The following is a 144,179-nucleotide window of genomic DNA, read 5'->3' on the forward strand; positions in this document are numbered from 1 at the left end:
GCTGCTGCCTCTCTAACAGAGGTAGCAGCACAGGGGTGGAGAGCAGATCCGGCACTCATGGGGAGCCAGTTTAAAAGCCAGTTTCCCAATGGTACCAGCTCCCCTCCCACTTGCTGCCTCTGACACAGAGGCAGCAAGGGGGGGAGGGATGCATGTAGTGGACAGGATTAACCAGTAAACCCAGGTTTATTGGTTAATCGTGTAATCATCTACACTTTGACATCTCTAGTTTCCAGCTCTGCATTTGTCAGTATTCAGTTGAATCCTAGGAGCCTTGACATAAGCTGGCACCTGATCTGCCATTGTCACAGTACCCAAAGATTATTTTACTATACTTGTAGTAATTCTATTTCTCATTAGAGCCACAAGTCAACAGGTAATGGAAGTTTAGGTATCCAAAAACATCTCATTAGCTTTGAAAAGCTACAAGGAAGCCACAACACTTGTTCCTGGAGTCATCCAAACATGGCAATTTATGAAGTGACAGACCAGAAAAAATGCTAACAGCCTTAGAGCTAAATCTTTGTACTAATTGGCACTACTTTCAAGATGTGAGGCTGAGTAATTCAGTGTTGCTAACTCTTCTGCTTTTAATCAAGAGTCTTTCAGTATTTGGGCTAGTGCTTAATGTTCCAGCTACTGAAGTCAAGATATCAGATGAGAATCTAAGCTTTCATGAAAAGAAACGTGATCTTCATGATTATGGAGAAAAGCTTGAAACAGTGATCTATTGCACCTTTAATTACCTGCACATCCCATTTGATTGGTCAACTATTTAATTGGTTAACTGGTTAAATCATTTAAACTCTATGGCTGCGTCTAGACTGGCAAGTTTTTCCACAAAAGCAGCTGCTTTTGCGGAAAAACTTGCCAGCTGTCTACACTGGCCACTTGAATTTCTGCAAGAACACTGACTTCCTACTGTCTGAAATCAGTGGTTCTTGCGGAAATGCTATACTGCTCCCGTTCGGGCAAAAGCCCTCTTGCGCAAATGCTTTTGCGCAAAAGGGCCAGTGTAGACAACGCGTTATTGTTTTGCGCAAAAAAGCCCCAATCGCGAAAATGGCGATCGGGGCTTTCTTGCGCAAAACCGTGTCTAGATTGGCACGGACACTTTTCCACAAAAAGCGCTTTTGCGGAAAAGCGTCCGTGCCAATCTAGACACTCTTTTCCACAAATGCTTTTAATGGAAAACTTTTCCGTTAAATGCATTTGCGGAAAATCATGCCAGTCTAGACGTAGCCAATAAGTTCAGTAGGGTTGAAATGTGCTTAAGGCTATGTCTACACTTGTGAGATCTTGCGCCAGAGCTATGCAAATGAGGCTAAGCATGGAATACCATCGCATATCTAATGAGCCATCATTTTTGCGAAAGGGGGTTTTGCACAAGGAGCTGTCTACTCTGCCTCTTCTTGCACAAGAAAAACCCTCATGCGCAATGCTGTTACACTGATTATTTTCAGGAATAACGGCATTGCGCAAGAGGGTTTTTCTTGCACAAGAAGGGGCAGTGTAGACAGCTCCTTCTTGCGCAAAACCCCCTTCCACAAAAATGGCGGCTCATTAGCTATGCAAATGAGGCTTGGCAGTATTCCACGCTTAGCCTCATTTGCATAGCTCTGGCGCAAGATCGCACCAGTGTAGACATAGCCTAAGTGTTGCAGAATAGGGTTGGACTTAAGCCCTGCTGGTAGGGCAACAGACTCTGGCCATGGGGCTTTGGGCTCTAATTCCAAGGTCTGGCTAGCAGCAGGCCATGGGGCTTCAAGCTCTGTCCTCTGACCCTCACCATGGGGCATCAGGTTCTGCCCTCCTCCCCCGCCACGCAGGCTTCCCCTAGCAGTAGCACCCTGTCTGGGGCTTAATTCATTCCCAGATTTGCAGGGCTGAGTAAGTTTGCTGTGAAAATTGATTCCTATATTTAGTAATATCACTTTTCAGACTTTCTAGCTAGCAGTAAGTAAATGGATGTGTTTAAGAACATACTTATTTATTTTTCCTAAAGCTAATAAAGTATTTTAGGAAAAAACATGAGAGCAGCCACTAGTATGAGTTGATGGCCACACTCTGAGGCTACCAAATTATGTTCTGACAACCCCTAATGTAAGGTTTGCTATCATGATGCTCCTAAGTGTGTATAGAATAGTGATAGAAATGTAGCCGTGTTCGTCTGGTGTAGCTGAAACAAAAAACAGGACTTTAAAGTGCTACATAGTCCTGTTCTAAGTGTGTATGGGGGGGGGGGGGGGGGGTTAGGGCCATGCTTTTGAATGGCTATTAACAAGCCATTACTCGCAATGAATACTATAGTATAGCACTAGCAGCAACTGTGACACCATTAACGGTGCAGGCATCTTTTGCAACAGAGAAAAAAATCGGGATAAAGAATTGGTGACAAAAGATGCATTTGCAAGGCTTATGCACATGCTCAAAGGCTTTAAAACAGCAACGCAGCCCCTCAGCGAAATGCAGCGCGGAGGGATAAGCCAGATTCCCTGCTGACCGGGACCTCATGGCTGCAAAGGGGGCACAGAGGCAGGCAGGTTGCCCTAACCCGCCCTGCCATTAGCCCCGCTGCCAGCGGGAACCCCTCCGCACGCGCTCTGGCTCGGCCAAGGGCAAACCTGGGGACGGTTGCCTCATCCCAGGCGTTAGCCGTCGCGAGCGGTCATATGACTCGCTTGTCAGCCGTCAGCGCCCCCTCTCGCGGCGAGTGGCACGTCCCGAACGTGCTTGCGCGCACGGGGGGCGGGGCAGAACCATTGCGCGAAGGGGTGGGGCGGTAGCGGCCCCATGGCCGTTGGTGGGCAGAGGTAGCTGGGGGGGGGAGGAGGAGGCGAGTGACAGCGGCGGGCGCGCGGCGCAGGCAGGCAGGCTGGAGACCGGGGCGATGGGCGCCCCCAAGGGACACGGGTACCAGGCTCCGCAGGAGGTACGGCCCCGCCTGCCCCTCCGGGGACACCGAGCTGCCCCCCGCTCCCGTGCCCGCCGCTTCACCCTCAGCTGCGCGGGGGCTGCGCCGCTTCCTGCGGCTCCCCGGGCTGCGGCGAGAGCCCTGGCTCAGCCCCCCCCCCCACTGCGTGCCCGGCAGCGGGGCCCAGCCCGGCGTGGGGGGGTCCTTGCGGGTCAGCCGGCGCGGGGCCTGCCTAGGAGCGCGCCGCGATGGGCCGGTCCCAGCCTCCCCGGGCGGCTTTTGCCTCTCGCCGTCCGAGTGGCTGCGCGGCCTCGCGGCTTCCCTTGCGGGAGGGGCTGGTGACGGGACTTGTGCTTTGGCCTCAGGCCCAGATCCTGGGCAGCTCCCGCGCTGGGCACCTGGGATGTGGCTGCCCCTCCCAGGTGAGAGGGGCTAAGGGCCCGGCCTTGCTGGGTTGCGTTGCCCCTCTGGTCCCTCTCTGTGTAGCGTTGCGCGTATGCAGCCTCGGGTCCCTTCCGTGTCTAAAAGTTTCCATGTAAACCTATTGAGATGCTTCCAGATTGTAAGAAGGTTTCTATCACAGTTAAACAGCTGGGGACACTTGAGTGTCTGTTTTCCTTTATTAATAACTGCAAAGGCTTCCCAGCCTTGCTTCCTTTTTTTCCTACATTGACTTTTGGGTTAGAAAGAGGCAGGATGTTTCTAGCCGATTGTGCAAAAGGCATGGAGACAGGAACTTGTGTAGTCTGGCTCTATAACTGATTCTTCTGTAAGGCATCGGAAAGTCACTGACATTCTCATTTCCTACCCGAAAAGGAGCTTAATGCATAGAACTGACCGGTGTAATACATAGCTACTGTGTGTACAGTGCTTTGGAAATTACAAAAAACCCTCACCAAAACCCTTCATATAAATGCTCAATATTAGTGCTGCTGTTGTCCTACTCTGGGCTGTTGAAAATTGTTTTAAAGGAAACAGTGGAATCCCACAACAATTTATCTGTTACCCTGTTCAACTTGTGAAAATGTTAAATTTCAACACGTGGTATTCTGAGTGTCCGAAAGAAATCTACAAAATCAAGGGAATCCTACCTGAGCTATGGGAAGGGAATAGATGCCCAGATAATTTGGATTTACATTAAAACAGAAGGGATAGGGAGATCAAATAAAAAGCAGGCACAGACATGGAACCTTCCTGAAGGGAGGTTCCAAAGAGGATGGAGAGAGGCTGTTCTCAGTAGTGACACATGGCAGAACAAGGAGAAGTGGTCTTAAGTTGTGGTGGGAGAGGTCCAGGTTGGATATTAGGAAAAACTATTTCACAAGGGCTATGTCTAGACTGCAAGCCTCTTTCGAAAGAGGCTCTTTCGAAAGCATCTTTCAAAAGAGCCTCTTTAGAAAGAGCGTCTAGACTGCACGGAGAAATTTCGAAAAAGTGGCTTGCTTTTTCGAAAGAAAGCATCCAGTGAGTCTGGATGCTCTCTTTTGAAGAAGCCCTATTTACATTGAAGAACGCCTTCTTTCGAAAGAGGAACTTTCGAAAGAAGGCGTTCTTCCTCGTAAATTGAGGTTTACCGCCATCGAAAGAAAAGCCGCGTTCTTTTGAATTAATTTCGAAAGAACGCGGCTTGAGTCTGGACGCAGGGGAAGTTTTTTCGGGAAAAGGCTACTTTTCCCGAAAAAAACCCTGAGTCTGGACACAGCCTAGGAGGGTGGTGAAGCACTGGAATGGGTTACCTAGGGAAGTAGTGGAGTCTCCATCCCTAGAGGTGTTTAAGTCTCTGCTTGACAGAGTCCTGGCTGGGTTGATTTAGTTGGAATTGATCCTGCCTAGAGCAGGGGGCTGGACTTGATGACCTTCTGAGGTCTCTTCCAGTTCTATGATTCAATAGCTGAACTGTTTGTTTAAAAGATGGAGAAAACACTTCATTTAGAGAAGAGATGCAGATTGATTAAAATAATAGGGCAAGAGCAATTGGGTAATATAGGTTTTCTCAAACAGGACAAAACATTTCATATTAAAGCCATCTAGAAGCACATGAAGTACTTGAATGTTTTTCCGTGTGTGCAATTGGTGTAACTGACATAAAGATGTTATCAGATTGCCATCAGAAGGGAAGTGTGGGAGAGAAACTTTGTGTATTTAATATACATGTGGTCTATTTAAAAAAGAAAATTTATTTTGAGTCCTTATGTTGGGTGGTTGGAGGAGAAGTTTGAACAAAGTATTTTAAAATTAGGGTTAATGTTATGTTTGTTAGGTTGAAACCAGAGAAGATGAAGAACAAAACATCAAATTGGCAGAAATTTTGGAGTTGCTGGTAGCAGCTGGGTATTTCAGAGCAAGAATCAAAGGATTATCACCCTTTGACAAGGTGAGACTATAATCCAGGATTATTAATTAGACATAGTTTACTGCATTTAATAAAAATATTTTTCAAGTTCATCTTAATAGTTCCAGGTGGTAAGAAGGAAGGGAGACGAACAGCAAATAGATACATATATTGTAATATAGTGAAGAAATGAACAAAACTGAGTTCTTATTTCAAGGATATAAGGCCCCCACGTTTTGCAGTTGCTACTCGAGTGGCCTTGTTGACACCTTTGAGACTATTTGCAAGCATAGAGCTAAGCACGTACATCACTGTTTGCAGAATCAAGCCCTAAAATTCTGATGTGGATACTGGTAAATTTAGCTTTATGTATCACTCCTAGTTGCAACTGGAGTTTGATTGCTAAACAGTTAAATCACAATTAACTCCTGTGATTAACTCAAAAAATTAATTGTGATTTAAAAAATTGAGATTCATCACAGTTTTCATTTCACTGTTTAAACAATAGAATACTGATTTATATTTATTATTTATTTGGAGATGTTTTTCTACATTTTCAAATATATTGATTTCAGTTACAATAGAAAATAAAGTGTACATTGCTATTATCTATTATTATTGATTATAAATATTTGCACTAGAAAATGGTAAAAGAAATAGTATTTTTCAATTCATGTAGTGCAATCTTTATCATGAAAGTTACTAGGGTAGGCTTCTATTGTTTTATAGCTGCACTCAGAAACAAAGCAATGTTCCCAAGTCTACAAAGTCCTGTTTCTTGATCTAGCAATTGCTAAGAGAAGCAAGTTAATTTACATTACAAGAGATAATGCTGCCTAGTCCTTATTTATAATGTCAACTGAAAGAAAGACTAGGTAGCTAAGCCTACCTAGGAGCAGGGCTGCCCGCCCCTGCTGGTTCCACTCCAGGGAGGAGACTTTGCTGCCACCTCCTCCCCAGGAGCAGTCAGCAGCTTTTGCTCACCAAGCTTCCTGCTGGCTGAGTTTAACTGATACCATTAACTGATAAACATAAAGCTTGTCTGTTAAACAGATAATTGGTGAAAACTCTAACATCCCTAATATGAATGCCCGTTCTCCCTTTCAGGTGACATTGTAACCAAGAAGCGGGCAGCATTATCTCCTGCAAATGTTTGTCTGAGTGATAGGCTGAATAAAGAAGTAGGACTGTGGGGATTTGCAGGCTCTAAAGCAGGGGTGGGCAACCTTTCTGAAGTGAAGTGGCACCTTAGACTAACAGATTTATTGCAGCATAAGCTTTCGTGGGCAAAGACCCACTTCGTCAGATGCATGTGACGAAGTGAATCTTTGCCCACAAAAGCTTATGCTGCAATAAATCTGTCAGTCTATAAGGTGCCACAGGACTTCTCATTGTTTATGCAGATTCGACTAACACTGCTACCCCTCTGATACTTTCTGAAGCAGTGTGCCAAGATTTAAAACTCCTGCCCTGGGCTGTGCCACTAGAGGGAGGGAGGAGCTGTTTTCAGTGCACACCCCATGGATCACCTTGGTCAATGAAAACCTTTCTGCAGATCAGTAGTTGCTAATGGAAACTCACTGTTGTTTACATAATTACGCCTGAGCCATTTTGCTAGTGCTGCAGGTAGGAAGAATGGTTTAATTTAATTATTAAACAGATTAGAAGTTTTAACTTTCTCATGTTAGTTTATCAAACTTTGTTTTAAATAAAGTAAAATATTAATTTATGTCCAACACAAAAGGTTTCAATGCTTTATTTATGGCAAGAGGCTTTTTTGGGGTCAGGGGCCACAGACCCACAGAAAAATCAGTTGACCACACAAGAGAAGCAAAAAAAGGTTCCTGAAACCCCCAACCGTCACTGATGTTGCCCCCAACTGAGACACCTCACTCTTCTGGCACTCCAGCCCCATGGGGCAAAGGAAAGGGTCAGGGAAGATTGAGATTCAAGGCTTCCTATAGGCCAGATTTACTTTTTGGGGGTTCCACTGTTAGTGGATTTTGTGGATCTCCTTAGGCTCTGAGGTGGGACAGGGCTGCCAGCGAGTGGGATAGGGGTGGGAGGTGAGTTGTAGGAGAGGTTGAGGAGGGCAGGGTCTGGAAGGGAGTTTGACAGCGGAGAGGGTGAGGGTAGGAGGAGGAGTTTGGGGATGGGAGGGGGTTAGGAGAGGAATGCAGAAAAGGTGAGTGGGAGAGAATGCAGCCAAATAGCTAGTTGGGGAGGGAGGCAAAAAAGTGGGAAGTCAAGGAAAGTACAGCTTCTGCAAAGTAAAATTGTATCCCGCCTCACGTCTTCCCTGTGCTCCAGCCTCGCTCCCTTCAGCCCCATGTTTTCCCCTAACCTGATCCCCTGCATCATTCCATCCCCCTTAGTGTATTCCCTGCCCGCATCCTCCTTCGCTCCCTTCTCCTGCCCTCACATCCCCGTGCTTCCAGTGAACTCACTGGTAGGGCAGCAGCGCTGAGACAAGGAGGGGTGGGGAGAGCAGGAGGGCTGGGGGCTGATTTCCTTCCCTGAGCCAGTCCTTTGCCAGGGCTTGCCCCTCATCTGCAGGCTGTGTGGGGGTGGACAGAGCCTGGGGCTGGTTCCAGCCTGGCCATGCACAGTGGGCTGCTGGGGAAGGGACTCCCTGCCCCCACATACACCCTGTGGGGAGCAGCGCATGCTCCAGTGTGCCACTGTGATGGGCCACCCAGCCCCGCCCCTGCCTGGAGAGGGGGCAGAGCCTGTAGCAGGGCAAGGGTGTTAACCCCTTAGTTCCAGGGAGCTGCATGCCAGGCAGAGCAGGAGCAGCCCCAGGGATGTGGAGCTGAGCATAGGGTCTTGCTCGGCTGCCCGGGACCCTACGCCAAGCAGCGTGCGCCGCTTTCCTGCCCTCCCAGTAGGAAGCTGGACCTAGTGCTCCAGCCTCCGGCTGCGTGGCAATCCTGAGGCTCTCGGGGCTGAGCTCCCGCCCCGCGTGCCATTTATTGCATGCATGCTGTAAGTTGCCGACCCCTGCTCTAAAACTTTACATGGTTTTATTTTGGCATGCAGTTGGTTTTTGTACATAATTCTGCATTTGTAATTTCTTGTTATAGTCTGTGTTCGCACACTTCGTATTTTATGTTGTAATTGAAATCAGTATTTGAAAATGTAGAAAGCTTTCAGAAATATTCACATTATTTGATTACTTAGTGCGATTAATTGCTAATGTGCAATTAATCACAGTTGATATTTTTAATTGCGTGACAACCCTTATTCTCATTTACATTGTGGTATAACTCTGAAAGATGATTTATGAAAATGAGGCTGTTATACGGACCTTCATCCTCAAAGACAGGAAGTAAATGTGATTTAAGAGGTAGGCTTTGTTGGTTTAACATTTGACTTGATTATAAATCCCTGAATCTTGCTTAAAAAATGCGTACCTTGTAATTATGGCAGAGCCTTTGAAGTTGGGCTCTTTCATTTCTTTCAGTAGCTTGCTTGTACATAGAATAGTCAGGCTGTCCTATAAACCTTTGGCTCATTAAAACTGCAAACTATTATATTTATAGAGCTTTTGGCAGTCACAGCACAAGACTCCAGCAGAAATAGTATCTTGAGACTCTGATCCTATAACTGACTTGCAGAAATGAACACCTCAGTGGTACTCCAACACATTCAGTTGTGGAACCTGGTGTCTTATCCTCTGATCATCCCATGGGGTTATTTAGATATGTTTATGGTATAGAATATTTTATAGGCCTTTTTATGAATTGCTTAACAAACAAATGTTATAATAAAAATACCTCCCCTTTCTACCAACTGTTACACTAGATCAGGGATTTTCAAACTGTTTTTTCACAGACAACTTGAAAATTGCTGAGAGTCTCAGCGGATCATTTAATGATCTTCCCAAATGTCTCTTCTAGGGATGTAAAAGGTTAACCTCTAGGGGCTGGAGCAGCTCCCCGCCCCCATATGGGGTAGGGATGTAAGCAACTAGTCGACTTTCCGATAAGCATATTTTGACTAGTGATTCGACTGGTTGCTTGGCTCCCTCCCCTCTGCCCCCGCCCCGAGAGAGGCAGCGGGAGACGGGGGGTGAGAACAGGAGCCAGTGCTGTGGGGAGCCAGCTTAAAAGCTGGTTCTCCCACCTTCTGTGGGCAGCAGGGGAGGCAGAGGCATAGCGGGGACTGGGCACAAGCTGGGAATCAGCTATTCTGGCTTTCACCTGATTCCCCCCCTCCACCCCCACTGTGCTTCAGCCTTTTAAGAGGCACAGAGGGGAACCTGTGCCAATGGCAATTGCTTTGCTTCCCGCTGGCATGGGTTCCTACTGCCTCTCACCCTTTGAAATGTACAGTAACTGCTGTGGCTCTTGTACATTTCCAAGGCAGAAAGGCAGTGGGATAAGGAGCACCTTCTTATCAACTAATCGAGTAGTCGATGGAAATTCCTTTTACTACTCGATTAACTGGTTAATTAGCTGATTAACATCCCTAGGGTAAACTCCAATGAGACTGCTCTGGTGTTTGAAGTTGAGCATATTTAAGGATTATGGTCTAAGATTGCAATGTCTCCAGGTGAGGGTGTATTGCTTCCCATGTTGAGGGCCTTTTGTGTGCTACTTTTAATGCAAATGATGATAATAAAGGATTAACAATGGGAAAACTTGGATTAGGTAAATGAGGACAGATGTTTCAATCCTTGTTTGTTGAATTTTTACATCTCATAATCTCTAAAACAGCTGCTTCATCCTTGTTTAAAATCTTTGATTCTTCATGGTTGACACTGTACTTAGGTATTCATCTACTTGAGTGTTAGAGAATCTACTTGAATGTTAGACAACTCAATCTCAAGAAAACTAGAAAATCAAGTTTAAAAATAATCTGAAACATCACAAATGATGTTCTCTTTTTTCTTCACTATATTCTGATGAAATATCAGATGACATATGAATCATGCTGTATTGTAAGACAAGAAGGAGATTGGCTTCATGTTGCCAAATTGGCTGGATTTCCATACTATTTTTTTAAATTCCCCCTCTTGAACATGAAGTGAAAATAACCATTTTTTCCCTTATTTTTAGGTAGTTGGCGGCATGACCTGGTGCATCACTACTTGCAGCTTTGATATTGATGTTGATTTATTGTTTCAGGAAAATTCTACAATTGGCCAGAAAATGTAAGTTGATAAAGTAGGAATCATGAATTGGTTTTTCATACTGTCAGAAATTTGATACAAATCGCTATTATGTATATACATGTGAAACCTATAGAAGGGATCCATTTTACTAAGAAATGTCCTGTTTTAGGAAGCAACTTCCCAAGGGCTCCCATGTATTTAGTATAATCAGTTCTCTGACCTTTGGAAGATTAACTTGTCTGTTGCTGAAGATAATTTTTACTGTAAATTGCCATTGGTCCTTTTTTGTGGTCTCAAACTCAGAATTGCAATCACTAGTCAATAAAATCCACAGAATGAAATGGTGGTCTAAGTTCTTACAAAAGGGAACTCACTCACAAGTACCCTACACTGGAGGAGGAAGAGAGGATGGAGAGTGTTCACATGATAGGGACCTAAGAAAGGTCTATTGCAGGTATGTTTCAATTGCATTAAAAGCTTATTTTCCCATTTTAAATAAATGGAATATGGTTTCAGCTACAGTGTACCCCAGTTGATTTTAGGTGATGATTATAATCACATTACTTTTTTTTAAAAAGTGTTGTTATTCTCCCCTGTTGCTTTGAGAGAGAGCCACACCACTTGTGGAAATGAGCTATTCACCGAGTGTCTTTAAATACACATAAGAAACAGAAAACTGAGATGAATATATTTTCTTCTTCTCTTGCTATTAAGTATTAGGTGTTGAGTTGTAACTAAACTTTTGTTAAAATAAAATAAAAAAATCTAAGGCAAAAATGTAACTGTGTCTGTAAAATAAAGTCATTCTTGATACTGTTACTTTAATGAAAATTTTTTAGCTTACTGTTTAAAAAAAATAATTCAAAGAAGTTTGTATTTAAACATTCCCCTGGAGTATTTGGAACTCAAAATAAAGTACTGTGCTATTTTACAAGCATCAAGGTGAAACTTCATAGATTGTTTTAAATGTTCTAGTGAAAGCAAATGCAAAAAGTAAACAGTAGAAAATAGTTGTTATAACAGTATTTGGATATTTAAAAACCTAAGATGTAGGGATGTCAATGTGTAGACTACATGATTAACTGAGAAGCCTGAGCTTATTGGTTACTCCTGTTGACTACATGCATTCTTCCCCTTGCTGCCTCTGTATCAAAGGCAACAGAGAGGCAGCAGCACGGAAGGTGAAGGGAGCAGGCAGGAGCTAATACGTGTGGGGAGCCAGCTTTCAAGCCACCTCTCTACATGTCAGCTCCATGGATCTGCACTCCCTCCCTTCCTCCCCTGCTGCCTCCTACAGAGGCAGGGAGGAGCAGGCAGAAGCCAGCAAGCATGGGTGCCAGCTCCACAGTGCCATAATATTTTAAAATGTTATGTTGAATAATGGAAATTAAGAAACAAGCAATAGGCTTATTAATTTTTAAAAAGATATGACTTCACAGATGAGAGTTCTCTTTTCAGCTTGTTATATTCAATTTCAACCACTAGAGGGCACTTTCAAACTGCTGCCTAATTTGGAAATTAATATCCTAGGACCAACATGGTAACAATAATATTGCATGTTTTGAAAATGCCAATCTTTTTAAAAAAATTAAAAATCCTTGTATACACTTTGATTTTTTTAAAATAGTGCCTTAACAGAGAAAATTGTGTCTGTCTTGCCAAAAATGAAGTGCCCTCATCGTTTGGAGCCGCATCAGATCCAGGGATTGGATTTCATTCACATATTTCCTGTTATACAGGTAATAGCTTTGCATCACACTTCTTTTTAAACAAAGCAAATGCCTTAAAACTTAGTTAGGACTGTTAATACCTGTTTCATTTTTGGACTTTAGACCTTTTGCAAGTTTGTTCTGCTTTGGAATGAAATATCAAATTAACTTTAAGAGTAAATATTTTAAAAGACCCAATATCTTTGTACAAAATGGAATTGTAAAGCCATGCTCTGAATCACATGAAGAACAAAGCTATCTTGATTGATTGACTTATATCATTGGGCTATGTTCTGCATGCAGTAGTGCCTGCCAGTTGGGAAAAAAATCTTGCTTTAGTGTGTTTCTTGCTAGTGTTAATCTTGCTAGTGTGTTTTTTGATCATGTGTGGGGTCCTAATGAAGTTAGATGTTTCTTGCAAAGTGAAATAAATATATTAAAGGAAAGTGACTCAAAACAGTGGGTATAAATGGGATTAAAAGATGCTCATAGTTTTTTTTAAGTGAGAATCAGATAGATATAAAGAGAAAGGATGAAAGAATGAAAAGTAGAAGAGAGGAAGAGTCAGATTGCTTCTCCTCAGAAATTCATTAGAGTCAGCAAAGGGAAAATAAGAAACTAGCATCAGCAACAGTGATGCCTCCCTTGGTCAGCAGAGGAATTCAGATAATGTAATAGACTTTTAATGGAAGACTTTAGACTGAGTTTATATTCCATTATATTAAGTGGAAAGGCTATACAGGCAGTCCCCGACTTACGCGGATCCGACTTACGACTTACAAAGCCGCGGAGGGGCTAGGGCTCCGGGGCAGCCCAGGCGCGCCTGGGTTGTCCCGTCGCCGGCTTCCCCCGCGGCTTTGCAAAGCCGCGGAGGGGCTGGAGCTGCGGGGCAGCCCAGACGCGCCCGGGCTGTCCCACTGCAGGCGTGCTCCAAGGCTTTGCTCCCCGTCTCCCTGGTCTGACCAGCAGACCAGGGAGATGGGGAGCAAAGCTTCGGAGCACGCCAGCAGTGGGACAGCGTGGCGCGCCTGGACTGTCCCGCTGCCCGCGTGCTCTGCGGCTTTGCTCCGTGTCTCCCAGGTCAGCAGACCACGGAGACGGAGCAAAGCCGTGGAGGACTTGGGCGTCCCCACCCCCGTCTCCCTGGTCTGCTGGGGGGGGGGTGTGTGCAGCTAGTGCCCCCCCTCAGCAGACCAGGCTTTTCTTGCCTACCCCTGGGGTAGAGCAGCTGGGGACTACCGGGTTGGTCCCGCAGTGCTACTCCGGACCAACCCGGCAGCACCCCAGCTGCTCTGCCCCAGGAGTCCTGATTCAGCCGCTGCTGGTCAGTTTCAGCAGTGGCTGAATCATTGACGCCTGAGGCAGAGCAGCTGGGGTGCTGCTGGGTTGCTCCAGTAGCACCGAGGAGCCTCGCTACTGGAGCAACCCAGCAGCACCCCAGCTGCTCTGCCCCAGGCGTCCCCAAGTCAGCCGCTGCTGAAACTGACCAGCAGCTGACTATTGGAAGCCCGAGGCAGAGTTAATCATAGAATCATAGAATAATAGGACTGGAAGGGACCTCGAGAGGTCATCGAGTCCAGCCCCCCGCCCTCAAGGCAGGATCAAGCTCCGTCTACACCATCCCTGCTCTGCCCCAGGCTTCCTGGAATCAGCCGCTGATCAGTTTCAGCAGCCGCTGACTTGGGGACGCCTGGGTTTCTTAAGTTGAATCTGTAGGTAAGTCTGAACTGGCGTCCAGATTCAGCCGCGGTTGAAACTGATCAGTTTCAGCAGCGTCTGATGCCAGTTCTGACTTACCTACAGATTCAACTTCAGAACAAACCTACAGTCCCTATCTTGTACGTAACCCAGGGACTGCCTGTAATAGAGTTGTTTGGGAATTCTGTTGAGTATGGGAATTCAACCCCTGTCGCTGACGTGATTTCTTAATTTCTATACATTTATAAACAGAAGCTCTGTATTTCACCCTTTGAGACCTGCGTTTCCAAAATGTTGAGATGGGCTGTAATCACTGGAAGGATGAGTTCGCAATGGAAATGAGTATCACAACGAGTATCACAGTCCTAAGCAGTGATAAAGCCTCATCTATATTTCCTGTAGAAGGCAGTGTAATTTAGCATTATATGGCTATGAGCTGGTGTTCCTGATCAGTCTCTGATCTAGGGATGTTAAAAGTTGTTTAATAAGGTGATTGTGTAACTACTAAAAATCTTAGCAGTTACAGTTGCTGCGGTCTTATCAATATAAAGCTTAAATAAGTAGCGAAACTGCAGCGACGCCCCCCCTGGACACGGGACAGAGTTTAACCAATAAGTATCAGCCTATTGGTTAATCGATTAAACTCTAACATCCCTAGTTTAATCAAGTTTAAATAAGCTTTCTCATTAAAAAAACACAATTTTTTAAATATCCTATTCGCTGATTTTCAAGCTGGTGCGTAGGCTCAGGAGTCCCTTATGGATTTCTGGATGCTCTAATGTCAGTGTATTTCCATCACACACCACCAGGATGCTGTACCCATTTATCTAACATGGCGATCTATCTGTGCTAGTTTGTGACTTTATCACCAGAAGGCTACTGGTGAGGTCACAAGACCACTATAGTTTCTGGTGTGGCCTGCCACATTAGACCAACTGAAGAGCATATCACTCAGGCCAGGAGTGGACAGTAATTTTTGCAAGAGAGACGCTCCCAGACTTTTGGAAAGTGATCATGGGCTGTGCTTTTCTATCATATTAATGGAAAGGGCAGAAGGTGGGGTTCTGTCCAGGTCAGTGATGTAGGTGGAGGGCAGGGTCTGGAAAAGAGTTTCGATCTAGGAGAGGTTTCTGACTTGGGGCAAAAGGTTAAGGTGTGGAAGGGGGAGCGAGGTGCTTACTATAAGTGGCACCTGACCGATGGTGCAGCAGAGTGCTCAGGCAGATGAGCTTCCCGCATGCCATGGTGGTCCCATGTCACTCAAAACTGCTGGCTGCTGTTGGCAAATATGTCTTTGCAAGCCTCTTGGAGAAGAGGGGGGCAACAGGTCTCTGCATGCTGCCTGCCAGTTTCTAGCCAATGGGAGCTGTGAAGGTGAGTTTGGAGGTGTGGTCGGTGTGTGGAGACCTGTTTTCCCCCTCACCATAGGGGGCTTGCAGAGACATGCATGCTGTGGCACTTCCAGGAACAGCGTGGCTAAGGCTGTGATAGGCAGGCAGACTGCCTGAGTGTCCCTCTGTGCACGGGGCATTTTCCTCCAGTTCTGGCTGTGTCCTAGAGGGTCATGGCGAGCAGGAGGAAAATGTTCAGTGGGTCGGATCCAGCTGGCAGGCTGTGTTTTGCCCATTCTGATCCAGGGACTATATATGCAGTGGTGGTTCCCTATCCAGTTTTCCCAGTCAGTACCCAGGACTTTAACATGGTTCAAAAAAGAACTAGATAAATTAATAGAGGTTAGAGCCATCAATACTTATTAGCCAGGATGGATAGGAATGGTGTCCCTCTGTTTGTCAGGGGCTGGAAATGAATGACAGGATCACTTGAGGATTACCTGTTCTGTTCACTCCCTCTTGGGCATCTGGCATTGGCCACTGTTGGAACACAGGATACTGAGCTAGGTGGACCTTTGGTCTGACCCAGTTTAGCTGTTCTTATGTTCTTAACAGTCTCAAGGGTTTACACTTCACAGGCAGGTATTTCTGCAGCTAGAGTACTATCAATGGAGATCAGTATGAATCTGAGCCTCCCCTTGTTTATGTTAGTGTTTTTTTCAAAGTCTCCCAGTAAAATGCTTCTACTGAAAGGGATCCAGGCAAGAATCTGCCGAGAAGAAAGTGTGCTTTTTTTTTAACATAAGCAAATCTATGCATGCGTAGATGCTACTGTGTTGGGTGCATTAGAAATATGTTGATCGGGGAAAAACAGAACTTTCTCTGTAAAGAGTGATTAAGATTAAAATATTTTAACTCCCCCCACCAATGCTTGGTCAACTTGTTCTCTCCAAATCAATTTAACAGATGTGTGCATATTTAAATGTTGAAAATAAATTTAGTTGGTTCAGAGTTATACTGGCACATTTTCATTAGTGAGCATCTATTGGGGTGAGGGTACATATTTACAGCTTGAGCCCTGGAAAATGGAGGATTTATGGTGGAAAATCAAAAGTTCAGGAATCCCGGTTGTAGTAGTAGCCATATGGTGCAAGAGTTGTTGATCAGCCTGTAGTTAGCAATTGTCAAAGTTTGAGATTTGAGGTTACATCCCTGACCAGCTTGGGTAATAGCCATTGGTGAATTTAGCCTCCATGAACTTACCTAATTATTTTTGGACCCAGTTATGCTTGTTGCCAGGGAATATTGTGAAGGTCAGAAGTTCTATAGGTTGAATGTGTAGTGGGTTAACAAGTACTTCCTTCTGTTATAAACCTGCTGTCAGTTAATTTCATTGGGTGCCTTTTCTTCTTGTATCATATTAACTACTGTCCTGTCTAAGGATGTTAAGAAGCAAGTAATTGTGTTGACTACACAATTAATCTATAAGGGGCCCCATTGTGGCTCTGCATTTTAAATGTAGCAAGAACCGGGCAGCCCTTATTATATTTAAAATGCAGAGGTGCAATGGTCTGGGACTTGGCGTGAGCTGGAACTGAGCAGCCCTGCCACCAGCTCTGCTAGGTTGTACCTAGCAGTCCAGATGAGGTGCACTGGGCAGCCCTCCACAGGGGATCAGGGAGTCCCGGTTAACAGAGTTTCAACCTGTATTTGGATTACTCAAATGAATCAATCCAGGTAAATGTCAATGATTATTCCTAGTAATTGTGTTAACTTTGTTGTCTCTTTCAGAATCAACTTAGACAATTGGCTTTTCATCTTGGGTAGGCAATGGTTTTTTGATGTGGAACTTGTCATTATTTCAGTAATTATGACTGATCTAAAAAATCCTGTAGAATACATTTACAGTGAGCGTTTTAAAAGTTCTTAATGAAATACGAGACACGAATATATAGCATAAACCATATATAACTACAGGCAGTCCCCGGGTTACGTACAAGATAGGGACTATAGGTTTGTTCTTAAGTTGAATTTGTATGTAAGTCGGAACTGGCTCCAGATTCAGCTGCTGCTGAAACTGATCAGCGGCTGACTACAGGAAGCCCTAGGCAGAGTTGCTCTGCCCCCGGCTTCCTGGAATCAGCCGCTGATCAGTTTCAACAGCGGCTGAATCTGGACTCCTGGGACAGAACAGCTGGGGCGCTGCCGGGTAGGTCCACGCAGGACCAACCCGGCAGCACCCCAGCTGCTCTACCCCAGGCGTCCCGCAACAAAAGCCTGGTCTGCTGGAGGGGGAAGGGGCGCACTAGCTGCGCTCCCTCCCCCCCCAGCAGACCAGGGAGACCCGAGCAAAGCCGCGGAGGTGCAGAGGTCCCACCGCCTCTGCGACTTTGCTCCTGTCTCCCTGCTGTGCTGGGGGACTCCCCCCCAGCACATCAGGGAGACCCGAGCAAAGCCGCACAGGAGGCGGGACCCCGCTGCCCGTGCGGCTTTGCTCCTTTGCCCCGGAGCAAAGCCGCACAGGGACTCCCCCAGCACAGCAGGGAGACAGGAGCAAAGCCGCAGAGGCGGGGGACCCCGCTGCCTGTGCGGCTTTGCTCCGGGGCAAAGGAGCAAAGCCGCACGGGCAGCGGTGTCCCGCCGCCTGTGCGGCTTTGCTCGGGTCTCCCTGCTGTGCTGGGGAGTCCCCCCCAGCACACCAGGGGGTCCCGGAGCAGCTTTTCTAGCCCCGGAGGACGCGGTGGCAGGACCGGTGCGCTCTGGGCGGTCCCGCCGCCCGCGAGCTCCAGGGCGAGAAAAGCCCCGTTCGTAAGTGCGGATCCGACATAAGTTGGATCCGCGTAAGTCGGGGACTGCCTGTATAACTAGTTCCACAGTGCATTGCCATACAAATAATGTTGCTCAAAAATATGCGGGGTGTGTCAGAAAAATCTAGTAAGACACTTTCTTTGCTTCAAGGAACTTGCACATTACGGTCCTGATTTTTGGATTAGGGCATGAGGCGCATATTCAGGTACAGCTGCACCGACACAGAGATCTGTGAAAGTCAGTTATCCATATGGGTCAAAGCATTAACTCTGTCCACACTCTTTCAGTCATGCTTGTCTCTAGGGAGCCTGTGTTACGGCTATTAATAAATATCTCCAGTGGCTAGAAATGAGATACTAGACGGAGAAGGCTTTGGTTTACAAGTTGAACCTCTCTAGTCTGGCATGCTCAGGACCTGACCGGTGCCGAACCAGAAAATTTGCCGTATCACTTGGCCACACCCTCCAATAAGTGGGAATCTAGCTTAACTAAAATTTGCTGAACCAGTGAGGTTCAATCTGTACTACAGAGAATTCTTTCCTAAGTGGGTCTTACACTTTGAACAGCAGTGTATCCGATCACTGAAGTTGAGATTGGGAAGGAATTTTCTCTGAGACTTTGGAGGACTTTTTGCCTTCCTCTGTAGCGTGAAGCACAGGTCACTTTCCAGTTTGAGCTAGAGTAAATGAGGAATTTTCTGTTTGAAGTGTTTGAATCAAGATTTGAAGACTTTAATAACTCAGGTAGAGGTTATGGGCTTATTACAGTAGTGGGTGGCTGAGGTTCTGTGGCCTGCAATGTTTTGGAGGTCAAATAGGATCATGGTGGTCCCTTGTAGCCTTAAAATTGGCTAGTCTGTGGGAAGTATGAAGGTATGGCTTACAGAGACAGTATGTATGTTACTTTGTTTATGACCTCTCTTGTTGGTTCCGTTGAATTGTTAATATATAATAAAAGTGAGAAAGATGAAGATGATAAAACAGCTAATGCTATTGATCTGTTTATGGAGTAAATCACTGAGCTGTCACACTTCTATTAAAAACTTTAAGTTTTGAAATATTTGCTTCTTTCACATGCAATAACTTTTTTCTAAGTATTTTTGTATTAATAGTATAATTTTCTCTTCAGTGGCTGGTGAAACGTGCAATAGAAACTAGAGAAGAAATGGGAGACTATATCCGCTCCTATTCCATATCTCAGTTTCAGAAAACTCGTAGTCTGCCAGAGGTAAGACCTAGCTAAAACTTTTTATTTCCACTTAAAATATGGCTGTACATACATGGAGCTGTCCTCTCAGCTGCTGTACGTCCATATAACTGCACTGAAGTTGATAAAACTATGCTAATCTATCCTAGCAGAGCATCTAGCCATGATGTTTAGTGTATAACTGGATTGGTCTAATAATGAGGGTCACTATTAGTAAAGTAAGTGAACACCAAGATTCAAATTGAAGGTCCATCTACGTATATCGGGGGAGATGAATCCTTGCTGACCCCAAATTGTTTATAACTATGATACTGTAAAACATAGATGGTTGGAGCCACCTTTACCTCAATTTCAAACCTGAAAGTGGCAATATGAAACTGTTGTGATTGCAGCAGCTCAGGGCAAAATATCTTTGATAATGCTGGTTATGTCAGTCTGGATGTTGAGATGATAAAAGTCCTTTTCTGGACAATCCATTGGGATTAGTTCTCCATACGTGATATCTTCCCAAAGGCTTATAGAAGCAAAACAGTATGAAGTTTACAGTTGCATAGCAGTCAACTTTTGCTTTAACCGTGGAGTACAGTGTGATGGGTTGATTTGAGGTTGTGAAACTTAATCTCTGAATATGTAACTGAAAACTTTATACTCTCTTGCCCTTCTTCCCCCACTTTTCATCTGAACTTGTTTTGAAACTGTTATTCAGTTGCATTGTTTATTGAGGAAGTATGGTACTTCTTTTACCTGCTTATTTTAATTGGTTGCCAGAAATGTTGCCCAGGTTACTGTTAGCACAAATGGTCTATGAAAAGCTAGGAATATTATGTATATATATAGATATATTTAAACCTCTTTTTCCAGTTTGAGTTGTGCAGTTCCTTATATCAGGGTTGGTTTGCTGATGCAGGCTGGCATATGGTTATTTCAAAGGCTGCTAAGGGAGTTAGGTGCATGAATCCCACTGGTGTTCGTTCAGAGTTAGACTCCTAAATCCCATAAATTCCTTTGATAATTCCAGAAGAATGGTTAAAAAAAATCTAAGCTGCTATAATAGTCTGTTTCTAAGACATCTATGTTCTGCATATAGAACTGAGAGGAAGGATGGCCCAATATCTAGGGTGATATGCTGCAAATGGGGATATTCAGTATGAATTCCCTGCTCTGCTAGGGAGGCCGACTTCCTTTTGACATTGGGAAGTCATTGAGTCTTTCTGTCTCGGTACCCTCGTTTAAATAGAAATAATGCTGGCAATCCTCTATCCCAGGGGTCTCCAAACTTTTCAGCCCGAGGGCCGCATCAAACAGCAGTTCGGGCGCCGACTACACACTTGAGGTCCAAATAAAAAACAATCAAAACATGGATGTTGTTTTTAATTATTTATTTAATATTATTTTATTCAGTTATTATTTAATAACACATTCATACACTACACATGAACACCTGTATTAGTGTGAATGGTGAAATTGTTTCCTGGATGCCAAAATAGCAGACATTTCTGGCTTTAGATTTGTTGTCCCTAACATCAACAGTGACCTGAGATTATCATCGGACAAGTTTGTTCTCAAATTGTTCTTCACATATTTCATTCTTGAAAATGTTTGTTCAACATGAATAAATAATGAAACTGAAAGTATCTTGCACACAATATCGCTCAAAAAACCTGATTATGCGAACTAATTTTGTCGCAATAATAGCTGCAAATGACCCGAAACAATTTTTAAAAATTCTTATGATTTCTTAAGTTAAACTTACCTGAATATAGTGTGCAAATATATCCACTTATGGTAGAGAGATTGTTGCTTTTAATGTTTCCTCTTCAGAATATTCGCCTGCGAATCCGTTTCTCCCGGAAGGGGGGGGGGCTTTTCCCCCTGCTCTCCCCTTCCTCTGCACGCTGTCCTCCCCTCCTGCTTGCCACCGCTCACTCCTTCCCCCCCCCCCCCCCCCCGGGGCGGAAGGGGTCACCTTTTTAAAGTTCCCGCCGGGGTTCACGTTCCCCCGCACGTCGCCGGGCGGGCGTTACCACCACCGCCCATCCTGCCCCCTGATTGGCCGGCTGCCCTGTCAGTCTGGGCGGGGGAACGCCGCCGGTGCTAACCCCCGCCCCCTGCGCTGTTTACCGCCGTGCGGCCGCTTGTCAGCGGAGCGGCCCGCTTCTCCTGCCCCGGCGCGGCGTGAGTACACGCCGCACACCCCTGACAGGCCCCCCCCCCCCCCCCCGCGGCAAAAAGGGCCCGTTCGGCGGCGGCGCCCCAGGGACGGGCAGGGGTCGCCTCGTCACACCGGCACGCGGAAGAAGGCGGGGCCAGACAAAAAGGTCTCCACGGGCCGGATGAGAGGGCCTCGCGGGCCGCATCCGGCCCGCGGGCCGTAGTTTGGAGACCCCTGCTCTATCCCAAACTGAAATCTGAGTAATCATTGCACTGAAACACTTTCTTCTGCAGTAAATCCTGTTAATTTTTATTTTGAGTGCACCAAGAACCCCCAGTCTTGGATAGGGTACTGTACAAACACAGAACAAACTGACTGTTTTTGATGTCAGTGTAGAGTTTGTGTACTGAATAACTGAGCAGCTAATTTAAGAATCAGCTGATAAGTCTGCTTGCTTAATGTTGTACAGGCTTACATTTAATATTTATTTTAAATTGTGTCAATTAATTGTCTTGCAGGATGACGAGTTTATTCAAAGGAAAGAGAAGGCTATGAAAACAGTTACTGATATCTTTGTAAGTACAATATATTGTGCTTTTATGATCAAATTTCAAAATGTCAATGTTTAAAATCCTTTTGTGAATAACGAAATGTGATATTTAATTCTAATTAATACAACTGCTACAGGGTTTTCTCATGAGGAGGTCCCAGTGAGGTACTGCATGTTAGATCTTGTTCTCAGAAAGGGTAATATATGCCATCATGTCACGTTAGAAACCTTTAGCTATATAATAAACCACATCAGTTGCCGCTTCAGGGAGTGTCTCTTTCCATGCCATCAAAAAAAAAAGTCAAAAGATAGCGCATACATAATTAAACCACTTGTGACGTAGTGGGGGTACTTGCTGGTCTGTGGTGACCTCTGCTGTCTGGAGCAAGACCCAGCAGGGAAAACCTCATTATGCAAAGGTAACGCCAAACCTGTTGAACCAGACACCCCCATGGAGAGGAACAAAGGAAGGTGGAATGCTGCTCTGGCTTGGGGGCAGGGCTGGAAGAGTGTGGGTTAGTTGTTGGCTGGGAGCATGGAGGAGACAGCCTAGGGAAAGGGGCTGGAGTTTAGGGGCCCTGTCTCCCCCCATCTCAAGGGGGCCTGAGGCATCCTAGCCCAGCTCTGTGACCAGATTACATCTGTGCTGTGCTGTATCCTGGAGAGGCAATAAACTTCCTCTATTTCACCGGCTGGTGCAGGAGACGGGGGACCCCCAACGCGCCGTCACACTCACTAAAACCCGGAAATTAAATCTATTTAAATGCATTTAAATTTCAAAACTTGTTTTCAATTTTACTGCTTGCTAAAACAGTCAATCAGAATGTATGTACTACTTCTAAGTTATGCCTACTTGGTAATGGTTTTTTTTTCCCTGAGTCATTTAGACTGTTAAGAATTGATAGTCTTTTTTTCTAATTTAAACATACAGCATGTAACCTTTTAAAAGTTAGCAGCAGTTTCTCTAACTATTTTATCAGAAACCATGTTAGTGCAAATAATGTTCTGAATTGTTATGAATTGGATAATGCCACCAAGGATTAGTATGTCAAGTACTCTTTAATTGTCACTCCCTTACCTGAATTAAAATGTCTATATAGCAGTTAGACATCTCTGTCATCTTATTGCTGAACAATTTATCTCTCTAGTCTGATTATTGGTTTACTTTCAGTGACAATAATTTGTTTCACTTGTCCGTGATGCTTTCTGTAAATTCATAGGCCAAAATTAAGTGACTGGTGACCTTTGTGGCCTCAATTTCGTATGTGTCCAAATATAATTTGTGAAGAGGCCTGATCTTCAGAAAGTAGTAAATAGCTACCCTCCGGGGGGGGGGGGGAACCCCCCATTAATGTAGGTGGAGCCGGGTACCCAGACATTGTCCCCCAAAATGTAGAACATCTTTCTTTGTATTACTAGCTGTGTTACAGTGACCCTTTGAGTAACCCAACTCCAATAGTCCACAATTCAAGTGAAGTTGAAAATTAACTTAAGGCATACCTACACTAGGAAATTATTTCAAAATAATGGGCTGTGTAGTGGGGATGCTCTGCTCATTATTTCAAAATAATGGGGGGTTATTTTAAAATAACTCCCTAGTGTAGTTAATATTGTATTCTTAGAGTTGTTATGATTCCCCTCACCTTTTAATTGTTGATGGGTTTAAATTTTTTTCTCTTGTTAGTAGTGTAATTAGGATAAGAGTAGTGATGCCACACTCCCCAAGATTTAAGCGGTGCCTGATGGCCATCCCCAATGCATTCGAGTCAGGATCATTCTCCTAAGAGCTGTCACCATTGTAAAAAGCTCTCGTCTAGATCATTGAAAGTGAGGGAGTTGCTGGTGAAACTCCTTACTATGGAGAAGATGGAGAGACCGGCCTTGGAACAAGTATCTCAAACCCCGTATGTGACCGACAGCAGCCTCTGAATGGGGCTCTTCAGCACCGAGGAATCCTCCAACCAAGGAAATGGCTAAGAGGAAACATGCCTTACCCTTTCCTGATAGACCATTAAAGAGGCTATCCCCTCAGCAGAAGTCTTCCTTGAAGGTATAGGGTTCAAGGGATCCGCAGGCACGAGGGCTGTCTGGTATGGACAAACCCAAAAGGGCAGTGCCCTCTAAAGATTCATGCCTTGTGGTTTCAGCACCAAAGTTGAAGAAGGCCATCCCTGTGCCATCAGTACCAACACAGTTGGTACCCAAGTCATTGCATCAAACCGTGGCTGAGGTCTGACTTTAACTGCTGATACAGACTTTGACAAAGATGGCTCTGACACTGCGTACCAAAGTTTCCCCATTACTGACCATGTCAAAGGCACGGGGCAACTCAGTACTGCAACAAATCCAGTCCTCCACACCACTGATACTGGTCTTTCCTTTGCCAAGGCCTCTCACCACTCATCAGGAGTTGGCGGTTTCTTCAGTACCAGGCACACCATTATTTGGTACCGACACCACCCCAGTGTTACAGGACCCTAGCCGACTGGCTACATCATCAAACTCGGTCCCACCATTTTCTTAATGACAGGAGGATGAAGGAATCTTTCTCCCCATGGCATTCCTCTGCTAAGCTATTCTCTCAGCTGCAGCTACAGCATCAGCAGACCCAACCACAGATGTGGCAAACTTTTTATGGTTCCCTCCTATTCCATTTCCTCAATCATGGTAGGGATGAGATCTGTGGGGCCTCATGAGAGCTCAAGCATCAGCACCACAAGTGACAGTGGTAGCAAGACCTCAGTCAGTGGTTCCTAAACCACCTGCATCCAGGTTTAACACTACACAAAGGGAGATGGAGGAGCTGGAAGAGACACAGAAGGGAGACCCGTTACTTCCATCACACACCTCTTTCTCCCTGGATGAATTGATAATGCTCCCTCCATTGACAACAGGCGACAACTTCAAGTCCTTTCAGGACCTGTACACAATGTTGGCCAACTCCCTCGACATTTCTTTAGTCAAGGTTCCCAAGGTACAACACAAATTAACTGATATTTTGCAGGCATCAGCATCATCGAAAATAGCATTATGAATTAATGATGCCATACTAGACTTTGCAAAGATTTTGTGATAAACAGCAGCCTCAGTTTCCCCAGTCTCAAAAAAGGCAGACAAGAAATACCATGTTCCTGCCAAAGGGGCTGATTTTTTTGTTCACCCACCTGGCACCAAACTCTGGTGATGGACGCAGCCCATACCAGGGGCAAATAGACCCAATATAAATCCACTCCTTACGACAAGGACTGGAAGAGCCTGAACATTTTGGGTAGGAAACATAATCCTCAGCATCCCTCTAGATCAGGGTAGCAAATTATTCATCATTGCTAGCAAATTACACATACTACCACTTTGAAAACATGAAGATGTTTATTGAACACCTCCCAGAGGACCACAAGACTTCCTTCCAGTCCAACATTGATGAAGGGGTCATCGTAGCAAAAATCGCTCGGCAGGCATCGTGGGATGCAGTGGACACTACCTCAAGGTCACTGGCAACATCAGTTGTCATGTGTTAGGCATCCTGGTTGCACCTCTCTGGATTCCCTAGGGAAGTTCAGGACAGTTGAGGACCTACCCTTCAGTGGACAGAAGCTTTTTCTGCCACCACAGGCACTTCTCTGCATTTGCTCAAGGACTCACAAGCCATGCTCAAGACCTTGGGAATATATATCCCTCAACATAAAAAGAAACTGAACTGTCTTTACATACCACAAAGCAGGGCACCATCATTATACTCCTCCAAGAGTAACAGGTACTTCAGATGATGGCAGAGGTTACAAAAGCTCTGCCTCTCATCTTGAGATCTAAATACAATATTTTAATATTTTTGGCATTAAAATAGAGACATCTGGCTGTATTAATTGACATAATTTTTGCAATTTTTTAATGTTAAAGGAGGGAACCTTGTGGTTAGGTAGATGGCAGAGGTTTTGGAATATAGATGCATTGAGAGATGGCTGGTTATACACAATCTCTCTCTTTCTCTATGAATCTTTCTCTGTGAATAAGCCAGTTAAAATCTTTAAAGGACAGTATTACACTTCTGCATCTTGATAACTGCCATGAATTTCAATGCCAACATTCCTCACCAGCCTCGAGAATTATCAATCATGTGTTAGTTGACTTTTAGTCCTTTCCTTTAGGCTTTGTTTCCTGTCCAAAAGGGTTTGAAGAGTAAACTTGCAAAAGGAAAAAGAATGTCCAACATGGGCTTTCTCTCCAGCCACAACTTTTAGGTCTTCTCACCTGAAGTCTCCTTTCTCCAGGGACCACTGCTGGAATCTGTCCCTTCTTCTGCAATCTCTTCTCGTTCCTTTCCTGCAACTCTTGATAGGGAACAGCTTCCTATTCTCAGCTGAACCCAGGTGTCTGGCCTTTAGAGAGGCAGGCTACCTTGTAGCAATGCTTTTGTTTACACCTATTTAACTACTAAATATCTTTTCCTCACTAATTTTTTTGCAAAAAAAATCCCAACAAAAAACAAACAAAAAAAACCCTCTTTTCAGCTAAGAGCAGTCATTGGACAGTAAGCAAAGCCTAGAGGAAAGGACTTAAAGGCTGATTCACGCATGACTGATAATTCTCGAGGCTGGTGTGGAATGTTGGCATCTTACAAGCATCTTAAGCAGACTTGTGTGAAAACCTTTTCCTTCTTCCTTTCTGTCATTAGTCATCATCATCGTGTTGCTTAAGTCATTTAATTGTTTCTCTAATTATTGTAGGCTGAGACTACAATATGGTATTACATTGGAAATTGCTCTGCTACCAGCAATTAGCAGCCATGTACAAGTTGGACCTCCTTGGTCCGGCACCCTCATCATGCCCTGACTGATCTGAAATGAGGGATTTTGCTAGACCAGGAAAGGTGAATTCCTGCCTTCTGCTGATGGACTCCAGGCTCTCCAAGGTCCATCAGCAGACTTGACCGGGCTCCTCTCAGGCCTCCATGTCCCCACCTGGCTCTTCTGCAGGACTCCCCTCCTTTGGCTCTGTGACCCCTGTCAGGCTGTGCTGTTGGGTCTGGCTCCAACCCCAACTGCCAAGCAGGCTCCACACTCCTAACTGGGCTGCGCTGCAGTGTTTGGCCCTAGCCTTGGCCATGGGGTGGGTTCCATGCTCCTGGCTGGACTATATTGTTAGATCCAGTCCCAACCACCAGGTTTCATGTTGCCAGCTCCCTGCCCTGGGCTTGTTCCACTGCCAGCCCCAGCACTTGGCTCCCGGCTCCTCTCCCAGTCAGGGCACTCTGGTCCTGCACCATCTGTGGTCCTCTTACACTAGTAATCTCATAGCTTTCCTGGTCTATGCTAAACTATTTAGGTAAGTTGTAATGGAGCCGCATTCCCAGTGTAGACCAGGCTAAATGAAATGTAGTTTTCCATCTGTTCAACATCACAGAGGTTGAGAGATCTATTGCTGCTTTGTGCTCAAAGTAGGATTAAACAACACAGCTGTTAAAAATACCTGAGCTCTGTCTGCACTACAGCCTCCACTGTTGCTGTCATCAGTGTTCCTGGTAGGTGGTTTATAGAGACAAGGTGGTGAAATTTTGCAGAGCAGATACCTTGAATTTGTAATATAGAAAATGAGCTGAGTAACTTCTCTTGCAGGGAAGTAACCATTCTAAACCTTCATTCCACATAATGAAGTAGTGAGGATAAATCACCTTTGCAGGTCATCCTTGTGTCACTTTGCACTGGAATTTGTAGGAAGAGATAATTTTCTCTAAAAGAGGATCATGTAAATGTGGAAAAAATTATTCTGTCATCTGGATTAATTATTAAAACTGTGGCCTGAGGACCTACCTGCTGTGCTCAAAGGGAATACGAAATGAAATGTATGGTTATGGTCAACATTGAAGGATAGCAAAGAATGAGTAACAGTGACTGTATCTAGAGCTGCTGATCATGAATGGTGCATGTGCTGTGAATTGAGATTTTTCGAAAAGTAGTGTTACATTCTTCCACACACTTATCAGATGCTAAGTCTAACATTTATGATCTATTTGTGCATGCTATAATTGCTGTTATGAATTCCATTCCTTAGCATGTGCCTACACAGGAAGGCACATGATAGGAGACAGCTTTCAAATTCAGCAGGCAAAGACATAATCAGATCCAGTGACTGGAAGCAGAAGCTTTTCTGTAACTTTTGGGGGGCATGAGGGGGACTCTTACCTAGTCAAAAGACTCTGGTAGCTGGAGTTTTAAGAGAAACACCAGAACATTGCAAACCTTGCAATAAAATCAGAAGAGTTGAGAACACTATTCTTGATCTGTTTTTTTCAGTATTTTCACTGCCAGTAGTACTTAGGGATTTTTATTCTTAATGTTTTAGAGACTTTGTATTGAAAAGTATCAGAGGGGTAGCTGTGTTAGTCTGAATCCGCAAAAGCGGCGAGGAGTCCTGTGACACCTTATAGACTAACTGAAGTGTAGGAGCATACGCTTTTGTGGGCAAAGACCCACTTCGTCAGATGCATGTAGTGGAAATTTCCGGAGGCAGGTATAAATATGCAGGCCAGAATCAGGCTGGAGATGATGAGGTGGATCCAATCAAGGAGGATGAGGCCCACTTCTAGTAGCTGATCTGGAATTCACACCTCCAGGTTACCTGGTTAAACATGCAAATCTCTAGCTTATACCGATTCGCCTTCCCATATGAGAGGGAGAATTGGCTATTTGGGTATAAGGAACCTTCATAATGATATAACAACATCCATGCTAAAGATCGTACAGGTATAACTATATTGGTTTAAAAATTTTTTCCCCCCTCGCCCCCAATAGTTACATTGCCACACATCTTTGTAGATAAGGTCTTGGTGGTGCTGCTTGGTACTATACAACCTCATAGCTGTAAAGACTTTGGGAATGGACGTTGTTAGTAACTCTGAACAAAACATTATAAAGTTTATTTAAAAAGGTTACAACCAAACGTTGACTTAAATAGTTTTGGAACTTTACCATTCAGAAGAAAAATGGTGCTCTTTACCATATTAATTTAAATGAAATGATCACAGAAACAGTTTCCTCACCTTGTCAAGTCTTTTTCTAACTTTCTCTTTTAGTAGTTTAATACGGTATTGAATTTACAGTAGAGTCCCGCTTATCTGACCTTCGCTTATCCAACATTCTGCTTTATCCAACATAGCTGGATAAATCCTGGGATTTGGCGAGAAATCCCCAGCAAGCCTAGAGCAGCGTTAGTATGCGGCCCCTAAGGCCAGCCGCCTCATGCTGCCATGCTGCATGCAGCCTCCCTGGCTGAAGAGGCTCCAACAGCAGCCCCTGAAAGCACGCTGCCACCGGCCACCTGCCACGTGACCCGCCATGTGACCGGGCCTGTTTCCCCTGCCCCAGCCACCCATGTCCCTTGAATTGTAGCTCACGGCGGGCAATTGAGAGTCCATCCTGCAGGTCGGAGCCTCCTGCTGGCACCGCTTGGTCACGGTGCCTGGCCCCTTCCCTCCCTGCAGCCCCCAGGTGCGGGCTGAGAGAATTGCCCCGCTCACTGCCCCGTCACTCTGGGCGCTTCTGCTGCTGCTCCTGCTGCCCTTCTCGGCGGCCTCCAAGCGGAACATCCCCAAAGTGCTGCTGCCCTTCGCCCAGAGCACCAGAATCAACTACAGGTAATCTGTACTCCGTATTATCCTACATTTTCATTAATCCGACCACCTATCAGTCCCGTTTAGTTTGGATAATTGGGACTCTACTGTACTTTTAAAATTTCTCTTGTACTGCTGATTGCATACTTCTGGTTCCAGATGAGGTGTGGGGCTGACTGGTTAGTTCGTAACTTATGTTTATAACTCTAAGGTTTTGATGTCATTATTGGATTTCTCTGCAAATGGTATTTAATTGTATCACACATTCTTTAACTTAGCTACAATATGGCATTGATTAATGTTGGTTGCTAGAATGCTGGGAGTTATTTTCCCTGCATGTTTTTTTCTTAAAATATGTTAGTATGTTTTCCCTTCTTGTATGCCAGGCTAAAGAAGCAATAATTAAGTAGACAGTAATTTCATTTAATTATCCAATTAAGACATAATTCCCAGTCAGTGAAGCTATCTGTTTAATTCTAGGGGGTCTTCATTTAAACCGGCATCCGTTTTGTTGGTTTTGACCATCTTTTCTAATGTGCTTGAAATGGCAAATTGAAGAATTATTCGTTGTGTGAAATATTCATGTATAATATTAGGGGGAAAAAGATGAGCGGGGACAGAAAAATACTACTATAGGAAGCCTTTTAGGTTTAGCTTGTTCAGGGTATACCAGCTTAATTGCAGAAACTGAATTCAAAGCCATATGGAGTAGATGGAGGAGATGGGCTCTAGAGCGCGGGATTTGATTGCTCATTATCCATTTAGAAAGATAACCATTTATTTTAAAGAAGTTCTTGACCATCTTTGAATTCATTGACTGTCTTGCAGGAAGTTTATAAACCCCAGAGGAAATACAAACGTCAGGATGGTGCAGAAGAGCTTCTAGATGAAGAGTCTAAGGTTCATGCCACGCTTTTGGAATATGGCAGGTAAGTGGGTCCTGTTAGTGTTAACTATTTGCTTATCCTGATTTGGTTTAAATGCTTACATTGTATAAGCCCTAACAACCTAGATTTTGTTTGGGAACCTTTTGTTTTCATGCGGACTACTCCGATTTCAATAGGTGTCGTTGGTTTCACATTTTAAGTTTATTTAATCTATAAACACTTTGGGGCAAGAACTGCCTTTGTAATATGTACAGTGCTCAGTGCATAGCACAGTAGATCCCCAAGCAAGGTCTGTTAGTACCACCACTGTATTTAAAAAAAAAAAAAGATTGTTTGTGACTTCTCTCTCCTAGGAGTATAAAATCCCGTGTAAATTAACTGGTTAAATAGGGTTAACCGCCGTGCGTGCAAGAGCGAGCACTGGACCAACTCCTTGGCTGGGCAGGGACCCTGTGCCTAGCTGTAGGTGGAGGGTCTAGCAGGGCACGCTACGGACAAGTGACTCCTCTGGCTGGGCAAGGCAGGGCTTGTTGCACTCACTGCAGTGCAGTGGACCTAGCCAGGCTAGAGCAGTGCCTTCTGGCCGAGCCAGTCACCGTTTAAATGGTTACACCAGTAAGCATGCCTGTAAGGCAGTGCTTACTGGTTAAATGGATAACCTTTAAATCCCTATTCTCTGCATCTAAAAAGAATGGTCTAGATTCTTGACATTTCTAACTGGGCTGGGACTTTCAGCCATGATCTTTAACTAAAGTTGCCTTTCAGAAGTGATTTCAAGTGCAATGGGATTATTGTTTTGCTTTGAAATGGTGTGAATATGATTAAAACCTTAGGAGACTGACTTGTGGCTATAAAAAGATGCTGCCTGTTCTATGTGAATAATTGTCCTGATGAAGTGACAAAAATCTAAATATAAATGCATATGAATATCTCTTGACTTCTGTAGTCTTTCCGGTTTTGTCTGAGATAAATTGGGGTGGGAGGGGGCGGGGGAGGAGGAGGACGACAGTATTTGGGAAGAAGGAACTGAAGGTACTAATGAACTTTATCTATTTCCAGCTCCTATTTCTAATATTTTCTTTTTTTCTTAGCTTAGTAATAGTTAAGGCTCTCTAATAATGGCTTTTCCACTGTTATTTCTAAGCTCTTCATCTAGTATTGTTTTCTTTTTTCAAAAAAAATTTTCATTCCTTCTCCCTCACCTTAGATTTACTGACTCTTTACTGTGAGTATTTTCCTTTTTGATCCTTTTGACTTCTATTTTCAGGCAGCAACACTGCCCTGCATTGAAGCATGCTTTATAACATTTCCTCTCATTCTCTGTGTACTGGCAATGGCAGCATGGACTGACTAACATTTTCCTTCTAGCTTGTTGACAATAAAAGTGGGGTAAAATCTTGACTATATTAACCAAACTACAGTATTTGGTTCTACAAGGTAATTTTAATCCAAATGTGAATGAGAAAAGACTCCTTTCACTCACACATGTCCTTGAACATTTGCATAAAATCTAAAGTTCACCAAAGAACATTATTTTTCAAAGGATTTCAGTATAGATACTGTAAATATTAGCTGGTTGATGAAGAAAAATAAGTGCGTTTGCTACTGAGTATAATTAGTTCTGGTATCTCTTGATCTGTTCAGAACACTACTCTAACAGTGCAATCTCTACTGCTTCTAGGAATGAGCTACCTATTGTGTATATAATGGCTAATAATTCCATAATGAAACTAACATTTTCAAAAACTGTGCACTGTAATCTTAAAATGTCACAACTGCAGATTTACCTGACTGCAAATCAGTAAATATTCCTTAGCTACCATGTTGAGAAATTTTGCAATATGCTTTAAAACGAGTCATAAAACTTTCCCTTCACAGACTTGAAATGAATGGGAGTTTGTCCAAAAGCTGCAGCATTTTGCCCATTACTAATTGAAGTATTTCCATGAAATATTTTCTTTTCAAAAAAATGTCATCTTGATTGAGTACAATTGCTGGCTTCTCCCTGAATTTTTTATTCATCTAGAAAACTTTGTCTTCAAATGTATTTTAAAGGGAACGGTTATTTTAGTTTTTGGGGTAGAATTAATTAGTAATTGTTTTAGTTACTTGTGATTTTTAGCCATACCATTTGTAATACATTTGGTTTTTACTTTTATAAAGAAAAAATTAATGTTACAGTTGGAAGTGGCTCCACTGCATTCTGATAAATCTATCTCTGCTTTATTCAATTAACTGTTGTAAAATATTCTTCGCAATGATCTGAGTTAGAATTATTTATTTAGTAAAAGATTTACCTGGCATTGCTCTGGTCATTAACTCAATTTTTGTTTTTTAGAAAATAAAATAAACATGTACATGATTGAAATCATTGCTTTGGTGGGAGGCTGGAGACATGGGGTCCAGTATGCAGGCTGCCCTGGGTGTAGGGAGAGAATTAATCCACTTCCTTCTCACCGCAGCAGCTTGGTGTCAGGTGAGAAGCTCCTCTCCATGGCTGCTGCATACTTCCCCCCTTCTCCTCCCCACCAGCTGCGGCAGATCCAGGTTTGGCAGCCCCCTGTGCTCCTCAGGCAGAATGAAGAAAGCAGCAATTTGTGCTCTTGCTCTTTGCTCTCTGATGAAGGGGAACAGCCAGTAATGTTCCCATATGAATGGGAGAAGAGCTTCAGCTTCCCCCTGCCACACCCTCCTTAAAGGATGCCTCTGGGTGGTTATAGGCTTCGAGCTGGGGTAATCCTGGAACCAGGGGAAGGGAGGGAGGACGCTTCCAGGTAGCCCCTTTCACGTGCTTGGTGATTTTGTCTTTTCTTTATGGTTTCTGTATGGTTTTATGCCCCATTTCAGACACATCCCATTTTCTTGGCACAACCAAACCCTTAGAATCATAGAATACTAGAACTGGAAGGGACCTTGAGAGGTCATCAAGTCCAGTCCTATGGCCCTCATGGCAGGACCAAGCACAGTCTAGATCATCTCTCATAGATGTCTGTCTATCTTGCTCTTCAATATTTCTAGAAATGGAGATTCCGCAACCTCCTTAGGCAATTTATTCTAGTGTTTAACCACCCTCATAGTTAGGAAGTTTTACCTAATGTCCAACCTAAACATCCATTGCTGTAATTTAAGCCCATTGCTTCTTGTCCTATCATCAGAGGCCAAGGAGAACAATTTTTCTCCCTCCTCCTTGTGACACCCTTTTAGATACTTGAAAACTGCTATTATGTCCCCTTTGTCTTTTCCTTTCTAAACTAAACACAGCCAATTTCTTTTAGTCTTCCCTCATAGCTCATGTTCTCTAGACCTTTAATCATTCTTGTTGCTCTTTCCTGGACCCTCTCCAATTTCTCCACATCTTCCTTGAAATATGTTGCCTAGAACTGAATACAATGCTCCAATTGAGGCCTAATAAGCGCAGACTAGAGTGGAAGAATGACTTCTGGTGTCTTGCTCTCAACGCTCCTGTTAATGCATCACAGAATCACGTTTGCTTTTTTTGGAACAATGTCACACTGTTGACTCATGATTAACTTGTGGTCCATTATGATCCTTAAATCCCTTTCAGCAGTACTTCTTCCTAAACAATCGCTTTCCATTCTCTGTGTGTGAAACATATTGTTCCTTTCTAAGTCAAGTACTTTGCATTTGTCCATATTAAACTTCATCCTATTTACCTCAGTCCATTTCTCTAGTTTGTCCAGATCATTTTGAATTATGACCCTATCCTCCAAAGCACTTGCAACCCTTCTCAGCTTGATATCATCTGCAAACTTAATAAGTTTACTCTATATGCTAATATCTAAATTATTGATGAAGATATTGGACAGAACCGGACCCAAAACAGACCTCCGCAGAGCCCCACTTGTTATGCCCTTCCAGCATGATTGTGAACCATTAATAACTACTCTCTGAGAATGGTTATCCAGCCGGTTATGCACCCACCTTATAGTAGCCCCCTCTATGTTGTATTTGCCTATCAAAGAAAGCTATCAGATTGGTTTAACATGATTTGTTCTTTATAAATCCATGCTGGCTGTTACCTATCACCTTATTTTCTTCCAGATATTTGCAGATGAATTCCTTAATTACTTGCTCCATTATCTTTCCTGGTACAGAAGTTAAACTGACTGGCCTGTAGTTTCCTGGGTTGTTCTTATTTCCCTTTTTTATAGATGGGCACTATATTTGCTCTTTTTCCAGTCTTCTGGAATCTCTCCTGTCTTCCATGATTTTTCAAAGATGATAGCTAAAGGCTCAGATGCCTCCTCGAACAATTCCTTGAGTACTCTATGATGCATTTCATCAGGCCCTGATGGCATTCAGACATCTAACTTTTCTAACTCTTTTCCTTACCTTGCTTTAATTTAGAAGAGGAAGCTGTATACCAGATTTGTGGTGCTAGTTCTTACCATTTAGGAGTAGCTCTTGAACGGATGGACAGACAAACTCTTTCAAATTACATAGTAGACTAGAAGACTTACTGGGCATTGCCCGGGTCCTTCAGGGCTGGGAGGCTGGCGATATGTGTGTGGGGAAGGAGGGGGAGAGGAGGTGCAGGAGTCAGGGCAGGCTCTTGTGGATGTGTGGGGAAGTATGGAAGGAGGCTGGGCATATGGAGAGTGCAGGAATCAGGTTGGGTAGTTGAGGAGGAACTCAGGGCAGGGAACTGGGTGTGTGTGGGGAGGATACAAGAGTGAGGGTTAGGAGGGGCAATGGGTAGGGTGTCCCATCTGATGGGACCGTCTCTTTACTCTCCCCAGCCAGAAGGGGCTTGCTTTCTTCTTTTCCCCTTAACCCCACTCCACCTGTCCCCTGCTGGAAGGGGCCTTCTCTCATCCTCTGTCTGGTTCTGCAACCAAAGGTGAGGGGAAATTGAAAGAGAGAGTATGCGCAGATAGTACATTAAGGGGCTCATGTGAACCCTGCTATTGCACACAAAAAGTTCCTTAATTCATGATGATATAGTATTATTTGAAACAGAACTACATGTTTCATGTAGACTACCCCTAAGAATCCATCCTTGCAGACATAGTGATTATAAAGCCCATTTAGCCTTCAACTTAATTCCTTTCAAATGCCTGCAGAAACAGATACCTTATCTATATATAGTAATGCCTATGTGGTGTAATATAGCTATAAACACAATATCTGCTGCCATATTCTCACTTGTCTTTTCTTTTGCTTGTCTTTCTGTGATTATAGCTTGTAGGCTAGCCAGAGCCGTAATTCAAAGCCAAGTCAAGTCTATCTGTTGAGTTCTATGGGCTTTGACTCAGGGCTTATATCACACTTATTTACCTATCTTTACATATCACAAATTAACTTGGGGCAAAGGTTCTAATATATCAAATTGTAGTACAGCATGTGCTACGTGGTATGTGCACAATTTTTTATTGGTATAACAGTACTTCTTTAGGAATGTGTTTGATATATTTACTAGCAAATTTACCCAACAGTTAGTGTCATTAAGTTGAGGCTCAGGGCAGGGGGCTGTGGGTGTGGGAGTTGCAAGAGTTAGGGCAGGAGCCTGGGAATCTGGGGGGCTCAGGACAGGGGACTGGGAGGTGTGGGGGGCTCAGGTCATGGGATGGAGGTGGTTGCAGCTGCTCCCCAGGGCCTGCTTGCTTGCTTCTCCCTGGGGGTACGTCTACACTACAGCGCTAGTTCGAACTAACTTAGTTCGAATTAGTTAATTCGAACTAAGCTAGTTCGAACTAACGCATCTAGAACTAAAAACTAGTTCGAACTAGCGTTTTGCTAGTTCGAACTAGTAAGTCCACATTGAGTGGACTCTGAACAGGGCTTAATGATGGCCGGAAGCAGTGCCGGCAGGGCATAAAAGGAGGACTTAGAGCATGGAGATACTGTCTCAGGCTAGCCGAGGGCTGCGCTTAAAGGGTCCCAACCCCCACCCCGGACACACAGTTCTAAGGGGTGCCCCGCTTGCAAAGAAGTTCTGGCTTGGAGTGCCCTGAGTGCCCACACTGGGCACATCACACCACTCGGCCATCAGCCCGGCTGCACTTGCCGCAGGCTGCCATCTGGGGAGAGGGAGTAATTGGGGGGCTGCAGGAGAGCTTCCACCCCCAGAAGCCCGCAGAGCCAGCCCAGTCCTCCCCATCGGGGGCTCGTACCCCATTCCTCCCTCACCTCCTTCCACTTGCCCTTCCCTAGCCCCCCTTCTTATTGATGTACAAAATAAAGATAACGTTTCTTCCAACATTGACTCTGTCTTTATTGAAAAAAACTCGGGGAGACTGGGAAAAGGAGGTGGGAGAGGGGAAGAGAAAGGCTGGGAGAGGGGAGGGCAACTAACATGATCAGGGGTTGGGAACAGGTCCCAGATGAAGAGAGGCTACAGAGACTGGGACTGTTCAGCTTAGAAAAGAGGAGACGGAGGGGGGACAGGATAGAGGTCTCTAAAAGCAGGGGTTGGGTGGAGAGGGTGCATTCAGAAAAGTTCTTTCTGAGTTCCCATAAAGAAGGACTAGAGGACACCAAAGGAAAGGAATGGGTAGCAGGCTTGAAACTAGTAAGAGAAAGTTGTTCTTGACAAAGCAAATAGTTAACCTGTGGAACTCCTTGCTGCAGGAGGCTGTGAAGGCTAGAACTAGAACAGAGTTTAAAGGGAAGTGAGATAAAGTGATGGAGGTTGGGTCCATGGAGTCCTATTAGCCAGAGGGTAGGAGTGGTGTCCCTGCCCAAAGTTTGTGGAAGGCTGGAGAGGGATGGCACGAGACAAATGGCTTGGTCATTGTCTTCGGTCCATCCCCTCCAGGGTCCCTAGGGTTGGCCGCTGTTGGCAGACAGGCTACTGGGCTAGATGGACCTTTGGTCTGACCCAGTACGGCCATTGTAAGCTCAGGGCTCAGGGTCGGGGGTCTCAGTGGACCCCCTTGATTTTCATGCACACCTGGTCCTGGGTGGCCAGGCTGGCAGCTCTCCTGCCCTAGACAGCCACTTTCCTGTGCCTAGTGCGGAGATCGTGGACGAGGTCCACGATGTCCGCACTAGCCCAGGAAGGTGCCCGCCTCTTGCGGTCCAGGGCAAGCTCCCGGGAGCCGCCAGCCTGGTCCCGGCAAGAGGGGGTGGGCTGGGGGGCATCGGGTGGGTGGCTCTGTGCCGTGCCAGGTGCAGGGTCTGCTAGCTGGGTGCTGGCAGGCTTGCACCTGGCACGGGCACCGTAGCCAGCCCGTGCCCCTTTAAGGGGTCCGGGGCCGGGAGGGGGGCATAGAGTTTCCCTGGTGTTGGCCAGAGTGGCCACCAGGGAAACCTGGGGAGGGCTAGCCTCCCACTAGTTCGAACTAAAGGGCTACACAGCCCTTAGTTCGAACTAGCTAGTTCGAACTAGGCGTTAGTCCTCGTAAAATGAGGTTTACCTAGTTCGAACTAAGCGCTCCGCTAGTTCGATTCAAATTCGAACTAGCGGAGCGCTAGTGTAGCGCATAGGAAAGTTAGTTCGAACTAACGTCCGTTAGTTCGAACTAACTTTCTAGTGTAGACATACCCTGGGAGTGGCATCACTCGCCTTCTGGCTTCTCAGCTGGATTGACATGGCCCATCTGCTGGTTTCTCACCGGAGCTCCTCTGGGGTCATTCTGGAGTATAACTGCTCCTGCTAACATACTCTTTCCTTTCCATTTGAGAGAGTCATATTCCACACACATCCAGTTTTTCTGGCACAGCCAAATCCTGACCTTGCTTTCATTTAGAAGAAGAGGAAGTTGTGTACCAAATTTGGTGGTTCTATCTCATACTGTTTAGGAGGAGTTCTTGAACAAATGGACTCATGAATGGACAGACACACAGACTCGCACTCAATCTCTAAAATATATTGTAGATTTCTGCTGAAATAGTTATACTAGTATAACTTGTCTTTGTGTGAATACAGTTAAATATACACCTTTTATAGCTTATTCTCCTTCCCATATAGTTATAGGTATGCCAGTATAAAGTGCTACAGGTTGAACCTCTCTAATTTGGCAGTGTCTGTGATCTGGCATTGTTATGCTTATAAGAGAAACACAGGATCTTTTTCAGGGGAAAAGGCAACACACTGCATTTATTGAGAATACAGCAGAAAAACAGTTAACATATGTTTTATAAAGACAAGCCCACAAACACACAAAGCCTTGTCATTGCTTTAAGTTTCCAGTCGGTTGCTCACATTAACTTACTGGCCAGGCAAGTTAAATGTGAGGGGGAGGAATGGGGGCTTCTCTCATTCTGGACTGACATTCCTATGTTGACAAGACCTGAAGATTCATGCAGGACACGCCATCTTTTATAGGATTTTTCTCCCATTCAGGTCTATGCATTTTGTTTCATCAATTCTTAATCACCATTTTAACATCTGTTCATCTGGAAGTCATTCTTCCTTGCCGTCTGACATCAGTATGTTGGTGCCTCCTTTCCAGTGTTATTTCAAGGCTGTCTTGTTTGTAAAAGGACGCTTGCTTCTTAACACTCCAAGGCTGTCCATATGTCCTCCCTTATCTGCTTTGTATTGGGCCCAATTTATGGTCTCTTGACATCTGAGTCTTCCAGCCCCCTCCCCTCTTCCAGTGCCGGGACTCTGAAACTGTTGGGCCTACAAGTTATCTCTCCACTCACATTCCATTCACTCCTCCTCCCCAAGAACTACATGATCATTTTACACATGGGAAAAGGGATACAAGTGTTTATACAAAGTTATCAGTCTAATTCCCAATACAAAGTTTATATTAACACAAACTTTTAATTCATTTATTATATTTTCTTTATAACACAATCTATATTCTAATTACTCCTAAGACCAACAGTGTGATCCTGCTGAATTACAAGGATCCTTCTGATATTTCTGTCTTTACATCAGATTAAAAAAAACAAGCCATTTGCCTGATGCATGTTTATTAAGAGTGTAGAAGACTATTCTTTCCCACTGACCAGAGAAGGGTGTCCAACAGAGTTAGTTTAGCATTCATTCTGATACTACCATTAAGCACATTACACAAAACATTATAAAACTCAGTGGTCTACAGCATTAACTGAATGTCCACTTACCAAGGGTATGGCCAAGTTTCCCATGGTTCCATAAAGTTGCAGCCATCAGTCCTGGCTCTCAGTGTTCTGTACTGTTATTTAGCTCTAACTTACTCCTGAATGTCTTTTAACAGTCCATAAGCAGTGGAAGTATTGGTAATGCTGCTAGAGAATATTGACTTCCTGTGGTTCTGCAAATTTTCTAATTTGGCACTAGTCAGGTTCAAGTGTGCTGGGTAGAAAGATTCAACCTGTATTATACTGATAAATGCATCCAGATGAGGAGGATGATACTGCTTTAACTCTGCCAGCATAGTTAAAGTGTGGGAGTTGTTTGTGGTTGCCATAATCAAAAGGCTGAATTTTACCCTGAAAGTACAGAGGCTGAAGGAGACATGTGGGCAGTTAATTGAAATCAGCCTTGGTGTCACTGAGAGCATTTGTTTAAACTTTTACTGCTTGTTCATAACATGTCAGAAACTCCTTCTACAGCAAACATCACTTTCAACAGACTTTTATCGCCAAGTAAGCTTTCCAGGAATGCCAAGCTTGTCTTTTCATACTTATGTGTGTTGTGGCTTTTTTTTCCCCTTGTGTTGTCCTTTCTATTTCTGAGTTTGGTTGATCATTTATGATCTAATAATACTTGGTGGTTCTTTGAGTGTATGTTCATGTGCATTCCAAATCAGGTGTTCATGCACACACACGTATGTTATCCGAAAGATTTTTCCCCTAGCAGCCAGATGTACAGTTAATCTGGGCATCCCCTGGAATTGTGCCTCCTTGGCATGCAATATAGTGCCCAGCTGACTACCCCTCCTCCCTTCAGTTCCCTCTTTCTGCCAGTGATAGTCAGTTGGAACTCCGTGGTGCTCATGCTCACAAGAACCTTTTTTAAATATTTACTTAGTTAATAGTAAAATAGTTGGTAATTCATCGCTAAATAGTTTGTAGTTAGAGTTGTTGTTTTTTGGATAGTCAACTCTTAGTGGGCAGGTTGATTTTTTTTTTCCTCCCACGTGCCTCAGCACAAGAGCATGCCTTGGTCTCCAGGCTTCAAAACATGTGACTCCTGTGGCAGACGTATGCCCAGAAGTGAGACGGTTGAGAGAGGGTTGTGAGAAAGATTACTGTGCAATTTTCAGAACCTTCAGGCCACGGACACTCAAGGATAGAGATCAATACCTGAAGGCACTCCAGCTGTGTCTGGTCTGTGTGCTGGCAGACTTTGCACAGAGAAAGTCTTCTTCAGTGTGTAGTGCCTCTGTGCAGTCAACGCAACCTAAGGCACCATCTAAAGAATTGTGGCATCTGGTGGACTCATCTCGAAACTTCCATCGGTGGCAACATTCACAGTTACCACCACCACAGAAGAAAAAGAGGCCAGACAGAAAGAGATCTTCCATGTTAAAGCCCAAATCCAAGCCAGGAGTGAGACCCCAGTTAGGCCACCAGGTGTCTGCACCAGCACCTGAACTGGGGGCAAGAGCTCAGGGCTTGGACACCTTGACCCCAGCCAGATTTCTGGAACCACCAACACACATTGTCGTGCCATACATGCCTGAGACCTTCCAAGCAGCCCAGGACTTGATGCATAGCTTGTTTCCCTTCTCCTCTCCTGCACCAGCTTCGTCAAGGGTGCCTTCCTGTCACACTGATGACTGACACTGCAACAAGACCTGAGAATTGAATTTTCATGCTTAGAAATTCGACGGCTCCTTGGTCATCCTGTACAGACTCCTTGGAGTCAAAGTTCAACTCGTGCAGATCCTGTCAGAGTTCAACGTCCAGCCGGGATAGACACTGATACCCAGCACCGTTACCTGCACAGTGACACAACTCCTATCCAACGGCCCTTTTGGACTCCCTAGACTTTCCACCAAAGCCCAGGTCAGACCCCAGGCTGGTACTCAAGAGCTTCGGTCATCTTTGTCTCGCCACAGGCACGATCAATCTCAGTGACAGTGCATAAGGTAGAACCTCCAACCCCTTCAGTGCACATAACTGCCTCAACCTTGATGCCATACCAGGCCTGGCACTGCAGATACTTTCAACGGCACTGATACCAGTGATGGCATCAGTACCTGCTTCTTTGGCACTAACGTGAGTCACCAGCCACAGCACTATTGCCACTATTCTGATGGGCCCTATACAGTTTTTAGGACTGTAAAGCCCTTCAACAACTTCTTAGAATGGTGTTTCTTAAAGTGTGATCTGCCATATTTTCAGCATCTATAGAGAAAGGGAAGCTAGTCTCTAGGCCATCCTTGCAGGCTGCTTTAGGCACAGCAGATTCAGCTACAAGGGTCATGGCCATTGGCAGTGCCATGAGAAGGGGGGTCTGGCTACAAGTCTTAGGTCTTTATTATGTGGTCTAGCTCACTATATGGGACTATTCCCTTTGAGACCTCCTTTCTTCCATGCTTGGTCCCAAATTACTTTGGACTGATGGGTAATGTGCATGGCAGAGAAGGGGTTACTGCATCCAGTTTTCCTCCTCCCACCTCCCATTCTCCATCCCTCTTCCTGCTTCTATATCTGGGAGTATTAGAGGAGGTTCCTCCAGAAAGTTGGGGACAGGGATTTTATTCCCAGTACTTTCTAATTTAAAAAGCCAAAGGCGTGCTTTGACCCATTTTGGGCCTGCAGGAACTCAACAAACTTGTAAAAAAGCTCAAATTCTGTAGAGTCTCCCTGGCATCCATAATTTCTTTCCCGGATCCAAATGGCTGGAACACTGCCCTCGGGTTGAGGGATGCGTATTTCCACATCTTGATTTATCAATCTTGGAAGAAATACCTGAGATCTGTAGTAGACAACAAGCTTTACCAATTTAAAGTGCTCCTCTTTAGCCTCTCCTCTGGTATTTATGAAGTACATGACAGTAGTTGCTGCCTTCCTCCTTGGACACGGACTGCAGGTCTTTCCACACCTGAATGACTGGCTCATCGGAGGTCAGTCCTGATCTCAGAAACCCATGTGACATTGATCAGAACCTCTTGCAATAATGTAGGCCTCTTTTCTCAATGAATCCAAATTCACTCTCCTCCCAGTTCAGAGAATAGTGTTTATTGGAGCAGTTCTTGATTTGACCTATGCAAGAGCCTACCTCCCCATAGAATGGTTTCAGGCCATGGCCTCCATCATTCAGGCTCTCAGAGTTTTCCCCCACAACCACAGCCAGGATCTGCCTCAAACTTTTGGGTCATATGGTCTCATGCACGTACGTGGTGAAATACTTGAGGCAAAGATTCAGACTACTTCAGCTATGGCTAGTGTCAACCTATTGACTGTCCTGCGACAAGCAGGACAATCTAGTAACACTACACCCAAAGGTGTTGGTTTCCCTCCTGTGGTGGCTGCAGCCCTCTCAGACCTTAGTAATGGATGTGTCAGTTTTGAAGTGGGGGGTCCATCTAGGACAGATCAGGACTCAACACCTTTGGTTTCCCACCGATCTCGTTCTTCACATAAATATCAGGGAACTCAGTATTAAGAGCTGGGCAGGCAGGCAGCCCAGCTCAGTTGTGGCTCACGCCGGGTTCAGGAGCTCAGACTCCATCTAGACAGAGACTGAGGCCACCCCACGCTGCTGCCTCTTTTTCAGAAGCAGCAGCACAGGGCAACAGGCAGCCAGTCCGCAAGGGGAGCTGGTTTTTTAAACTGGCTCCTCTGGCAGATCAGCTCCCATCTGGCACCCCACGCTGCTCCCTCAGATATGGTGGCTGTTGGCCCTGCCCCCAGGGACTATAGAATAGTCGAAAAATCTATAAAATATCATGATTTTACTCGACTATTTAACATCCCTACTGTCAAATAGCTATGCACTGGTGTTAACAGACAACATGACAACAGTGTTTTATATCAACAAACAGGGATGTGCATGCTTTTTTCCCCCTGTGTTACAAAGCCCTCAGGCTGTGGGACTTCTGTATAGAGCACTCAATATATCTGCAGAATGCATATCTACCAGGTGCTCAGAATGAATTGGCAGACAATCTCAGCTGCTCCTTCAGATTTCACGAATGGAGTGGTCCCTTCATCCAGAAGAGACTTATTTAATCTTCTAGAGATGGGGACTTCGCCATATAGACCTCTTTGAAACATATAACAAAAAGTGTCACCAGTTCTGTTCATTCCAGAATCTGCTCGGGCTTTTGCGGGGACTCATTCCTTCTCCATTGGAGATAGCTGCTCCAGTATGCTATCCCACTGATACACAGAGGACAGCAAAAATAAGGCAGGACCAAGCACAAGTCATCCTCAAAGCCGCAGCTTATGCTCATCAGCATTGGCACGCTGCTGAATTGCATATATCAGTGGAGGTTCTGATCCTCTTCCAATATTCCCAGGGCTTCTCTCACAGGGCCGTGGCAGTCTACTCCACCCGAACCTGGAGTCCCTCCACCTCACAGCATGTAAACTCCATGGTTAAATCCCTGGAGCTATCCTGGGAGCTATGCTGTTCAAAACAGGTTAGACAAGTCCTCCTGGGCAGCATGAAACCCTCCGCTAGAGTTTCTTACACTGCAAAATGGAAGATATTTTCAGTCTGGTCCAGTCAACATGATTTCTTCCCAATGCATGCCCCCGTTTTTGAACTATCTTTGCCATTTTAAACAGGGGCTGTCAATCTCTTATATCAGAGTGCACTTAGTTGCCATGTTTGCTTTTCATCCAGGATCTCAAGGTTCATCTGTATTCACAAATCTACTGGTTAGCAGTTGCCATATGTCCTTTTCATCCAGGATCTCAAGGTTCTTCAAAGGGGCAGTGCTGCATGGAGCCTGGGGTCAGCTGGGGATTCCAGCTGACCCTGGACTCCGCCTTGCGTTGCCCCTGGAAACACCACTGATCCTAGGAACTCCAGCTGATCCCGGGCTCCTGTAGTGCTGCCCCGTGGAAATACCAGGGCGACCTTTCCAAGGGCAGCGCTTCAAGGAGCCAGGGGTTAGCTTAGGACTACAGCTGATTCTGGGCTTCTGCAGCGCTGCCCCTTTGAAAAACCACTGGAGCGTTTCAAAGGGACAGCACATGTGATTAATTGCATGATTAATCAAGATTAAATTTTGTAATCACTTGACAACCCTAAAAAAATGCAATTCAGGGAAATGCTTAGGCCATGTGCATGAGTCCAATTGACTTTAGTGGAACATGCTTAAGTGCTTTCCCGAATCAGGCATTTATAATTACAGGCAGTCCCCGACTTAGGAACCCCCGCTGCTGCCGCATGAGACCCGGTGCCTGTGGTCTGCTGGGGACGGTCCCCAGCAGACCACAGGCACCCGGACTGAAGCCGCAGCCGCGGGGGGGTCCCGCGCCTCTGAGGCTTTGCCAGCGCAAAGCCTCAGAGGCGCGGGGAACCGCCGCTGCTGCCGCTTTGACTGAAGCGGCAGCAGCGGCGGTTCCCCGCGCCTCTGAGGCTTTGCGCTGGCAAAGCCTCAGAGGCGCGGGACCCCCCCGTGGCTGCGGCTTCAGTCAGGGTGCCTGTGGTCTGCTGGGGACCGTCCCCAGCAGACCACAGGCACCGGGTCTCATGCGGCAGCAGCGGGGGTTCCCGCGCTTCTGAGGCTTTGCTCTGGCAAAGCCTCAGAAGCGCAGGAACCCGCCCGCTGCTGCCGCTTGGGTCCCGGTGCCTGTGGTCTGCTGGGGACGGTCCCCAGCAGACCACAGGCACCCTGACTGAAGCCGCAGCCGCGGGGGGTCCCGCGCCTCAGAGGCTTTGCCAGAGCAAAGCCTCAGAGGCGCGGCACCCCGCTGCCGCTGCGGCTCTGCTCCCCGTGTCCCTGGTCTGCTGGGGGGAGGGGGCGCAGCTAGTGTGCTCCCCCCCCCCCCCCCCAGCAGACCAGGCTTTTGTTTTGGACTCTGGGGCAGAGCAGCTGGGGCGCTGCCGATTGGTCCTGCAGCGCCCATGGGCACTACTGGACCAACCCGGCAGCACCCCAGCTGCTCTGCCTCAGGTCCTGATTCAGCCGCTGCTGGTCAGTTTCAGCAGCGGCTGAATCAGGACGTCTGGGGCAGAGCAGATGGGGTGCTGCTGGGTTGGTCCAGTAGCACCCCAGCTGCTCTGCCCCAGGCGTCCTGATTTAGCCACCGAAACTGACCAGCGCTGACTACAGGAAGCCCAAGGCAGAGTTGCTCTGCCCCGGGCTTCCTGGAATCAGCTGCTGATCAGTTTCAGCAGCAGCTGACTTGGGGACGCCTGGGGTTCTTAAGTTGATTCTGTATGTAAGTCAGAACTGGCCAGTTCCGACTTACATACAGATTCAACTTAAGAACAAACCTACAGTCCCTATCTTGTACGTAACCCGGGGACTGCCTGTAATTGCTAAGGTTTACTATACTCCACCAGCCCTTTTCCCTAGGTAAGAGTATATTGTTCTCCACATTACAGCATTATAGCATGTTGAGTGCTACTCTGTATAATTACAATAAAAAAGAAAGATTGGTGGGAAAATAAAGTGAATTGTAAACATGCTGTAAAGATCTCTTATTGGAGCATTCAGTAACTATCCCAAAGCTGTCTTTTTGTTGTTGTTGTGTGTTACAGAATTCATCTCTTAGGGCATCTCTTGTATGTATAAAATTAATACAAGTGTATTTATGAAATTGAGAGTGTTGGTTGTTTCAGCAACAAATGTGTCTGATTTTTTTTCTTGTGTGTTTAGGAGGTATGGATTTAGCAGGCAAGCTGGCAAAATGGAGAAGGTAAGAGGTAACATGGATCACTGATAAATTAAGTAACACTGTGATTGAGAGAAGGAATTTTTTTTCTTCTAAAGAAACCTCAACTCTGGAAGATCTTAAAGGAAGGCTTGTGTGTGGTGTTACTTTTTTTAAAATTGCCAAATGAAACTAAAGCTCTGTAGCCCATGAAAGATACAATTGATTTCTGTCTTTTTTATCTTCCTAACTTGAAAACATCCCTTAAAAGGTCATGTGACAATCTCTTTGACAGAAATCTAATAATGGGCTGCTAAAAGTTGATTAGATGAAAATGTTTTCAAGCAATGCCCATGCAAAGGGTAATACACTATGATACAAATGTATTATACTGTGCCATGAACAAAACATTGTAGGATTGCTGATTTGACCATGCTTAGGTTTTGTTTGTTGGGAAATAGTTATCTTACTAGTACTCTTCATATCAATTTTAGGGCTCTCAATTGCACTTAGTTTTAATTGCACTGTTAAACAGTAGAATACTAATTGAAATGTATTAAATATTGTGGATGTTTTACTCCATTTTCAAATACCTCAGCTCCAGTTACAACACAGAATGCAAAGTATACAGTGCTCTCTTTATATTATTAACTTTGACTTACAAATATTTGCACTGTAAAAATGAGTACTTTTCAGTTCACCTCCTACAAGTACTGTAGTGCGATCTCTTTATCATGAAAGTGCAATTTACACGTATAGTTTGTTTGGTTTTTGTTTTGTTATGTAGCTGCACTCTAAAACTTTAAAGCTTGCAAGTCGACTTAGTCGTCCTTCTTGGTCAGCCATTCCCTAAGACAAACAAGTTAGTTTACATTTATGGGAGATAATACTGCCTGCTTACTTACAATGTCACCTGAAAGTGAGAACATGCATTCACATGGCACTTAAGCAGCCATCATTGCAAAGTATTTATGTGACAGACATGCTTTGGCCACCATTCCATAGGACATGCTTCTGTGCCGATGATGCTCATTAGAAAAAAATGTTATTTAAATTTATGACTGAACTCCTTGGGGAGAATTATGTCTCCTCAGCTGTTTTACCTACATTCTGCCAATATTTCATGTTTAATAGCAGTCTTGGTTGATGACACAGAACTTGTATGTTGTTTGTTTTAAGAACACTTTCACTATAGATTTGACAAAATGCAAAGAAGGCACAAATGTGAGATTTCTAAAGACAGCTACAGCACTCAAGCAAGGTTTAAGAATCTGAGAGGGATGGGGTGTGGAACATGCTTTCAGAAGTCTTGAAAGAGCAACATTCCAATGTGGAAACTACAGGACTCAAACCACTGAAAAAGAAATCCCCCTTCTGTGGTGGACTCTAACTCAGTTGATAAAAATGAATATATATCAATCTGCATTGCTTTGAATTATCAACCGAACCTGTCAGCAGCATGGATGCATGTCTTCTGGAATGGTGGTTGAAGCATGAAAAGACACGTGAATCATTAACACATTTTATAAGCCCAATTACAACAGTTCTATCCAAGCCCTTATTCTCATTTATAGATGACATTGTAAGCAAGAAGGGTCTCCTGAAAATGTAAACAAACTTGTTTGTCCTTGTGATTGGCTGTACAAGCAGTAGGACCAAGAGGACTTGTTGGCTATAAAGTCTTACATTGTTTTATTTTTATTTTATTATTCAGTTATTTTTGTACATAATTTTACATTTGTGAATTCCATGTTCATTATAGAGATTGCACTATAGTACCTGTCTGAGGTGAACTGAAAAATACTTTTCTGTTTTTTACAGTGCAGATATTTGTTAAAAAAAAAAAAGTGTGGTACAGATTGTTCTGTGTGTGTGCGCACACACACACGCGCGCGCACACACACACAAAATATAGAAACTATCCAAAAATATTTGTTTGTCAAGGCTGTTACCACTCTGGCACTTCTAGTGCAGAAGGTGGGGACCCGCAAGAAACCACCCAAGTTGGAGAGGGAAAACCCTTTATTTTTGAATCCAGGAAGAAGAGCTTTGGAAAAAGAAGAAAACAAACTGTAATCTCTGATAACTGACCTCTTGGTCTTAGGCATACATACACTTCTTATCTTCCAGGACACATGAATCAGATCATAGTCTTAAAAAAGGTGACAAAACAAAAAGATATACTTGGTAAAGCATACTTGGTTGCTAGGTTATAAAGCAGCTGAGGAAAAAACAGATTAAAGCACAAAGAATTGATTCCTTGGGATTCAGCTTTAGTTACATTGTACGGAGGGAGAAGCACATGAACTCAGCACAGATTAATTTAACCAAACAACAAAACAAAGAAAAGAACCTGATCACGTCTAACTAAAAATATTCCCTGTCTACACACACATCTGTACTTCCAAGGTCCAGTCCTTCTAGGAATGGTATTCCAGCCTGGTTCAATTAATCTTCTCCCTTCCCTTCCTTCCCCCGCTTCCCCCCCCCCCCCCCCCCGCTCTTGTTTAATAACTTCTACAAAAGAAAAGCAGTGAGAAGATTCCCTTTCAGTTCAAATCTCAACACTTTCTTCCCATTCGTTTTCCTAATAGGGTATATGAAGAACCAGCAGCATGTCCCTTCACAAAGTCCTGTTGACTTTGTTAGCCAATGTATCAGACTATTACCATTTGTTATCTGAATTAAGCCAGTAGAAGAGAGGGGAGTTAAATGTTTGGGCAGAGTAATGTCAAGAAATACAATATGACTTACCTTAACATTCTTCTGAAAGTGGACAGTCTCTCTTATAGGTTTAAATCTAAATATGATATAAACTTTATATTGAAATAGACTTGTAAAAATGCTGCTTTCTCCATATGACTTGCTTTGCCATGCACTGAATAGTTTGGACTCCCATTAAACTTGCTTGCTTGGGCAGTGCCTGAACTTAAACTCTACTATAAAGCAATATACTTCAATTAATTAGATATAACACCTGAGTTACATTTTCCTCCTTGTTTTACTTTCTTATCCCTTGACTGCTGTATTGTATTGTTTGAATGTGTAACTATGTGATGTATCTATTTTCCTAAAATAGGCTGAAGACAAGAAAATGGTACTACCTACAGGACTTGCGGCAGCAGGAAAAGCTGATGCCTATGATGAAGATGACCTTCAAGCTGCTGAAGAGGTGTGCTTCACACGTGCATGAACACACACAGCTTAGATATTAATTGCTTAGGGATAATGTAAAAAGCACAGCATGTTCTGTTCAGATAGAGAAATACAGAATAATAAACAGCTGCACAAAAAGTAAATATTCGCATAGGAGTTTCCATGTAAAAATCTAGGCAACAATTTGTTTTGCTATCACAGGATCCATCCGTACTTAGCACCCGTGTGATGGATTAGGTCACAGAGATCCCCTTGAGACTGTCACTTGATGTGTTGGCTCATTCAAAGGGACATGACACAGCAGCTAGATGCATAGCTCCAATATGAACAGAATCCCAGATACATTCATCTTACTCTGTATAAAGTTTATAGAAAGCAAGTTCATAAATTGTTCGCACCCTTTATCAATGAGATATGTACATCTATTGTCTCTTTCTCTCCCCTTCCCCCGCCCCCCCCCCCGCGCCCTATCCAGTAACAGTTATTTACACTGGGTTTATTGATAAACAAAAGTGATTTTATTAAGTATAAAAAGTAAGAATAAATGGCTGCAAGTAATAGCAGACAGATCAAAGTTACTAAGTAAAATAAAACACCAGCTAAGCCTAATATTCAAATTTATTACATGCATTTTTTTTGTCCTAACAGTAGTTCTAATAATTTTTTCTCAAAAGCTGGGCTAATTCTTCCCCTGTTCAGCCTTAGATGTTCCCAGCAGGCATCATGGGTAGTAAGCAAAGGGTATCCTGGTGTTTGGCAGCCCCTACTGTTTGGTTTCACACCTTTATATCCCTTTTGCTAAAGGCAAGACTGCTTTTGCATTCAGTTTAAATTTTTCACTCTTTCAGTGGAAAAATACAGCATCCAAAATGGGCTCCAGCATCAGGAGACCTGGCCACATGTCTTGGCAGGACCAATTCTAGTCTAGGGTTACAGGAGAAACAAGACTATTCCTAGATCATGTTCTAGAGTACCAGGCTATTAAGTTCCTTAAGTACTACTAGTAGCTCTCACTTAGCATGTCTAGATTAGTAAACAGATTTATACTAAGGATGTAAAAATTTGTTAAAAATGTAACCATTTAAATGCTAAACATCACGGCAGTTACATGTGCTGCGGGCCCTGCAGTATAAAGCTTAAATAAGCATAAAACTTAAATAAGCTTTCTACTTCAGAGTCCACAGCAAGCCTCTTACCTAGGAATGGTGGGTGGGGGAGAGGGATAGCAGCCTGCTCCTGGTGAGGAGGCTTTGCTGGGGACTCTGCAGCCTACTTCTGCTGCATCAGCGTGTAATCTGCAGCAGGGGAGCTGGGCTGGACCCACCATTGACAGGGGCTGCTCTGTTGGGCCCTGCAGGGCTGAAGCAGCCCCGTACCCAGTGCAGGCAGGAAGCTGCTTCAGTTCCTGCCAGTTAACCAGAACCGATAAGCCTCACACATTAACCATTTACATCCCTGTTTTATACTTCATATATCTAACTTCAAATACAGGAATGATACATGCACACAAATAGAACGTACGCATTCAGCCAATTACAACTTCTCTAACGATATGTTACAAGATGTATTTGCATAAAACCTCTTCCAGATTTGCATGTTCATAAGCACATTTCCATAAAGAATATGGGGTATGATGTCACAACCTGATTCAGTTAAAGCCTTTTCAGGAAAAGAGTAGCTTAGTTGCTTCATCTCCAATTCACAATGAAAAGTGTGAGTACTGAGCACCACATGAACTGAGGCCTTACTATAATGAGAGAATTTTCTGGGTGGAATAATTGTAGTAATTGCCTCACTAACTTTCATAAAAGTTTACTCTTCTGTATTAATGTAGAATGCAAATTGAAGTGATTGGTTGGTGGGGGGGGGAACTCTCTCGAACAAAATTATGCTAAGTATTTAAAGGCCCCTGATGTTAATTGTTTTGTTCACGTATGTTATCTCTTACCTTGCTATAATATATTTTTCATTAGCTTCGCATTAAAACATTGATGACTGGAATGGCTGCAATGGCAACAGAAGAGGTAAGTTATACTTGAAATGATAATTTTCCTTCACATTTATGTGCATTGATATATCTTAACCATCAGAATTCAGATTTATCAGCAGAGAGAATCCTATTGACTTGGTTGGGATTTGGATTGGGCCCAAAGTGCATTGGGACTTTGCCAGTCAGATAAAAGGACTGCAGTTTAGTTACAGAAATTAAAATAGAGTGCTCCAATCCCAGGAGTCTGTTTTGCTGTATAATAAACCAGTTCAACACACTTAACAACACTTAAATTGCTTGTGCTCCTGAATTCCCTCTCTACATCTGCCGTATGCTTTGAAAGCTGTCACTGTTCCTGAAATATGGTTGTCTGCATGAAGAACTGAAATTATACATTAAAAATGGGTACAGGGAAAGATGATTGAGCATGTGACAGCACTTTTCATAAGACTTCTGACTTGAAATTCTTCACCCTAAAATGATGATTATGGCCTTTACATAATTGTTAGTGGTGCTCATTAAGTGGTTGCTACAGAAATAAGTGTTAACAATAACATACTACAGTTGAACTATTGGTGAAATGGCATTTAAACATATGAAACTTTTGTGTAACCTAGACTTTATCACACTTTGACTTTGCAGAGTTAAGGTAGGGCTCTTATGGGATTTTCCTCTTACTTGAAAAATATTGAGTGCATTTTATAGCATTCATCACATCACCTAGGATTTGGTAACCGTCTTATGAATTGTTACTTTGATATAACATCTAAATGTTGCTTGTTTACATTATTATTCTTTCCCTGCAATTCCATAGTGTTTCCTGACACATTAATACACATAGTAAATGTTCTGTGTACTATTAAAATCCTGATATCTTTCCCATTTTCTGGTACCAGGAAGACAGAAATTCATTTGTCAAATGATAGACATGATAAACTTGCCTTGTGATCAGATGCCTCCTAGAATTCTTAATCTTAGGAGAGAGATTTGGCTTCCTTGCACATGTGATTTCAGATGAACACTCTCTCACAAGCCTACGTGGCAATAATTTCACTCAAAAACTGATGGTCCAAATTGATTCTTGTTACAGAATGCTATCACATGCACAATGCAAAAATATGTATTGCTCGTGTTAAAGACTTTGACAGTTGCACACATCTTCAAAAATGACTTTAAATTTAGTTGAATTATTGGCACTGTGAAGGTAATCTTAGTAGTTACTTTTTTAGTGCAGGGTTTGTAAGAGTCTTCATTTGTTTACTGAGTCCTGGGGCTGATGAGCTTACATGCTTTGTTCTTTTATAAGCAGATTTGATTACATTAAAGTAGTATTGTACTTGTATAGTTCTGGGGAAGGTGCTTTACAAACCAGCCCACAGTTTATTAATATAGTTTATCCCAAAGTTTCAATAAATACTTCTTGGTTTAATTGCAGGGCAGGTTAACAGCTAGCACAGTAGGTCAGATTGTTGGACTCCAGTCTGATGAGATCAAGCAGATAGTCTCGGAGTATGCTGAAAAGGTATGTGTATTTCTGGTTACATTTTATCAAATCTGTTTGATTATATAGGCCCTGATATTGCAAACTAATTGCATTGTCTTCTATAAAGCAATAATTATGACAATTCTAAGTACTGAAGACTTGATACATGAAAATATCCCAAAGCAGGAACGCATTTAATCGTGTGCTTAAGTCTTGTTGTAACTTGGATGTCACTGGAATTATATGCTGAATACCTTTACTGAATAGGGATGAGTTTAAGCATGTCCATATGTGCTTTGTTGATTTGGGGCCAGAAACGACACCCTGTTGTGTGACCGAAAACAGAGCCATGGAACAGTCTCTGATCCTGTTCATGCATGCTTACCTGGTTGGCTTTAAGCACATAGGTAGCCCCATAGGCTTCAGTGGAGCTGCTTATGTGAGTAAACATAAGCACAAATGTTTGTGGGACTGTGGCTAGTTTCAGTGGGCCCCCATTACCAGACATATGACTGGCTGCTGATTCAGTAACTAGCCTTGTCAAAATCAAATTCTTGCTGCTTCATTAATCAAGGCAATTAATTTTGTTTAGCTCAATTTATTGTGTTCTACTTGATTGTTTTACAATACTGTAAAAAGAAAATCTGGCTCTTCAGGCAATTAATACGTATAATACATCACTGTCAGATATGAGTTATAGGTCGTTCTTGTGTCCAATAGTCTTCTCATATTTCTTCCTTTTTGCTGACACTTATGAGGTATGGCGCTTTCCCACTTATGAGATAAACCCTATAACTCAGCAGAGGCTATGGCAAATTCTCTGCCTTTCTCTATTATAAAGGATTGGAAGAACAGGAGCCATAGGGTCATATTTCAGTGTTACATTTCTTCTGTTCTGAAAGAAGGCAACAGGACCTTGACTATTACAGTAGAACGATGATTAATAATCTAGAAAATAAGAACAGATACAAGACAGACCAAAATGTATCACATATACTAGAATTTACTAGATATTACAGAACCGGGTCCTTCCTTGTGTGTGAGCTAGAAGAGGAAGTTGAATTGTTAATCTTGATCGTTCTTGCTTTAAGCCCAGAAAGAAACTTTGAGAAATGTTTTTGCCTTTGGCATGTACTAAAGAGATACGTGTTTAATAATCATTCTTCTTCGAGTGAAGTTCCCATGGGTGCTCCACTGTTGGGTGTCCGGCTTGTTTCCGGCGCCACTGATTGGAGACATTTATAGCAGTGTCCAACCGGATTGCACATGCACGAGAGGCTCACCGTGTTCCTGCCTTTGAAGTTAGCACGTGCAGCCTGACTCCTCTCAGTTCTTCTTTGCTACCCTCAGCTATGGCTGGAGCGCCAACCTCTCTCCTCCTTGTTTCACTTCTGTGAAGCAAAAGAAACAAAATTAGATAGATATTGTAAACTTACTTGTTCATGTTAATTTTTTCTTTTGTTAAACAGTAGATAGTTTAAAAAACAAAACAAATACAGCTTACTTCAGCTTGTTTATAGTTAGACGGTTTACCGCCTTTTTAGGAGCTTTTACTAATAAAAAAGAGCCACAGCAGCAAGCAGCATAGTTCTCCACCTGATGAAATGCCCAGTTCCGGCTTCAAAAACTAAATCTCCTGGGGTTCCAAAAATGCTGAGACTCTGTGCTAGCCTCTGATGGCCACAACAAATGCATATGCTGCCTGGGGGTGGATGCATGTTTCACAAAAATGCGTTCATTGTCACAGTCTGACAGCGAGAGCTTACAAGGAGAGAGAGCTTAGAATATGCATGCCATCCTTTGAGAAAGCCCTAGACCCCCATCTGCATAACGGGGGCAATAAAGGCTTGGACGCGATGTCCCCTTGGGAATCTCTCAAGACCCTTACGGCATAAAGCGCATTAAAAAACGAAGCCCTCCCCAGCCTGCTCTCTCCCATCACAAATTAGCAAGGGAAATGAACCAGGCACCTCAGGCATTCAAAAAGCAGGATCCTCCTCACTAACAGGATCAAAAACTCATGCTAAACAGCCTGTGAAGCCAGGTCCTCAGCTACTTAAAAGGGCACTTACTAACTAAGGGTCTTGAATTAACAAAGGCACTGCTAGCACTGGCTCTATCCCCCATCACCCTGTGAGCAAACTCCAACCCTCCTCTCTCAGCGCAGAATGACCCCAGATCTCCCGGGGTTCCAATGACACCAATGCCTCCACCGCTGGCACTGGCAGATTTGGCACCGAGGCATAAACCATTAAGCTGCCACCATTCTCCAATGTGCGGCAAAACACACACACCATCAATGATTGACAGGAGACCAAGAACCAGGTCCCCGAGTAAGTCCTTGGCACAGCATCACTCGCACTCCCCCCATCAATGAGTGGCTCTCTGCCCTCGCTACGCTCACCTACTTTATCGCAACTCAGTGCCTACCGGGGGATATAAGGAGCGTGTTCTCCTCACAACACTCATCCCCAGAGAGAGCACCTGCATCATACAGAGCACACAGTCTATGACAATATCAGTACCTCATCCACTTCCCTCTATGGCACCTTGACCGGCACCACTATCCTCAGCATCATAACCTCTGGTCTCCCTATCATTATTGGGCACCACTGCTAGGTTGGAGTGCCCACTTCCAGCAACAATACGCCCAAGGAAAGTGGTCCAGCAGTGAGTCCAGGCTCCACATCAATCCGCTTGAGCTTTGAGCAGTTCACAATACCTTCAAACACTTCCTTACACACATTCAGGGATCCTCATTGTGTATCCTCACTGACAGTATGACCATGATGTTCTACATCAACCACCAAGGGGGTGCCAGATCTCCTTCCCTATGTGCAGAGGCGATTCGGCTTTGGAATTGGTATATCTGCCACAATATAACCATCATGGCAACTTACGTACCTGGGGACAAGAATACCATAGCTAATACCCTCATCCGCCACTTTGGCACCGAACGCAAATGGGAACTGCACAATCAGGTCACCCACGATCTATTCCAACATTGAGATCAACTGCAAATATACCTCTTTGCAACCAGCCAGAATTCCAAATGACTCCAATACTGTTTGAGAACGGGCATAGGGCACAATTCATTGGAAGACTCAATGCTTTTTCCATGGGATACTCATCTGCTATATGCCTTTCCTCCTATCCCTCTGATCCCCAGAGTTCTCTGTAAGTTACAGACAGATGGGGCCAGTGTAATTCTAATGGCCCCAGCTTGGCCTCGACAGACATGATGGCAATGTCTTTATCAACTGTCTCTATGTCCTCCTTGCCTGCTTCCAACCTGCCCAGACCTCCTCTCCCAGAGCAAGGGAGCGTGATCCTTCATCCTCAGCTGCAAACACTGACTCTGATAGCATACCTATCTGGTTCTCGGGAGCTGAGCAACAGTGCTTGCAACAAGTAAGAACTGTTGTACTGTACAGCAAAAGACAAACTACACGTGTAATACTTACCTGTACAAATGGCAACAATTTTTATGGTGCACCCAGAAGGGAGTCTACCCATCTACAGCTCTGCTCCATTTTATCCTGTAATACATCTTGCAACTGAAACAATAAAATTTGTCTCCTCACTCTAAGTGCACCTAGCTGTGATCACGGCCTTTCACCCACCACGGCCACTCGATTCTCCCTATTTGCCCATCTCATCTGTAAGAGGTTTTGGAAGGGCCTGCAGAACCTTCACCCACCAGGGCCACTCGAACCTTCCACGTGGAATTTAGAGCTGGTTCTCCACTCACTCACAAAACCACCCTTTGAGTTAATGGCAACTTCATCACTTACCTTTCTCACCATGAAAACGGTGTTCCTGTTGGCAATTGCATCTGCAAGGAGGGTTAGTAAATTGGTGGTGGCTCTCATGTCTTCATCTCCATACATGGCCTTTCACAAACATAGTTATCCTGCGACCTGCCCTCCTCCTCCACCCCTCCTTCTAACCCAAAGTTTGTTCTGAATTTTATATCAATGAACCCATAGTCCTTCCCACTTTCTACCCAAAACCGCATCGCTTCAGGGACAAAGCCATATTGAGTACGCTGGAAGTGAGTAGGGCCATTTCTTCTACTTAGGACGCAGTCTTTTCGACTGTCACAGAGACTGCTCATATTTATAGCCAAAAGGTCCAAGGGAAAACCACTTTCTTCTCAGAGCATACCAAAACTGATAACATCCTGTATTACCACCTGATACTCAGTCCAGATTAAAGCACTAGCAATGACTCCCAAAGCTCATTCCCCTGAGGAATGCTGTTGACATTGCCATCGCTCTGGTGGAGTGTCGCTCCATGAAATACATGGTCGTTTAACCACGCATTCATGAAGCACTATGCAATTCCACCATGCTCGATCATGGACACCGCAGTAGCTATGGTGGTACTCTCCATGGCCTGTAACTAGACTAAGCCGACCTACCATCTAACTGGACACTGCTACATAGTCATCAACAGTGGAACACCCACGGGGACATCCCTGGAAGAAGAAAGAGAAGTTACTCTATGCTGTAATGATGGTTCTTCGAGATGTGTGTTCCCGTGGGTGCGCCACTGCCCGCCCGCCCTCCCTGCTTCTTTGGGCACTAACAACTTGCCAGGAGGGCATCAAAGAAAAAACAGAAGAGTAGGATTGAGTGAGCTAACTTCAAAGGTGGGAACACCGCACTCCTCTTGTGCATGCACAGCCCAACTAGACATTGGTGTAAAAGTCTCTGATCTGTGGCACTGGGACGAGCCTGACACCCAACAATGGAGCACCCACATGGACACACTTCCTGAACAACCATAGTTAATGCACAAAGTGAGTAACTTCTCTTTTTAAAAGCCTGAACAAAGTCCTCATAAGCCTCTAGAAGATGGTTCCATCTACAAGACCTCCCTCCTTAATTTTGAATTCCTCATTCTGTTTCAAAGTACACACAGGTTATATACTCTCAATATACTTCACATTCCCAGACATGAAGTTAGACTTAAAATAAGTTTATTTGCTAGGCAGGGCTGCCTTCTTCCATTGCTATAAAATAATGTTTTTGTTTAAGAAGATAAATTATTGGATTCTGCAGTTCTGCACCTCTCCTTTCTATGAAAATGTGAAAGCGTGAGTTTATAACAAGGTTGAGACCCCTTCTAAAATTTTGATAGAACGTTGCTATGAAGCATATGTTTTCCCACCATCCTTTAAATGTGCTGCTTGTATCAAATTAGGTTTGTTTTCACTGTGGAGTCAGAGATTCCTAAATGTGAAAATGCCAAATGGCACCCTGATCTGAGTGCCCACTTCAGTACCCAAAAGTATTGTTTGCATTAGGAAATCTTTGCTCTTTCTTAACAAAGGTGACAGAACTAAAAGAATTGGGTAAGTTAGTGTCAAAACCACCTTTTTAAGAGCAACCCCATATGTATTTTTAATCAGTTTCAGCACTGACTGCTGTCTGCAAAGTGATTCCAAATGAGAGAACTGTTACATCAGAATATTGGTCAAGGATTGCGTGGGTAAAAATGTATCCATGTCTACAATCTTTTACTAAAAGCTAATTTATACCATATAAATTCAGTTGATATAATAAAATAAAACTATTAAAATAGCTCTGTTTGATTAATAACTGTCACTAAAACACTGTCTGGTTTTTGTTTTGGCTTGGGTTTTTTGTGTATTGGAACCTGAAATCTATGACCAAGAAATGTAATGGCTAGCGTTGGCTTCCTGTGTAGGAGAAGTTTTTGAGAGTAAAATTCTTGCAGATTATATCAATCTGTGGTGAAAGTGAGCAACACATCAATGCTATTTTAGAGTTCTTATTGGATCTAGTTGAATGCTTCACTTGATTAAAATAAACTTAAACAATAGTCTGGTAACACTGTAAAGACTAACAAAATATGTAGATGGTATCATGAGCTTTCGTGGGCACAGTCCACGTCTGTGCCCACAGAAGCTCATGATACCATCTACATAGTTTGTTAGTCTTTAAAGTGCTACCAGACTATTTGTTGTTTTTTAAGTTTATCCTGTACATACTAACTTGGCTACCCCCGAATCATTTGATTTAGTTTATTACAAATGGGTTATTTGTCATTTACATAAAGATTTGAACTGGGGAGCAGACAACTCTAGAATTGATAATAGAATAAGAAGTTTTCTACCCGTAGGGCACTGGTTCCAGTTGACGGTGATCAAAAATTGACTTGTTGATTTATGATGACCCAAAAAGTGTGTTAAGTGCTGATTTGAAGATGACCTGTCTGTTATGAAGAAGTTACAATTTAAATATCACTGTCACTGGTGATTCAGAACAACTGCCTTTAAACCATAGGTGGGCAATAATTTTTTGAATGAGGGACACTTCAAAATTTTTTGAAGTGGTTGCGGGCTTCCCCAGAAGGGATAGAGCCTCAGGTAGAAGGGGTGGCCTTTAAATAGTCGGAGTTGAAAGGGCTCATGCCTCCCTTGCAGCTCCCAAGCATCAAGTTAGTGGGGTACGGGAATTGCGAGCCCTTTCAATTCTTACCATTTAAAGGGCTTGCTGCTAGTGTATTTCCTGGGAGTGGGAGACTCTAGAGCCCTTTCGTCTTCCTCTATTTAAAGGGCTCACGCCTTCCCTGAGGCTGTTGCCTGACAGCCATGGGGAAGGCATGAGTTCTTTAAATAGAAGCAATTGAAAGGGCTCATGAATCCCTGGCTCCCAGACAATGCACTAGCATGGGGTCGGGAGCTGCGAGCCCTTTCAATTGCTACTATTTAAAAAGCTTGCATCTGCGGGGTGACTGTCAGGCAGTGTAGCTGCCTGGCAGGCGTGAGCCCTTGAAATAAAAACAATTAAAAGGGCTTGCAGCTCCTGGCGCTCGTAGCACATTGCCAGGAAACCAGGATTTGCGAGTACTTTTAACTGTTTCTATTTAAAGGACTCTCACCATCCTTGTGCACGTCAGGCAATGCTAGCAGCAGGGCTAGGAGCTACGAGTCCTTTTAACTGCTTCTATTTAAAGGGCTCACAGCTCTGGCGCTGCTAGCACGTTGCCAGGGAACCAGGATATGAGAGCCCTTTCAACTGCTTCTATTTAAAGGGCTTGAGCCTTTCCCGCGGCTTCCAGGCAACGTGTTGCCCAGCAGACCTGGGAAAAGCATAAGACCTTTAAATAGCAACAGTTAAAAGGGCTTACGTGTCTCTGGCTCCCAGCCAACACACTGGCTTGGAACTGCCATGGCCAAATCTGACCCACTAAGAGGCTTTTGCCCACCCGTGCTTTAATCCCATGATAACAGTCTAGGAAAAACCACAGTAAGTCATCAGACCTCTAGTGTTCTGAGTACACATGGCAATAATTGAAACTGGTCATTTAATCATGCATACCCTGTATTTCCACAATTGCATCAAAAAAGACTGAAGCTTGGACATAAACTTCACAGAAGTATCAAAATCCTTTCTAATTACAGTATAGAGGTTCATGTGTTGAATGCTAGATTGAAATATAAGGAAAACTGTGGAATTCTTATTATATGGGGCACAATTTGCATATTGACTTATTGACAGCTAATTCACCAATGTATCATCATTGATTTTGTTTTCAGTTGTTAGACTGATATAAAACAAAAGTTGCACAGTAGTCAATCAGGCTCACTGTGTTGGGATTTCTGTCTTTTGATATTGATGATGCTGTGTGCATAGTCAATGCGTGTTTGAAATTTAGAACAGTATGAGGGCTGCTCTTTCTTACCATGTTCACTAACACCTTGAAAGTACCAAAAAGGTAGCTGTGGTTATCACAACAAAGGTTGGCAAATTGTAAATCAAATAAGGGCACTGTTTATAGAACGGTATCATGCATTGTTTCTTTTTAGATTGATCCTCAAGTGTATGGCATAGTTCCCACTAATATTGAGATATTATAGTGTGTACCAGTCATTGGGAAAACAGATGCCATTCATTGCTTCAGTTTCCTCCCCTTCTTGATTAGAAATGCATTCCCCAAAGCCCATTCATTTTCCAGATCTGTTAAGAGCAAGATCTTTTGTGCATATATTTTGATTAGACAGAATTGTATATTTTGTACCACTCAGAGTTTTATTTTCTTCTGATAGAAGCCATTCAACTTATTTTTATAATTATACATATTTTAGCAAACCATTTTTTCCACCCACATAGAGTATATCAGAAGTGTTCTCCAACTGTTGGAAAAAAAGAAAAAAAATACCAAACTGCTGCTAAACCTGAATTTTCTACATAGAAGCAGTGGGTGAATTCTTGACTTTTTTCCCCTCTAAGAAACTGCTCAGTCTAATGATTCAATTTTATTTCTTCTACCCTAGGAGGGTTTCGAATCTAATATAGCTGTATGAAACAGAAAATGCTTCATTATGAAAGAGAGAAATCATTACTTCCATTTCTGTCTTCTTTCCTATACAAAATCCTTCTTTTTCTGAAAAAGGAGACAGATTCATAAAATCCATAGGTAACATATTTTTTACAGATTCTTAGGTTTCAAATTATAGTTGATTCTTTATCATCATTATTATTATATTTTACAAACCTAATGTATTTTTAAATACAGGAGTGGGAGGTGGTGTTCGTGGCTTCAAATAGTGTATTGCAAAATCAGGCCAATCCCAGTAGTTTTATAACAAAAGTATCCATGTTGGTCAAATAGTACAGTCACAAAAGATACAGGAGTGAGAACATTGGTCCTATATCTGCTTGGAGTGGGGCATTCAAGGGATCGTAAAAATGCAGCATCCTTTATATGGCTCAGCTGCCTCTCAGTTCCTTCTTACCACCAGTGAACTGGGGCATGTCAAGGTCCCTGGGCTTCAAACCCTGCAGCTCCTGCCAGTAATCGGTCGACAAGTGTCCCCCTTGTCTCCTGTATTCAGTGCCTAGGGGAAGCCCACCAAGCAGTTAAGTGCAAGATCTGCAAGGCCTTGAAGCCTTGGACCAAAAAAGAGCAGGACTTTTTCCTGAAGCAGCTCCTTACGGAAATTGTCCTGTGACTGCAAAGAACAGGACATGGCACAGAGTGCTTCGGAACATAGCACACCACCTTCAGTCCCTGACAGGCATGGAAGAAGTGCACTCAGCGCTGTTGATCCCAAAGACCCTCATCTGGCACCAGTCTCATTCTCCAGCATGGCCTTCTAAGTGGCCAAGTCCTCTTTGTCAGTGCTAGCAGTGCCTCCAACCCCCAAACCTTCCACATCTGTGGTCCTTGAGGTCTTCGTCTCTGAAGCATGGAGGTGCTGAGCAACTCTTTCATTCCGAGTCCTATAGCCTTGGATTCTCCAAGGACAGAAGCAATGCCGGTTGGTCTGTTTTGTATATTGGACGTGTTCGTGGCTGCTAAGGGTCTTACCAATATGACCCATCTCCTCCTACTGCCTGTCCTCAGAAACTGGTCTCTTGGCCCGAATATATGCTGAACTCATACGTCACACTGCTGTTTGCCAGCTTGTTCAAATTTGTCCTTTTATATCTTCTGTAACAAAAGATTCTTGACTCAAAAACCCACATAACACACATTTCAAAATCTCATAAGGCATGTTGATTACTGTTTTCTTGATTAACTTTTTTGTGGGTATCAAATTTGTAAATATTTTCTGTATATTTAGTTCTTAGAGTATTTGCTAGGGATGTTAGTGTGTAATTGAATAGTCATCTACATGTCAACATCCCTAGTGCTTGCTCATATGCATTCCAAAACTTTTCCCTAGCTGATACTAAGGATTTTAAAGACTAGTCAACCATCCGATAAGCATTTGCTTATTGGATAATTTTTTGACAAGTCGATAGGCACTTCCACCTTCTTCCTTGGAAATGTACAGGATCCTCCAGTGGGGCTCTTGTACATTTCAAAGGAGGAATGCGAAACTCTGTGTACGGCCCGGGGCCAGCAGGAAGTCCTACTGACTTCGGGCTGCAAGCGGGTGCCTTCTTCGAAATGCATAAAAGTCCCCAGCGGAGGCTCTTGTGCATTTCAAAGCCATGGAGCCTGGGGACGCTGGCCCCAGGATCCATGCTACGGTGCATGCTGCTAGGAGCCTGGGGTCAGCTGGGGACTCCACAGTTGATCCCGGGCTCCCTGCAGCATTTCCCGGGAAGCGGGGGGTCCCCAGCTGCCCCCAGGCTCCCCGCAGCTGCCCCTTTGAATTGCTTGGATGCGTGGTTCAGGGAGACAGCTGCCAAACAGCTGATCTACGGATCAGCTGTTCCGCAGCTATCCCTTGGCTGTAGGTGGAGTTCCTGCATTCCTCCTTTGAAATGTACAAGAGCCCCAACAGGGGCTATTGTACATTTCAAAGGAGGAATGCAGAAGTGCCTATCGACTAGTCGATGGAAATTCCATTGACTAGTCAGTTAACTGCATTTTAACATCCTTAGCTGCCACCTGTCTGGTCAGCTATGGAGCCCCATGGGGTGGTGTTGGGGCAACACCCTGTATATGACCCTGCTGCCCTAGCCACCCCTCAGTTTTTTCTTTTTACCTCCAGCAACTGCGGTTGGAACTTTAGCTCTCTTGCATTGCAAGTGTCATTCATCCTTAGCTAGATTGTTCCTTTGTTCAGCAATAGTTTATCATTAGCAAGTTAAGTGTTGTAGCTGTAGGAGTGAAGGGGCTTCCCTTTACCAAGATGTCCCTCCTGGGATTTGGGACCTGCCAATATCCCAGAGATTTAAGCAGTTCAGCTCTTGCCTTAAAGCCTGTGTCAGCAAGTGACCCCCCCACCACACATGCCTTTGGTGCCTGGGGGAATCTCTCATCAAACAGAAGTGCAAGATCTGTAAGGCCTTTATACTTCATACTAGGAAGAAGCAGGACTTTTGTTTAAGGCAGCTCCTTATGGAATCTGCTTTGGCTTCACATCACTCAGACCTGTCACCGAGTGCCTCAGTGTGCAGTCTTCTGCCCCCTCCTCCCATCAGTTAAATGGGTAAACATCGTGTTTAACTGGTTAACCAATTAAACAGGATTTTACATCCCTAACATGCATCTATTGCTTTGTGGGAAAATACAATATTGCTACTGGTTCCATACAGATAAAATTCAGTATTATTAGTTGCTGCTATATTGCCCTTCATCTTGAATTTGACGCATCTACACGCAAAATTGTAAGACGACTTATAGGGTAAATGGATTTAGTTCCTTTGTTTACAAGAAGGCTTCTTTTAATTGCAGTTTTCACTGTGTTTTACATCTGTAAATTATTGTTTTTAACTATGAACTAAAATCAACTTGGAACAGAATGGTAAATAATCCACCAAAAATACTTTGAGTTTGTAGTTTGTCATGCTGGAGAATTAAAAAGGAGGGGATAGGGTATGATATGTAGTTTTCATTTTCTTGCCATTTATTGATCCTGTGCTTCCTATATAACTAAACTAAATGGTAGTATGTGAAGGTTACATGTCATATGGGTGTTCGAGCAAGTTCAGCACACTTTAATTGCCTATTTTAAGAACAAAATTTCTTTTGTGGCAATCTAAAATGAAAGTTAATTACAAACGGTCTTAATTTGTCAACAGGTGCTACTCCTCTGTAGAAAGGACAATTTTCTAATGTCTGTACCATTTAATACTGATATAGAATAGAGTGCCTTAGGTGTTGTTTGAATGCACTAGAAAGCTAGTTTTAAAGTTGTTTTATAAGGTGCTTTTCACATTGCACTTGCCTTCAAGCAATAGCCAAGACACTTATAGATTTTGTTCTGTAACATAATTTATGTCTGTACCACCTGGTCCTCTTTGCAGTGTTTAATGTTGAATATAGGGAATAAAACTGTACTTGGGTACAGGGAGGGGAGAAATGGATTTGATGGCCCATAATAGGTTTCTTTCATCTCTCCAGTATCTGATTACATGACTGAACTATTCACCATCTCTTAGTAATGGTCCTTATAGGTAAGGTTTAACTTTGTTTGTTTGGTAATTCAGCTTTGGGAAATTTGCAGTATTGCCTCTTGTGCTGCACCACCTCTTCTTTTGAGACGGGATCTTCTGCTTCTGGGGTTAATAATCCCCATAATCTTTGACAGTCACTAAATCCATCAAGAGGGGATCCTGGAGGTGAATAACTTGTGGATTGAACTTTCATTGCTGCTCAGTTCTTGATAGTCAAATAACAATGTTTTTAACTTGATTTAGCTTTAGACTTCAGCTGGTATATTATCAGTAAATGCCACAGCATGCAGTATCTTTCCTTAAAAGACTGAATATATTCTCATAATTAATGGAAAGACAATATCCAACAGAACAATGTAGATTGTTCTCTCTGGTAACTGCCAAATGGTCCTTTGTGTTCTGCAGCTGAGCCACTATAATCCCCTTTAGTCAATACTGGTGTTGCTGCTGCAAAATCATTGGTTAAAATGAAGTTCAGTTCAGCTATTTCCATTCAGGTGCACAAAAGCTAAAGTCTAGATTTTCACTGAGTATTATTCGTATATGCATCCTACCTGAAGGCTGCATGAAAATATAACATTGATAGTTTCTAGGTTTATGAATGTTAGAGTCTGTAGAGGAATAAATTAAGGGCTCCATCTAAAATGGTGACAAATTATGGTTATGTAAAATTGATGTCTAGTCTTGCACAAATCAAACACTAACAAGATCTCAAAAGCCTGAATAGGTAAACATACATAAAATACTAAAACTGACAGTTAACAAAGCTCTGTTAGATGTATATTGAACAGGAATATGCCATCAATTGAAACAGACAAGTTCAGGAGCTCAATACATCTGTTTCTTTTAAATCTTAAAACTGGGAATTGGTGTAGCTGATGCTAACAGCAAATTTTTCTGTAATTCTTAAATGAAAAATGTTTTATGAAGTCAGTCTCTGTAAAACAAATCTTATAGAGATTGAACTTCTCTAAACTGGGACTCTGATCTGGCAACATCTGTAGTCTAGTTGCAGGACCATGGATGTTCCTGGACCAGAGAGTCCCAGTGGAGGGCTGGTGGCAGGGAACCCGGGGGCGGGGGGGGGGATGGGAGCCGAGCCCCACTGGCTGCCGGGAGCCCTGCAGCAGGGAGTCCAGCTAGGCCAGTGACACAGTGGCAGAAGGGGTGGTAGGACTAATGTCGGGGGAGAGCCAGGTCAGTGGCCCAACCAGGGGTGGAGCCGGAAAGTGAGACCAGTAATGACCCTGAAGGTACCAGACCAGGAAGGTCCAACCTGTATAGTCTAGTTGTAAATATCTTATTCAGAATCGTTGTTCATTTTGGAAAATCAAAAAACAAGAGATTATAGGTTTCTCTTGTTTATATTTGGCTTTCAGCATCACAAGATGTAACCTAATCTGAGTTATGCACAAGTTTTATGTAAAACTGTGATAAGCATACCAGTTATAAAGCTGTTTACCATGTTAAATAATGTGTGTCGGTTCATGTTTCCTAACCTGTCTAGGTAGATGAAACTATAGCAAATTTATAACTTCAGAATAGTTTTTAAAGATATAGTTATCTAAATTTATGTTTATTTTTCACACAAGAAACGCCGTCCTGTTCAGCTTGAGACACATTGAGTAGAATAAAACTTGTGTATATATAAATTAAAATTTTAATGATCATTTGTCAGAAGGACATGTCTTGATCAAACAAAGATTACAGATGACCAAGGCTTTAAGCAAGTGCTGTCTGAACAGAGAGGTTGTATTTCTGGTATGTTGTGGGAGAAGCAGCAATATACTTGGTTAAATCCTATTCAGAGAAAAAAGGCCATTAGATAGGCGAAACCAACACTGGGAATATAGAAGGGTGTGTTATCACTCTTGGGATTCAACCCAGATCAGAAAAGGATTATCTGCCCTGCAGTTGTGGGTGTTTTCTATGCTATGCTGCTACAGCAAGCAAATGAACAAACATAAGTGTGTAGGTCCCACTCAGTCTTCCACTGCCTAGATACTTTTTGCAGAGTAAAGCATCTAGCCTCCCAATTCCAAATTCCCCCCAAAAACCATCTGTCAGTTTGACAAATTGTTTAGGTTCCCAGAACTGAGTTACTGTTACATCTCTCATAATCCGTGTGTGTCTGTAATTCGTAGTATAGAATTAATGTATACATTTCACAAGGATATTAATGATCAGGATCTCCAAGGTTTTCCTAAGACTTTGCATGATGCTACACTTTTATAACACAGTAATAGTGCATCGAATCAGTTGATTCAGCTGTATCATATGAGATTCAGACCTCCCTCTTTATAGCTGAGTCCAACTCTATGCCTTTCTGTGTGGATAGCTTTGTTTATCTTCCATTGAAAAACTTTCATTGTCTTTACCTGACAACCAAACTCGTCAGACAAATACACATCCCTTTATCTAAAGCAGACTAGGTTATACATGGCTTGCCAAATGAATTTTAAGAACTAAACTTTAGCAAATATTTATATTTTTGTACATGCTCTATACGGGCACCACACAGTAATATTAATGATCAATGGGCAAGGTCTGGCCAAATTTATGGTCCATATTAGTCAATGTCACAGTTATGGGATTTCAGAAATCATGAATTTCATTATTTCAATTAGTTTAAGTTTGAAATGTCAAGGTATTGTAATTGTAAGAGTCTTGACCCAAAAAGGAGTTGAGAGGTGGGGATTATCATAGGTGTATGTGCAGTACTGCTGCTTTCAGAGTGCCACAACTGCCCTCGGCACCAAGGCGTGATTCAGCACCTCAGCTTCTGTGCCTCCCTCTATGGCACTGGCAACACCTGTTGGGCACTACACTCAGCACAGAGACTCATCCGTGTTTAACTCACCATTTTTACAACCTGAGAGCTCTCCTCCCATGTTAACATCACAGAGATCACTCTCTCAAGAAAAATTTTCGTCTGATTCTGACGATGACTTCTCTAGGGATTTTTCACCATTCTCCTTACACAGCTCAGAATATTTACTCTTCTGGATTTTGGAATATGCCTCCGTATTATGGCAATCCCTGGGCACAGTGGAAATGGCTTGAGTGGGGACTAAAGAAGCCTCTGCTTTTGCTGCAATTCTGCTTTTGAAATGTACAAGCGCTCCAGCAGTGCATTTGTCATGGAGTTACTCTGAAGGCAGCAAACCTCGCTGGGGTAAACAGTGTCATAGCAGTTGCCCTCAGCCGCAACTTCTCCACCGATCACAGGTAGAAACTACACCCAGCTGAGTTGACACAAGTATTCCGCTTTTGGGGTAGTCGGTCAACAGATCTCTTCGCCACCTGGTAGAATGCCAAGTGCCCTCATTTTTGTCCCAGGGCCAATCGGGGACAGGCCTCATTGGAAGGTGCCTTCCTAATCCGATGAGGCCAACTACTCTATTATGCATTCCCTCCAATCCTGCTTATCCCCAGGGTCTTCTGCAAGATCCGACAGGGCTTGAGTTATTCTGAGACCCCCATTGTGGTCAAGGCAAACCTGGTTCCCATATCTCCACTGCATGTTGATAGCGCCACCACTCCAGTTTCCTCACCGCCACGACCTTCTCTCTCAGAACTGAGGCAAGCTGCTCCATTTCAGCCTTGAACCCTTCACCTACTTCCCTGGCTTCTCTCTGGTTTCATGGACCTGAAGTCCCAGTGCTCTAAACAAGTGAGATCTGTCCTCCACAGTGGGAAGGCCATCTACTAGACTGACTTAACCTGCAGAAATGGAAGCGTTTTTCCCTCTAGTGTCAACAAGATTGCTTCATTTCCAATACTATTTCACTTCCCGTTGTCCTGGACTACATGCTACACCAAAAGACCTCTGGGCTATCTCTTTCTTTCCTGAAGGTACACTTGTCACCAATAGACAGGATGTCTGTCTTCTCACATCCCACTACGAGGAGAGTCCTTTGGGGTCTTCTGAATCTCTGTCCTCCACATAGGCCCCCTGTGCCCTCATGGGACTTGAACTTGGTTCTAGGCTGCCTCGTGTGATCTCCATTTGAACCTCCATATGGCCACATTCCTTCTTTCCTTCCTTATCATGAAAGAGTTATTCCTTGTTGCTATCACCTCAGTGAGGAGGGTCAGTGAGGTAGGTGCATTGACTGACTGACTCACCTTACACAGTCTTCTCAAAAGACAGGGTTACCTTCTATCTGCATCCTGCATTTCTACCAAAGATTAGCACCTCATTCCACATCAATGAACCCATAGTGTTTCCCACCTTTTTTTCTGAACCTTCAAGCATCCCCTAAAGGGGCAGTGTTGCACTCCTTAGACATACGGTGCTCATTAGCCTATATAGACAGGACACGTGACTTTCTCTATCACTGAATAACGCGAGGGTATGCCGATTTCAGTCCAGCACATCTCCAAGTAGATATCTTCCTGTATATTGCACTGTTACTCCATCTGGAATAAACCACTCATCTCCACTCCAAATGTGCAGCTGCAACCTCTGTTGCCTTCCTGAACAAAGTACCACTCCCAGGCATTTACCAAGCAGCTACTTGGTCTTCTGACCAAACCTTTGCCAAACAATTATGCATGCCATCATGCCTCAATTGTCAGCTGATACGGCCATGGCTACAGCAGTGCTAGCTTCTGCTATCAAGCAGTGACTCCGAGTCCACCTCCCATACAGAGTACTGCTGTGTAGTCAACAACAGTGGAGCATCCCCCACAGGGAGATCACCTGAAGAAGAAAGGGAAGTTACTTTATGTAGTAATAACTACTTTTTGAGGTGTATGTCCTCATGGGTGCTCCACAACCCTCCCTTCCTCTCCTCTACTCAGAGCCCAGCTTTCTCGGGCATACATGAAGAACTGAAGGGAGGGGGGCATTGGGTCACGTGCGTTAGGCACCAAGGTGCGAATGGCACAAGGTACCTTTCACGCAAGTGTGGCCCAACCAATAACTTCCCAAAAGACTCCGTTCTGCGGCTCCAGGGATCACCTGTCACCAACAGTGGAGTACCCATGGGGGGACACACCTTGAAGCACAGTCGTTACTGCACAGAGTGAGTAACTTCCCCTTTTTTCCCAGTGAGAAATGTTTTAAATTGTTCCCCATTTTTTCCTGCATCTTTTTTTAATCAACTTTAGTTTCAGCTGCAGCACTCTTGAATTGTTGTTAAAAGAAGTTTTACTGCTTTAACAGGATCATCCATTTACTGTACAGGTGCAAAGTGTCTATTTCTCTTGTATTAACCTGTATTATTTTAGAATACCACTATAGAATACTGGAGTGTTTCAGAAAGGCTGTCCAGAGGAGTTCTTCCAACTCTTAAAATATATGCATTCCTAAAAGGAACTCATTCCATGCATCTATCATATAATTCATCTTTACAGTTGCCTCCTGACCTCAGTGGAAGCCACGTGCAATGGTGAAACCAATGTAGTGGGAATAATATCCTATATCTGCCTCCTGTGCGGTTGTTGCACTTTCCAATGAGAGAGCTAGTATTGGTCACTCTTGAAACAGAATATGGGACTAGATGAACTATAATGCCTCTACCCTGCCTAGTCTTGTGTTCCTATGTCCCTGTAAAGCAAATACTGGCTAAGTGCAATTCAACCATGTGTTGATTTTGGTGATTTTTATGTATTTTCAGCAATCTGAGCTTTCCTCTGAGGAGCGTCCAGAAAGAGTTGGAACTGCCCAGCAGCACCGAAGGAAGGTAGCATCTCTAAACAAACAAATCTTGCAGAAGACCAGACTTTTGGAAGAGGTATGCTTTATGGAGGAGGATAAAGAAAAAAAAGTCAGTAAATATGTTTGACCACAGTGCTTTTATTTAGAAAATATTTGAAAACTATACTATCTTGCTTGTGTGACGCTTATGCAATAGAACAGGATATCCTGTGTGTGTGGTGCTGTATGCAAAAGTTCCTTTCATGTCAAAATTGCAAACCTCTAACAAATACTTTATTATTCATTTTTCTCTATCTCTGTTGTTGGAGTATGGCACTGAAATGGTGACAACATGAATGTTCAAATAACAGTTGTAATGCTCATTCAGAGATGTCTGGTGAATGCTGAGCTTCTTGTGTGTCTACTTTTTCAACCCAACATCTATATACTAGCATAGAGGTCATCCAGAGTCTGGCTAAGTAAAATCTCATGGTCGCTTACGGTACGTCTACACAGCAGCATTACACTACGAGCTTTTATTTTTAAATGATGTCAAGCTGGAGGACTTCTTACTCCAACTCCTGGTAACCTTCATTTCACCAAGGAGTAAGGGAAGTCAAAGGAAGATTGTTCTTCCTTCAACTTCCTGCTGTGTAGGCAGGGCCAAAAGTTGAGTTAAGATACTTGGACTTCACCTGTGCAATTAACATAGCAGTTGCATATCTTAACTCAACTTTGTCCTGTAGTGAGTGTAGACATACCCTTACTGTGTATCTTGAAAAAGTGTAGGGGGGTCAGCACTTTTTATGGATAAATTATGATAAATTTATCAGTGGAGCGTAGGCTTTTTAGTATAGCTCAGTTACCTGAATCTAACATTAAACACACACAGTTAGGATTTAGTTACAGAAAGAAACCCATATATACATCATATATATGAATTGACTATTGCATATTAATTAAATGTATCTTAAATTAAATTTAAGTGTATCCTATTCCTCCCTTCTCCAAAAAAATGTTCAGTTGAAGCTTTTTGGCTAACATACAGATTTTTGTTCAGGAAGTTGGGTTATTTTAGTTGGAAAATTTTAATATGACAGCTAATTAAATTGCCAGTAAATGTTGGGTTGGATCTCATAATGGAACACACAGAACGGGATTAATTTCTTTTTCTGTCAAAACTAATACAATTCCACATCTTCATTGCCTTCTGGCCTACCTGATCTTTCAGAAACTGTTAGCACTTCTGTAGCTATCCCAGTTTGTTTAAAACTAGCACTGTATCTTCACTATAAAAGGCCTGCAACTTATTTTTATCATACTTCCTGGATATTCTTATGCTTTTGTAACATTTAATGGAGCAAGTGTGTGTGAGGTGAATGGGTTTTTTCTGTGTCTATAATTCATATTGTAGCATGAAAAAACCATTGACTTTGCACTTCACTCTCAAAGTAAGAAAAAAACCCAGAAGAAATGCTTTTAAAGTACCAAGCAAAATATGGGTGCTATATCAATAATAAGTCATATGAGTACAGTATTGCTAACCTCCAGTGCTCAAAACTCGAGTAAAGTCTGAAAAATCATGAAATTGGCTTAAAAATCTTATCTTTTTTTTAAAAAAAAAATTGCCATTGGGATAAACTAATTTCATGTTTTTCTCCAAAATTATGGAGCTAGAAACTTTTATTTTTTTTAAATGAAAACTGAAGTTTTCATGCAATATCTAGATCCCAGTTGGAAATTATGAAACACGCCAAAACCCATGAAACCAACAACACTGTTTGTAATGCATATTAATGATGGGTGGGAGAGTGCTACCCTTTTCTAAATATCCTAGTATTCAGTAACTAAATGGTTAAACCCAAGGTAACAAGGAACCAGGAGAACCAATGGGAAGGAAGTGTTGAAATTTGAATGGAAAGGGAATCTGTCTGCTGCAGTTCTTTTGTGGGAGTTCAAACCAGGAGCTGGGGTGAAGAGGAGAGGGAGATTAAGGGAGATTAATTGAATCAGGCAGGAATAGCCACGTCTAGAAATGGACTGGACCTTGAAGCTATGGATATGTAAGTGATAGAAAATGTTTAATTAGATGTGATCAGGTTATCTTCTTTGTTTTGTAGTTTGGTTAAATTCCTCTGTGCTAAGTCCATGTGTTCCCTCCACTAACTAGAGCTGAATGCCTCCGTGCTTTAATCTGTTTTTCTCAGTTGCTCTAACACCTAGCAACCTAATATATTTTATCAAGTATATCTTTTTGTTTTGTTAATAAAATCACCTTTTAAGACCTGATCTGATTCTTGTGTCCTGGAAGATAATAGAAGGTCTGTCTCTGCATGCCTAAGACTGGAAGGTCAGCTATGAAAGATTAGTTTGTTTGTTTTTTCAAACTCTCTTGTGGTAAAAGAGTTTGGGGTACCCCTTTGGAAGAAGTTCGCAAGTGAATCTTCTGGGATTCGGAAGTTTGGGATTTTTTTCATTTGTGTAGTGGTAGCATACCTCCCAAGGTCACAAAATCTGTGGTAAATGCAAGGTACAGTAAATTTCCGATAATCCGGCACCTTTAGGACCCAGGGGGTGTCGGATTACCAGATATGCCGGAGTACCGGAAGGGGGGCTATGAGTCTGGGGTGGGGGGTGGAGGTCGGCGGGGAACTGCACAGCATGGGAGAGAGCAGCGCTGCGGGACCAACCTGGCAGTACCCCAGCTGCTCTGCCCATGGCTTCCCCAAGTCAGCCGCTGGTCAGTTTGAGCAGCAGCGGACTTGAGGAAGCCGGGGCAGAACAGCTCCAATTGTCCAACTGTCCGGAGCACTTCCGGGTTCCAGTTGGTGCTGGACTATCAGGAGTGCCGGACCACTGGATGCTGGACAATTGGAGTTTTACTGTATTTTTAAAGCCCCTTGCGGGACCCCACATTCTGCACTCGAAGTGCCAGAGTGGGGGATAGCATTGACAGTATTCTTCAGTGTGCCTTGCAAAAAGCTCTTCATAAAACAAGTAAATAAGTGCCCTTTATTTTGCAGGGCGAGGCAGAAAGAAATGAGGCAGAGAGCAGGCATTGAGAGAATGTCTTCACCAGTATTAGAACTCAATGGATCCTTGCTGTTAATCATATGCTAAAGATATTTGATCATACCTCAGGGTGTGGTGTGCACATGTATGTATTGGCTTGCGGGACACTTGCATGCAAAACAGAGAGTAAGGGGAAGTATGTGAGTGAGGCAAGGAGCACTGCACTTTCAAAGGCAGAGAGAGATCAGAACTCCAAACTCCTGGCCCAGTGGATGAGAAGAGATGTTTTGGTGGAACATCTCAAACTTTTTTGGCTGGGATGGGGCAGAGGAGGCATGTGTTCCATCAGTAAGTTGAAGTTGTCTTGCATCTATTTCTGTTGAGGTTAGCCTGAAACACTGTCAGCAGAGCACACTGCTCTAACCATGCTGCTTCTCTCCCTCTCTCTTTAGCTGAGCAGTGGGAACACTGTCACATGTGCTGGCTTTGTGCCAGCTGAGCACACCTTATGCTGTGTGCTGCTCCAGTGGCACATGGTCTGGAAAGCAGGAGAGTCTGGCTCTGTTTTTTCTCCTCCCTCCTCCTGCCCCCACCCCCCTTTTTTTGTTGTTAAATGGTTAGGTGATAAATCTGCGTCTGACACTTATTTATATGCCAGTAAGCGTGAGCACAATATTCAGAACAATGCTACTGGAACAGATGGTCCATTTCTTGAACAGCACTAAACTCTACTTCAAGCATTGGACCAATGATATAGAAATAGTCCTTTCATCTGTTGCATATTCATTGTGTTGACTTCTCTCCGTTTACTTTTCCGAGCCCCTGTCAGTTCCCCTTGTGTGGAAGACCCATGCAAACAACAGGAAAGAAGAATAACAATTTAAGAAATAAGAAAATGTGCTTGTCAAATGAGTAATGCCACTTTGCAGAACTTTTTATTTCTAATGTTACACTTCTGCATATTCTGGAGCAATAGTTTGTAAGATAGTTTGCTTATAAATCTAAGTATATCCCCTCTTTTAACTTTACTGTAAAGCTCTTCTCTTAAATTTTTTGTTCTCTGACCATAGGAGAATTTTGTTTTTCTTTGGGAGATCCGAGTACCGTATTTTCCGGCGTATAAGGCGACTGGGCATATAAGACGACTCCCTAATTTTCTAGTTAAAAAATAGGTTTTCGTCTTATACTTGCCTTATAAGACTACCCCCCCCTTTAAGAGGCCAACCGGCAGCGCCCCAGCGCCCCTCCGCCTCCCCGGCTTTGCTCCCGATGTCCCTGGTCTGCTGGAGACGGTCCCCAGCAGACATGGGGCACCGGGAGCAAAGCCGCAGCCGTGGCGGGGTCCCGCGCCTCCCCGGCTTTGCCAGAGCAAAGCCTCAGAGGCGCGGGACCCCTCCGCCTCCCCGGCTTTGCTCCTGGTGCCTCTGGTCTGCTGGAGATGGTCCCCAGCAGACCGGGGCACCGGGAGCAAAGCCGCAGCCGTGGCAGGGTCCCGCGCCTCTGAGGCTTTGCCAGAGCAAAGCCTCAGAAGCACGGCACCCCGCCGCCGCTTCGGCTGTGCTCCCAGTGCCTCTGGTCTGCTGGGGACCAACCCCAGCAGACCAGGGACACCGGGAGCAAACCCTCTGAGGACGCCGGCAGCGGGGCAGCGCGGGCTGCCCCGCTGCCGGAGCCCCTCCGCGGCTTTGCTCCGTGTCTTCCTGGTCTGCAGACCAGGGAGACGCGGAGCAGCTTTTCTCGCCCCGGAGGTCATGGGCGGCGGGACCGCAAGGTCCCGCAGTCCGTGTTCTCCGGGGCGAGAAAAGCCCCGTTAGTACCTGGAAGTCGGGGACTGCCTGTATACCCAGCGTATAAGATGACCCCTGATTTTTTGGGGATGTTTTTTAACATAAAAAGTCGTCTTGTACGCCGGAAAATACGGTAGGGTAATTGGCTAAACTGTTTCTGAAAGCCATCTTTTAGGTTTCATTTCTTGAAGTGTTAGGTCCTAATACTACAATAAGCTCTGTTCATAGTTCGAAAACTGTTTGGTTTAAAAAATAAAAAAAAGAAAGTGTAAATGCGTTTCCTATGTTAATCCTTTGTGAGAACTGGCATATCGGATTAAAGGTTAAATTCTAATTTTTTGAATATTTGTAACTGAATCCTCTGGAACTCCATGAAAAACTTTGGTAATATTATAAATTCTGCATGAAGTCTTGCAAAAATGAGGAATTGAATGAATGGATTGGTTAAAACCACAGTTTTAGCTCATGAACAGAAAAATAAACTCTAGAAGAAGCCAAAAAAAGCAAAATTCTTTAGATTCATCAGTAACTAATCAAGACATTGCTGTAATCTTTTTGTTGCATCATTTGTCCTCTCTTCTTCTAACCACAGTTCTATTTCTTCTATTGCTATTTGTAGTGTTATGTGTAAATATAAACTGTGCGTAATAGGGGCTCAAATACCTTTGAAAAATCTAACTCCCATTTGAAATTAGTGGGAATTGGGCACCTGATTTCCTCTTAAAAAATGGTCCTAAGGGAAAGGGCTTGTTTTATTTTATCTGTAGAGCATTATACATCTGTTATCAAATTTCTTGTTGTAAACTCTGCATGACAAGGTGAGATACTGAAGTTTTCCTTGCTGCTGTCATCTTACGCTTTTGTCATAGGTTTTCCCCAGCACCAACTCCGTGGTGCTACCTGCCCTCCCTGCCCTTGGTTGGTGGGGTGGGGGTAGGAGCGGCTGTTCTGCGGGGGTCCCAGTGGGGGATGTGGGCCACCCTGCAGACAGGCTGCTGCTATGAAGCAGCCCCTGTCCACAGCCAACCCTGGGTGCCCAAACAGGCTGCTAGACCTAACACAAGCCAGGACCGACAGTCTCAACCTGTGCTGGTCCAGGACCACTGCATCTCTGAATTTTTAATGTAGTAAGAGCCATCTAGGTGCCCTCACTGAGGCTCTCTAGAATGGCCCCCTTATTGACTAATCATGTAGTTGACACAAATTGTATTGACTTCATAATTTGCCAAATATTTGCTCTTTAATATCTTTATTATATAGTACAGTAGACTTCTGATAATCGGGCACCTTTGGGCCCTAGGTGGTGCCAGATTATTGGATATGCCGGAGTATCGGGAGGTACTCCAGCGAGGGGGGCTGTGACAGGTCTGCTGGGACCCGCACTGCGTCCTGGGGTAGGGAAGGGAACGGCACGGTGAGGGGTCAACCCTCTGCCGTTTTGCAGGAAGGCGGGGCAAGCCCTGTGCTGCTGCCGAAAGTCCCCGGAAGGGGAGCGGGCTCCCCACCCCCCAGACTGCATTAGTTATCACTGAGCAGGGGGATGAGGGGCGATGCTGCGGGACCAACCTGACAGCACCCCAGTTGCTCTGCTCCTCCGCTTCCCCAAGTCCGCCGCTGCCACTGCTGAAACTGATGAGCAGCAGACTTGGGAAAGCAGCGGAGCAGAGCAGCTGGGGTGCTGTTGGGTTGGTCCCGCAGCGTTGCTCCTCACTCCCCTGCTCAGTAATAACTAGTGCAGTCTGGTGGGTGGGGAGCCTTCTCCCTTCCCAGAAACTCGCGGCTGCGCAGGGCTTCCCCCACCTTCCTGCAAAACGGTGGAGGGTTCGCCCCTTGCCGCGCCATTCCCTGCCCACCCCCGGCCGGACACAGTGCGGGTCCGAGCAGCCCCTTCACAGGGGTATAATCCCCTTCCCCTCTTCCCTTTCCCAGCTGCGAGCGCCCATGGGGCTCACAGCAGCTCCAATTGTCCGGCTGGCCCGAGCACTTCCAGGTTCCAGTTGGTGCCGGACTATCGGGAGTGCCGGACCACTGAATGCCAGACAATTGGAGTTTTACTGTATATAGTTTATGCATATTAAGAATAAACTCTACAGCTGCTAATTTTTTTTCCTCCTGACTATTACTTGAAGTGACGACAATTAGAACAATAATGTACCACACGTTGTCTCCCAGGTTTACTAAATTGTCTGGAAGATTAGAGATAGCTTGTTAACATTACAGTTCTAGTTTAGCTATAAAACTTAAGGTAACTGGACTAGATTATTGTTAAAAACCTCTTTGGAGTTATAGACTCATAGACTTTAAGGTCAGAAGGGACCATTATGGTCATCTAGTCTGACCCCCTGCACAGTGCAGGCCACAAAATCTCACCCACCCCTCCTAGAATAATCCTCTTACCTATATCTCAGATATTGAAGCCTTCAAATACTTTGAAGACCCCAAGATGCAGAGAATCCTCTAGCTGTGATCTGTACCCCATGCTACAGAGGAAGGCGAAAAACCTCCAGGGCCTCTGCCAATCTACCCTGGAGGAAAATTCCTTCCCAACCCCAAATATGGCGATCAGGTAAACCCTGAGTATGTGGGCAAGACTCATCAGCCAGATACCCAGAAAGTTCTCTATAGTAAAGTTCCAGAGACGATAAAGATTCCGTCCCACAAGTCACCAGTACATTGACATGTGTTTATTTAAAGCTAATGCATCTGGAGAGTTGATCAGGTTTGACCTATTTGTTGGAATTTTTCAGCTGAAATTCCTGTAACAGAATGTAGACGGAGAATCTGATGCAGAGGAAAACTGATTCTTACAGCTTTTGTATTGTGTAGAAGACAGCTATTGTGAACCTCAGTGTTAATAAATAACTCAGTGGCTCAAATATTGCCATTCTCCATTACAGGTGTAATTAGTGTGAATGTGGAATCAAACTTTTTTTTTTTTTTTTTTTTTTTTGTAACAGTTGCAAGCTAAATGTGCTGACCTGCAAGCAGGCTGCAGTGAAGCAAAGAAGACATTAACTGAGGTAATCTTTCTTTGTTTTTCCTCTGTAAAATGTAACATTTGTTCTGCATACCTCTTCAGATGACACATAATGCATATACAGGCAGTCTCCTGGTTACATGGATCCGACTTACATCGGATCCCTACTTACAAACGGGGTGAGGCAACCCCGCACTAGTTGCTTCCTCCCAGCAGACCAGGGAGACACGAAGCTAGCGCCCCCCCCCCCCTCCGCCCGCCCCCCCTCCCACACACACCCCCCGCAGCAGACCAGGGAGACGCGGAGCAGCCTTTCTCAGCAGACACCTCAGCTTGAGAATAAAGGACTGAGGGAAGTGAGGTGTGGGAGAATAAAACTGAGCTCTGGAGAAACATTTGGCTAGAGTTTCCCCTACAATATGTACCAGTTCCGACTTACATACAAATTCAACTTAAGAACAAACTTACAGTCCTTGTACGTAACCCGGGGACTGCCTGTATCAGGATTAAAAGAACAAACTTGGAGTGTGTGCGCATGATGGTAGTTGGTAATATCAAACTTATAACACTACTTTTGACATCCTTTGTTTTCTGAAGTTTGACATTTAATATTAGACAGACACACGTTTTATTTCTTTGAAACTGGTATTGACCAGCTAGATTCCTAATTTTTTAATTGCTGTCTAGACAAAATATAAATGTGGAGTGGGATTTTGAAAAGCTTTTAGCATTGACCTAACTCTGCTCCTACTGAGTAGTATTTTGAAAATCAAACCAAAGTCTCCTAATAATATTAATAAAGGGGATTTTTTTTCTGATCATATTTGGGACACCGAGGAGAGTAATTCTGGTGGAGAGTGAAGTGGGAACAGGATCTAAACACATATTGTAATATGGAAACTACTAGAATTGTGGCTTATGAAACAAACTTGTCTTATTCTGTTGAAACTGTCTGTTTAGTTATTTGCTGATGCATTCTGTTGGTAGCCTGCATGGTTTGGGGGAGATAAAGCAGTAAAACACAGTGGATGGTCACAAGTCCAGATGAGATTGGAATATCTCTCGAGTCCTTCAAAATAAACACATACTTTTTAAAAAACCTGAATTTTACTGGACCCTCCGTGTCTCTGGATTAATAATAGAATATACAGAATCTTGGTCATTGGTTTGAATTTTAGCCCATTTTAGTCAAGGCTAAAGAATGTTTCCATCTGATAGCTGTTTGATATCTAATGTGACATGCATTCCAAGTAGGTGGATGTCCACATCCCCGTCTCCAATGATTAATTCAGCAGTAAGATTAAGAATTAAATGGGCAGAGAGAGATTCTGTTAACATCATTCCAGAGCAGCGTTGAGGCATGTTGATGGAGAGGATAACTGGTATTTTTGCTGCTGTGGAAATGTGTTTCTGTATCCAATGCACTGGATTTGGTAGAACTGCTAATACAGTACCATAATGTCTTAACTAGGCACTTAATCCAGTGCTGTTTAATCTAAATACTAGGAAATGAAATTTCATTTTGTCAAAATATGATGTTTTTTTTTAATCCAGAATGTTTTAATGAGGTTTTTGTTGGGCTAGATTTCTTGATTCAAGGGTTCTCTGATCACCTGAGATTTTCACCTCTCAAAGCACACATTTTGACACCATTCCATTTTATGAAAATGTTCAAAAGCTTTCTGTTTCCTTCCCATGTGGAATAAAAACAAATTTTGAAAGCTGCCTCAAAATGGTATTGTCATCTGGATAGTTCTACTAATTACCATGCAGTTTACTGGGCTTGGAATTTTGGGTGGGATCCCTAAAACAAATGTCTTATCTGTTATGTGTGTCCATTTAAAGATCCCATCTTTTTTTGTACAGGTTGAACTTCTGTAGACTGAGACTCTCTAGTCTGGCAGCATCTGTGGCCTGGCAGTACCACGGATGTTCCAGGACCAGAGAGTTCTGTGGAGGGCTGGTGGCTAAGAGCACAACAGGCTGCCAGCAGCAGGGCTGCCCAGTACGGCTGGGAGCCCAGTGCATACCAATAGGGCTGCCCAGCAGAGTCGGGATCCTGGGCTGTCCGGCATTGCAAGCAAGTGGGGGCAGAGATTGTCAGGACAGTGGTCTGGGACAAGGAGGGGAGCCAGTGTTAGGGGGCGACATATGACGTCCCCTAGTCCAGCAAAATCCCTCATCTGTGACTGGTAAGGCTCCGAGGGTGCCAGACCAGAGGGGTCAATCCTGTTTAATAAATGACTGTCCCCACAGCACTGACCATACTTCCCTTCACATATGGGCTGATTGCATTCTATCAGGTAGCAAATATTGTGCCCTTTCAGGACAGAAGATGCTATGCACATGTTAAGTATTCATAATCTCATCTGGAGACTCTTCCCTCCACAGCAGTCAGTATGTCTGTACTGCACTGTGAGCCCAGGTCTGTAGGACTCTGTGAATCAAAACCCTGGTTTGAACATACTGCATTGTAAACTTGGATTTACAATTGCTGGACCAGAGTACCTCAGCCATGCTGACATGTCCATGCTACCCTATGTGGACCTTTTGATTTGGGTCTACAGCTTGTGCTGCATCCACCCTGCAGAATAACTATCTATGCTTGGTCCTCAGTCCAGTGGGAGTTGGGCTCTGACCCACATGATTAGCAAGGGACTAAAAACCTTGGGTCCCTGAGTATTACAGACCTGAGTTTGGTTGATTTGTATGTGGACATAAAGGGGGATTGGCCTCAAACCTGAATTAGAGCCTAGGCTTTCCGTGCAGAGTAGTCATACTAATTTGATGACCTCTTCTGTGAAAGTTAGGGTTACTAATAGGGGGAGAAAAGAGAACTGCATGTTGAACCGGTTTAGTCTGGCATCCATGGGACCTCATCAGTGCCAAACCAGAGAATTTGCCGAACCACAGGAGGTCAGTATTGTCTAGCAGCATTACTTCCACTGCCTTCTGGCTCTTAGAAGACATTTAGAGGTAAATTAGAGCTGAACAACATCACAGAAGACCGACAGCCAGAACTGGTGGCTGTAAAAAAAGCTTCAATGGACTGTGGGAAACTTGGCGACACCCGTGATAAGTGGACATCCGGCTAACTTAAAATCATGCTATACCATGGATGTTTCCAGACCAAAGTGTGCTAGACTACAGACGTTCAACCTGTAGTGGCAGAAAATCTCTGTAGAGGCTATTAAATCAGAAGACCAAAATTAGTAAAATACAGACTAGTCTATTAGTTCTTTTTAAAGATTAATCTGCAGTGCAATTTCAGAACAGTTGGCATTTGGATCTATAGTGTTGGTTTCATAATCTGGTATAAATTTGCTGTAATATAGAGCTTTTTTATTTGGATTTATATACATCTCAACATCAGGTTACCAGGGAAATGAGCAGAAATGTAATTGTAACACCATATTAAATGTGGAGAGCAAAGAAAGAAAGAAAGTCTGTGATGCCATGGAAACATAGCAAAAATGTGCTTAGATGTTAACTATAAAGTTTTTTAATGGCTTTCCTAACCCTTTATAGATTCTGATTGTAATGTTTGTTTAAAATATTAGGAAACTTAGTTTTATTTTGAAGTCTTGGATCATTGTAATGAACCAGTTGCGGGTCTCTGTTATAATACATGCTTCTTGTGAAACATTCTATACTGCCCATGACTGAAGAATCTAAAGTAATAAGGTTCATTTCCATAGAAGAGATTACAGCTTTAGCTAAGGGTTTGACATATAGGCCACTGACAGAAATGGGTAACTGAACTAGATTTATCACTCCGGTGATTCAGTGTGTCAGTTTGTTTTCCTTCTTTTTTGCCAGTCATGAAGAATAGATTATCTATGTGCATGTATGTCTTTTTGTTTAGCAGTTTGCATGTTTGCAAGTTCAAATTTACAGTATTCAGCTCTTGCTGCAATCATTGGTGACATGCTGGATCTTTAGGCACTAGGGGAATACTATTAAAATAATAATCTCAAGTTTGAGGGGCATTGGAATACTCTCCCTCTAAGTAGTTACCACCACCAAACAGACTCAATACCTCCCTGATAGATATTCACAAACCTTGATATGTATGGATCTTAGTTCCAGGTAGCAGCCTGGGTGCTATAGCACTTCTAGAACCTCAATGAGTAGAAATGGAAAGAACTCACTTAGAGGTATTTGGCCCTTTCAGACATCGATCTGGTGCCAACAGTACAGTCATTCATATCTGAATCTGAGAAGTTGTATTTATTCTCAAAGAAAATCTGAATACTTACTGCAACAGGAAATAACGCCATTGTCTGCCCGTGAAACTGCATCTTAGAATTTTGAGTTGTTTGTGGTTCACCTTTAAGGTTTGTCTCTCTACTCAAGCTGTTCATTGATGAAACTGCACCGCATGTCATGCATGAATCCCTGCTAGTGCCATGGAGATTCCATCCCTAGTTCATCATCTTGATAGGTTTCCTTGGTTTGGGGGCTTTCACCAACTTAGCAGGGGCAAATTAATCTTCGATTATAGTTTGTAAGCCCATCTGTATTGCTGAAAGGTAATATAAATTTAATATTTTCCTCTTAGTTTCTTTTCCCATGAGAAGTAGAACTGTATTGTAAAATTGCATAATAGGGTAAATGTGTCCATAAATCACACATGTAAAATTCATGTTAACAGCAGAAAATTCCTTTGTCTCTCTCATCACTGTACAAGAATATAGCACATTTATTGCTAGATTGCACCACTGAAGAGTAGTCATGGGAGGTGGTACAAGTTGTAGACACTTCTCCAATGAAACCTTTTCTAGGTTAGATGTAAAAGCTGGGACATTTATATCATTAATTTGTCCACTCTAATACCTTCTGATGTTCTAGTCCAGACCAAGCTGTTGTATTTCAGCATGTGCTCAGCTTGGTTGAGGTAAAGCTTTAGCTCCATTCTGATCTTTAAGTTGCTCAGCATAGCTTGTACAAAGGGTTATTCATCCACCTCATTGTTACTAGGGGCTAGTAATTTACCACTGACTTCTATTAGCTACTGTAGTAGTCAGGCATCACTGGTGGTGTCCTGACAGATCTCCTGCTCCTTCAGTTATAACTGTTCTGCTGTTTGAATTCATGTGTTTGCTCCCCCTGTAAAATGTGTTGACTCTACACATTTAGTCAACATAGCAGACTCCAAGAGTACCCCCCAAAGACCACAAAATCAGATAAGGAGTGAAGGCACCAGTCCAGGTTTATTGTAGACGAGGCGTGGTCCAAGCTTCCCTGGACCAAAGGGCCTACAGTTAGGCTAACACATGTATGCCCATTACAATGGATCAGTTCAGTCAGTGTCATGGAATTGACATTGCCCCCTAAGCTAAAGACAGTTCTTTGAGATTCACTTTTATACACAGGTACAAACAAGTTAAACATCATTCCTTATGTATCAGGTTGCCACCTTCTGTTGCTTAGTTACCACCTCTTACCTCGTGCAAGGAAGGTTCAGTTACTATCCATCATGCTATCAGTTTAGACCCAGTCTTGAACCTAGGGTCAATATGCCTTACGTTTGTGGAGAGGAGGTTGGTACTGAGATGTTTCTTAACGAAGTGTTACAACCCCTCTGGAATGTGTTTACAACCTGTGCTTAGTACCTCTTAGGTATGAGTGTTTCTGTAATATCAGCCCTGTTCTTGCATACTTCTGTGAGCAGCGCCTGCCTCTTGCTCACAGCTTCTCTTTGCTTTGTATTAGCGAAGTCTTGACCATTGTGCCAAGGTCTCATGCTGGGCTTATATATATATGGGCTTATGCCTTTGCAACTATAGTAAGATAGGGTCTAAGTACAACTCCTCACACACTAGTGCAACTTATTGAACCATTAAGAAGGGGAACTGTAGCAAAGACTTCCCTCATTGCTGTTTCTCCCTGACCACACCCTGCAGAGACAGATAAGTACGTTAGTAGCTCTGCTTACTGCTGTGTGCCTATACTTAAGGTTCAAGGAGACCATATAGATATGTAAGGCAGATTTTGATTCCTCTGTGTAGTGTATGTAGTCTTAATCACAGTTTTATGCTTACATAGGGGACTGTAAAAGTGCATTGGAAGAAGAAAGAACACAGAAGTCTTGCATCAGTTAGAATATTTCTGTTCTACAACCCTAGCCTGGTTTTAATTTTAAATAAGATTTTTTTAAACCTGATATATTGGACTTTCACATTTCATTCCCAGGCAAGGTTTTTATGACTGAATCATACGGCCTGAAAAAATGAAATATGACAGTTCTGCTTGTATGTAAATAGATTCCTGAATTAAGAAAGACAGGCACATTTGGTACAGTCGTAATATAGAATTAATTTAACCATCTCGCTGTGGAACAGGGATTCTACATGTTGATTTGGGAAGGCAAGGTAGAGGGCAAGTGCAGTGGTCAGTAAATTCATTATGTTTCCAGGACACTCACCTGGTAAGGGAAAGAAATCTTACTTGTTAATGATGGCTAAAAGAGAAAACATTCTAGGGAATTCTTAAAAGCTTTTATTTGAAGTAAACTTACCTCCTTGGCTTCATTATATAGGAAGATAGAGAAACATGAATCATTCTTTATGTGTAAATGTATTTACATGTTTTATTAATTGCATCCCTTAGGTTAAGAGTTACAGTGATAAGTTGGACAAGGAGCTGGCAGCATTAGAAACAGTGGAATCACAAGCAGATTCTAGGTATGTTTATTTATGTGACTTATAATCATTGGACACTGCTGGCTTTGGCAATGTAGCATTCAATACTTTTCTTATTCACCCTAAATGTATAATTAACATATGGCTATAAGGAATCTGTTTTTAGCTTAGTGGACAGCAGTTTTACAGTTAGACAAAAAAGAAAAGCATCTGACTTATTATGTAAGACTTACATTTTCTGTTTTGTTTTGTTCTGCAAAATGCCAACATAGTTAATTGACAATAGCCAATTTTAGAATGTCAAATAAATCTCAAACTTAAATGAATAATGTTGTTCCTAAATGAACAGTCCAATGAGTTGTGTATCTCAAATTGTTAAACTTCCATCTGCTTGATTTATGATACATGCGGCTGGCTTGTTTATTTTATCTTTAATACTCTTTTCCTCTTAATTAATAAATGGCTCATGTTGCTCCTTTTCTCTTGGACAACTTGAAATTCAAGAAGTTTGAAGATGTAGGATAAGTTATCGTTTAGAGTGCTATAAGGAAGAGGAGAGGATTTTTCAAAGTCATCAATTGAAATTAAGACCCCAGCGCCAAATGAAATTCAACAGAGTTTAGGAATGCCTATTTAAGCCTTTAAAATTTCCCCCAATATGAACACAGTCGGTAATAAAAAATGAAATTCTTCCTTTATTGCAGAAGTATAGATGATTACTGCAACCAGAAGGGCCAAGAGTGATTTGACAAGAGGATAAAGCATCCCTATCCCTTTATCTCCCTATTTAGAGCCCGAGTCTTGGGGGAGGGAGGGGAAACCCTATGCTATATACCAAATGGAGCTGCTTCTTATAAATAGAAGACTGGAGGGAAGCATCATGAAAGAATTACAGTCTGTGTACTACCAAGTCTTTGTTTTTCAACATGTCACCATGGTGATATTTGTGTTTATTTAATTTCTCAGTTGCATGGAAACATGTTTAAAATTGACCTTGTTCTAATAGCTTAGTTTTTCTTGTATTTAAATGTAGAAACTGAAAGAGTTAATGTAGTTTGCTGGGTCTTCTAATTTAGCATATTGCAGAACCTCCGAGCACTGGTGGCTATGAATGAAAATCTCAAAAGCCAAGAGCAAGAGTTCAGAGCACACTGTAGGGTAAGTGTGTGTCTCACTCTCTTTCTATCTTGCTACATAAAGATTGATCACAAATTGATAAATGTAAATGCCCACCTCCACTTGCCCTGTAGTCTGTTGATAATGTCAGATCCATTTTGAATAATGTCAACCCAGACCAGCTCTGGGTTAGCCAGTAGTGCTCACATTGGTCTTCCGATATGAATTAATAGATTGATTTTTGTATCCTTGCAAAGGGTATCTAAACTGTGGCAGAGAGAGAGAGTGTATGTGTGTCTATATCTATAGCTAGATGTATAAAAGTTTAGAGTGCATCTGTCTGTGAGTCCATTTTTTCCAAAACTCCTCCTAAATGGTAAGAGGTAGGACCACTAGGTTTTGGTATGCAGCTTCCTCTTATCCTAACTTAAAAAAAGGGCAGGGTTTTGCTGTGCCAGGACAACTGGCAGCCCCAAGAAAGGGACAATTTTCCATTACATGCAAAGGGAAGGGCAGCTTTCGGACGGACGCGATATAAGAGTGGCCACTGGGGACAGCAAGCCCGTAGTGGCGAGCTATATTCAGTGTGACCACTGAGAACAGCCATACCACCAAGGGCTGAGGTTCTGCCATCTTGCCTCCCAGCACACCCATGAGTAGCCCTCCTGCCTCAAACCCCTTCACTCCCTCCTGGTTCTTACCCACAGCGTCCGGAGGTAGGGAAAGAACAGGCTGAGGGTGGACTGAAGGGGTAGGTTGTAGGGGGTGGGGGAAAGAGAACAGGTCTTGGAGAGGACAGCCTGGGGAGAGGTGAGGGCTGGGCCTTAGGAAAGGGAGGAGAACAGGCCCTGGGTGGGATGGGGCGGGGAGGGAAAGAGAGAACAGGTCCTGGAGGGGGGTGGCCTGGGGAGAGGGGAGGGAGAAGAAAAAACACACTTCAGATGGGCTGGGGGGTGGGGGAAAGAGGACAGAACAGATCCCTTGTCCTTACCTCCTACACAAATTTGCCACATCCTCAAGGCCCCCTGCCCTCTGAATGTCCCAGGAAATGCCATGTAAGTCTGCTGGTGTAACCAAGGGTATGTTGGCAGAGGCATGTAAATTAGACATGCCGACATGGTCAGTGAAGCGGTGATTTAAATATCCCCCACTTCGTTAGAATAAAAACGGCCACCGCATTGTGCCGGCTCAGCTGTTTGTCGGCGCAAAGTGGCAGTCAAGACGGGGATCGGTTGGCAAGGAAAGCCTTTGCTGACGGATCCCTTATCCTCGATTTAAGGGATTTCCTTGCTGACCAATCCCCGTCTTGACTGCCGCTTTGCGCCGACAAACAGCTGAGCTGGCACAAAGTGGTGGCCATTTTTATTCTAATGAAGTGGGGGATATTTAAATCACCGCTTCGTTGACTATGTCTGTGTGTCTGATTTACATGCCTCTGTCGGCAGAGGCATGTAGTCTAGACATACCCATAATAAAGAGTATTAGCCTCCTTCACCACATGGCCCAGAATGCCATTTAATGTTACCAATACATGTATATCATACTGTCTGATGCATAAGTTATTAGAGAAATATGGATTTGGGTTTCCTTTGTCTTTTTTTGAGAGAGAGTAAATCTTATGTTTTTTTAAATGTTTGTTTTCAAAGGAAGAGATGGCACGTCTACAACAAAATATTGAGAGTTTGAAAGCTGAAGCAGAGGAAAATGGGGAAGAGAAGGTAAACAACAAATGTATCAAAAGATTTATTTTTAATTAGTACAAGTTGAACCTCTCGGTCCAGCACCATCAGGACCTGACCAGTGGCAAACCAGAGAATTTGTCACAGGAAGTCAGTATTGTCTAGCAGCATTACCAACGCTTCCATTGCTTACTGGGCTCTTAGAAGACATTTAGGGGTAAATTAGAGTTAAATAACAGCACAGAACACTGAGAGCCAGGACTAGTGGCTATAAACAAACTTTATGGGACTATGAGAAACTTAGTCACACTCATAATAAGTGGACATCCGGTTAACTAAAAACATGCCAGACTAGAGAGTTTCAACCTTATAATCATTGGGTAATTTTCTTTCTGTTTACCCGTATGTTGTTTCCCACCTGTCAATTGGAATTGATGCACACATTTACGATTTTTGCCTAACAGATTGACTATCATGCAGGTTCCAAGGTTCAGGAATAGCCTCATTACTCTTGCTCTGCTAATTAGTGAATATTAAAAGCACTGACATTGCCTCTCCCAGGAATTATGTATTTATCTGTATTTATTGAGGTACCTAATGTCCCCAATCAAGTATCAGGCTTTCATTATACTAGATGTGAAAAAGACAGTTCTATCACAAAGACCAAATCTAAAGAAAAAAAATAAGGTGAACAAAATAAAGAATCCAACTTATATATATTTTTAATTACTGATCACAAGCTTCCCTTTTTTTTAGATAATGCTTAAATTCTATTGTTTTGTCTACTAATCAAATTATCTTTGCTCAAATTTTAGGAACCGAGTAAGATTATAGATCAGCAATATAAAACTGAGAAAGATAAGCTTCAAAAGATCAGGCTACTGCTGGTAAGTTCAAAATGATTTTTTTGTTTGTTTTGGCAAACTTGGACAGAATTTTTGAAGTTTTCTTAGTTAAGCACTTAAATGTATGTCTACAAATGTTGAAAAAATTTACAAGCAGGTTCCTTTTATAATTAGTATCGTAAAGTAAATCTTGAGACTTAATTGAACTTAGTGAATATATTAATTCTCCTTTGTGCAGTTATTATTTTATTAGCTTACTTAGCAGGTTATTTCTAAATGTTGCTGCCTTTTATCCATTTAAAATGACAGCTGGGCCTTTTTTTCCTCCCTTTCTTTCATTCAGGCTCGAAGAAATAGAGAGATAGCTATTTTACAACGCAAAATTGATGAGGTACCCAGCAGAGCGGAGTTAACTCAGTATCAGAAGAGATTTATCGAACTCTATGGTCAGGGTATGTATATCAAGCAGGAATGTACTCCAGAAAGCTAACCACTGGAAGGAGAGTAATCATATTATAGGCTTATGGTGCATGACAACAGCACCTGCTAATTCTGCTCTATTTAAGGGTCATTGGATTTTCGCATATTATACTCCCTTTTCAAGGTTTTATGAACTAACTATAAAAATTCCCTTGAGGTTGAAACTTGATACACAAGATCACTGGAGTAATTGTTCTTTTGTTTGCAGTAGGTTCAGTCTTTTGGATCAATGATGAGTGTTTAGAAAGCCCTTTATCCATCATTTACAGGGAAAGAGTACATCAGACTCATGTTTTATTAATCATGGTTAACCTTGATTTACCATTTTTTGTATGGTGTGTCTGTGTGTTTTCTTTAAGTATGTGGTTCTGAATCAAATATTGTCAAGAAATTCGTAGTTAAGTCTGGCTCTTGAACACCTCATATCCTTTTTATTGCTGTAGGTTAGAGGCATTAAAACAATTGTCAGTGTTACAAATGTGCTGTGATAGCTAAGCAGACGTGCAAATCTAGTCTCAACATTTCTTCCCTGTTAATGTGTAACTCAGTAATATGGCCCAAATCTTTAGAAAAGTGTGTGCCCTGATAATGAAATTGGGCCTGCGAATAACTTATATGCTTCTAAATCTGGTCCTGTATTCGTGATATCGGGAAAGGAGGAACACATACTGTGCATCTGTTGGTATGTATATACTATACGCACTCTGTGTATGGTATGTACAGATATGAACAGTGTATAATCAGATGTATGTACAAACAGACTACATAATGTTACATGGACACTATTTTAAAACACCATTAAAGTTGTTTTGCCAAGAACTCAAAAATTAGGAAATGCTGGAATTAAGGTTGCCAATGCACTTTTAATTGGCTCCCTTGAGCATACACATTGTAGTAATATTTAATTAAATGATCACATACTTTTTTTTTGCACCGCAACCCTGCCTCATTCAGTCCACAAAATAGATGATGTTCATTTGGTTAGCAGATACTAAATACTTTTTCTCTTAATTGTTCAGTGTGTGGCCCCAGGACCTTTTTGCTGTACACTAGTCAAACCCTGCTAATAGATAGGCTTTTAATTTCCTCAGGGTCTTTCTATGGTGGTCATCATTGTAGTGTCTAAGAGTTTGATAAATATTCATGAACTTATTTTCACAACATCCCTGTGAAATGAGACAATATTAGTCCCATTTTATGTTTTACAGATGGATGCTGAGGCACAAAGTGATTAAGGTCAAATGTCCACTAATTTTTGTGTGTGTAGTTTGAGAGAGATTCCCTTCTTCCCCCAAAACCTGAAATTTCAGAATGCACATCGTTATATAGTACACAGTATGTCCAAACCTAGACTGGAGCATTATCTTTGTAGATGGAATCTTTGGAGAATTAAACTGTGAAACTTCTTTAGGATCCAAAATAAAGCTCTGTAATTTGAAAGCTTCTCTCTTGCACCAACAGAGGCTGATCCAATAGGGGATATTACCACATGCATCTTATCTCAGTCATTTACTCTGTATATTTTCCCAAGTCAGAAGAGGTGTTCCCCAATTCCTTCATCCTGGTGACAGACACTGTTCTTATTTAAATTAATAAGTTCTTGAATACCATACCTCTCCTTTATGTACTCCTCACTAATTCCCTATATGCACTCTGTGATGAAATCTGTGTACCAGAGTGTGCCTTTCACACCCTAACTTACGGGACATTAACTTCTCCGTGTAGACAAGCTCTTTGACTCCATAGAAAAGCAAACCAGGCCATATGCTGTACACCTACATCACTGGAATTACTTCCAACTCCTCTCATCCCCTTTTTGAGAAGATTATAAAAAAGACTAGTTAGTTCTGCATTCTGATACTCATGAAATCTCCCAATACCACAGAGGATTGTTAGCACTGCATTAAAATATTGAACTGCAGGAAAACTATTTCATTGAGGATTTTTAAATAATTTAATCAAAATAGTTCTGTGTTCTATATTATGTAAACAATACATCTCTTTAAATGTATTGGAGAGGGGAATGTCCCTTATGCTCATTCATGGCTCTATTATTTTTCTTTTCAGTGTCAGCAACTCACAAAGAAACAAAGCAGTTCTTTACCCTCTATAACACATTGGATGATAAGAAGGTATATTTGGAAAAAGAGGTAAGAACATGTTTTTAAATGTTTAGCCCATGAAAGGAAAATAGAATACTGTGGAGTTTCTGTTTAAGACCCTGGACTAGGATTTATCTATCCAAGATATAATTACCTTGAAAGGTCAAAACAGAAGAAATTGACTTGGGTCTAAAACTCTTTTTACTAAAAGGCTTGTCAAAATCTTTGTTTTGTTTTAATGCTGTTGAGGAAGATTTCTGCTTGTGCATTTTGTGTGTATGTGTATATTTTTAACACAAAAGCCAACATCAGAAATAGATATCTAAATTTTTCAATTTAGGCTAAAAAATAAAATTAGGATACTAACACATATAACTTACATTTTGGCTTCACAAAATCAGATTAACCTGAGGATGAACTGTCCAGTGTCTGTTTAGGACCCAGTGCTACAGCCAGCGACTTCACATGCCAAAGTCAAATTCACATAGTTATCAGCAGGGTCAAGTCAATAGCAAAACTCATTGACTTCAGTAGGGCCAGGACATTGCTGTATGCAAAGTTCATTCAGTATCATCAACACTTCCTTGAACTGGCAATCGAGGAAAACTGAACTTTTTTGCAGACTTACTGAACTTCTTTGTTTCACATGTGGGAGAAGCCACCAAAGCCGCCTTCTGATTTTGCTATAATGACCTAAATGAAGTAAGACTACACATTTATCTTTGAGATGGCTGCAGTACTGAAGTATGCCGTGCTCATGATACTATGGAATGTTCTATTGTAATGCAAATGTTGTAGCTTGTGGGTGCTACATTTCAGGTGCTGGTACGCCTTGTGCCTTCTCTCTGAGATTTATATAGCAGTGTCCGCATGGGCCGCACATGCGCGGTGCCTGCGTCTCACACAGACGGTGCCTTAATAGCTCACATGTTCAGCTCATCTCCTTGGTGTTCCTTCTTTTGCCGTCACCTTCCTGACATGGAGCTCAGCAGTGTCATTCAGTTTTTCACTCTTGAATAATTATAGAATCAAGGGCAGTTACAGTTATTTTACTTATCAGTTTGGTTACTGTAGTTAGTTGTAGGCAAAAGTTTTATTTCTTTCCCCTTTCGGGGGAGGGAGGTAATGTCTTCCCTACTGTTTTCCCTGAGTTAGATAGTTTTCATTTATGCATGGCTCCCCAGGTTCTAAGAGGTGCACTTCATGCAGCGATGCCATTCTCATCTCTGACAGACATTTTCAATGTATCTGCTGCTTGGGGGAATTCCTGTGTTCCCCAGAAAAGTGTCCATTGCAGTAAACTCAGTGAGGGCAGAAAAGGACAGGGACCTGAAATCTTAAGCTAATTCCCTTAGAGAAATTGCTCAAGCTGAACTCTGACCCAGGCCTGGAATCCTCTGTGCTACAGAGCCCAACCAGGTCCAAAAAGGATGAAAAAAACCCAACACCCGCTGCTTCACCTCATAGCAATCAGTCTGCCTTGAAATGCTTTGCAAGATGTTTGGTGCCATCTGTGCTGCCTGCAGTGCAGCTTATGTGATGTTTCTAGGCATCTCTGGCACTTATGCTCCAGCTACAACCGGTGCACATAGTTTCAGTACCAAGGCTAATGGCCTGAAGTTGCTTGCCTTTTCGACTGTGGCACTGCCACAACCTCTCTGCCTCTTTAGGTACATCAGCCTCTGCCACATATGGCTGTTATCACAGCCTCAGCACATACTACTCACTTATTGCTTAGTTCATGGCACCACGTCACATCTCCGCTTCCCCACACCATCATGGCAGTTAGTGGGGAAGTACAAATTTGCAGTACAAATTGGCACCGCCTATCTTGGCACCGCAGTTCACCCACAACAGAAATCTGCTTGTCTCGCAAATCCCTGACTTGCTGCTACTCAGCATTGATATTTCACTGGAACAGTCAGCAGCACCCTGACAGTTATCCCGTTCCACCTCACTTTTCAAATAATGAGGAGGAGGATATAGAGAGTAGCGATGTTAACTATTAGGTATTTGTATAAACGTGTAACCGCTGGAAATGTTAGCGGTTATATGTTTATATGAGGGGAGGAGGGACAGGTAGGAGCATAAGCTCGTAGGTTAACCTTCATGGTTGCACGCAAGGCCCTGTCACCCTGCACTTCTGTCTCTGTATCAGAGGGAACAGGCAGGAGCTGATGTTTGTGGGGAGCCGGCTTTTAAGCAGGCTCCCCATGAGCACCGGCTCCTTGGAAGTTGCCTACCTCTGGATAGAGGGGCAGCAATGTAGGTGCGGGGAGACAGGCAGTATGTGTGGGGAGCCAACTTCCACGGAGCTGCATGCTTCTCTCTGCACTGCTTCTTCTGTATCAGGCAGGAGAGGTGCAGGCGGGAGCTGGTGTTCATGAGAAGCCAGTTTTTAAGCCAGCTCCCCCCACATACCAATTCCTATGGAACCACTTGTCCCCCTTTGCTGTTGCTTCTGATACAGAGGCAGCAGTGCAGCAGGGAGAAGTGCAGGTGGCTCTTCCAGAGTTGGTACATATGGGAAGCCTGCTTAAAATTTCAGCAGTTACATGTTTACCAAAAATATCCACATTTTAACATCCCTAATGAAAACCAGCAATGATATATTTCCTGTATTAATAATTATGACATGATCTAGAAATGTTATTTTATGAAGGATATCGACAGTGCATTTATCATTGAGTATTTTCTGTTTTTCTCAAATGTATTCAACATATTATTTACATAAGATCAGCCAGACAAAATGTTCACTGCAGCATAGGTGCAGCTTATTTCTTGGTCTGATAAAATTGTCATTAAGATTTTGTCTTCCTCAAAAGCTTGTAAAACATTATCTCTTGGTGAGATGTGATGCTAAATGTTACTAGATAAAGGATTGAGTCAGCTGTATATATTCATGCTGCTTATAATAATCTGTGTTGTATATATTACATGTGTACTGTATTGGCAAAACATCTGAACATAGTCCCCATGACATGAAAATTATGAGTCTAGTGCTAACGCTTAGTCTGTTTAGGAGAGGGGGAAAAGATAATATTACACCACTATAATGCTGGGCTATAAATATTTATTTAATATGTTCTAGAAAAGTATTACCAAATGTCTTGCCTTTATCTGTTTGTATTATATCCATTTCTTTGTCTGAATGATTGTGTTTTGTGCTATTCTAAATTAACAGACATTTTGCAGATCACGTACTCTTTATTTAGCATGGCATATTGCTCTAATGTCCTCTGTGGATTAGACTTTACCACAGATTTTTGTAACATTTACTGAGGGTACAGGCATACAAACTAATCTATTTTCACTGATTGCTTCTGAAATAGATGTGGCCCTATTAAAGACAGAGGTGGCAGATTCAGACCAGAAATGCTTGATTGTTCATTAAAGTATAGCAAATAGTCTCTTTTCTTTTAAAAAAATTGAAATGAAACCTGGAGTAGTTTTGCCCAAAATAATTCAATACATAATTAAGTACAAACTCTGAGAATTGTTTTACTTTTATCCTAACTATATATTTATGAATGTAATTTTAAAATTAAGCCACAACTTATATCAAGGATTTCTGATGGCTTATGCTTATTTCTAATTATCTCTTCTGAAATAAGAAAAAGTTGATTTTTTTATATCAATGTACAGTGTGGTTTCAGTTTTCTTGTGCTGATTTTAGTTTAAAAATCAGGCTTTAATGAACAGATGTTTTGTGTTGGTATCACGCAAACCAAATGTCTCTTCATCATTTTGGGTCTTGGTTTCCTTAAGATTCTTTGGAAGATATTTCTTGTTACAAAAAAGAAACAAAAAATCTAGAAGTAGTCTGTGTACATTACTATTTTGTAATTAATGTAGAATAATTCATTACTGGGATGGATTTGTGACATCAAAGGTATCTGTGCTCACACAGTTGATTTTTACAAATTTGTATAGCATTAATTTTTAAAATGCTGTAACTGCTGGGAACCCACTTTCAGATTATTACATTTTTCTACTGACTTTAGATGTGAAATGTAACTCTATAGCTCTCTGTTAGGGACACAAAATACTGCTTTTTTATTTGCAAGATTTTTGATAGGGTACATTAATATAAGTTATGTGACCACATGGCCCATCCTTAAGGATGTTTTACTTTAGTAGTATTTGACAGAAGTAAACAGAGATGTTCCAAAGTTAGATACAGTAACTAAAATAGTATACACAATGAAAATGAAGTGGAATTGGTTGAAAAATGTTTTTTCCCTCCTGTTATACATTGGGACAAAAGTGAGACACTTTGAACTTTTTCAACAAAAAATGAAGTAGAGTGAGAAAGGCACATATAGATTCGTTCTCTAGAATAACCATTATTGTAGTTATTAAGGCATTCATGTGGGAGATTTAGGTTCAAGTCCTTGTGCAGCCTGATTCAGACAGTGATATGACCCGGCATCTTCCATATCCAAGGTGAATACCCGAATCATCAGGCAATTTGTGTTTTTTAGGGAGGGTGCCTCTCTTTTGCTTTAATTTTCAATAGGAATTCTATCCTAGACCTGAGAAACTTTTCCCAACAAATAGTTTGTTGAAACTGGCATATTCTTGCAGAAAGTTGGGTGGGAACTTGTTTTTGTGTGCGGTTTTTTTTATTGTTTGTTTTGGTTTTGTGGTGGAGTTTTTGTTTTAATTTGGTGAGAAAATCCATTGGTCAAAACAACAGTTTTAACAAAAAAAGGTCTGATCTATGGCTAGTATTCTTGACCTTTAAATAGTAAGAACAGGATTTCTGCACCCTAATAATACACTTTGGATTCTTCATTTTAAATCTGTTGGGTCTTGATTTGGCAAACTCTTACATGCAGTGTGCTTATCACTGTTCCAATGGGGGTATGTGTATTAGAAAGTGCTAAGTACAGTATTGTTTGCAGAATAGAATTCTTACAGTATAGAGCAGGGCTGCTCAACAGGCGGCCCACAGGCAGCGTGCGGCCTGTTCGTTTGCGTCTCATGGTGCGGTTTGGATTTACGCCAGGATCAACACACGGTTCATGGGTGGGATCCTTTGAATATGGCCTCCACTGGGAACACGCTCCACAACAGCAAGGAATCTCCCAGGGGTGGGGTTCATTGAAAGATAGAAGTGGACAGGCTTGCTAGAACAGACAGGTACAGAGTGTCGGCATTTCTAGCCCCCAGGGAGTAAGTACCGGGAGCACCTGGGCATTGTGGGAAGTGCTGGCTGCTTAGCCATGAGGGCAGAGCCTGAAAGGTGCTGACTGGCTGACACTGGCAACGTTTGGGTCTGGCACAGCAGCCAGGCAGCCCTGCCTCCATCTCGCACGGAGCAACAGACTACCGCGTAGGAACATCATCTCTGCTGGGAATCCAGGATGGGGCTCCTGGTTACCTGTACTTTTTTGCCTCTTGTTTCCAGCCTGACTCGCTCAGCTCCCTGCCGACTGCAGGTTGGAGTACACTGGCTTGGAAACTTTTTTTTTTTTATACAGTAAAATCACTCCAAGAAGCACACAAGCTAAACTCCCAAAACACTGGTATACAATTAAGAAGCATTAAAAATGGAAACATTGTTAAAACTGTGAAGCCAAAACAAAAAAGTAATCAATATAATGGACTTCTGCTGATATGTGTTTTCGTAGTTAAATTCCTGGACTGTTCTTACTCATTAAAAGTGTCATCATATGGGTGGAAATCGGATAAATATTGCATTTTATTAATATCAGCAGAACTGACTTAAATGGGGCTGGCGTGTTGTCATCATACCTTAGTCTTTGTATTCATGCCTGTCAATGTGAAAAGCAATTTGCATATATATTTGCATGCAACCACACTTAAGTTGTGGCCCTCAGCATGAGCTGTGAGTATCATTGTGGCCCCTGAAGCTTCCAAAGTTGAGTAGCCCTGGTATAGAGGATACATTTTGAAACATTCATCTTCAAAAGGCAAACCCAAATACTGGAGAATCTGGAGAATAATTTATTGGAGAGAATAATAAGATTTGCAAGCAAATCTTAATTAGTTTGTTGTATAAAAGAGCTGTTAGGCATAGGCCTGCAAAGGGCTTTTAAATGTGTGTTAATTAAACCAATAATTAGGGAGGATGTTTTTAGAGGTACAAATCACAGGTGCCTAATTCTGAAAGTCAATTTGCCTAAGTGGTGTTTGTGCCAAGTAGTTGCCAGGTCCAAGTTTTTTTTTTTTTCACAAGGAAACTAATTCTTTAATACACACTTTCTCTAAAATAACTAGTAGCCCAATTAAGGCATTCTTGTGGGATATTCAGGTTCAAGTCCTTGCTCTTCCTGATTCAGACCAGTTATATGAACCGGCATCTCCCATATTTATTTGACTGTGCTTAATTTACTACAAAAGACATTTGCTCCATTTCAAGGCCTGCAAGCACAGTTTGGCTTCCATTAGTCAAACAGGATCCTTAACCCTGCCTGTGCTAACCGGAGTGAAAAACAGTAAAATTATTTTTGTTGCTAAAGTAGGCTGATTGTAACTCTCTCAATACATGCAGACAGTATCATGTACTACTCTGAAAAACAAGAAGATCGCATTTTTATGCAGCTGAATTTTTGAGCTGAATCACATTTTAAAGTAACTGCAAATCTATGTTGGTGTTGAAGAGGAGATTATACCTTTTGAGCTATGTGTTTTTTGTCTTCACTAGGTTAACTTGCTGAACTCAATTCATGATAATTTCCAACAGTAAGTAACCTGAGTTACTAGCTTTTGGTATCTACTCATACATGTATAGTTGGTTAGCAAAATTAGGGTAGAAATTATTCAAGAATATTTGCAGAAACTTTTCTGATTCTTCTTTAAATTTTATATGTTCCGAAATTTTGTGGTCAGTTCTGAGTAAGATCCCGGTACATTTTTTGTAATTTTTGCTAGCTGTATGCTATAACTTGGCATACCTGAAGTAATATAATTACTTATGAACATATGGGATCTACGTGTTAGTACTTTGATCTTGCTACTGTATTGTTTTAAATTATGCTAAAATTGCTCTGATTACACTTCTTCGTGCTTCTAACTTACTGGAACATTTAAAAACCTTGTTTGACATATTTGTCAGGTTGGGCTTGTGTTACATGAAAATAACTATGGACTCAACATATTTCTTAACTGACTTAGCTATATGTTTGCATTGGCCTAGAGTTGCTATTACAAACCTCTTTTTAAAAAGTGATGATTGGATCACTGAAGTCTCAATGAAATCTTGGCCACTGACATCCAGGTAGCCAGGGTTTCATCCTTGGTCTTAACAGCCTGTTGAGCCATCTTCCAGTGCGAATTTTTACAGATAATACAGTGTTATCCCGCATGCTTGGGGATTAGGGTGTTCCAGTTACCTAAAAATTCCGGTTATCTGAGGGTCCCTTTTCGGAGCTGTGACTCCCACGCCGCAGGGGCCGCCAGCTTCCCAGCCCAGCTGGCCAGATCATAGCAGCATGCCATGAGGCTGCGTCCAGCCTTGCACTAGCCAGATAAAAGCACCGGGCTGCACCAAGCCTCTAGGAAATTTGCCGTCTTCTAAAGTTTTCCGGATAGTTAAGTTCTGGTTAGTTTATGTTTTACTGTACTTCTATCTTTGTTTAATAAAATGAAGAATGAGGGAGAAATTAGGGTGCTTAGAAATATTTAACTACTATTCTCTTGTTACTAACAGCTTGATATTTTAGTCCATGACCTATTTTGTTAATCACAATGCAGTCATGACTTTTTAAAATTTCCTATGAAAAAGTAAACCTTTATTTTTGTTACCTGTGAACACCTTGAATCAACTGACCATGTGCTTGCCATGACAAGCAACCACCCCAAACTATTACATTTTCACTTAATTGTAATAAACACAGTAAATATATGAGATGAATTCCACTACAATAGAGTACAGAGATCTGCTTTGTTCAGTGATGAGATCTTCTGTGTAGTACACTGTAATCAATGAGAAGTTATACTCTTGACAGTTCACTTGGGCAGTTTATATTTAAAGATAAAGTGGTCATCTACAATTAGTAGTTTTATAGTTAAGAATAGAATGAAATAACATTCATTGTACTTTACACCAAAATAATGTGTTAAAAAAATGCAAATTATAACCACTAAAATAAAACTCTGTTTACAGTTCTGACTGACATTCCAGTCGTGTAATCCATTCCTACTTTCACATAGGGTATTATTTTAAAAACATTTACTTTGAAACCATTTTTTTTGGTCTACTAATAGTTATTATCACATTACAAAACACTAGCAAAGGGAATAATCGTGCACAAAGCAAAGAGATGAACTGGGTGATCTAATAGAGTTTGGGGATATATCACAGTGAGCTATGTCAATTTACAGCATCTGGCCTTTTATCTTGGATTGTCTGCATCTACTTTTTGTGCCTTTATATATACTCTGCAGAAAGAACACCTATACTTTTAAGATCAACCGTATATTGCTTAGATCTATTTTAAGAGTTGTACATGCAGGATAGATAAAAATTCTGGAGGAAACTCCTTTTTTGTCCAGCTCCCTCCCCTCTAAATCGGTATTCATTTTTATTCCAGAGCAATGGCCTCTTCGGGTGCTCGTGAGCAGTTTCTGCGGCAGATGGAGCAGATTGTGGAAGGAATTAAACAGAATAGAATGAAGGTTAGACTGTTCTTTGTAGTTTTCTTTGGCAGAAGCTTAGAATTATTTCAGACAAGCATGGATGGCTTAAAAAAATTGTTTGATGAGGTGCAATTAAACAACTAACAGGTTTCCTCATATCATTTTTTTTTCTGATCCCTAAATAAGAGCCTGTATCTAAAATTGTACTGAATAAACCAGAATGGTGGCTTTTTTACCAGCAGTTCTCTCACCCCAGGACAGATTGCATCACTTAATTTAGATTTTGGTGTTACAATATAGATCAGTCATTGGACTCATAGCCTGATTCAGTACCACTGAAGTTGGATATTTGGTCTTTGGTGTCCACCGTAGTGAAGTCTGCCCCTAAATAAATTGTTGTCATCCACATTTCTCCAGTCCCTTTAAGGTTGTTTGTCAGTGACATCAGCAGCAAAGCTGAAACTGAAGAAATCATAGATAGCCTTGAGCTCTGGATGATGGTCTCAAGTATATTTTGAAGTAGCTTGTTCCTGTGTAAATATAATTATTGCCATTTGGGTGTCTTTTTTTATTTACTTTTTCTTTGCTTTATTCCTTTCACCTAAAAAAATGTATTCCTGATGCCCACAAATCATGTTGTAACAGTTGTTGGTTTTAGCCTAGGTAATGACACTGTCTACCGATTCTAGTGGTTAAACCCACTGAGATTCCCTAGTCTTAAGAACTAAAAATCATGTGTGAAGTTAGGATTGTAATTACATTGTTTTTTATTTGAAATATGATGCATGGTAGAGTATCCAAGACACTCAGGGTATGTATACACTACAGAGGTTTTTTTTTTTGGAAAAACGGACGTTTTTCTGAAAAAAAACTCCAGTTATGTCCACACTGCAATTGCATTCTTCTGAGAAAAAAATTGAAAGAACAGAGGGGTTTTTCTGACATTGGTAAACCTTTTCTAGGAGGAAGAAGTCTTTTCCCAAAAGAGTTCTTTCGGAAAAAGGTGTGTGGGGACAGGGAAGAGGGAGTTCTTTCAAAAGAAGAGGAAAGAGGAAAAAGCACAGGTGCCCTGCTGGCTACTCCCTCCAAAGTAATCACAGCTTAAATGTGATAGTGTCCACACTGAATGGATGCTATCTTTCGAAAAAGCAGATCGCTTTTTCAGTGCGCTTTTGCTGTGTAGATTTTCTCTTTCAGAGGAAGTTTTTCCAGAAGATCTCTTTCAGAAAAGCTTCTTCCGAAAGAAGCCTGCAGTTTAGACATAGCCTAAGACAGGGGTGGACAATTTTTGATAGGGGGGGTCACTCCAAGATTTTGGAAAGTGGTTGAGGACTGCATTCTTCCATTATATTAATGGAGGAAGTGTGGGGTCAGGGATGGAGGTTTGGTGCAGAAGGGAGCTTGGGGTAAGGGATTGGGGTGCAGGAAGGAAAGTGGGATCTGGGAGGGAGTTTGGGTGAAGAGGCGGTTGTGACCCGGGACACTGGACTGGCCAGCTACTCATTATATGATTTAAAGTAAAATAAATTCATAGAAGTGGCTAAGTGGACAAATAAGGGCCTGAAGGTTTCTGACCACTGAGAGCTTTTTGCATATTTGTATACAGGAGGTGGGGGGCAGAGGGTTTGGATACGTGGAGAAGGGGCGAGGAGCTGGAATGGCAGAGGCAGGCTCTAGCCAGGAGACTTACCTGACTGACTCCCGGCCAGCAGCCAAGCACATTTCTCAGGCAGCCAGGGAGCCTGCCAACCTCTGAGTGGTGCTTCATAGATTCCTGTTGTTCAAACAGGCAGCTCCCATTGGCTGGTTTCTAGCCAGAAACCAACCAATGGGATTGTGCTGGATACGGGGATAGTGCCTGAAGTCTTCCGCCCTCCCCCTCCCCCCCCGGGTTCAAAGGTTAAAAACAAAAAAAAAAAACCCAGCAGCTGCTTTTCTGAGTGGGTGGGGTGTAGCAAGCAGGGTGCCTATCTAGGGCTCCCCGCAGTGTCTGTGGGCTGAATCCAGTGGCTTGGCAATTTGGATGCGGCCCATGGGATGTGTTTTGCCCAGGCCTGCACTAAGAGCAAGAATCACATATTGAGTGTTACAGATTCTCCATGACGTTTTCTTTTTATGAGCTCCATAATCACACAGGAACTTCCAGATATTAATATGATGAAACATATATATAGAGAGAGAGAGAATATGGATACAATGGAATTTAGTTTAGCATGAAGCTCTTCTGGAAAAATGGAGAAATTATAATTAGCCACTATCCTGGACGAGATAAGTATGTCAGTACTTGAAAATTTGCAGTGAACTGTCTGTCTCCAATTATTCAGGCATTTTGTTTTTAATAGAATGGGCGAATTCTGCATAGCATAAATGGTAGTGTGATTGGATATTTGCTATGGTTTATGTTTTCAGTAGCAAGCCCATTGACATAATTTGATTTTGTGGCACTTCTTGAGATTATGGAAATATTTCAGAGCAGCATATTTTTCACTCATAAAAATGACAATAATTTTGCCTGTTTGTTTTGGAAGGCTGACAAACTCTTTAATGACACACAATTGCTGCAGTGAGAACCCCAGAAAACTCTAAAAATGACAACAATTGTTCAAAGTTGTTGTTCTTACTCCCCCTCTACTACTCCACATTGTTTTTAATAGATGGCAGCTGTGAAAATCAAAGGGCTTTTGTGGGAGAGGGAAAGGTAGCCATATTGATATCTCTTGTACTTCTTCCTCCATCTATTATGAACGATCCCTGGCTTCTAAGACCATGCAAGCCCCTACTGTTTGTTTCCACTTACGGGGAAAAAAAAGTTTGGCCATTTACTTACCCAGAGAAACAGATGTAGACTCAGATGACTGTCACTGGTTGGTGACAATACAAAATTTTCAGCCACTGTGTAAGAGAAGGCTGTGAGGTCTCAGACCTGCTTCATTGAAGGCAGAGGTAGTGTTGCCATTGAAGCCATTGTGAGTAGATAAGGTCCTGAGAGAACTCATTCTCTCTCCTTAGGTTGCCACCTTGACAGCTGCCTCTTAGCCTCATGGAAAATAGCAAACAAATATGGTTTTATGAGACTGTGGCTTAACCTGGAGTCTCTATAACTTGAAGTCTTTAAATCATGATTTGAGGCTTTAGTAACTTAGAGGATTTAGCCCTATTACAGTAGTGGATGATGGTCTGTGTGCAGGAGGGAAGACTAGAGGATAATAGTTCCTTCTGACCTTAGAGTCTGAGTCAGTGAGAACTCATATTGTCAGTAAAGAGACACAAAAATGGCCTGTTGTTCAAGGAGTAGTTTAGAGCTGTGGTTCTCAAATTTTCTGGTCCGCTCAACACATTTCTGTGGACCACCAGCCATAATGACAAAATAATGCAGGAGCAGGCTGAAGGTGGGGATCTAGGCAGGAGGAAGAGTTCAGGAGCGGGAGAGGAGTGAGGCTGTGGAAGGTCTGGGCATGATGGGAAGGGTGCTTACCTGTCTCAGTGTCCCCCTGCCGCTGCTGGATTCCAGCCAGTGGGAGCAGTGGGGGGAAGCGTCCAGGTGAGTGGGGTTACCAGGTAGTTTCAGAAAAAATACCAGACACACTTGATGGGGGGGGGGGGGAGGAAGGACCAGCCGGGAGGGGGCAGGATGGGAAGCATGGTTGGTGGGGGCAGTAGGGCTGGCCGGGAGGGATTGGGGGGGGGGGTCAGCCGGCGGGAAACAGGGCTTGTCACGGGAGGATGGGGTGGGGCAGCAGGGCTGGCCGGGGGAGATGGGGAGGAGGAGAACTGGCAGGAAGCAGGGCTGTCTGGGAGGGGGCCGGGGGGAGCGGAGCTGGCTGGGGGGAGAGCAGGAGGGAAACAATCAGCTGGCGGGGAGTGGGACTGACTCGGGCACATGCAGATCCCAGGGCGCTGCCCGTCCTGCACACGGTCCTGACAAAGCATGAGCAAGTCCGGCTACAGCTCCACAACGTGCTTGAACAGCTCTCAGGAGCACGGACAGGGCTTCTCCTCCTCCCTGAGTAGTCACTCCTACATCAGATGCAACCAGTCTCACCCAGCACCAATCGCGCCCCACCTCCCAGCCACTCCCCCCCGCCCGCGCCAGGCTTCCGTCGGGCGCCCAGCTGGAAAACCAGAAAATACCGGACATTGCACATGTCCAGTATTTTCTCAAATTTTAACTGGACAGAGGGCTCAAAAACCAGACTGTCCAGATGAATACCAGATCCCTGGCAACCCTACTTGAAGTGAGAGGTTTCCTGCACTGCCGTTCCCCCAGCTGGAGAGAGGAGTCGTCACTTCTTCCTCCCACAAGCCGGCTCTGACCTGTGAGGCTCGGGGTCGTCCTCCTCCCACCCCCACACACACAGTGGGAAACCAGTCCTTGTGCTACAACCTTGTGGGGGAGGGGAGAAGGGCAAGACAGTCATAAGAACATAAGAACGGCCGTACTGGGTCAGACCAAAGGTTCATCTAGCCCAGTATCCTGTCTGCCAACAGTAGCCAGCACCAGGTGCCCCAGAGAGGGTGGACTGAAGACAATGATGAAGCGATTTGTCTCCTGCCATCCCTCTCCAGCCTCTGACAAACAGAGGCCAAGGACACCATTTTATCCCCTGGCTAATAGCCTTTTATGGACCTAACCTCAATGAAATTACAGGCAGTCCCCGGGTTACGTACAAGATAGGGACTGTAGGTTTGTTCTTAAGTTGAATCTGTATGTAAGTCGGAACTGGGGTCCAGATTCAGCCGCTGCTGAAACTGATCAGTTTCAACAGCGGCTGAATCTGGACGCCAGTTCTGACTTACATACAGATTCAACTTAAGAACCCCAGGCATCCCCAAGTCAGCTGCTGCTGAAACTGATCAGCGGCTGATTCCAGGAAGCCCGGGGCAGGGGCTTCCTGTAGTCAGCCACTGGTCAGTTTCAGCAGCGGCTGACTTGGGGACGCCTGGGGCAGAGCAGCTGGGGTGCTGCTGGGTTGGTCCAGTAGCGCCGCCGCTCCTCGACGCTACTGGACCAACCCAGCAGCACCCCAGCTGCTCTGCCCCACGTGTCCTGATTCAGCCGCTGCTGAAACTGATCAGCAGCGGCTGAATCAGGACTCCTGGGGCAGAGCAGCTGGGGTGCTGCCAGGTTGGTCCAGTAGCACCAAGGAACGGTGCTGCGGGACCAACCGGCAGCGCCCCACCTGCTCTACCACAGGCCTGGGGCTTTGCTCCACGTCTCCCTGGTTTGCTGGGGGGGGGGGCCACTAGCTGCGCCCCCCCCAGCAGACCAGGGACACGGGGAGCAAAGCCGCAGCGGCGGCGGCAGGGTGCAGCGCCTCAGAGGCTTTGCCAGAGCAAAGCCTCAGAGGCGCGGGACCCCTCTGCCTCCCCGGCTTTGCTCCAGGTGTCCCTGGTCTGCTGGAGACGGTCCCCAGCAGACCAGGGGCACCCGGAGCAGCTTTTCTCGCCCTGGAGGTCGAAGTAGCGGGACCGCTGCCCTCTGGGCGGTCCTGCTGTCTGCGAGCTCCGGGGCGAGAGAGCCCCGTTCGTAAGTGCGGATCCGACATAAGTCGGATCCGCGTAACTCGGGGACTGCCTGTATCTATCTTCTCTTTAAACTCTATTATAGTCCTAGCCTTCACAGCCTCCTCTGGCAAGGAGTTCCACAGGTTGACTACACTGTGTGAAGAAGAACTTTCTTTTATTAGTTTTAAACCTGCTACCCATTAATTTCATTTGATGTCGTCTAGTTCTTCTATTTAGGGAACTAATAAATAACTTTTCTTTATCTGCCCTCTCCACACCACTCATGATTTTACATCATATCCCCCCTCAGTCTCCTCTTTTCTAAACTGAAAAGTCCCGGTCGCTTTAACCTCTCCTCATGAGACCCGTTCCAAACCCCTAATCATTTTAGTTGCCCTTTTCTGAACCCTTTCCAAGGTCAAAATATCTTTTCTGAGGTGAGGAGACCACATCTGTACACAGTGTTCAAGATGTGCGTGTACTATAGTTTTATGCAGGAGCAGTAAGATATTCTGGGTCTTATTTTCTATCCCTTTCTTAATAATTGATAGCATCCTATTTGCCTTTTTGACCGCCGCTGCACACTGTGTGGAAGTTTTCAGAGAACTGTCCACAATAACACCAAGATCTCTTTCCTGATTTGTCGTAGCCAAATTATACCCCGTCATACTGTACGTATAGTTGGGGTTATTTTTCCCCATGTGCATTACTTTACACTTACCACATTAAATTTCATTTGCCTTTTTGTTGCCCAATCACTCACTTGGTGAGATCTTCTTGGAATCCCTTACAGTCTGCTTCTGTGTTGACTATCCTAAACAGTTTGGTATCATCTGCAAACTTAACCACTTCACTGCTTACCCCTTTCTCCAGATCATTTATGAATAAGTTAAACAGGATTGGTCCCAGGACTGACCCTTGGGAGACACCGCTAGTTACCCTTCTCCATTCTGAAAATTTACCATTTATTCCTACCCTTTGTTTCCTGTCTTTTAACCAGTTCTCAGTCCAAGAAAGGACCTTCCCTCTTATCCCCTGGCCATGTAATTTACACAAGAGCCTTTGGTGAGGGACCTTGTCAAATGCTTTCTGAAAATCCAAGTATACTATATCTACTGGATCCCCCTTGTCCGCATGTTTGTTAACCCCTTCAAAGAACTCCAATAGATTAGTAAGACAGGATTTCCCTTTACAGAAACCATGTTGACTTTTGTCCAACAAATTATGTTCTTCTACGTGCTTCACAATTTTATTCTTTACTATTGTTTCGACTAATTTGCCCGGTACTAAAGTTAGACTTACCGGTCTATAATTGCCCGGATCGCCTCTAGAGCCCTTTTTAAATATTGGTGTCACGTTGGCTACTTTCCAGTCATTAGGTATGGAAGCCGATTTAAGGGATAGGTTACAAACCACAGATAATAGTTGAGCAATTTCCCATTTGAGTTCTTTTAGAACCCTTGGATGAATATCATCCGGTCCTGGAGATTTGTTAACATTAAGTCACAGACCATGCTTTAAGAACCACTGATTTAGAGGAGTAATTCCCAACCTTTTTTATACCGGAGACAGGCAAACCCATTCACAAACTTTCAGTGGACCAGTACCATTTTATTTGAATATTTGCATGTTCATTATGCAAATAAAATGTTACTGATCCACCGAAAGCCCCAGCTCCAGAACCCCCCAGTGCCAGACCCCATCCCAAACGCCTCAGTGCCAGCCCCCTACTCCTTAGAGCCCACTACCACCAGCTACCCCAGTATCAGCTTCCTGTTTCCAGAGCTCTCCCCAGTGCCAGCCCTGCTTCCATAGTACCCCCACTCCTAGCCCTGCCCCCAGATATTCCAATGCCCCTCAGTGTCAGCCCCTGCCTCTTAGAGCCCCTCACTCCTTAGTACTAGCCTCACCCTCACACCTCTCCCAGTATTAGCTTCACCCCCAGTGTCATCCCACTGTCTGAGAGCCTCCCACCCCCAGAACCTCCCCAGCACTAGCCCCGTCCCAGGAGCCCCCACCCCTCCACCTCTCCAAGTGCCTGCCCCACCCTCCTTACCTAGCCCTGCACTGCCTCCCAGTCACCAGCTGAGTGCTGCTACTCAGGTCACAGCTGCTCTAAGGTTACTGTGCCAGACTCCATGCAGCCTTCCTGCTGCGCAGCAAAGCGTTCTTCCATGGCTGGGATGCGACGCTGCCCCTGCTTGATGCTGGTTGGCTGAGAGGCGGGGCAGGACACGCTTCTCCTGCAGCCATGGCAGGAGCGGTATACCCCAGCCCCGGTAGCCAGAAATCCATGGCCCAGCCAGCGGTTGTGAACCGCTGGTTTAGAGGGTACAGAACAATGGCTGATCTTCTAACTTCCACTGTAAGCATTTTAGATATTGGGCATGGTAAAGGGCCATCGCCCCTGGAGACAACTTGGCAGGCCCATCTCCTCACCTTCAACTCCTCCATGTCCTCATGTCAAGCCAGCATGGGAATTTGTGAGTTGTTTGAGTAGCTTCCCTATGGGCTCTCTGAACCACTGAAGAGTATAGGTAGCTGTGTCTGTCATGCACATGTGCACACTCTTTGCCTCACGGCAATCTAATGTGCAAGCAAAAGAGACACTGTTCCTTTTCAGCTGTCCTTCCCCTGAGATGAAGTGAGCATCAGTCCACTTTGCTTGCCTTGTGTTTTCATTATAATTGATAGTGTTTAGTTTTATAACTTTTTATAGCGCTTCCGTTTATTTTTGTGGCCTTTCTAGAGCTTTTGTTTTAAGTTTCCCAAAAAGATTTCTTTGTCCTTTTTCTGCCCATCCCACTTCTGGAAATTGCCTTGCTCTCCCACTGGGCATGTCCTAAATTCCCACTCACGAGATCTATAGAGCTGCTACATGGTCTTCAGTTCATACCTTCACTTCCCATTATGCTATTACTCAGCAAGCCAGGGACGATGCCTTCTTTGGTTGAGTGCTGTTGCAATCAGTGGTTGGCTCCAACCCCACCTCCTGAACTGCTGCTTATGAGTACCTAATTGGAATACACATGAACAAGCATTTGAAGAAAAAATGATTATGTACCTTCCTGTAATTGTTCTTCAAGATGTGGTTTTGATGTGTATTCCAGTACCCACCCTCCTACCTCTCTGTCAGAGTAGCCGACAAGAAGGAACTGGGATGGGGGGCAACAGGGCTATATAATCTGCACCAGGGAGGAACAACTCCAGGGGGTACTCAAGCCAATCCTACAGATACTGCAATGGGAAAAATCTTCTGTCAACCATGCACACATGCAGGTGCACACCTAATTGGAATAGACATGAACAATGCATCTTGAAGATCAGCACTTATGGAAAGGGATGTAACTGTTTTTTTTAATTTTAAAATAACAATAGCACAAATTGCAATGCTTCCTCCAACAGCTCAGTGAATTATAGCAGCAGAAAGTGCCTCTGATGATGACTCTTAACTGGGTATTCTCCATGTTCGCCACTGCCCAGTTCTCCACTGCCTGGCATATTGTGTGATCCCTTATTTTTGCGCAAACTGCTACCAAATCAGAATGACAGTGCTACATGCCCACTTTGAACAGGAGTATACATAAGAAGGTGGAGACTCGCCCCCCCCCCCCCCAGTGTCTCCTGCAGGAACAGATAAGAGAGAAATTTTATATACAAACTATATTTGGAACATGAAAAATGCTATATTTTTAAATACCGTTTCATTTTACTTACAATGCTGGCTCATTGGCTGGAGACAAGATGCATCAAGTAATAAAATACTTACATTAAAAATATCGGAGTACTTATCTAAAACTTTTGTTGCTGACGCTTAGAACGAGACTGATTTAATTTTCCTACTAAATTAGCCAGATTAATATGTGATTCTTTTCCCAAAAGTTGATAGATGAGGGAGGCAACCACCTTAGATACTAAGTCACTACTCCATTAATAACTTTTTGTTTAAAAAAGATTTTAGGTGTCCTTAACTTCAGTTTCAATAAATTGTCTGCCATATTTAAATGCTATTCAGGAAATAAGGTTGTGATCTTACAAAGATGTGTGCATGCTTAATATACATTGTAAGTAATTCCATTGACTTAGTGTAAGTCTTTTCAAGATCTGGGTCTAAATATTTATTGGATTGAAGGAAGCAGTCCAAGTCCTTTGTAAAGCATCTTTCTCCAATGTCTACTTGGAAATGTATTTGATGTTTCTGGTTTGTATTAAATTCCTGATCTTTCATTCTTTGTGCACATTAAAAACAGATAGAAAAGAAAAAACAAGAAAACAAAATGAGAAGAGACCAGTTAAATGACGAATACCTGGAGCTGCTAGAGAAACAGAGGCTTTACTTTAAAACAGTGAAAGAATTTAAAGAGGTAAGAGCATTTTTGTTTGTATTGGGTAGAGAGAATTTGATCCAATAAAACTACTGGTGAGTTTTTAAGAATACTCTTTGAAGTCATCTTGCTCAAAGGTAATTACTTTGAAAGGGATCAAAAATCATCTCATTGTTGACAGGAAAATATTTAGATATGTTGCCTTGCCAAGAAACAGTTTCACATCAGATAACTTTCACAAACCTGCTTTGGCTTATATATCTCAGAGTCAAATCAAAAGAGGGGTTAAAGCTCTCAGGAAACCACCAATATTTTTTTCCAGTTAACTTCCTGTTATTACAGAGTACTAGTCTTCATTGCTGGGACTCTCATAGAAGGGAACTAAACACCTTTCATTGTCTAATAAATGATTTTTTAAGAAATCATCATTCAGCTAATTAAAATCTCATCGAGGAAAACCCTAGTACAGGGATGCAATTTGGTTTCCAATGCAAAATATTTGAATTAATTAGAAAGACCTGAATTGCTTGTAAATTAAATGCAATCTAACTGTATAGTTGAATATAGTGAGGCTTTCAAAACCCTTTGTTGGTCTGCTCTGCTCCCATTGAAGTCAGTGGTGTTTTTACTGTTATTTTCAATGGGAGCAGAGGTTAGGTCCACACTTACTTTTTGCAAATCCCATCATGAAGATTTAAGCTATAATGGTCTATTTGTTTTATGCATATGCACATCATAGTGGCTCAGGTAAGGGTTTGTTTTTAATGTACTGTAACAATACCTGTTCCTAGAGGTAATCAGGATTGTTTTACTCTTTATCTTATCTTACTCCACAGAAAAAATACTACTTTTATCCATCTGTGGCTCTCTTGTTCTGTGTGAAGATTGTTGTCTCATCCTATGTATAGATTGTAAACTCTTTGGCTACGTCTATACTACGATCCTCTTGCGGAAGAGGAAATGCAAATGGAACGCTCATTTGCATATGTTGCGCGCTCATTTGCATTTCCTCTTCTTTTCCCTTTTGCGCAAGAGAATCAAAGTATTAGATGTAGCTTTTGGGTGCTGATTCTGGATGATATGCTGGAAAGATTTGTCAGATATATATTAATGGATGCTGGAAAGCATGCACAATTGAGGAAGTATGTAGGTCAAGCTTCCATATAGTGCTGACAGTGGACTAAAATATAGGTTTACTCCAGAACTCAACCCTTCTATAAAATGGGTATACTATTTAGCTAGTATACTATTGGGTATACTATTGTGCTTTGAGATCCTGGCATGCAAGCTACGGTAGAGCAGTGAATGTGATTTTCTACAATGGAATTAATGTGGAAATTGTGAAATATGAAAATGGAAGCTGAAGCAGTTTAAGTTTGCATTCTTTTGCATGTCATAAACTATGATTTCTCAGTTTACATAACATTTCTGCAGGGGGACATGCTGTGATCATCTGTACCAGATATGTGTCCTCGTTGACAAAGAGAGGAAATACTGACCTCTTAATATTTTTGGACTTGGGTATCTCTTTCATAGATAAGAGTTGTTAGATAAGTTAGAGGTATTTCAAATACTAAGCAATTCTTTAACTATTCAAGTTAACAGTACAAGAAATTTTAATTACGGTTTTATATCAAAGCTTTCCATTAGACAAACTGCAAGTTGTCTAATGGAATCTTTTTGCAAACCTATGAAAGGCACTCTAACTAGTGCAGCATGGAGATGATTAATACGTAGGAACTAGTTTGGCTGTGTTTCCTGTGGCAGTTGTTATAATAATGGACTAGGAATATTGATAACACATAGTATTTTGTGGCATGAGAAATTGTCTTTTGAAGAAAAGGGGAAGAGTAGTGGGTTTGTGTAGCGGTTCTTGTATTGTGTGATACCCATGTGCTCTGTGTGTATATTTTTTCCCTAGTAAAATAAGAGGAAATGCATGGTCTTGCCATCGAAACACTGTAAAAGTACTATTAATATTTCATTTATTTGGCCTTTCCGGAGCTTGCCAAAAGAGCACTACTGTGCAAAGGATATTGGGGTTTGCATGTTGCAAAAGGTTGCTTTTTCTGTTCTGTCTTGGTTTACAGGGGCTACGTCTACACTACAAGTTTTCTTGACAAAAAATATGCTAATGAGGAACTCATTTGCATATTTTCTGCCGATCCGTTTTTGCACTAGGGGTTTTTGCACAAAAACAAACAGTGTGGATATTTTCTTTTTGCGCAAAAAACCCTTTTCCCGCAAGATTGGTATACCTTCTCTTTTGGGACATAAGGACCTTGTGGAAAAAGGGGGTTTTGTGCAAAAAGAAAATGTCCACACTGCTTGTTTTTGTGCAAAAACAGATAGGCAAAAAATATGCAAATGAGATTGCAACTCATGCAAGTGAGTCCCTCATTGGCATATTTTTTGCTAAGAAAACTCATATAAACATAGCCTGGGTTACTTGCTCTGCCTTGCATCACATATCTCTGAGAGACGGATAGGTTGCCAAGCCACTTTTATTACTGTGATAGGTGTTTCTATTATCTCTAGCAATTAGATTTCCATAGAGACTGAAAAAGCCCTTCCATATCCGTTGACTTCTGAGGGAATTTTCACACAGTGACATGTCCTGTTTTGTTTTCTGGAAGATAAACATATTGAGAAGAGAAACATAATTTTTGACCTTGCAGTAGTAGTTCTCTGAAAATAGATTCTATGCAAAATGACATTGCATGACTCCAAATCTGGTCTCAGTGACCTTCATTTCAACTTACTTCAGTTTATAAGGAAAAAGATTTCATAACTAGCAGCACCATAAACTCAATTTGGAACTGACCATAGGGCTAGATTATTTCTGCTTTGTGCATCATAACTTGTAATAACATTCTTGCCATTGGAACAAAATTAACAGTTCCATTGATGATTTTATGAATTTAAAAAAAACCCCAAACTTCCAACTCATTATGTGTTGTCTTGAATTGCAGAGCAGGCAGGCACAAAAACTAATAAAATAATTTAGTGGCATTTTAGTGATGCCCTAAGTGTCTTAAATTATTCAGTTTTGAGTAGATGTCGCTGTAACTTAGTCATTTTATAACCATACTTTAGGTTGAGCCTGACCCATGTTATCATCTTTGTGTCACCAAAGGAGCACTAAAGAAGCAAATGGAGATCCCTTTTTCATTATTTTATGTCATCTCTCATAATATGAAACATTGTTTTGATGGTGTGAATATAGGTCCCATAACCGTTATAATTAACATTTAAAAATCTATTTACTTTTATCAACAGGAATGCCGTAAGAATGAAATGCTGCTCTCCAAGCTGAAAGTCATCTCTTCCTGAAGAACTCCTTTAGGCAGTGAATTTTGTAATCAAGTCCATAAATTGACTATTTTCTGTGGTAACAGTAATAATGGCAATGCGTAGCTACATGTATATTGCTATATAAGTCTTTATTTTTCAATCTGTATTCCGTTCTACATTATTTCTTCTAGTGGCCCTTTAATAATGATCACTTCCATTACACAGTGAAGAGTTAATGCAATTCAGTTAATTCAGGAATGTTTAATTTTATTTATTTGTTTTTCACAATGAGGAAGATAAGATTATTTTGTACTTTGGATTAAATACTGCACTAGTTCTAATTTGAGGAAGAAATATATATGTATTGTAAGCTTGTAACATACTTGAAAAAATAAATCCAGACACCATGAAGAGAGAGTATAGTAAAATGTAGCGATTGATAAATGTAGCCACGGGTGAAATGGTAGGTTTTTCACTTTTTTCACCTGCTAAGGAACCAGATTTTACTTCAGTTTTACATTTTAGCCACAGATGAGATTTCAGGCAATAAGAAATATGAAGCATGATGGTTAAGACTTAAGCAAATGAAAACATAACATGTATCATTCTCTAGTGTAAGAGTACAAACTTCTGTATTTTTATTACAGGAAGTGTAACTGTTGTATATACTGCTTTCTTGGAAACTTCAGCATTATGTACAGGGGGGTTGCTGATAAATAAATCATTCCAGACAAATCACATTTTAATCAATAAGACTTTTGAGTATAACTGGTTGGGTTGAAAAATGAATCTAGCTACACAAATTTACATCAACATTATTTGGTCCTGAAAATTTAGAAAACTTGTTGAACCCCCTTGTAAATTTTATATAACCTCTGTATACCGTATTTTATAGTTCAGACAGCTGCTTGTACAAAACAGGAAGTTGTTGGACTAGACTTGCTAATATATAACACATCCTCTTTTACTAAAGAAAAGAACCCAGTTCTTCATTATGTTCAGGAACATGGATGACAGTGCTATTAAATTACTTTCTATGGCAGATTAATGTGAAATAAAAATGTTTGGAACCCAATGATCTGCAGCGATTATAGTTAAGTATCTTTTCTTTAGAAGCCTTAATAGATTTTTGATAAAGAATGTGTAAGAACATTCACTGACTTATATAAACTCTTGTTCTTAATATCTCACAATCTGATGGGTATATCTTATTCTGCTGTGCCAGTTCTGCATATTAACCACACGAGCTGCCACCTTTTGTTTCTTGGTTCGTTTGTGTTTAGTAATAGGGTAGATTTCCTATCGTAATAGTCAGTGCAGGGTGCAGAACGGGGTATCTGTGTCACTGAAAGGAAATCTTACAAAGCCATCATCATGTAAGTCCTCATCCAACTCCCATTACAGTCAGTGTTCTTAGTACCTTTGGACGCTGCCCTACATTTAAGTGAGAGATCTTCGTAAACTTGGGATAGGAAGGTCATGGAAATTGTCTGGTAAATAGGTTTGAGATTTTTCAAAACCATAGGATACATGTTCAGTGGCACATATTGGCCCATCAACAAGCTCCTGAATGGGTGTCAGTCCATCCTAAAAACATGTACACAGCAAATCAATGTCTTCTACATTATTCTTATTGGCATAAGATTCTTCAGATGGAAATCATACCCTACATCAGTTCTCAAACTGTGAGTTGCGACCCCAGCATGAGTCGCAACCTCATTTTAATGGGGTTGCCAGGTTGGTGTTAAGATTGGCAAGGACCTGGAGCTGTGGCAGAAGCCTGAGCTGCACCACTTAGGGCCAGATGCTTTAGTTTCTGCCCTGGGTGGTGGACTCAGGTTACAGACCGCTGCGAGGGAATGAACCCTTTGAGCTTTGGTTCCTCCACCCAAATTAGTGGGGATTGGGCTTTGGTTCTCCCCCATCCTTAGGGCAGCAGGGCTTGACCAGACTCAAGCTTCTATCCCCCTCCTAGAGTCGTGTAGTAATTTTTTCTTGCAGTGCAATGAAGTTTGAGAACCCCTAATCTATATGCTTGTCTATTAAAATATGATAAATCAGAAAGCTCAGCGCCAAAACAAGTTTTCAGACTTAGGACTTATAAAACCCATTAAAACTTCCTAAATGAATAACTAGATTGGCAGGGAAGGGGGGAATGAATCCACTACTCTGGTCATAGCCTCTCTTTAGAGAACATACACGTTTATTGAAAAGAATGACTGAGCAGTCTAAAGGTACAGTAAAGTGATCATGAGAAGGTTAATGAAATGAAGCCATGCTCTCTATATATCTCTTGTCCTTCTTGTTTTGTAAGTGGGGTTAGGTCTAGACTGCAGGCTTCTTTTTGAAGAAGCTTTTTTCGGAAGAGATCTTCCAAAAAAAGTCTTCGGAAAAAGAGCGTCCACACACACAAGGACATTGAAAGAGCGATGTGCTTTTTTTTGAAAGAGAGCGTCCAGACTGATTGGACACTGTCACATAAAAGGCCATCTGGAACCACGTCAGCCAGGGCTTTAGGTCACCAGTTGCTTCTGAGTGTTGGTGCCGGAGCCTTGCAGACACATGTGCTTTAAAGGGACCCTCCTGGACAGCCATTTCTCTGCTTTGCTGCATGCTTGTGTACCTCTTTGACGGACAGCAAAGCTTTTGCAGTGCCTGCTGTGGTTGCCCTGCTTTTTTGGATGCCACAGCTTTTTTTCTTGGTGCCATGGAGCCGGAGCTGCCTCATGGCATGTGATGACCCCACATGGCCATGCTGTAGTTTTTGCAGCACTTTGTGTTAGCTGTCTTCCTGGTCCTGCATGAGCTCAACCCTAAACTCATTCTAGGGACACTCTCTCAGGGTGCAGGAGCTACACTCTGGCAATCGCATCCCACAGTAGAGGGGCATTTCTGGAGGCTCAACACCAATTCGGACTGGTGGGATGACCAGCAGTGGCTGCAAAACTTGAGCATACAGAAGGTTACCTTTTTGGATCTGTGTGCCTGACTCGTCCCTGTCCTCCGGAGACGTGAGTGGCCTCACGGGAGTGGCTCCTGGGGCGTTTGGGGGAGGGGAAAAGAGTTGGGCAGGCACCTCCCAAGGGCTCAGGCACTCCTCCTAATTCTCTGCTTTGTGTGTGTTTGTCTCCTTCTCCAGGTTGTGAGGGCTATCAATTCGATCCTGCTGTGGAGGTCATCCGCCTGGGAGACCTGGACCCGATCATGGCCTGATTTGCTGTCCTGGGGTTCCCGAACTACACTCCTGCCATAGATGGGACCCACGTACCAATCTGCGCACCGGAGCATCAAGCAGCTCAGTATATTAATAGGAAGAGCTACTTCTCAATGGTGCTGCAGGCCCTAGTTGACCACTGTGGACAGTCCATGGACATTTTTGTCGGGTGGTCAGGCAGGGCACACGATGCCCACATGTTTCAGAACTTTAGCCTATAGGGAAAGCTATAAGCAGGCACATTCTTCCCCCGCCATGAACTAGCAGTTGGGGACATGCAGATGCCATTGTGCATGGTGGGGAACATGGCTTACCCTCTGATGCCATGGCTTATGATGCCTTATACGGGACACCTGGACCCCAGCAGGGACTAATTTAATACCCACCTGAATTGGGCCAGGATCCAGGCTGTGCGCGCCTTTGGCTGCCTCAAGGCACAGTTCAGGTGCCTGCTAACCCACCTTGACATGGAGGTGCACAACATCCCTGAGGTGGTCGCGGCATGTTGTGTCCTTCACAACATTGTGGAAAGGAGGAGGAAGGCTTTATTCCCGGGGTGGGGGTGTGGATGCCAGCTGCGAGGGGCAGGCCTTTGAGCAGCCATGGACAGTTGCCAGGCTCATCAGGCCAGGATGCGCATCTAGGAAGCCCTGAGGGGAGAGGTTCTCTCAGGGACCCCAGTAACTCTCCCCAGGGATTCCCCAAAAGGGGCCTCTGGCTTGCTGCCCCACCTCTCTTTCCCAACACAACTCCTCCCTTTACCCCTTCTCTGACTTCTCAGTAAAAACACTTGTTTGGTTTCCAACAAAATGAAGTCTATTTATCTTTCCTTAAAAATGATGGGCACGGGGTTGGGAGGCTTGGAGTGGCGTGGTTGGGGGGGTTGCTACATGTTCCACCTCAGGTGTGGGGACATCGTCAGATTTGGGGTTGGGGAGGGCTGGAGTGGGGTCAGGGATGGCAGGGGAGGGGGGCATGGAGATTGCTTGGAAAGGGAGCAGAGGCATTGCATGGGGGGCAGCAGGAAGGGGATAGGCATAGCAGGGGAGCAGGAGGGTAGTAGGCAGGAGCAGCAACAGCAGGCACGTGTGCCATTATTTCTCTCATGATGGCGCACATCCTATCACACCGCTGCATGAGCTGGTCCCAGGCACAGTTCCACCACTCAGCATCCTCACGGATCTTCTGCACCAGGGTCTGCTGCATGTTGCACAGGACGCTGACATGCTGGTGCATGAGGTCTTCCTGGACCCCGGTGGCTTTTGGGTCCCCCGGGCTGTGGCAGTTGGCATGGGTGATGTGGCTTGCCCCTCAGTCCTGAGTACTCTGGCTGTGGAGAACACAGGGAGAGGTGGTCAGTCATCCATGCAGACATTGTCCCTGAGGCCGTGTCCTCAACTGTCCTCAGGTCAGAGAAGGGAGGTGTCCCAGGAGTCAGGCCATGTGTGGAGCCCTGCCTCCCTGAGGCCCCGAGGTGCCCAGGGGACCATGCTGCCTGCTCCCCAGCCCACAACACGCAGACAAGGGAAGTGTCCAGCCACAGTGGAATCCCATGGGTGGCAGAGGAGCCGGCAACAGCCTAGCCCTCCCTGGGGTCCGCACACACCTGCAGCTCACACTGCTGCCTCGCACGTACAGGTATGCCCACATGCTGTGTGTGGCACTCCTTGGAGTGTGGGGTCGTGCCTGCACCCTTGTGGCTAGCCTGCTTCCAGCCATGGCAGGTGCTACTGGGAAGGTGCGAGGGTCTGTCGTCCGTCTTCCCCCCCCCCCCCCCCCCCCCAGGGCCAGACGTGTGGTGTCCCCTGAGCCTGGCAGCAGGATCCTGTCTGTGCTCAGGGGCTGCCTGCTGAGTCGGTGTGCCGCACAGTAATGCTGCACACGGTTCCACATGCACAGACTGCAGCACGATGTCCAGCCCAAGTGACACTCATACCCCACCCCCTGTGCGCCCGCCTACCCCTCCCTGTGTGTGCGACAAACTGAAAGCACTCACCTGAAGATCCTTCCCTGGCCTCAGACGAGGCCTGGGAGATGTCCTGACTGACAGGAACCAGCTCCAGGGACAAGGTGACAGTGTCCATTGTCATCTCCTGCTGCCCCTAGTGGTGGTGGTCCTCCAGCTGGGCTACGATGGGTCTTGGGGCCGGAGTCCATGACAATAGGTGGGGAAGACGTTTCCCCACTGCAGGATCTGGTGGAGCTCCTGGTTATAGGGGCAAGTGTGGGTCCTGCCCCTGAGCTCGAGCAGCCCTCTCTGGTCCTGATGTATCCCTGATGAAGCTCTTTCATCTTATTCCCGAACTGTTCTGGGGTCAGGATCTCCACTCGGGGCCAGGAGGGTGCTCGCCTCTTGGTCCCTCTGGGTGGGTCCTGGGACCGCTCCCTGTGAGGGGCAGGGGGAGTCACAGGGGGCTTGTGGCTCCACCATGGGCAGCAAGGCCTGTGGCAGGGAGAGCTGCGTAGTGAGGTGCTTCTCTCAGACTGGCTTCCAGCCACAAGGCTTGTCCAGGGTGCCTGCAGCTTTAAAAGGGGCCAGGAAACAAGAACTATAGAGTTTGTGGTTAGTATGCATGGAATGTCCAGCAGGGCATCTGTGTTATTTCTTGGAGGCCTCTTTCAAAAAAAAAAAAAAAAACAATACAAAACACCTCCTCCCCGTCCACACACACCTTTTTCCAAAAAAGCTCTTTTGGAAAAAGGCTTCTTCCTTGTAGAAAGAGAAATACCAACAATGGAAAAACCCCTCTGTTGTTTCGATTTACTTTTGAAAGAATGTGATTGCAGTGTGGATGTACCTCAGGTTTTGTTGGAAAAACGGCTGTTTTCCTGACAAAACTCTGTAGTGTAGACACTGTGTCCCCAGCCCCAATACATGTATGTGCTTTCTATGGGATCTGGTTGAACAAGGCAGCTAATTCCCAGCTTGCAGCCCTGTGAGTACAGTGTTTTTTTTCTGTTGAACTGAGCGGTCCCTTTGCAAAAATATGGCCCTTCAAAAGAGCAGAAGCAGGCATATGAAAATAACCCCTATAGTGAGCAGCGTCCTCTAAAATGGAGATGCCAGAGCTGATATATGCTGGCCCTGCTCTTAGCCCTTAATGCTGGGGAATGGAAGAAAGGTGTGGTTCCAACTATTCTTTGCTTCCCGTAGCCCATGGGCAAAGCAGAGCACTTGTAAGAAAAATCCTGAGTCTTCTCTGAAGCTGGATGCCATTTTGGACTATAAAAGGATCACAATACAAAGAGCACAAAGGCAGCTTTAAAGCATTTTGGTTAGTGCTCCGGATTTCTTCTTGCACTCTGCATAGGACAGATTAATTAGGGTCAGGCTCCTGTGTGCTCATTCTGCTTTTCTGCCATAGTGAGAATGTAAACATAAACTGAGGCCTTGATCCTGCCAACTTTTACACACTACTTGTGCATACAGATTTGCACAATGGGACCAAAGATGCTTTGATATAAGGTGTTTACATATATTGAAGAGACATTGAATGTTTACATACATTAAAAAACAGCCAGGTCTTTTCACCTTCCTTGAAAGCAACGGTTCATTTGCCAAATTGAAGGGCAAAGTCAGTAAAGAAATAGTCTTCTAAGTGGGTTCTACAAACAAGGGCCATAAATAAATGGGTGACAGTTTCCTTTCAAACAATGAGTTTCAATTTAGCCCTTGCCGGTGCTAGAAATTAGAATGTTAAAACCCTTTTACACAGTGATGTATTACTATTTCATCTGTGGAATAAGGAAAAGTAAATCAAGAAAGCACTGGGCAATAGGCTGGGTACGGGGGCCTGCTTAAGCTAATGAAGTGCTGGCATATAGAACACTGATTTTTTTTGTGTGTAATGATCTTGGGAGTACTTGAAATTTTGCCTTAATTTTCACAACAGCTGTATGTAATTGCAGAGTCTCACCTGTAAGTAGTGCATGCAAACATGCAATGAGAAGAATGAACTCTTTTGGTGCATGCCAAGATAAACATGGCCATCACCCAATATCCTGCAAAGGGCTAAGTGCCCTTTGTTCCCGTTGATTTAATAGACAAGGAGAGCTGATCACTCACCTTTCTGGATGGGGCACACAATCTAATTGTAAAATGCTGACTTCAGTGGCTGCAGGAGCAGGCCCATAATTATTAAAACAGGTGGGAACAACCAGTTAAGTGCATGTACAGGTTGGACTTCGCTGGTCCAGCACCCTCGGGACCTGACTTGGGAAGGTCCCTCCCCTCGTGGTCGTGCTGCCATTGGGCCAGGACTCCAGCCTGTCCCCACTTCTGCCTCAGCCCTCTGGGGCTCTCCCGGGCCCCGCTGCTGCTGTGGCCGGAGCGTCACAGCCAGAGCTGCCCAGGTGGGACAGAGCTCTGTGGACAGGGTGGAGGGATGGGGCCAGAGCTCTGTGGCCCAGGCCAGAGCTTCCCGGCTGTTGCTGGGGCTGGGGTTCCCCAGCTGCTGGAGGGAGAACGCAGCCTGAGCTATTCAGCTGGGGACGGAACCAGAGCTCCCTGGCCCTGCCGCTGGGACCAGAACTCCCTGCCATGCTGCCTGTCTTTTCCCTTTCCCCTCACATACACACTCTGGACTCCCAGCTGAGTTGCTGGTGCCCCTTATGGCACTTCTGCCCTGGTGCCAGACCTCCCTCTTCCTGGGCTCTGTGGTCCAGGAACATCTGTACTCCAGATGTTGCTGAACCAGGGAGTCCAGATTAAGGGAGGTACAACCTGTACCTGTAACTAAATTTCACCAGTGCAGTGGGGGAAGGGGTCATGGAGCGCATATTAGTCCCATTCTAATCTAAAAAGTTAGTTTTATTATTCATATACCATCGGGTTTTTTAGAGGAAATTCTCTTTGGAGTGTCATGGCAAGATGGTAGATTAAACAACAGCAACAGTATTGTTTCTGGTATCCAGGGTTGAGGAAGGCTATAGGAAAGTCAGATGATGTACAGTGAGACAACCAATCAGATAAGAAGATTGGTGAGAGTAAGGGAGGTAAATTATATTGTGGGCTCTGAAAGAAATTGGGCAGATGTGATCAGTCTATAAACACCTTAGAGATTACAATATAAATGAAAGAATGAAATATTTTTAGGCTGTGAAAACGGTGAGAAAAGGAGCAATAGTTTCAAGCTACAGAAGGCAAAGTTTGATTAAATGTTAAAGATCTGAACCATAAGATCAATTGAACAGTCAAGCAAACTCCTAAGGGAAATGGAACCATTACTTCAAAACTCAAAATCGGATTAGATAAAATTGTTGCAAGGTACAAGCAGCATTTCTGTAAAGTGTGTCTGAATTAGATCAGTCATGGTCAACCAGGATGAGTAAAAGCTACCTCTATCTGGAGATAAATGATCCCATATCTGCTTAACTCTTAGACCTTTTTCTGGCCACTGGCTAGATGGACCTTAGACCAGTATGTTAATTCCCCTGTCTTGTTTGATTTTTGTATGTCCGCAATGTTTAAGGAAGACAGTAAGATAAATGTATAAAGAAATACCAATGAAAAATTAAAGCGGCGAGAGTTAAAATGTAATTAAATTATTTCTTACCTCACTTTTAGTTGATGTCTTCAAATATTAGTCACATTAATCATGTGTGTTCCCATGGAATAAACCACAGCTGGGGGAGAGGGTGAATAGATGGTTTTGAATGTGTAAAAGCTCTTTGGCTGCGTCTAGACTGGCATGGTTTTCCGGAAATGCTTTTAGTGGAAAAGTTTTCCATTAAAAACATTTTCAGAACAGAGCATCTAGATTGGCAGGGACGCTTTTCCGCAAAAGCACTTTTTGCGGAAAAGCATCTGTGCCAATCTAGACGCGCTTTTCCGCAAAAAAGCCCCGATTGCCATTTTCGCGATTGGGGCTTTTTTGTGGAAAACAAATCTGAGCTGTCGCCACTGGCCCTTTTGCACAAAGCTTTGCGCAAAGGGACTTTTGCCTGAACGGGAGCAGAATAGTATTTCCGCAAGAAGCACTGATTTCTTACAGTAGGAAGTCAGTGCTTTTGTAGCAATTCAAGCAGCCAGTGTAGACAGCTGGCAAGTTTTTCTGGAAAAGCGGCTGATTTTCTGGAAAAACTGGCCAGTTTAGACACAGCCTTTATGTTTTGCTATCCAGGAATGTGTGACTTGGGTAACAAGTAGAAATGCGACTGTCTTTGTCCTCCTGGTCCAGAGATGTAATCAGGAAGGATGTGCTGTTGTACATAGCTGTGCATGAAACAAGATATTCCTATGAAAAACTTTTGATTATAAACCTGGAAAGAGTTGCCAAAGAAATGGGGCCTGTTTCTCTCCAGCCTCACACTATGGGCAGTCACAATTCTGACATATACCCACTAGATGTCTTCTTGGCACAAGTGTAAGTAATGACACAAGATGCATGTTAATGAAGGATCTTTTCCTGGGTGGTGGTAATGAATGACTCAGAGGAGTGGTATTGGGATAGCCTTTCATGTCTAACCCATTTTATCAAAGGGACTGTTCACATGAGTAACATTTCTTCCATACGTAAGTATTTACAGTCAGGCTCTCTGTTGTTTTAACTTCTATGTCTGTAGACCAATCTTGACACAGGAACTGTGTAGTTGTGATTCTAAAATACAATAGAGATCCTATCATCCTGACAATGAAGTGTGGTTTAGAGATCAGGCAAGGATTCATGTTTGACAATGAATTGCTGTGTAAGTTACTGTTAGCTTTCTTGTGAGTGGTCCTGTTTATAGAGACCAGAGGCAGCATGGATGGAATGGCCCACACAGAAAATAAATTTCACTACTAGGCTATTTGGCTGTGGGTTTGAGATAGGAGAGAAGGCATACATACATACTGGCTACGTCTAAGACTGGCATGATTTTGCGGAAATACTTTTAACGGAAAAGTTTTTCTGTTAAAAGTATTTCCGCAAAAGAGCGTCTAGATTGGCAAGGATGCTTTCTGCAAAAAGTGCTTTTACGCAAAAGCATCCATGCCCAGTATAGATGCATTTTTGCAAGAAAGCTCCGATGGCCATTTTAGCCATCGGGCTTTCTTGCACAAAAAATTAAGGTGCCTGTCTACACTGGCCCTCTTGCACAAGTATTCTTGCGCAAGAGGGCTTATTCCTGAACGGGAGCGTGAAAGTATTTGCGCAAGAAGCACTGATTTTGTACATTACAAAGACAGTACTCTTGCGCAAATTCAAGCGACCAATCTAGACAGCTGGCAAATTTTTGCGCAAAAGACATCTGCTTTTGTGCAAAATCTTGCCAGTCTAGACACAGCCACTGTGTGTTTGTAATGTTCATCCCTTTCAACGCTGCTGATGTAATATCCATTCAATCGCTGGTAAACTGAGGCAATGAAAAGTTAAGGTAATAAACATTGCATTCAGAGCGAGGAATAAAACCTACATGCCTGGCTCCTGGTTTTTTGCTCCAACCATTTAAGAACTTTGTCTCCACTTTTCTTTCTTGTAGATGCCAACTATGGCTCATGAGATAAAATGGATGATGGGGCCTAAAGATTGTCATTCCTTTTCAGTGATAGCTGAAGGAAATGCTTGTGTGAATGACGGCTTGTTAGGATCTTTAAAATGGAGTGTTAAATGACATGTCAGTATTTGACTTTTAAAGACTCCAGTAATTCTCTGTAGTAGGAACTGTCAGAGGCAAAGAATCACAAGGAGAGTTTCATCTGTTTTTTTTATTTATAAAATGTGTGGATCAGAAAACCATCAGGGCATGTACAGTTTACAAAAATACACCAGTTCGATGGCTGTATGTAGTGGCGAGAAAAACGAAAGAACCACGGGATTGAGCTGGTGGACAGGGGCACAGCTTCAGTGATGCAACATTGATTTATACCAGCTGAGGATCTAGCTCCAACTTGCCTTTCTCCCCTAAGCCACTCCTGGCAGAAAGTGGACTCTCACGGTCTTACCAAAAACCCGCAAATGCTTTGGGGGAAAAATCTGTAAAATTAGAAACTTTCTAGTGTACCTTGAAAGTCATCAGCCTTGGAGCAGCAATGTGACCTGAAAGTTCCTATTAGCAGCCCCACACATTTAAATGGATGGGACAGCAAACCATAACTACACAAGGCAGCCAGGCTCTTTGTGCATAATTCTTTTGCTTCCCTTCCCCTCTACATCTAAGTATCCGCTAGAGCAGAAAGGCCATAAGGCTTGTCTGTCTTTCTCTTCCAATGCTCACGGTTAACTCCTAAGTGGTTAGAGCGTTAGAGATTCAAAAGTACTAGAGAGAACAAGGAAAACATTCTGGAGGAGGTTTGTTTATCCTTCCATTCTAGTTGGTGTTTAGAGGTCTCTAGTACGCTCCAGAACTTTGTGAAACAATCTTCTCATGCAGAGCGTGTGCTTCTGTCAAGTTCAAGAGAGGCCTGTATAAATCCCTCTGGAGTTCAGTGCTGTCCTTGGCTGGAATAGAGTGGTATCCTAGCTGCCAATGGGCTTCATGGGAGATGACTACAGCCTCCCTATCACCACCACGGCTGAACTCACCCACTGTTGCGCAATGCTTCCTTTGACTTTTCCAACCAGCAGTGTGTAAACAAGAGGGCACATCTCCAGTTCTGTACAAAACAGAGTAACCTGTTCACATTTTAATTGTATGAAAGTTAAGCTCTTTGATAAGAAGAGATGTCGTTGTGTTCATTCCTCTGCCCCGCAGGAAACCTTTTCAGGTGCACTGCAATGAGCTTTGTTTAAAGCAAAGTAACACAAGTCATGGCCGATCACAAATTCTGCATCATTTTTTTTCCCCACTGTTGTAACTTAAACTACAGACATTTAATAACATTCTGGTGCGAAGCAGACTCAACTGTCAATCCCTCTTACTAGAACCAAACATGGAGGCCAATCCCTTCGACAAATTGTGCTGGGTAACAGTAAAATCCACGCGATCAGCACCCTGATGGATATGCTCATTAACTTGATGTTGACCAGAGAACAGACTGGTGCACTGCTGAGACCCAGAGAAATAGGTAAGTGTCTCATGTATTTATTCCAACCCTGTTTGCACATGATCCCTTGCTAGTGCTATAAAAAGCAATGCATGTAAACCGCAACTGTATTAAGGTATCAAGGAGATATCCTGAAGCTGGAGCTCACCAGGCGTGCTTCTACATGGCACCTGGAGCTCGAAATAAGTTATGCAATTTGAGCTACGCAAATTGTGTAGCTTATTTTGAGTCAATTTCGAGAGAGCTTATTTCGAAATTTGTCACTATCTACACAGCACTTATTTTAAAATAAATTGCTAGTCTGCAACGTCCCTTACTCCTTGTGGAATGAGATTTACAAAGATGTCAGAATAGCGAGCCTGCTATATTTTGAAATAACGGGTGTGCTCAAAAGACGTGGAATAGCTATTTTGGGATACCTCTGGTATCCCAAAATAGTGCTGCAGTGTAGACATAGCCCATGGGTGCAGAAAACTGGGAGAGTTCACCCTGCAGAGCTTGCGAACTGCATGGATAAAACTTCAAGGCTATCTTCTCAGCAGGTATCAATTGACTTTGGTGGAATGGTGCACATTTAAATCAGTTGGGGATCTGGCCTTACGATGCTGCTCCTGTAACCAAAGGGGACGTAATGGACCGTTAGTTTCAGTTAACTCAAAATTCACCTGTAATAATAATGTATAGGCATGGAGTCATGCTTGCAAGCACATGAGTGCTGTGTGCTTTGTTCACCTCAGGCTCCCTTCTTGCTCCAGTAGAGCTGCTCAACTTAGTCTCTTTTACTTCGATACCATTTTTGTTACTATTTAAATAAAGTGCATTTATCTTCCCCCCCCCCCAAGACATTCCTAAAATTAAACTAGTATCTGGCCCATGCACCAGTCAATCAGAGCTATTGCTTAACTGGCAGGTTTTTCATTCATGCCTGTGCTAGTTAAGATTCTACTTCATGGCAGCAAGAGTTGGCTGGATAGGGTTAGTCTGGTTAGATCAGATTAGGAGGATGCTAAAGGACCTTAATCTGTTTTTCCAGAATTTAGCATAACAATTCAAATCCTGGAGAAGGGAAGCATTCACCCCTTTATTCATCTATCAGGGTCTTTCTTCGGTACAGCCCAGCTGCAGTGTACATGCATTTCAATGGAAAACTGTACAGGGTAAATAGGTTTATGTCCCACATACAGGTATTGAGTATTCTTCACTGTTGCAAAATCCCTTGAGATAGCAGCTACTCTTTACAATCAGACATTTCACAAGCACCAATTTCTGTCAGTGTATTACATGGAAACGCAACCATCCTTCTTTCCCCTCTTTTATCTTTGTCTTACAAAAAGGTTCTTGAAGGCGCTGTTGTAATTTTTGTTAAATGCCGTATAAATAAGAGGATTAAAGAAAGAATTGGAGTACCCAAGCCAGAGAAAGATGCTTTTCCAGACGGGTGGAATGTTGCAGGAACAGAGGGGGCTTATTAATTCGGTGATAAAGAAAGGGATCCAGCAAAGTACAAAAACCCCAATTAAAATGCCAACCATCAAAGCTGCTTTTTTCTCTTTCTGTTCCCTCCATGTTTCCCCATCTGTCTGGAAAGTGATAGTCGCATGGCGAGCAGTAAACACCATCTGTGGTTCACGGGAAGCTTCTTTCACCTAAAAAAAAAAAGAAAAAAAAGAAAACACGAATTCTTACCAAGGCAGTTTGTTTGAGTCAAGTTATTATTATTGCTTAAATGACAGCATAACATCTGTGCACTTACAGCAAATGGACCAAGTGCCAGTCCTTGCAGGCTAAAAGAAACGGCCATGCAATGCTAAAACGACTGGGCTTCTGATCGTGTTGGAAAAGTGAGTGTTACAGAGGAGAGTATATGGCCTTTTCTCTTTCTCGATGCTTAGTACTTTGGCTCTTGTTCTATAGACTGGCACCTAGAATTTGTTTGGTTTGTTATAAGCAAAGAAGATTGAAATAGTTTAATAATAATAGTAAAAACAAACAGTCCAGGAATTCTGGAAGCTGTGGGAGTTTTTTTTTCTGTTAGTACACTGCTACTAGATTGAGTGCTGTAACCATGGGTTACAAAGATACAGTAGAGATACGCATGACTTGGCTCTATTGTCACAAAATTGGATTCTCTTGTTATAACCAAGAAAAATGCCTGTCTTTGGAGTAGCTGTGGAATAAAATCCCCACTAAAGTTCATACCGTGAAGCAAGTGTTATTGTAATCCATTGATGAGAGGAATCTGTGGGTTCTACAATGAGGACCACTCAACTCATACCAGCTGCTCAGTGGCAATGTGGAAGATAAACTGCCAATGATTATAGTGTCCATCAGATCTGGAAGGATTATTGTATCCCTTGATTATCAGTCAAGCAAAGGGTGGGACTTTAATAGGCCCTTAGACTGCACTCCTGCCAGACAACCCAATGGTATGTCAAGCACAGGTGCGAAAGATGACGAAAATACTGCCCACTAGAGCAAGTGGAAATGTTTCCCATCGATGCACTCTTTTGCTGGAAATTTGAGTTTTTGACTGAACAAAATTGTAAAAGAAATGTCTGCTTTCAATGGAAAATATCAATATGTCATCAAAAAAACAAACGCCTAAAACTGGAGGGGTTTTGATTTTCAACAACTCATGGAATTTGTTCAAGTGCTTTATGCTTCAATTCGCTCTATGGACTATCTGGCAGGACTACTTCTCCCATTGTGCATCATATCCAGGGATTTCTGTTGTGTACTGTCTCCCCTCAAGGGAAGTAGTCTGGCTAAAGAGCCGAGCCTATAGAGGAGAATAGGAACATAACGCTTTCCGACTCCAACTCCCATGGCGCATCACAATGCCATTTTGAATTAAAGAACTTCCTTCCCTCCTTCTCCCCCCACTCCCCCGGGTATGAAGTCAATTTTAAAAACCAAAATGGTTTTCTAACCCATGCTACTCCTAGCCTCGTAAAAGATATCAATTTTCTTTGGTAGGAGACACCTAAACCACTTTCTCTACCCCACAGCAGTTCCACAAGACATGTAGAAATGTCGAGTAGGTTAAAAAAAGAAACACCAAGAGCTGCTGGGAAGGGAAGGAAAGGTTTCACTTGTAGAGTGAATGCAGATTGGGTTTGTGTGGTGATGAGAATTAATGGGCCCAGTTTTGCCCACAGAAAATATTACTGTGACTTTTCCGTCACAATTAAAGGGTTCCCTAAGTTTTCAACTCAGCTAGGGAATACGATTATGAGGACAGCACAATAAAACACACAGTTTAGGGCCTGAGCCCTAAAACTCCTACAGAAGTGACAATTTAATAGGAGTTGCAAGGATTTGGCATCTCTTAGGAGACCGCGCCTTGTTCAGAAATTAGTTGCGTGCACTACAGAGGTATTCCACCTGCATGCGTAAGCTTTGTGATAGCTATTGACCCTCTGTTTAATGAGGACAGTAGCAGCCACAAAACTGAAATGTTGGCAAACGTTAAGCTATCACTCTTCAAGATGGATATCCCTAGATTCACCCAGAGATGTGAGGCATGACTGCAAAATGTAAGAGCAAGGTGATTAGAGGTGCTGGGAAAGAAGCAAAGGAAAATGAAATGCGTCACAATTGTTCCAAAAATGTAAATAGGATGCCAGTCATGTAGCAGGGGGTCACATGACTTGTCTGCAGGGGGACTGGCTCTGCATATGTTTAACCATGTGCTGCGAAAAGGATTCCAAACATCTTATATGAGTGCAAATTAGTGTCAAACATTGGACAATTACTCCTCCTGCGTGCTTGTTGTGAAGAGTGGGGTAAAGGAATCTATTGCTTATTTAGCTTATTTAGTATGGAGCTAGAGTACTGTACTTTGCTTGTGAGGCATAGCTAGAGGTCATCTATCAGTTCATGGCATTTTCTTTTCCATAGTACACTTAAAGTTTCTGGGAGTGGGGGAGTATAGAAACTGTTGATAGGGTGAGGCACTCAGAAATCCTGGCACTAATACTCCACTGCCTTGTGCGGCCATTGACATAGCTTCAAGCAGGCTTCGAACCATGTCTCAGCAGTGTGCTCTAATCAGAGCTAAAGCCATTTATAACTCTAGGCTAGGGAATGAGAAGGCAAGTATTTATATGCAGCGGCACAGCTGCAAGGCAGAGCTTGAGGCACTCCCACCACACAAAACACAACAGCCTGATAAGACACTCACATGGGCTATGGGTTCAAGGTCCCTGATCCCAGCCAGTCAGAATAGGGATCCTCCATGTTCCATGAGACTGAACTGCCAGTGGGCATAACTGGGTGGGATGGTCCTTCTCCTTTCCTAAGTGATTTCATTTTGGTGCCTAGATCCAAGGGAGGGGGTCACAGCTATGAATACTGAGTAAAGTTGGGGGTCTTACTGCATTTCAGGGGCAACCCGAGCTTTGCCCTCCCTCGCACTTTCCCTGCTCAGCTTGCTGGTTTCTGTGAATCCCTCTCTCGGGCACCTAACTGGGGGCTTATGGATTCTACCAGCATGCCCAAGAGTAAGACACTGCAATGCCTATGTCACCTTTGTGGATCTAGCTTTGCATAATCTTCAAGCTATCACTGGATCCCTATCTCATAGCATCAGTTGGAAGGCAGCTAAACAGTCACAGGTGGAGTTATGCCCAAATTCCTCTAACAAGAGCCAGCCAATGCACGACAGGTGGCCCACTTTGCACTGGGGTACTTCATCACAAGGAGGAGGCCAAAGAAGAATCAGGCCTGTTGTGTATTCTGAAGGCAGAAACGAAGTCAGCATTATGTGCCTGGCAAAGAGGGGTCCAACCTGCTATAGTGATGCAGCAGAAATAAGGCATTGAGAGCATCAGAAATATTTGTCAATACAAATAAAAGGGGTCTGAGCATTAAGTTGGAGCCAAGTGCATACTCTGAATTCCCTAGCCCTTTTGGTCTCTGTCATAAAGCACATTAAGGCTAGCAGATCAGTGTCTCTTTGCAGACTGGCTTACTCAGTTTTAAGCAGAGTTATTTGTTTCCATCCTGCTAGAACATCCATCCATCCAGTCAGCTACATGGAGGCAGAGGTGGGCGCTTCTTAAAATAGTTTACAGCAATCAATTTCATTACACACATTGAGGTTTGAAGTACTGTCTATAGGGGAATAAATACACTTTGTACACATTGCATTAATCCCCTTTTCCTCTAGGAAGCACGGCTGGTGAAACAATCAAAATGAATTCTCTTCCCCTTCCCCAGGAGCCTTTGGAGGGAGGGAGGATGATTTTGTCCATGGCACAACATACTTCAGATGGGCTGCTGCTAATGCAGTATGCACGTGCGGCCTAATCCAGCTCCCATTGAAATCAACAGAAATTCTCCCACTGATTTAGGTTTAAGTATTTTAGGATTTCTTCAGATTTAAATATGTGATACTTCCTGTGGTCACTGTTCATGTTTCACCAATGAATTTTTTTGGACTCCAGTGTTGCTTTGGGCCTCTGAGCACTGTTGTTCCAATATGACTATTAAATAATAATGAAAATACAAATGACAGTCTATCGCGTCTGCAAAGAATGGTATTGATGGCTGCCATCTCTATGAAAGGGCCAGATTTCTGAGGAATATTGGGTGTTGTTGCATCAACTTCAGCAGACTGGAGATATTTAAATGTGATTTGCCCCCGTTTAGCCAAACAGCTTTCAATAGATTCAGATGAGCTTCAGGTAAACAGAGACAGGAATATACTGCTCCGTAATGTCATCAAATCACCAAAAGGTTAAGAATCAAAGATCTCTCAGCTGCAATTTGCACTTATAGGCCTTCCATGAATATTTAACAGTCTCTCAAAAAGAAAATTAATGCCCTGATGCAGCAACATGGAAGTTAAGCACGTAGTTAAGTGCTTTTCTCATCTAGGACCCAAAGCAGTTGCATGAAAAGTAGAAGATAAAGAGAGAGAATGATGGAAATCGTTCTGGAAAGTGATCACCCTAAGCCTTTGGTACCTTCCAGCTGATTCCTAGCTATTCTGGGGAGTTTTCCTAGGCAGCTGCATTCTTACACTTGATAAAACAAAACATTAGCTCTGATCCTGGTCTGTGTTGAGAATTTTTTATGCTACTTCATGAGCACAGAGGCCTTCACGACAACGTAACTGGCCATGAGGTGATTATTGTAGTGTAAGGAGATCCTGGGTGGCCCAGAGAGCTAGAGGGAGAAGCTCCATACATGGAGCATTGCCTCAGCTAACAGATCAGGGAGATGGTACATCTTCCACAGCTGCTCCTATGCCTGGATGGGGGTGTAGGCTCAAATAGCATTTGAGCTCTTTCCAGCCCTAACAATTATGTTTCCTTCTTAAGGGCCAGATCCAACTCCCATTGAAATGTCATTGGAAAGTGGATCAACCCCATCTCCAGTTCTGGAGCAGATTCTACACTATCCCAGTTCCCCCAAGTCGTTCAGGGAAACTTCTGACTTACCTGAAACTAGAGGAATCCTCCATCGGGTTTAAATCGCTTGGGACACTGGCACAAAGTAGAATTACTAGGGCCCAAAATGATTGCAGTCAATGGAACTATGCTTGAACCTCTTATCTGGCCACTATGTAAAACAGGGTGTGCCAGATTAAAAATTTTGCTGGGCCAGAGAGGGTGTGAAGATGGGGGTGGGGTGTTTACTTGGCCCTCAGTGCCCCCCACCACTATGGGAGTGGTACACAGAAGCCTTCGACAGAGCACTTCATGGCACTGCTGTTCCCCCAGCTGTGAGGGAGGGGGAAGACGTAGAGTCACCTCCTCCTCCCCCTGCCAGTGTCCGCACCACCGGAACTCCAGAATTACAGGCAACCAGAGTACGGAGGTTGCCGTGTACTTTCAAAAGGATTACTCATGCTCTTAGAGAGGAGACAAGGGCAGAGGACCCACACCCTCCTACCTGATTATTTGGTCCTGGGAAGCTGAACCAGCTCTAAAGCAGGATATATTGTATAACTCAGTAGAGGTGAGTTCTGAACGCAAGAATGCAGGGCCTAGTCCCAAGCCCCTTGATGTCAGTGGAAAAATGCCCTTTAACCTTCTGAGTGTGGATCAAGTCTTCACTGTACAAAGATGTAGGCTTTGGTACGCATGTTGTGTCTAGCCCTTCATGCTTAACTTGGGGCCTGATCCTGCAACACTTTCTCATGCAAACAACTTATCCTTATGGGCAAGATTCTGCCATTCTTACTCACACTGAGCAATGCTTGACTCCACAAATAATCCCATTGATTTTCATAGTGCTCTAAAGAGTGTCTGGCTCAGAGACTAATCCCACTTATTTCAACAGGACTCTTTCCAGAGATAAAGTCTTGTTCACTGTGAAAAAGCATGTCACGGTCGGGCTCTGTGGGGCAAGAGCCGGGAAAGTAATCATATAAGCAAAGGGTGACGCACATGGATAAGGGCTACAGAATCAAGTCTTTGGTTACAAAAAAAACTTGCATCAAAGAAGACTAGCTTGATTTCGAGTTTGATTCTGCAGTCTTTGCACGGGCAAAACGTCCATTTGTTTCAGCGGGAAATAAGTATGTATTTAAAAAAGACAACCCTGAGTTTCTTATCTTCATTACAGGCTAGAAGCAGCTAGGAATGTGAATGGGTAATTGGTTAAACGGTTCCCTGGGAGCAGCCCCCCACCTGCGGCCTGCTCCAGCCACGGCTGCCAGCCCCGCATGTGGGGGCTGGATCAGTGAGATCCCACTTAGTTGGTTAACCAGTTAAAGGTTAAGTTAACCAGTTAAATGTTAGGTTAACTAACTAGCCAAGATTTTACATCCCGAGAAGCAGGCTCTCAAATATTTCATTTTTCTTCTTCTCACAAACATCTTTTTAAAACTCCTAGGTTCAGATTTTAGTCAAAATTCTGCTCTCGATTGCACTAATTAACTACACTCAGCTCAACTGAGTTATTCTGGATTTACACCATTGTAACTAAGTGCAGGAATTGGCCCTCTGTATGCCAAGTCTCAGGCTGGAGACAATTTTTCGTATCTTATATATAATTACATTGACAATTTGTAAAGCACTTTGCGGTCTGGTTCTGATGGCTGAAAAGCACTATATGGAAGGAAGATACAATTATAATTCTTCCAGCTGGAGCACCAGTTTCTTAAAGCAGTTTTGATGGCATTTAAGTACTGTGACTTCAAATCTCTTCTTCAATCTCAGTTGCCAGAAGGAGTGAATCCCACTCCTCTCCTCCATCCCCCACCCCAATCTAGGGATGTAAGCAAGGAGTCGACTACCTGATAAGCATAGGATTATTGGGTAGTTGAGTGAGTACTGGACTACTCACTTCCCCTCCCTCCAGTGCCTCCTCTGTATCAGAGGCAGCAACGGGAGGGGAAGCAGGAGCTGGTGCTGGGGGGAGCTCTTACAACATGTCAAATGCAAAGCCACAGCAGTCCTGGATCCGGGACTGCTCACTCCTAGCTTGCGCCGCCCCCAGGAGCTCACCTCGCTGCAACTCTGCACTTTAAATGTAGTAAGAGCCCAGTGACTTTTACTACATTTAAAATGCAGAGCCGCAGCAGTGGTAGCTAGCCTCTCCCCCTTCCCCCCATCATCAACTACTCAAGTAGTGGATGGAGTTAACTGTTGATTAACATCCCTACCCCCAACCCCATGCAGGGGTGGTTAGCAACCTGGGCATGCAGTTCTAATCCAGTGCCACAATATGTTATTCCCCCTCCCCTGGCACAATCTCCCCACAGGCAGTACTATCAGTGCTCTCCTTCAGTTTAAGAAGCTCTGCAAGTCTTTGATGGCTATTGCTGATAGGCTGCAGTTCTAATGATTAAATCACGCTAGAAATGCTAACAGCAGGGAATGCTAGAAATGCTGGGAGATAGAGTGGCCAGGGGTGTAGGGAAGGAGTGAGGCTGGAAGAGAACAACAGTGATGCAGGAAGGATGACATGGGGTGGATAAGGGGAGAAAGGGAAGAGAAGTGAAATGAAGGATAAAAGTGGCAAGAGATAAGAAGGCAGAAATCAGTGGGCACAAGAAGAGGGAGACACAGTCAAGGCAGGCTGCATCCACAAAACTATCAATTTCACCTGGGCATGGAAGGAGAAAAACTAAATTGCTGGAGTACCTGATTGAAGGGTTGAAATGAAATATGCCCCTTATTCCAGAAATGCTGATCCCTGTTTTTTTGTGTTCCACTTTGACAACATCTGTGCATATAGCTCATTTTTATGCAAACTTTAAAAAAAAATCTAGGCATTTCAGCACTTTCTGTGGAATGATCGTAATGTTTTGGGAAGAATGCTCAACTCTACAGCCCCATTGTTTTTCCCTAAACTTTTCACAATCTGGTATTTTGGACTCAATCCTGCTCCTGCTGAAGCCAAATTCTCACTATCTCAATGTGACTGGGACCAAGCTTTTTATAAATGCCTCACAATCTTTTACATCAGGAATAAACTACTATTTATTGCAATAAAACTCCCCATGATTTTTCTTCCTTCTCCATGGGTTAATGTCTGAGCTTTGCTTACCAAGTCTCTGGAGCAATAAGTGCTCAGAGCACTGCCTCAGGCATTTAGCTCTTCCACCAGGTGTTAAAGATTTCCCAGGGGAGTAGGATGATGCTCTATAAACCTGCAGAGGAAGCTTAATTTTTTTTCAGCCACATTGTAAAGTTCACACTTATGACAGCATGGATTCCATATATATTTAGAATTAACTCCCCCTTCCTCTCCCTCCCCCTAGCCCCCCCAAAAAACCAACCCAGGACATTGTTTAAATTTCTGAAAAAGATTAGTTACACAATCTTAGCAGTATTCTCAATTCAATTAGTTTTCCAGAATGATAGGCCGTAACAGTTTCTTCTACATAAATGTCCGTGAAAGCAAATGCATTGTATATATTTAGTTTGGCGTTTGTCTCTGGGGACGTTGTAGATAAATCCCAAGCAATGTATGTGTCATATTTGTAATTAGAGAAGTAAACTTGGCAGGAAAGCTGTGCAAAAAGGTGGGAGGGGAGGAATGCATTTCCAAAGGCTTGGGGCACTCATCTTTTCTAACACATTTTCTGGTTTAGTGCAGGCACTAGCTCTAGAATGACTTTTTTTCTATATGCCAATTTAAACCATATGTATCTCTTTATTTTAAGACATAAGGTCCAAGTCCTCTGAGGTACCAAGTGCCTTTTACAATCTGTAGATGCTGTCACTGCTCCCTAGAGTGAATTCAGACCTTAACATGAGTCCACTGTAATATATATACACCATGGACTTCAATCTGAAGTTGAAATCCATGCAGCTATTTATAGGACAGGCCTGAAAACAATTCCATTCTACCAAATATTTTGAGGTTTTGAAATTTGTGTTTTGTTGCCGAATAAAAATGAGACTCTTCAATTTTTTTCCTCAGAGAAGCATCAACCACTCAGCTCAGACTAGCCAGCAGACTGGTGATTAGTGTACTCACCTGGGATGGAGGGATCAAGTTCTAGTTCAGAACCAGGACTTAAATGTGAGTCTCCCACATCCCTGCTGAGTGCCCAAAACACTGGGTTATGGCTATTCTGAGTAGGCTGCTCTCTTCCCCATTGGGTCCAAGAAACCTTCCAAATAAAGTGTTCATCAAAACATTTTCTTTTGACAAAATGGTATTTTTTTATGAAAAATTTTTTGGTTAAGTTTTTCATCTGGCTCTTCTGTGTGAGGTTCAACTCTCCTGTACAGAGCCAGGCCCAATAGAGGGAACAGTGCTGAGTAGTGAGGTTAGATATAGTGTGATCCTATCTGTTACATGACTATTCTACAGTCCCCAGGGGCGGGCCCCACTCCCAGGGAGCCCCCTTATATCAGGGGCAGCAGCAAGGGTGGCAGGCAGGATCTGGTCCAGGAGATGAGCCAGTTAAAAACCAGCTGCTGGTGCAGACTAGTTACCTGCTGCCCAACGCCACTGCCTCCCATATAGGGGCAGCAGCATAGGGTGGCAACAGCCCCTGTCTGCGGGGAGCTCAGCACTCACCAGACAGAGGTGGAGGGGCAGGAGACCCTGCAGAGCTGGTGCTGTGGGGTACCAGATTTTAAGCCTGCTTACCCCCATCCCCCGCACAGCCCAGTGGTACCTGATTGCCCCCCTGTCCAGCCTAGCAGTGCCTGCTTGCCCCCTCCCGCCCCCGTATGCAGCCCAGCGGTGCCTGTCCTGCTTGCCCCCTCCCGCCCCCGTATGCAGCCCAGCGGTGCCTGTCCTGCTTGCCCCCTCCCGCCCCCGTATGCAGCCTAGCGGTACCTGTCCTGCTTGCCCCCTCCCGCCCCCGTATGCAGCCTAGCGGTACCTGTCCTGCTTGCCCCTCCCGCCCCCCCATGCAGCCCAGCGGTGCCTGTCCTGCTTGCCCCCTCCCGCCCCCCCATGCAGCCCAGCGGTGCCTATCCTACTTGCCCCTCCCGCCCCCCTGTGCAGCCCAGCGGTACCTGTCCTGCTTGCCCCCTCCCGCCCCCCTGTGCAGCCCAGCGGTACCTGTCCTGCTTGCCCCCTCCCGCCCCCTTATGCAGCCTAGCGGTACCTGTCCTACTTGCCCCTCCCGCCCCCCTGTGCAGCCCAGCGGTACCTGTCCTGCTTGCCCCCTCCCGCCCCCCTGTGCATCCCAGGGGTACCTGTCCTGCTTGCCCCCTCCCGCCCCCCTGTGCATCCCAGCGGTACCTGTCCTGCTTGCCCCCTCCCGCACCCCTGTGCATCCCAGCGGTACCTGTCCTGCTTGCCCCCTCCCGCACCCCTGTGCATCCCAGCGGTACCTGTCCTGCTTGCCCCTCCCGTCCCCCTGTGCATGCCAGCGGTACCTGTCCTGCTTGCCCCCTCCCGCCCCCCTGTGCATCCCAGCGGTACCTGTCCTGCTTGCCCCCTCCCACTCCCCTATGCAGCCCAGCGGTACCTGTCCTGCTTGCCCCCTCCCACTCCCCTGTGCAGCCCAGCGGTACCTGTCCTGCTTGCCCCCTCCCGCCCCCCTGTGCAGCCCAGCGGTGCCTGTCCTGCTTGCCCCCTCCCACTCCCCTGTGCAGCCCAGCGGTGCCTGTCCTACTTGCCCCCTCCCGCCCCCCATGCAGCCCAGCGGTACCTGTCCTGCTTGCCCCCTCCCGCCCCCCTGTGCAGCCCAGCGGTGCCTGTCCTGCTTGCCCCCTCCCACTCCCCTGTGCAGCCCAGCGGTGCCTGTCCTGCTTGCCCCCTCCCACTCCCCTGTGCAGCCCAGCGGTACCTGTCCTGCTTGCCCCCTCCCGCCCCCCTGTGCAGCCCAGCGGTGCCTGTCCTGCTTGCCCCCTCCCACTCCCCTGTGCAGCCCAGCGGTGCCTGTCCTGCTTGCCCCCTCCCACTCCCCTGTGCATCCCAGCGGTACCTGTCCTGCTTGCCCCCTCCCGCCCCCCTATGCAGCCCAGTGGTACCTGTCCTGCTTGCCCCCTCCCACTCCCCTGTGCATCCCAGCGGTACCTGTCCTGCTTGCCCCCTCCCGCCCCCCCCATGCAGCCCAGCGGTACCTGTCCTGCTTGCCCCCTCCCGCCCCCCTATGCAGCCCAGTGGTGCCTGTCCTGCTTGCCCCCTCCCGCCCCCCTATGCAGCCCAGTGGTACCTGTCCTGCTTGCCCCCTCCCGCTCCCCTGTGCATCCCAGCGGTACCTGTCCTGCTTGCCCCCTCCCACTCCCCTGTGCATCCCAGCGGTACCTGTCCTGCTTGCCCCCTCCCGCCCCCCTATGCAGCCCAGTGGTACCTGTCCTGCTTGCCCCCTCCCGCCCCCCTGTGCAGCCCAGCGGTGCCTGTCCTGCTTGCCCCCTCCCGCCCCCCTATGCAGCCCAGTGGTACCTGTCCTGCTTGTCCCCTCCCGCCCCCCTGTGCAGCCCAGTGGTACCTGTCCTGCTTGCCCCCTCCCGTACCCCTGTGCATCCCAGCGGTACCTGTCCTGCTTGCCCCCTCCCGCCCCCCTATGCAGCCCAGTGGTACCTGTCCTGCTTGCCCCCTCCCACTCCCCTGTGCAGCCCAGCGGTACCTGTCCTGCTTGCCCCCTCCCGCCCCCCTGTGCAGCCCAGCGGTACCTGTCCTGCTTGCCCCCTCCCGCCCCCCTGTGCATCCCAGCGGTACCTGTCCTGCTTGCCCCCTCCCGCCCCCCTGTGCATCCCAGCGGTACCTGTCCTGCTTGCCCCCTCCCGCCCCCCTATGCAGCCCAGCGGTACCTGTCCTGCTTGCCCCCTCCCGCCCCCCTGTGCAGCCCAGCGGTGCCTGTCCTGCTTGCCCCCTCCCGTACCCCTGTGCATCCCAGTGGTGCCTGTCCTGCTTGCCCCCTCCCGCCCCCCTATGCAGCCCAGCGGTACCTGTCCTGCTTGCCCCCTCCCGCCCCCCTATGCAGCCCAGTGGTACCTGTCCTGCTTGCCCCCTCCCACTCCCCTGTGCAGCCCAGCGGTACCTGTCCTGCTTGCCCCCTCCCCCCCCATGCAGCCCAGCGGTGCCTGTCCTGCTTGCCCCCTCCCGCCCCCCTGTGCATCCCAACGGTACCTGTCCTGCTTGCCCCCTCCCGCCCCCCTGTGCATCCCAACGGTACCTGTCCTGCTTGCCCCCTCCCGCCCCCCTGTGCAGCCCAGCGGTACCTATCCTGCTTGCCCCCTCCCGCCCCCCTGTGCAGCCCAGCGGTACCTATCCTGCTTGCCCCCTCCCGCCCCCCTGTGCATCCCAGCGGTACCTGTCCTGCTTGCCCCCTCCCGCCCCCCTATGCAGCCCAGCGGTACCTGTCCTGCTTGCCCCCTCCCGTACCCCTGTGCATCCCAGTGGTGCCTGTCCTGCTTGCCCCCTCCCGCCCCCCTGTGCAGCCCAGTGGTACCTGTCCTGCTTGCCCCCTCCCGTACCCCTGTGCAGCCCAGTGGTACCTGTCCTGCTTGCCCCCTCCCGCCCCCCTGTGCATCCCAGTGGTGCCTGTCCTGCTTGCCCCCTCCCGCCCCCCTGTGCAGCCCAGCGGTACCTGTCCTGCTTGCCCCCTCCCGCCCCCCTGTGCAGCCCAGCGGTACCTGTCCTGCTTGCCCCCCTCCCGCCCCCCTGTGCAGCCCAGCGGTACCTGTCCTGCTTGCCCCCTCCCGCCCCCCTATGCAGCCCAGCGGTACCTGTCCTGCTTGCCCCCTCCCACTCCCCTGTGCATCCCAGCGGTACCTGTCCTGCTTGCCCCCTCCCGCCCCCCTGTGCAGCCCAGCAGTACCTGTCCTGCTTGCCCCCTCCCGCCCCCCTGTGCAGCCCAGCGGTACCTGTCCTGCTTGCCCCCTCCCGCCCCCCTGTGCAGCCCAGCGGTACCTGTCCTGCTTGCCCCCCTCCCGCCCCCCTGTGCAGCCCAGCGGTACCTGTCCTGCTTGCCCCCTCCCGCCCCCCTGTGCATCCCAGCGGTGCCTGCGGCTCTTTCCCGGGCCCACCTCCGGCAGCGGCAGGACCGCGTTCGCCCGGCGCCCGCCGATGCGGAACCGGGCCGCCTTGTAGATCCTCCAGTAGACGAAGAGCACGACGCAGAGCGGCAGGTAGAAGGCGCCGCAGGTGGAGAAGACGGCGTAGGAGGGCGCCTGGCTGACCTGGCAGCGCTGCTGCTCGGGGCTGTAGGTCTCGCCCCAGCCGGAGAGGGGCGCCAGGGAGATGACGGCGGAGAGGGCCCAGGTGAGGGCGATCATGGCGTTGGAGACGCGGCGGCGGGCGCGCAGCGTGTACTGCAGGTGCCGGGTGATGGTCCAGTAGCGGTCCAGGGCGATGGCCGTCACGTTCCAGATGCTGGCCGTGCAGCACAGCACGTCGAAGGAGATCCACGCGTGGCACAGCGCCCGGCCCAGCCGCCAGCGCCGCCCGGCCGACAGCTCCTTCACCAGGCTCAGCGGCATGACCAGCGCCGCCACCAGCACGTCGGACACGGCGGTGGAGGCCACCAGGTTGTGGGGCACGCGGTGGAAGGTCTTGACCCGCAGGATGGTCACCAGCACCAGCAGGTTCCACAGGAAGGTGGCGACGGTCAGCAGGGCCAGCAGCGTGAGGATGAGGAGGCTGAAGACGGAGAAGGGCTCCCGCGGCCGCCAGGTGGGGCCGCCGCCGCCGCCCCCCAGCTCAGCGGTGGAGTTGCCGCCCGCCGGGGCGGAGGACGCGTTGATCTCCATGGCTGGCGGGCTCGGGATCCTGCGGGCCCATGGGGTCGGGCTCTGGGCCATGCCCGGCCGCAGCAGCAAAGCGGGCGAGGGGAGCAGCGCCGGGCTGCGTCCGGCCCGGGGGGCAGCCCGCTCGGTTGCCCCTCGCCCGGGGAGACGCGCCGCAGCCGGCCCCTCTCCCTGCGAAATGCCCCGGGCGCCGGCAAGCGACGTGAGTCTAGAGCCGCGCTCCGGCTGCCTCCCCTCGGCGGCTGCTCTCTGCTGTTGCCATGTGCTCCCGCCTGCCGCCCTGCAAGGGACGCGGCGCCGCCCCCCGCCCGCCTGCGCTCCGGGATCCCGCTGCAGGAAAGGGCCAAGGGAGAGAGGCTCGCTCGGGTCCGCCTGGTGGGGGGTTTCGGAGGCTGGGCGGAGCAAGCAGCGCTTCCCGGCGGGGGGCTGGGAGAAAAGCCGCTCCCGCAGGCAGGCGCCCGCCAGACACAGCGAGCGTCAAACGCAGGGCTCCCAGCAAAGCCCCCTCCCACTGCTCTGCAACAGCCCGAGCGCCCTGCCACGGCCCCTCACCCCTCTGCCCGCTCCTGCAACAGCCCGAGCGCCCTGCCATACCTAACCTACCCCTCTCCTGGAACAGCCCGAGTACAGTACATCCTCTCCTCACATCAACCCCTCCCTCCTCCAACCATCCCACCTCTCCCTTCTGCTGCAACAATCAGACGCCCTCCCAGAACCAAACCAACCCTCTCACCCAACCCTTACAGATAGAGCACCCCACACATCCCCTCCTGTTACAGCCTGCACCTTCATACACTTTCCTCTGTAACAGCCAGAATAGCTACCCCCACCAGCCAGTGCCCTCCTTACACTCAGAAAATTGCACCCTGCCCCAACCATCCCACTCCCACACCTGAACTAACCAAAGAATCAGACTCCACCCACCACACTCACTCACTCATCTCAGTAACAACCAGAGAACCCCACCCCAGTTCTGTAATGGTTATAACCTTCTGCCCCACCAGGGTGCAACCACAGTTGTCCTAAGGAAGGGACTCAGTGCAGGAGAAGACCCCTTTCCACTAGGTGATGTGTCCAGGGCAGAGAAAACTGAAGGACTCAGGGCTTCCCTCAGGCAGCGGGTAGAGCCAACTGAAGGCACCTTTGGGGGGGAGGGGGCGGGGAGATGTATAGACAGCAAATGAAGCATCTGGGCTCCAGGGCATTGCCCAGCCTAAAGAGCACAAGGTGGACTCCTGCCCCCCCCCCACCCCACTGCCCACAGAGAGACCCTGCATCTGGACTGTTGATCCCCTGCCTGAGGCTGAGGAAAGCACTAGGGCCACCTCTTCCAGCCCACAGCACCAGGATTTGGCAGGGGGACAGATGGCACAGTTGTGTTACCTTGCTCTGTGCAATGCACAGCTTCCTTCTCTGTACCAGCACTCCTATCCCATTCTCCTGTCTAACAGTCGGCACACCCCTTCCCTTCCTAGCAAATATCCAGCTCCATAGCACCCTGGTCCTTCTCTTCTCCCTGCCCTCTCCTCCTATCACAGCCGGGGGAGCATTCACTCCTCCTAAACAGATTAATGTCTCTTCAGGCCAGGAGGGACCATTATGATCTTCCAGTTTGATCTTTATTTGCAAGCCATAGAACCTCACACATTCATTTTTGCAGCAGGCCCATAACTCCTTTTTGAGCTATTGCACTTTCAGAAAGAAATCAAGACTGGATGCAAAAGCTTCAAGCGACAGAGATGCACCACATCCCTAGGTAAGTTGTTCCAATGGTTAATTATTCTGTTACACATGTGCACATTGTTTCTCAATTGAATTTCTCTAGCTCCAGCTTCCAAATAGGACAGCTTATTTTTTCCCCTGTAGATTAAATAGCCATCTACTCTCAATACATGATTTTACTATGATTTGCCTAGAACAGCACAGTTCTACTTGGACCTAACTCAGGGAGAAGCCAGAAAAATCATAACTTTTAACTGTAGAGGGTAATTAAATTAATTTGAAGAAATTTGGACCCACTTTGAGATATATTTGGATAAAAACATTAAGACTGGAAAATATGCCATATGTCCATTTCTCTTAACCTCTCCTCTTTCCCTCTCATGTATGTCTTCTCTTTTTAATAGTTACCACCATATGTAGTAGTTCTGTGTGGCCTGCAGTTTTGACAGGTTGTAAAGTTGCATAATTCTGTGGCTCTCCCTGGTTCAGCACACATGGGACTTGACCGGTCCTGAACGGGGAACTTTGCTGAACCAGGAGACACCAATGCCAATGTAACCACCACTCAGCAGATTTGAACCTGGGACCTCTGGAGCTTAATGTATGAGCCTCTACAGCAGGGCTACTCAACTTTGGAAGCCCTGGGGGCCACAATGATAGTCACAGCACGTGTTGAGGGCTACACCGTAAGTGTGGTTGCATATACATGCAAATATATATGCAAGTATATGCAAATAGCTTCTTTCACACTGACAGGCATGGATACAAAGATTAAGGTAAGACTACACAACACGCCAACCCCATTTAAGTCAGTTCTGCTGATATTAATAAAATGCAATATTTACCTGATTTCCACCCATATGACAGCACTTTTAATGAGCAAGGACAGTCCAGGAATTTGACTACGAAAACACATATCAACAGAAGACCATTATATTGACTACTTCTTTGTTTTGGCTTCACAAGTTTTAACAATGTTGCCATTTGTAATGCTTCTTATCAAAAAGAAAATTGTATACCAGTGTTTTGGGTGTTTAGCTTGAACCTTCGGATTGTGTGTTTCTTGGAGTGATTTCAAAAAAGAAGTTTCCAAGCCACAATGCTTCAGCCTCGGCAGGCGGGAACTTGGGCGAGTCAGGCCAGGAACAAGAGGCAAAAAAGGACAGGTGCACAGGAGCCCCATCCTGGATTCCCAGCAGAGCTGACATCCCCACGGGGGAGTCCATCGCTCCATGTGAGATGGAGGCAGGGCTACCTGGCCGCGGCAGGGAGTGAGCACTTCATATAACTCAGATATGACACACCTATGTACTCTTCAATTTGGGGCTGTCTGCATATTGAGCATAGAAGCTCATGCAGCATAGAAGCTTGAAGGCCATTCTAAATTATGAAGGCTTTTAATGGGACCATTATAAGAGATGGAGACAGTTTCTCTGCACATTGGCATTCTCCAGTCCCCTGTGCTGCCCCACCTTCTCAACTCCCCCTCACAGTCAGGTCTAACATTTTCATTTATTTATTATCTGGACGTGGTAACATCTAAAGGACTCAGTCAGTGTTGGGTCCCATTGTGCTAGAGCATTGTGCAAAGGCATAGGAAAAAGCAGTCCCTATTCTGAATCTACAGTCCTAATTTAAGAAAAGCTACAGCAACTGAATGTGACAGACAAAAGGCAGGAATGGATATTTTGTTTCTTAAGTTTGTTAGTGAACTTAAAACTCCCGGGTTTGTTTCCAAAAGCTCCCAACCAAGGAAATCCTGTATCCTCTTCCCCACAGTGGCCAGCATCAAAATCTTCCGAGGGAGGTGTAAAACCATCACTGTGAGCGATTAGGTGATACCATGCCTGTGGCTGAAGTTTCTTTCTAACCCAGAACACTGAGGTCTTGTCTACAGTGGCATTTTTTGTAATCAAAAACTGCCTTTGGTTGACAACACAGGGAGACCGTAATCACTACAATGTAGCTTTTGTCGGGGGGGTGGGGAGGGGAAGGCACCCAGTTTTGGTGACGAAACTTCTACCTCTGTGAGACTTCTGTCTTTTCCCTTCTCTTTACTGTTGATGGAAGACCTGTGTGTACTCTATTGTTTGTTTTATAAAGAAAACTGGCTTTTACCAGTATCCCACAATGCCTGCTCTGATGGTTGTGCTCTTTGTTTTATGATCTCTGCTCAGTGTTTTGTGATCTCTGCTGCCCTGCAGGCTTGCACCCCTCCCCTTTCCATGCTCTGGGAAGTATCTGAGAGCTGAGCAAATCATTGGAATGCTCCTGTTCTACCCTGCTAGAAACACAGTAGCTGCTGCAGGGGGAAGGCTGTGGTGCTTTGACATTCCTCAGCACAGACAGCGCACAGAGCTACTCATGATGCTGCTCCCAGAAGCTGAGACTGCCGTGGGAGAACTCTGAGAGAATCCCAAGAAGTGCAGGGATCAGCTCTGCCTTCTCACAACACCTCACAGTGGGATGTTCATTCACATTGCTTTGCTCTTATCTGTCGACAGGGGAGCTAGCAATGTGGCCATGAAATGCTGACAATGGGAGGGAGAAAAACAAGTACGACCAGTTTTCACTTTTGCCGATTTTTGCATGGCGACAGCACTTTTGTGGCCAAACCTGAATCGAGGGTTAA

The 144,179-nt window shown here is 44.4% G+C and overlaps 2 protein-coding genes across 6 annotated transcripts; one reads left to right on the forward strand and one right to left on the reverse strand.

Annotated features, from left to right (window-relative positions):
- Window positions 1–2,771: 2,771 nt before the first annotated feature.
- Window positions 2,772–113,602, forward strand: CCDC93 (CCC complex scaffolding subunit CCDC93). 2 transcript variants are annotated; one of them, XM_075933242.1, is made up of 24 exons: window positions 2,772–2,932; window positions 5,175–5,288; window positions 10,307–10,401; window positions 11,990–12,101; window positions 19,037–19,135; window positions 21,785–21,841; window positions 30,251–30,351; window positions 31,517–31,534; window positions 45,999–46,038; window positions 49,073–49,165; window positions 51,123–51,173; window positions 52,575–52,661; window positions 70,135–70,251; window positions 77,911–77,973; window positions 84,543–84,616; window positions 85,651–85,732; window positions 87,337–87,408; window positions 88,185–88,256; window positions 88,558–88,666; window positions 90,762–90,844; window positions 97,470–97,507; window positions 99,358–99,442; window positions 109,159–109,272; window positions 112,513–113,602. In XM_075933242.1, exons 1-24 carry the CDS (start codon window positions 2,891–2,893, stop codon window positions 112,564–112,566), a joined length of 1,872 nt encoding a protein of 623 aa, XP_075789357.1. In that variant the 5' UTR covers window positions 2,772–2,890; the 3' UTR covers window positions 112,567–113,602. The 2 variants fall into 2 exon arrangements, with proteins under 2 accessions (XP_075789357.1, XP_075789359.1); XM_075933244.1 differs by lacking the exon at window positions 31,517–31,534.
- A 10,048-nt stretch (window positions 113,603–123,650) lies between these two features.
- On the reverse strand, window positions 123,651–140,657 carry LOC112543804 (5-hydroxytryptamine receptor 5A-like). Of its 4 annotated transcripts, none has more exons than XM_075933247.1 (3): window positions 139,106–140,657; window positions 135,147–135,282; window positions 126,195–126,352 (listed from the first exon to the last, which is right to left on the reverse strand). In XM_075933247.1, exons 1-3 carry the CDS (start codon window positions 139,877–139,879, stop codon window positions 126,333–126,335), a joined length of 930 nt encoding a protein of 309 aa, XP_075789362.1. In that variant the 5' UTR covers window positions 139,880–140,657; the 3' UTR covers window positions 126,195–126,332. The 4 variants fall into 4 exon arrangements, with proteins under 4 accessions (XP_075789360.1, XP_075789362.1, XP_075789363.1 ...); XM_075933248.1 differs by lacking the exon at window positions 135,147–135,282 and adding an exon at window positions 134,211–134,313 and having other exon boundaries at window positions 139,106–140,656; XM_075933245.1 differs by lacking the exon at window positions 135,147–135,282 and having other exon boundaries at window positions 123,651–126,352; window positions 139,106–140,656.
- Between the last annotated feature and the right edge of the window lie 3,522 nt (window positions 140,658–144,179).

The sequence above is a fragment of the Pelodiscus sinensis genome, chromosome 7, assembly GCF_049634645.1.
Source record: "Pelodiscus sinensis isolate JC-2024 chromosome 7, ASM4963464v1, whole genome shotgun sequence".
Classification (NCBI taxonomy): Eukaryota; Metazoa; Chordata; order Testudines; family Trionychidae; genus Pelodiscus; species Pelodiscus sinensis.

What these genes read in the sequence shown, in the direction of transcription:
- LOC112543804 (XM_075933245.1), bottom strand. Translation starts at nt 139,879, where the DNA reads ATGGCCCAGAGCCCGACCCCATGGGCCCGCAGGATCCCGAGCCCGCCA. An exon ending in CGGTCCTGCCGCTGCCGGAG is followed by an intron (nt 126,353 to 139,105) that starts GTGGGCCCGGGA and finishes TTTTTTTTTTAG; the next exon opens with GTGAAAGAAGCTTCCCGTGA.
- CCDC93 (XM_075933242.1), top strand. Translation starts at nt 2,891, where the DNA reads ATGGGCGCCCCCAAGGGACACGGGTACCAGGCTCCGCAGGAG. An exon ending in GGTACCAGGCTCCGCAGGAG is followed by an intron (nt 2,933 to 5,174) that starts GTACGGCCCCGC and finishes TATGTTTGTTAG; the next exon opens with GTTGAAACCAGAGAAGATGA. An exon ending in AGGTATATTTGGAAAAAGAG is followed by an intron (nt 90,845 to 97,469) that starts GTAAGAACATGT and finishes TGTCTTCACTAG; the next exon opens with GTTAACTTGCTGAACTCAAT.